The sequence below is a fragment of the Phacochoerus africanus genome, chromosome 15, assembly GCF_016906955.1.
Source record: "Phacochoerus africanus isolate WHEZ1 chromosome 15, ROS_Pafr_v1, whole genome shotgun sequence".
Classification (NCBI taxonomy): Eukaryota; Metazoa; Chordata; class Mammalia; order Artiodactyla; family Suidae; genus Phacochoerus; species Phacochoerus africanus.
The window spans coordinates 112322147-112444042 of record NC_062558.1 but is presented as its reverse complement, the minus strand read 5'-3'; the positions used below and the strand labels follow the sequence as shown (position 1 = coordinate 112444042).

At 47.4% G+C, this 121896-nt stretch overlaps 6 protein-coding genes across 14 annotated transcripts; 2 read left to right on the top strand and 4 right to left on the bottom strand.

Moving 5' to 3' along the window:
- The first annotated feature begins 596 nt into the window (after positions 1 to 596).
- On the top strand, positions 597 to 21687 carry PDZD7 (PDZ domain containing 7). The gene is made up of 16 exons (XM_047760059.1): positions 597 to 974; positions 5969 to 6109; positions 6504 to 6678; positions 7171 to 7347; positions 7591 to 7738; positions 9170 to 9230; positions 9612 to 10019; positions 10741 to 10938; positions 13039 to 13089; positions 14030 to 14205; positions 17782 to 17873; positions 18018 to 18109; positions 18296 to 18367; positions 19124 to 19717; positions 20035 to 20135; positions 20546 to 21687. The coding sequence occupies exons 1-16, from the start codon at positions 752 to 754 to the stop codon at positions 20759 to 20761; spliced, it is 2925 nt and encodes a 974-aa protein (XP_047616015.1). The 5' UTR covers positions 597 to 751; the 3' UTR covers positions 20762 to 21687.
- Positions 21688 to 22046: 359 nt separating this feature from the next.
- On the bottom strand, positions 22047 to 31869 carry LZTS2 (leucine zipper tumor suppressor 2). 4 transcript variants are annotated; one of them, XM_047760061.1, is made up of 5 exons: positions 31419 to 31869; positions 25715 to 26164; positions 24432 to 25094; positions 23644 to 23907; positions 22047 to 22864 (listed from the first exon to the last, which is right to left on the bottom strand). In XM_047760061.1, exons 2-5 carry the CDS (start codon positions 26120 to 26122, stop codon positions 22181 to 22183), a joined length of 2019 nt encoding a protein of 672 aa, XP_047616017.1. In that variant the 5' UTR covers positions 26123 to 26164; positions 31419 to 31869; the 3' UTR covers positions 22047 to 22180. The 4 variants fall into 4 exon arrangements, with proteins under 4 accessions (XP_047616017.1, XP_047616016.1, XP_047616020.1 ...); XM_047760060.1 differs by lacking the exon at positions 31419 to 31869 and adding an exon at positions 28708 to 28814; XM_047760064.1 differs by lacking the exon at positions 31419 to 31869 and adding an exon at positions 28708 to 28814 and having other exon boundaries at positions 24447 to 25094.
- A 2029-nt stretch (positions 31870 to 33898) lies between these two features.
- TWNK (twinkle mtDNA helicase) lies at positions 33899 to 39807 on the bottom strand. Its single transcript, XM_047759921.1, has 5 exons — positions 37911 to 39807; positions 37480 to 37720; positions 37237 to 37344; positions 36775 to 36916; positions 33899 to 35546 (listed from the first exon to the last, which is right to left on the bottom strand). The coding sequence occupies exons 1-5, from the start codon at positions 39151 to 39153 to the stop codon at positions 35226 to 35228; spliced, it is 2055 nt and encodes a 684-aa protein (XP_047615877.1). The 5' UTR covers positions 39154 to 39807; the 3' UTR covers positions 33899 to 35225.
- A 17-nt stretch (positions 39808 to 39824) lies between these two features.
- On the top strand, positions 39825 to 41043 carry MRPL43 (mitochondrial ribosomal protein L43). The gene is made up of 3 exons (XM_047759922.1): positions 39825 to 40014; positions 40104 to 40210; positions 40323 to 41043. The coding sequence occupies exons 1-3, from the start codon at positions 39884 to 39886 to the stop codon at positions 40562 to 40564; spliced, it is 480 nt and encodes a 159-aa protein (XP_047615878.1). The 5' UTR covers positions 39825 to 39883; the 3' UTR covers positions 40565 to 41043.
- Positions 41044 to 41823: 780 nt separating this feature from the next.
- On the bottom strand, positions 41824 to 56177 carry SEMA4G (semaphorin 4G). 2 transcript variants are annotated; one of them, XM_047759920.1, is made up of 17 exons: positions 55929 to 56168; positions 52660 to 53136; positions 52414 to 52562; positions 52090 to 52152; positions 48829 to 48927; positions 48615 to 48708; positions 48362 to 48475; positions 48002 to 48171; positions 47750 to 47919; positions 47351 to 47495; positions 46999 to 47221; positions 46483 to 46598; positions 46191 to 46351; positions 45931 to 45992; positions 43830 to 44086; positions 43025 to 43330; positions 41824 to 42898 (listed from the first exon to the last, which is right to left on the bottom strand). In XM_047759920.1, exons 2-16 carry the CDS (start codon positions 52781 to 52783, stop codon positions 43067 to 43069), a joined length of 2211 nt encoding a protein of 736 aa, XP_047615876.1. In that variant the 5' UTR covers positions 52784 to 53136; positions 55929 to 56168; the 3' UTR covers positions 41824 to 42898; positions 43025 to 43066. The 2 variants fall into 2 exon arrangements, with proteins under 2 accessions (XP_047615876.1, XP_047615875.1); XM_047759919.1 differs by lacking the exon at positions 41824 to 42898 and having other exon boundaries at positions 43130 to 44086; positions 55929 to 56177.
- Positions 56178 to 60706: 4529 nt separating this feature from the next.
- On the bottom strand, positions 60707 to 113138 carry SLF2 (SMC5-SMC6 complex localization factor 2). Of its 5 annotated transcripts, none has more exons than XM_047760269.1 (20): positions 112446 to 113138; positions 109817 to 109860; positions 108167 to 108882; positions 106932 to 106989; positions 100359 to 101323; positions 99298 to 99368; positions 95103 to 95225; positions 93736 to 93903; positions 92662 to 92764; positions 89108 to 89183; positions 88219 to 88360; positions 80780 to 80882; positions 78999 to 79175; positions 77056 to 77153; positions 75444 to 75531; positions 73176 to 73307; positions 72687 to 72764; positions 70734 to 70820; positions 67608 to 67676; positions 60707 to 63965 (listed from the first exon to the last, which is right to left on the bottom strand). In XM_047760269.1, the coding sequence occupies exons 1-20, from the start codon at positions 112583 to 112585 to the stop codon at positions 63930 to 63932; spliced, it is 3474 nt and encodes a 1157-aa protein (XP_047616225.1). In that variant the 5' UTR covers positions 112586 to 113138; the 3' UTR covers positions 60707 to 63929. The 5 variants fall into 5 exon arrangements, 4 of the variants coding, with proteins under 4 accessions (XP_047616225.1, XP_047616226.1, XP_047616227.1 ...); XM_047760270.1 differs by having other exon boundaries at positions 100359 to 101320; positions 112446 to 112728; XM_047760271.1 differs by having other exon boundaries at positions 108167 to 108594; positions 112446 to 112728.
- Between the last annotated feature and the right edge of the window lie 8758 nt (positions 113139 to 121896).

Sequence of the window (121896 nt, the reverse complement as noted above, 5' to 3'; positions counted from 1 at the left end):
GGAACTTGGCTCCAGGTTTTGCGCTGTATGTTGAAGGGCTCTCAACAGCAAGTCCTTCCCCCAAGCCTGGATGGGGGGGTGGGGGGTAGGGGTGGAGGGGACTGCAGCCTGGGACCTGGGGATCTCTAGGGGCCGAGGAATCTCTGGGGCCTTTGGCTGCAGCTGTGCCACGTCCTGGAGCCCCTCGAGGGCCAAGCCCTTGGGGCTAGTCCTCTACCCGCATACACTTGAGAGGCGGCGCAGTGAACTATCCTGGCCCCGGTTTCTCTCACACTGCTTGAAGCCCTAGGGCTGACGATAATTCTGTCTCCTCTCTTTCCGCCTCTACTGAGGACGGGGGACCTGTGGAGCAGATGACTCAGCTGAGAGCAGGAACTAGGGGTGAAAGAGGGGTTCCCATCCACCTTGTTGTATAAATAGTTCCAAAAGCCCATGTGGTGCCGGAACTGGGCATTTCTCTGGTCATGGGTGGGAGAAGTGAGGGGCTTACGGCATGTCAGGGAGGACGCACAAACCAGGGGGAGGGAGGGAGGTTTTGGGGGCTGCAGGGGCGGCATTCTCTCCCGTTCCCCAATCCTGGCTCTCCCTGCGCAGGCCTGGAGCAGATACTCCTGGGACGCAGTGGGGTCTCCCAGTCTCTGAAGCCACAGTCTGCACAGAAGGCTCACAGAGCCAGGGCGAATGGGGCCTTCCTCTCGAGGGCTAGCAGGTTCCTTCTGAACCTGTAGGGTCCCCGCACAGTCTGGCCACCATGGCGCGTGGTTTCGCAGTGGGCTTCGACCCACTGGGCCTCAGAGACCTAAGCTCCGGCTCTCTGAGCTCCCTCTCCTCCCGAGGCCACCTGGGCAGCGAGTCGGGCTCAGCAACGCGATACCTGCTGAGGAAGCAACAGCGGCTGCTGAATGGGCCCCCCCGCGGAATCCGAGCCTCATCGCCCATGGGCCGCGTCATCCTCATCAACTCCCCCATTGAAGGTGGGGGCAGGGCCCAGCCATGGGCTGGGGCACTGCTGGTGGGGGTAAGGGGCAGCGGGCGCTAAGCAGGAGGAGGCAGAACCAATATGGGTGGGGGAACTCAACAGATAGAAGCCGTAGGGATGTGCCTCTGGTGACCTATTGACTCTTCCTCATTTACTCTTTTCTCACCTTCAGGCCAATCCTTTAGGGTTCCAGGATTGTGGAGAGATTGGAAGTGGGAGGTATGAAGGCAGGGAAGGGTGTGTGGTATGCTAGCCCCCAAGTGAGCAAGGCAAGGTATTGAATTGGCCCTTCCCTCCTGTGGACTCTGCCTTTCTCCAAACCCATTTGTGTATGACTTTGGTGTGTCGGGCAGGATCACGAAGGACGTTCTTCATCAGCCATTCTGTTGTGTGTCCTGCTCTGTGCTGGGCTGTGAGGGGTCAGTGCCCAGCTGGGCAGAGAGAATCAAAGGTTTCAGGTGCAGAAGGACAGAAATAGAGGTAGAGCAGCAAATTTTCTGAAGGGGGGTTGGGGGGAAGAGGTGGGTCGAAGGTCTGGAGGGAGCCCCAGGCCTGGGCCCTGGAGGAAGGGGGCACTTAATCTTATGCAGTTGCTTAATGCCGTTTCATTGCACACCTATGCCAGCCATAGTTAAGTCCTGTGGGGGACCTACAGAGAAATAAGGTTCAATCTTCACCTTCCAGAAATTCACCATGTGGCAGGGCTGAGAGACAGAACAATGAGAGCAGCTGGTGCTGGAGTGGAGTTATTAGGAAGATTGCAGTGAGAAGTCTGGAGCATGGTGGGTGGGCTCTTAGGAGACAGCCTGGCTGCAGTGACAGATGTGAGGCGACAAAGAGCAGGTGGGCAAGGTGAGACCTTGAATGCCACCAGGAGAGTAGGGGCCCCCTGGGCCTAGGTTTTCTGTGGGCAGGACCAGATAAATATCTCCAGCTCCCCTTCTGTCTCAGTCTGGATCCCAGACTGGACTTTTCAGACTCTGTTCCTCCCCTCTGACCTGTCTGGGCACTTCTTTCCCCTACCCGGGCCACCAGGGCAGGGATAGAGCATGTTGCTCAGGAGGCATAGTTTTACTGCACCTCACCCCCATCATCCACCACACTTGGCCTCACACTCAGGTGAGCAGCAGAGCACTGCTGCGGGTCACTGCTGTCATTCTGTTATGGAGCAGAAGTTCCTAGGAGAGCCAGGAGACACAGAGGGGGAGGGGAGGCACTGCAGCATTGCCCTTGCAAGTCCCACTCATTAAAAGAACTACGCTATGGAGTTCCCTTCATGGCTCAGTGGTCAACGAATCCGACTAGGAACCCTGAGGTTGTGCGTTCGATCTCTGGCCTTGCTCAGTGGGTTAAGGATCCGGCGTTGCCATGAGCTGTGGTGTAGGTCACAGACGCGGCTCAGATCCTGCGTTGCTGTGGCTCTGGTGTAGGCCGGTGGCTACAGCTCCGATTAGACCCCTATCCTGGGAACCTCCATATGCCATGGGAGCAGCCCTAGAAATGGCAAAATGACAAAATAAATAAATAAATAAATAAACTACGCTATGCCTCTCCCCACACACCTGCATACACCCTACCCAGCTATGCAAGGGCTATGCCCACTGTCCTTCTAAAGATCCCCTTCCAGAAGTTCTATGATTGTTCTCTCCCTCTGTCTCACCCCCATGCCTCAGTACAGCCAGGAAAGCAGCATCCCTTAGCAATGGAAGGATGGGGCATTGCTCCAACCAGCTGGACCCCTAGCCTGTCTGGGCTAGGAGTCTGCAGCCTGTGTCCCCTCTACCTGAGCAAAAACATCTCCCAATTCCCCACAGCCCAGAGCCCCTCCCCTATGTTATTATTTAGATCATTCCAGAGGCCTAAAGTAACTGATAAGGGGGACACTGTGGAAAGAAGACCATGGCCACCACATCACCCCCAAGAGTTCCCACCAGCACCTCAAACTCAGTGGGTCCCAGAGAAATGGCATTGTCTTTAATCCCAACCAGCCCTTTCTCCTCACTGCCTTAGCTCATTTATTTATTCATTGTTCTGCTTATTATTTCACTCAGTTAAAAAATGCTTAGGGGAGTTCCTGTCATGGCTCAGTGGTTAGTGAACCCGAATATCATCCATGAGGACGAGGGTTCCATCCCTGGACACACTCAGTGGGTTAAGGATCCAGCATTGCCATGAGCTGTGGTGTGGGTCACAGAAGCAGCTCGAATCCCACATTGCTGTGACTCTGGCATAGGCCGGCAGCTGTAGCTCTGATTGGACCCCAGCCTGGGAACCTCCGTATGCCACCAGTGCAGCCCTAAAAAGCCAAAAAAAAAAAAAAAAAAGAATTCCTAAGCCCCTACCAAGCTTGAGCTTACAGTCTAGTGCAAGAGTCTAGTGGAAGGAGAGATAATAAATAATACACAAATAAGCAAATGAATGGAGTTCTCTTGTGGCATAGCAGGTTAAGGATCTGGCATTGTCACTGCAGTGGTTGGGTTCAATCCCTGGCCAGGAACTTCCATATGCTGCAGGTGCAGCCAAAACAAAATTTAAAAAAAAAAAAAAAGCAAATAATGGGAAAGGATGGTAAGAATCTTGAAGGGACTAATTTGTATGGTAGAGTGGTGGTTCTCAAACTTTAGAACATATCAGAATTGTCTGTCGAAAAGTGCTGGGCTCTACACCCAGAACATCCGATTCAGTGGGTCTGCAGTAAAACCCCACTTTAATCAGTTTTCTGGTGCTGCTGGTCTGGAGAGCTCGCTTTGAGAACCCTTCTAACGAAACTATCTGGGAGATAGCAGGGACTCTCTTAGGTAGGGTTGTGCAGGAAGGTTTCTCTGAGAAAGTGGTGTCTGAGCCAAGAGGAACTGGAACAGGAGCTGGTTTTATGAAGGTCTGAGCAAGAGCATCACAGGCAGAGGGCACACTGAAAGGACTGGTCTGTGAGCGGAGCAGGAAGGAGGTCAGTGTGGCCAAAGATCATGAGGCTGGGAAGGGTGGCCAGGTGCGAGGGCAGAGAGGTGGCCAGAGGGAAGCCCAGGGAGGGCATTACTGGGCCTGAGAGGAATGTGAAGTTCCTCCTAGAAGCAGGGGCAGGCATTGAAGTTTTTAATCAGGTGAAAGGCATGACCTTGTATGAAAGCCGGCCCTGGCCACTGTGCAGGGAATGGATTAAAGGAGGCAGAATCGGAGTTCCCATCGTGGCTCAGTGGCAGCGAATCTGACTAATAACCATGAGGTTGCAGGTTCGATCCCTGGCCTAACTCAGTGGGTTAAGGATCCAGCGTTGCTGTGAACTATAGTGTAGGTTGTAGACGCAGCTTGGATCTGATGTTGCTGTTGCTGTTGCTGTGGCTGTGGTGTTGGCCAGCGGCTACAGCTCAGATTTGACCCCTAGCCTGGGAACATTCATATGCCATGGGTGCAGCCCTAAAAAGCAAAAAATAAAAAAAAAACATTAAAAAAAAATAAAGGTGGCAGAAGCGGAATCGAGGAAGTAGTGAGGGAGCTCCCAGTGATGAAGGGATGCCTGGAAGCCTGGCTAGGGTGGTGGAGGTAGAGAAGCTTCCAGCCTCAGAGGCCTCAAACTCCTAGGCTCAAAACCCCAGATTTGATATCCCCCTGGCTCAAGGCCCTAGAGAGGCCCCCTGGGAGGGGCTGAGGAGAAAGAGGGTGGAGGCAAAAGAGCAAAATGCTCCTTGTCTGGGTGAAGAAGGTCCTGGGACCTGTGCAGATAGAATCAGCTAGGAAGCCCCGGCATCTCCCAGGCCTCTGTCCTGCACCATCCCTGCCTACAGGCTATCCCTGGGGATTTCTCCCTGGCTGCCCTGCTCCTGCACTGTAATCTGATTTCTCTTAGATTGAATAGAACTGTGGGGTCAGGGGGAGAGGGGGACTTCCCTTCTCAAGCACCTCTGAGTAAGCCTTGCCCAAGAAGACCTCTCACCTTCTCACCTGGGACCCAGCTTATCCCTCCCACCCCCTCCCTTTTCTCTAACCAAAAAAGCCCCCTCAAGGACCCACCTCTGAGCCTTTGCTCACTCCATCCCTTCATCTGTGCCTTCCCCGTCCCCTCCATCCATCCAGATCCTACCCATCTTCATCCTCCAAGAAACCTTCCCTGACAGATCCAATCCCTAAGGACCCTTCTGACTTTCCGCATCACTTATGGAGAGGGCCACTCTGGGCTTTGGGTACATACTGGAGCATGGTGGCATTTGGGGATTCTCTCCTCATGTAGTCAGGTATCTCCTAGAGCCCTCACCTCCAGAATCACAGAGTCTACAAGATAGAAGGGGACTCAGGGATCCTTCCACAGCATCCTAGACAGGGATTTCCTAAGTATCAGCTTGTATGCCTCCAAAGATGGGGAACTCACTATCTTTCATGGAACATTCATTCCAGTGTCTGCCAGCTGGAGGTTTTAGAATGTTTTCCTTTATTAAATCTGCCTTCATATAACTCTACTCTGTGGGCTTGTTCCTGCCCTGCGGGTTACACGGACAAAAACCTCTAATGCCTTTCACAAAATAGCTCTTGAACTATTTGAAGATAGAGCCACCATGCTCGTCTCTGCTGCAAGCCGAAGAGCCCAGACTCCCTTGACTCTGCCCCATAGAATGGAACCTTGAAACTCTTTTCCATCCATTTGACTCTCAGAGTGGCAGGATTTTTTAGGAGTTTGGCTTATCCCAGGCCTATAAGGCATGTGACACTTAGTAAGGATTAGATACACACACACACACACACACACACACACACACACACCTATATATTGAGGGAAGGAGAACAATGTCTTCTAGCATGGTACCCTGTCCTACCTGTTCTCACACCCTCCCTGGCCCCTGGTCTCAAAATCACTCAGAGAGGACTCTAAAATTAGCTGCCTATCCCCTCACTAAGGGCCCTGGGTGCCTGTGCCCAGCAACCCAGCCTTTGCAGGCCCCAAGTTGGGGAACCCAGAGTGGGCAGGGGGGGTTCATGCCTATGTCCCCACCCCAACAGCGAACAGCGATGAAAGTGACATCATCCATGCAGTCCGAGTGGAGAAGAGTCCAGCTGGGAGACTGGGTTTCAGTGTTCGGGGTGGCTCTGAGCATGGCCTGGGCATCTTTGTCAGCAAAGTGGAGGAGGGGAGCAGTGCAGGTGAGCGGGGCCTCCAGGGGTGAGGTCCTGGGAGGAAAGGACCTTCAGCCTTGGAGGGACTGATCCAGTGGGGAGCTGGAAGGGGCTAATGACGGGTCTGATGGGGGATACTCAGACCTTACCTGAGGATCCCAATCTCATCAAAGAAGTTTTACCCCAGAATTCTCTGGTGGCCTCACAGTTAATGATCCAGTGCTGTCACTGCTGAGGCTTAGGTCATTGCTCTGGTGCTATATTGATCCCTGGTCCAGGAACTTCTGCATGCCATGGGCATGGCCAAAAAAAGAAAGAAAAGAAGTTTTACCCCAGGAAACCCAGTCTGATGGGGGAGGGAGGCCCAGCCTCAGGCTAGGAGACTTCTCCCAAGTGGCCCAAGCCACCTTCCCTCCTGCAGAGCGTGCTGGCCTGTGCGTGGGGGACAAGATCACGGAGGTGAATGGGCTGAGCCTGGAGAGCACCACGATGGGCAGTGCCGTGAAGGTGCTGACAGGCAGCAGCCGCCTGCACATGATGGTGAGGCGCATGGGCCGCGTGCCGGGCATCAAGTTCTCCAAAGAGAAGACTACATGGTAAGCGGGCCTGGCCCCACCCCACCTGCCCCAGCACCACCACCCAGAGCTAGAGCTGGAGAGGCCAAGGGCACAGGGCTCAGCCTGGGGCCTGGCTAATATCCTCCCAGCCCCTGGTGGCCCAACCTTGAAATGAGGAAAGGCCAGGTCTTTCCCCCAGCCCTCCTCCCAGCACTCTGCCACCCCAGACCCCAGTGGCTCTGGCCCCACCCATGCTGCTGCTGCTGTGAGCCAGCCTGGGGACAGTAACAGTGTCTATCTGTCTGGGACCTGGGGAGGATTGGAAGCAGGGCCTGGCAGCTGGAGCTGCTCAACAAAAAGCGATTCCTCTGGTTTCCTTGATTGGATGAAATCTACATCCCAGTGAAGGTCTCAGGTCTGGGAGTTCCCAGCAGCCCTGCCTTTCCCACACAGTTGCCATGGCTGCTGGGAGGGGAAGAGTGGGTGGAGGTGGCTGGGGACCCAGGCTGAGGGCCCCGTGCTGTTGTTCAGGGTGGATGTGGTCAATCGGCGGCTGGTGGTGGAAAAGTGCAGCTCGACACCGTCCGACAGCAGCTCAGAGGACGGCGCACGGCGCATCGTCCACCTCTACACGACCTCTGATGACTTCTGCCTGGGCTTCAACATCCGAGGCGGCAAGGAGTTTGGTCTGGGCATCTACGTGTCCAAGTGAGGGCGGGGGCAGGGCATAAAACTCGGTCGGGCGGGAACCGGGGGATGGGTCAGCAGAGAGTCCTGGCCAATGACATGTCAACATGACCTACTGGGGGCGGGATCTGGAGACGGGGGCAGGGCTCACCAGGAGGAGGGTCAGGAACTAGGGCAACCCTGTACCCAAGGGAAGAGTCTGGAATCAATCGGGTGAGGGAGGGCAGCCAGGTGGCCTATCAGAATGCTCCTATCTGACCCCAGAGTGGACCACGGTGGCCTGGCAGAGGAGAATGGCATCAAGGTAGGGGACCAGGTCCTGGCGGCCAACGGTGTCAGGTTCGACGACATCAGCCACAGCCAGGCGGTGGAGGTGCTGAAGGGCCAAACACACATCATGTTGACCATCAAGGTGGGTAGGACTGTGGGAGGGGGAGAGGGCAGACTCTAGCAAGGACGTCCCAGACCCCTCTGGCACCTAACACCGCCCATCACCCTGCAGTTTATGACTTTCCACTGCCATGTGAGAGGTAGGGCAGGCATTATCCTCCTTCCTCTTTCACAGAAGAAGAAACTGAGGCTCAGAGAGGCAACCTAGCTCAGGAATCACAGTCAGTTACTCCGTTGATCAGTAGCAGGGCCTGGTTCCAGTCCTGCTCGCTTCCCCCTCCCCCCGCCCCATGCCTCGGGCAGTGCCCTTTCACATGAGTGGTGAAGGTCCACGGTTGAAAGGAGAAAATGTCCCACCCAGAAGGAGGGGGTGGTAGCTGTGCCTGGGCAGCGCCTGGGTGGTGGGCATCCTCAGGGCACTGGGCAGGGAGGGCTGGGCTGGAGCCAGAGGTTGGATTTCAGGGGAGGTGCCTGGATTCATTATTCATGCGGGTCTCACACTTGCCTGAGGATCAGGTCCTTCTCACCCTGGCTCTCAGGGCAGGTGATGTCTCATTCTCCCCTAGCGCCCAATCCTGGCCTCTGCCCTGCTCCTCTCCCTTCTCAGCCCTCACCCATCTCACCATTCTGTTCCTCCTCTGCCACCTCCCACGTCCCATTTCTCCCTTTCCTTCCTCTCAAATTATCCCAAACATTCCTCTTCTCCCCCATCTGCCCCCATTTACTCCATCAATATTGTTGAAAGCCACTATTTTTGAGGGCCACCATGCCAGGTACGGGGGCTGTACCCTGAACAAGACAGACAAGGGCTCTGCTACTAAAGGCAAACAGACTCAGAGTTCCTGTCATCGTGGCGCAGTGGTTGACGAATCCGACTAGGAACCATGAGGCTGTGGGTTCAATCCCTGGCCTTGCTCAGTGGGTTAAGGATCCGGCGTTGCCGTGAACTCTGGTCTAGGTCACAGACGCAGCTCAGATCCCATGTGGCTGTGGCTCTGGCATAGGCCAGAGCTCTGATTAGACCCCTAGCCTGGAACCTCCATATGCCATGGGAGCTGCCCTAGAAAATACAAAAAAAAAAAAAAAAGGCTAGACGCATGCGGAGTGTAACAACTGCCTTAAGGAAATTATCAGATAGGTGGGCTGGGGTCATTTGGGAAGGCCCTTTAATCAGGGAGGCCAGGACCTTTTAGCTCTGAGGAAGTGACACCTGTAGAACTGGCCATAAGCAGAAGGAAGAGAAGCCAGGCAGGAACAGCAAGTGCAAAGGCCGGGAAGTACAGAGGAACTCAGCACATTCAGAAATAAAGTGGCCAGTGTGGCTAGAGCATGATGAGCTCAGAGGAGAGTAATTGGGTTGAAAAATTGACTCCTGTCCTCTCGCTCCCCCATTCTGACCCTCCCTTCTCACCCACTTCCCTGTGCCCTCTTGTGCCTACCACGCCCCCCTCAGGAGACTGGCCGGTACCCTGCCTACAAGGAGATGGTTTCTGAGTACTGTTGGCTGGACCGACGTAAGTGGCCTGGCCCCCAAGTTGGGAGGGAAAGGGCTGAGGCCCACAGATGGGGACAGAACCTCTGAAGAATAAATAGGCAGGAGCACCACGATCTCAGGACTTTCACATGCCCAGAGCCATTTCTGGGCTCCCCTCTGAGAAGGTGCAGGTTCTATTCCAGCTGGGTCTGGAGTCCCAGGGGGTGGATGGAGGAGAGGTGACTTGCTTAAGGTCTCTCAACTAGTCAGTGGAATGACTGCTGAGCAGCTAGACCCTGTGCTTCCTGCCTTGCTGCTGCCCAGTGTTCTCCCAGGCCCACGGGTGCTCTGCAGCCTGGCAGGGTCCCAAAGCCACCTGGTGACACCCCTGAGACGCCCCTGCCCTCCCCACTGCCTGCAGTGAGCAACGGGGTGCTGCAGCAGCTGTCGCCTACCTCGGAGAGCAGCTCCAGCGTCTCCTCCTTCGCCTCCAGTGCCCCCTACAGCTCGGTCGAGGGCTCGGGCTCCCTGCCCTCTGAATGCATGGATGTCTGCCTGGGGCCTGAGGAGCTGGGCAGCCGGGACCCGGGCTGGGGGCGGGCGGACACAGCCATGCAGACAGAGCCCGACGTGGGGGGCCGTGTGGAGACCTGGTGCAGCGTGCGGCCCACAGTCATCCTCAGGGATACAGCCATCCGCTCTGATGGCCCCCCACCCACACGCCGCCTTGACTCTGCGCTCTCTGAGTCCCCCAAGACTGCCCTACTGCTGGCCCTCAGCCGACCTCGGCCTCCCATCACACGCTCCCAGAGCCACCTGACTTTGTGGGGTACGTGGGGGATGGGTGGCTGCTGCTCTCCCCAAAGCCCCCCAGTCCAAAACCTATCTTGCCCCCTGTCCTGGGCCCCAAACCTTTCTTTGCCCCAGGTTTTGCCCCAGCTTCAGCCCCAGAATACACTCAGACCCAGCACTGGGCTCCATTTTAAACTAGTCCTGGGGGAGTTCCCATAGTGGTGCAGGGGTAACGAACCCGACTAGGATCCATGAGGACGCGGGTTCGATCCCTGGCCTCAATCAGCAGGTTAAGGGTACTATGCTGCCGTGAGCTGTAGCGTAGGTCACGGACGCGGCTCAGATCCTGTGTTGCTGTAGCTGTGATGTAGGCTGGCAGCTGAAGATCCAATTTGACCCCTAGCCTGGGAAGCTTCATGTGCCACAGGTGCGGCCCTAGTTATGGGCCCCAAACCTACCCTTAGTCCCAGCCCAGGTCAGTTCTGAGCTTTGAATCAGCCCCTCCACCCTGGAGTTCCCAGGCCTGTCTACACACACACACCTCTCTGATATAGCTGCAGCTGTGGGTGGGGGAGGGGTGGAAAGTTGGAAGAGGAACCCCCAACCCTCCACCCCCATCCTCATCCCCCGTCCCCCGTAGCTGCAGATCCTGTCTGCCCTCGACTCTTCCTTCTCTCTGCCCCTCCCCACACCCCTGCCCCTCGTCCTTCCCTTCTCCCCACCCCTCCAGCCCTCTGGGTGCTTCCTCGTGTCTGCAGAGGAGAAGAAGCAGCGGAGGAAGGAGAAGTCGGGGTTCCCTGGGGAGAAGGGGGCCCTGCAGCGCTCCAAGACCCTGATGAACCTCTTCTTCAAGGGAGGGCGGCAGGGGCGGCTGGCAGGGGATGGGCACAGAGAGGTCTGGACGCTGGACAGCAGGAGCCCAGCCAAGCCCCGCCCCCGCCTGGACCTGGAGAAAGGTAAGTGCCAGGTGGGTCAGGCAGGGAGGACAGAAGGGAAGTCCACTTCGGCATCCAGCAGCTCTGAGCTTAAGTCCTACACTGTCTCTTACTAGCTGTGAACCACTGCTTCACCCTGTGAGCCTCAGCTTCCTCATGAGTTAAATGGGAGTAATGATACCCACTTCCTTAGGAATAATGAGGCATGAAAGAATTAGTGTATGTTGAAGTTCCCATCATGGCTCAGTGGAAACGAATCTGACTGGTATCCGTGAGGACCACAGGTTCAATCCCTGGCCTCCCTCGGTGGGTTAAAAGATCCGGCGTTGCCACGGGCTGGGGTGTAGGTCGCAGACGTGGCTCAGATCCAGCATTGCTGTGGCTGTGGTGTAGGCCAGAGGCTACAGCCCCAATTGGAGCCCTGGGAACCTCCATATGCCATAAAAGAATTAGTGTATGTTAATCACTTAGTGCATTGTCTGACACACACACAAGGTGCTCAGAAAATATAGTAGTGTCCTAGAGTATTATACTGCCTCATTGTCCCATTTTACAGAAGGGAAAACTGCTAAGAGTCACAGCACAGAAGATCTTGTGTCATCAGATACCTGCGCCCTTGGTGCTGAGGGGAGGCTGTTCACTCCTTTCCTAGAGCATTTAGCTTTACCTCTCCTGGCCAGCGTTCCACAGGCTCTCCCCAGTTTTAGAACCATCTTGAGCAAGGCCATTTCTAGATCAGGGTCCAGGCAGAAGGGCCTATGCCGACTTCATTCACATCAAGGGCTTCCCAAGGACCCTGACGGAGGGCCTCTCATCTCTGGTGAGGCTCAGAGACTGCACCAAAAGTAGATGAGTTGAGACTCTTGAGGTTGCCTGTGACAGAAACTTAACTCAAACTAGCTTTAAAAAGCTATTGCTTTAATTTGGGTCTAAAGATTTAAACAGTCTCCTCAGACATCCGGCCCCTTCATCTTTTTGTTGTTGTTGTTGTTGCCTTTTTCTAGGGCTGCACCCGAGGCATATGAAGGTTCCCAAGGCTAGAGGTCTAATTGGAGCTGCTGCCTCCAGCCTATGCCACAGCCACAGCCATGCCAGATCCAAGCCACATCTGTGACCTACACCACAGCTCATGGCAACACCAGATCCTTAACCCACTGAGCAAGGCCAGGGATCGAACCCGCAACCTCGTGGTTCCTACTCAGATTCATTAACCACTGCGCCACGATGGAACTCCAGGGCCCCTTCATCTTTTGGTTCCTCTTTTCCCCGGGTTGGCTTCATTATCTTGCTGGCTTTGCCCACTTGGAGGTAAGAGGGCGGCTGTTGCTTAGCAACCCAGGGGAAAGAGCTTCTCCTTAAATAGATGCAGCTGAAGTCCTAGGCTCTCATTGGCCCAGCTGGGATCAGGTACCCAATACATCATTTGTGATGTGGGAGAGAGAGAGGGTGCTTTCGGAGGTGGCTAGCCTAGGTCATGTGTCCACCCTGGAGTACAGGGACTGAAAATGGTGGTGGTGGTAGGGTCCCCAGGTGAAATCAGGGTGCTGTTTCCAAAAGGGAGGGTGGATGTCGGGTGGGCGTAAACAACCAGAGGAAGGGGAGCTGGCCCCTGCCTCTCCTCAGGGTCTCAAGCTAACAGACCCTTGGAGAGATGATCCCTTCAAATCAGGGCAGGCCAGCCCCCTTCCCAAACCTGTCTTTCTTTCCACAGCCCCCAGGGCCCTGCCCTCTCCTGGTTCTCCTCTCATCTCTCTGGCCACTCCTTTCTCTCCTTCAAAAGCTCTTCTTTATCTCTTTGTCCTCTGAAGGTAGGTGCTCCCCCAGGATTTGCCCCTGGGCTTCTTTGCTCCATTCGTTTCCTTCTAAGTGAACCTCCATGAGCAGAGTGCAGACTGCACCCTCTCTTGATCCAAAGGCTTCACTGCCGGTGAATGCACTCCCCAGCCTGAACATGGCCTTCAAGACCCTCCTTAATCTCCTGGCCTCTTGCTTCCCGGGCCCACCCACTTCCAGCCTTGAACACTCCATTCCAGCCAGTGATCCAGCCAGTCCTGAACCCCCAAACCCAGATTTTCATACTGAGGAATGGGGCCTGCCACTGAGCCTATTTCTTCTTCATAGCAGGTGGAGTGGGGCCCGTGCAGAAGTTTGTCACCTGGAGACTGAGACGGGGTAATGTATGCATCCCTCTACCAAGCCTGGTTTATAGTAGAGCTGCAGAAGGCGTGCATGTTGGGGGTAGAAGCTAAGGGTCTTTGTGCTAAACTCAGGGTCAAGCATGAGGGATCAGATAGATGGGGAGGTGCATATTAGGGGCAGCTAAAAGAATTGGGCTAAGGGAGTTCCCGTTGCAGTTCAACGGTAATGAACCCAACTAGTATCCATGAGGATACGGGTTGGATCACTGGCCCTGCTCTGTGGGTTAAGGATTTTGCATTGCTGCAAGCTGCAGTGTAGGTTGCAGATGCAGCTAGGATCTGGCATTGCCGTGGCTGTGGCATAAGCTGGCAAGTGCAGCTCCAATTTGAACATCCATATGCCACGGGTGCAGCCCTAAAAAAAAAAAGACTGAGCTGTGGCACAGTGGGTTAAGGATCTGGCATTGCAGCAGCTGTGGCATTAGCTAAAGCTGAGTCCCTGATTCAATCCCTGGCCCCTGAATCTCCATATGCTGTGGGTGTGGCTGAAAAAGAAAAAAAAAAAAAAGATAAGGTTGCAGACAGATATCTGGGTTCATCTTTGAGGATTGGGAGCTAGAGTTGGGACTTCCAAAGACAGATTTTTGGGGAGATGAGGGAGGCAGCCTTTCTAGAACCCCAATAGGGAAGAAACTAGTATGACAGGTGCATGTTCAGGGCACCCAGGGGGCACTGGGCTGGAATTCCACTAAGGAATAGACTGGGGCGGGGTCTGTGTTGAGGGGCTGAGGGGCCGGATCGGGCAGATTGCTGTGGGAGACCATGGCGGGGAGCATCTGGACAAGGCTGGGGCTCATCAGAGGCACCTGGGCCTCTCAGAGGGCCTGTTCTGGGGTCTGACCCCATTGAGGGGAGCCTCTGCCTCTGCCGGCTCCTGGCTCCTTCATTGTTCCCCCTTGGCTTCTGCCCTGCAGACCAGGAGAGGGGCCGGGCCCTGCTCTCTGCCAGGTCCGGAAGCCCCTCAAGCCAGCTGCCCAGTGTGGATGAGCGGGTGCAGGCCTGGGAGAGCCGACGGCCTCTGATTCAGGACCTGGCCCGGCGGCTGCTGACTGACGACGAGGTGCTGGCTGTCACTCGCCACTGCTCCCGGGTAAGCCTCCAGCCTGGCCCCAGCCCCAGCACCTGGTCTCTCCGTCACCCAGAACCTCATTCATTCAGGCCACTGTCTGTTGACCAGTTATCTGGGCTCAACAGTGTGAGGCTAGTGATCAGTAAAAGCAGAAGTCACCCCTGTCACCTAGGTATGTACACACACACACACACACACACACACACACACATACACGCTGAGCTCACAGCCAGGAAGGAAGGATAGACTGTAACTAGAATCTAAGCACTCATAGTGACAAATCATATGAAGTGCTAGGAAGAAAAAGAATATGAGAAAACCACCAAAGAGGCACAGAATTAGATGGTGTGATCTGGGAGGGCCTCCCTGAGGAGGTGACATTTAAGCTGAGGAGAAAAGAAGCCAGATAGGCAATGAGACCCTGCAGTTACCTGTTCCATTCTCTGATCTCTTTTAAACTCCAGCCTTCCACACCCCCATGCCTCTGTCCACTCCTGGGTCAGCCAACAGGACTGGTCTCATGCCAGGCCCCCTCCTTTGTCCCCCCCCATTTACCCCACCCCCCAACATCTACATTGTTGTTCTCTGTTCCTTTCTACTTCAGGCAGAAGTAGAGGGCCCCAGTGTCGGGTAGGGGGTAGATTTGAGGGATCTCTGTAGCCTGAATGTTGGGGAGGCTGTGGGGGGCACAGTCACCTCCTCTAGGAGGATTGGAAGGCCCTGTCCTCTTTCTGTGTCTCAAGAACCCCTGAGTTTCCTGTGATGGGTTCCCTGTGATGCATCTGCATCAGTGCATGCGTGAGCCTGTGTACCATGGCAAGCTGGGGAGTTCCCTCCAATTCCCTCTCCCTGGTCAGGGTGGGACTGTGTTGAATGTCTCTGTGACAGGTGCATGTCATGTCTCTGGCTGGGTTTGTGTTGACCGAACTGTGTGATTATATCTGTGTGTATGTGTGTGTGTGTGTGTCTAAAACATGTGTGCTGCCTGGAAACCAAATTAAAATAATTAATGAGGGGAGCTCCTGTTGTGGCTCAGTGGTTAACGAATTCGACTAGGAATCATGAGGTTGTGGGTTCGGTCCCTGGCCTTGCTCAGTGGGTTAAGGATCCAGCGTTGCCGTGAGCTGTGGTGTAGGTTGCAGATGCAGCTCAGATCCCTCATTGCTGTGGCTCTGGCTTTGGCCGGCGGCTACAGCTCCGATTGGACCCCTGGCCTGGAAACCTCCATATGCCGCGGGAGCACCCAAGAAATGGCAAAAAGACCAAAAAAAAAAAAAAAAGAATTCTTTACCAAGTCCTGGTTTACAGCAAACCTGCATATGAGGGTGCACGTTGGGGGGGCAACAAGGGCCATTGGGCTAAACTCTGTCAAGTGGCTCAGCTCTGAGTGCTAAGTGGGGCCATGTGTGCCAGCCTCCAACAGCCTGCGACTTTGAGCTCTGGCCACTAGGTGGAGCTCTGCACATGTGTTTTTAGCCATCCCCCTTTTCCTCACCTCTCTGCTCTTCCCAAGCCAGGAGGCCTCTCCCGGTGCCCCATAGCTCCTCAGGAACAAAGCATACCACCCAAATCTGACTGAAGCCCCTCCCACTCCGAGAGATCAGTGGAGGGTGGAGCCTTTGCCACAATGATTAGTAAAGCTCCCCTAGTGATTTGGATGTGGGGCCCTGAACTCCAGGCCTCTCTGCTCTCTCTCCTGCCTTTTTTTTTGTGTGTGTGTCTTTTTAGGGCCGCCCCTGTGGCACATGGAAGTTCCCAGGTTAGGGGTTGAATCGGAGCTGTAGCTATCGGCCTACGCCACAGCCATAGCACACACAGGATCCAAGCCACGTCTATAACCTGGACCAGAGCTCATGGCAACGCCAGGTCCTTAACCCAATGATCGAGGCCAGGGATTGAACCCGCATCCTCATGGACACTAGTTGGGTTCGTTATCACTGAGCTACAAGGGGAACTCCAACGTCCCCACCTTAGCAATTTCCTCACTGCTGCCAATCCAGGCATTATAAACCACTTCTTTGATCAGTTTACACTCCCCAACCCCCTTGCAACCTCTTATCTTCGGCAGAATAGAGTACAAGTTCCTTATCCTCACATTCAAGGAAGACACGTCCTGATTGAATTCCCCAACCCACTGACCTCCACTTTTGGGTGAGCACCACCTCACAGCATCATCTTCCTCTGGTGTAAAGTGTAAGATTTGATTTACACAGGTTATGAATTGCACAATTCTAGGGGCACTGCTCTCACTGTAGTCACAACCTGCACAGCCTATATGAGACCTTCGTGTACCCACCCCATGGTCAAGTTAAACTTCTCTCTATCCATTTCTCCATATCACCCTTGAAGCACGTTCCTGCCAATATTCATGCTGTTCCCTGTATTTCTCCTTAAGAATCCGTATAAATGCTACTGCCTCCATGAAGCCTACTCTGCTCTTCCCACCCTCCTCTGAGACTCTCTCTGTCCCATCACCAGTGGTTTGTAATTTACTGGGGCACATGGCTCTTTGCTGTTATACCTCTACTGCCCAGAACAATATCTGGCGCATAGTGGATGCTGGACAGTTTTGTGGACTTGAAGTGTGTGTACATATGTGATTGGTTCTATGCAATTTCGTGTTCTCTCTCTCCAGACAAAATGTGGTGTATTGTCGAATGACGAGTCCTTATAATTTTGCGTGTAGTTCAGGGCCACATAGCTTTTATTTCCAGATATTCATGAATGTCTCACTCTGGCCACCAGGGTGTGCTGTTTCCCTGTGTCCATGCCCACCTGCAGTGCTGTGTGGTGTGTGTGTGTGTGTGTGTGTGTGTGTGTGTGTGTGTGTCCCCGTCCCAAAAATCAGTGCTTGTCTCCCTCAGGCACCAGGGGGCAGTGTGCTGCCCAAGGAACGTGGCTCCCAGTGTTCAGTTTGCCAGTCTGTCTGCGTTGGCGGGGTGTGGCTGGTGGCATCCGGGCAGTGCCAGGCAGCAAGGCCTCCACCACCCTGGATACTGACTAGAGAGGCTTTCTACAGGGCCACCCCTTCCCCAAAGTCCCCATTCCAGCCTTGAACAAAGCCTAATTTGTAGGTCTGTGTGCAGACACAAGCTGGGACAGCCAGGCACTCGGCCTAGCCTTTGGCTCAAATTCCTTCCTTCTGCCTGGGAGGTGGGGGTGGGGAGGAGAGTCCACTCCCTACGTATCCTTTTCCGGTACCAGAACAGGCAAGAGCCAGATTTCTCAGGTTCCAGTCCCTCTTCACACTTCCTCATCTGTGCGGCCTGGGCAAAGCCCTTCTCTCTGAGCCTCAATTCCCTCATCTATAAAATGGGAATAACTGATGTCGGCTCTCAGGGTAGTTGCTAAATGAGAGACCATGTGTAAAAGGCCTAGAAAAAGGGCCAAAATTGTTACTGCTGTTGTTGCTGTTACAGCGCTGACATTCTTTTATTGTAGGTTTCCACCTGGTCACCAAGAGAAGTGTATCCTGTGGACAGCCTGGCAGTGGGGAGACCCGGCCCTAAACGTGGGGGCCCCTCCACACCCAGGCCTTCCCCACAGCCGGCTCCGGAAAACCCGCCGCCTTCTGACCTGTGGTGTCTCTCTCTACAGTACGTGCATGAAGGTGGAGTGGAGGACCTGGTGAGGCCCCTGCTGGCCATTCTGGACAAGCCCGCGAAGCTCCTGCTGCTGAGGGACATCAGGTGGGGAGGGACAGCACCTGGGGAGAGCCTGGAGGCAGGAAAGGGACCCCGAGCTTGGACTCCCCCAACCTCCCCAGGGCTGAAGGCCCTTCAGGCACGTCCAGAACGGAGCCCTGCCCGCCCCTCATCTCTTACCTTCCCCAGGAGTGTGGTGGCCCCCACGGACTTGGGCCGCTTTGACAGCATGGTGATGCCTGTGGAGCTGGAGGCTTTTGAGGCCCTCAAGAGCCGGGCAGGTCAGCAGCCAGGGGCGGGGCTGTGGCTCCTGAGCCCCAGGTGGGAGTGGAGTGGGGCCTCCCGGCAGGGGTTGGGGGGGGGAACAGAGGCGGTGGGGGGAGCTGGGGGAGGCAGAGATTGCCTGAGCCCCTGCAGCTGTGTCCATCGGAGAGCCTTGTTCCTGACCTGGTCTCCTCTCTAACCAGTACGGCCTCCTGCCTTGCGACCGGCCCGGCAGGACACACCGCCCAAGCGTCACCTCATCACCCCTGTGCCTGGTCAGTCAGAGTCCCAGAGCCTGGGGAGGGGGCGCACCCCAGGAGGACTGGGGGAGGGAGAATTGGCCTTCCACCCCTGGCCCCACATGGGGTGTCGTGGCTCAGAGGTATGTGTGGTTCCCTGAAGGAAAGCCCTGGTCGACCAGAATGGTTTTTCTCACATCCACTCACCATCTGTACTATTGTTTACTTAATATTGGTTTTAAACCCACTCACTTTTGAAATCTAGTCTCATTCTGCGAAATAATCTCTGAGAAATTACCAGTTTGGTGTGGGAGTCATTTTTTTCTTAGACATGTTAAAATAAAACTGTAACTGTCACATTAGATAGCATTAAATAGGAGTTGCTGTTGTGGCTCAGTGGAAATAAACCGGACTAAAATCCATGAGGACGAGGGTTCGATCCCTGGCCTTGCTCAGTGGGTTAAGGATCTGGTGTTGCCATGAGCCATAGTGTAGGTGGCAGACATGGCTCAGATCCCACGTTGCTGTGGCTGTGGTGTAGGCCGATGGCTGTAGCTCCAATTCGACCCAGCCTGGGAACTTCCATATGCTGCAGGTGTGGCCCTAAAAAAAAAAAATTAAAATGCTATTGCAGAAGTGGGGCAGTGTCCCTCACTGTGGGGAATGCTGCCATAAGGCCTGAGCAAACCCAGGCCTGGGTCTCCCTACACCAACAAAGGCAAAGACTGGGGTCCGGCAAGGTGGTCTGGGCTGGTAAGGAGAGGGTGGCCTGACCTTGGCCCTTTTCCCCAGACAGTCGTGGAGGTTTCTACCTGCTTCCTGTGAACGGCTTCTCAGAGGAGGAAGGTGATGGGGAGTTGAGGGAGCAGCTTGGAGGCCTCCAGGTCTCCCTGGCTGGCTCTGCCCCCTGCCACCCTCATAAAGGGATCCCCCCTCTCCAAGATGTGCCAGTAGATGCCTTCGTCCCATGCCGAAGCACCTGCACACCCCCACCACAACCACCCCCTGTTGCTCCCCGGCCCCCAAGGCCTAACTGGCTGCTGACGGAACCCCTGACCCCAGAGGACCCTCAGCAAAGCCGGAGCCGTGGCCCAGCCCAGAGCCACAGCCGCAGCCGCAGCCGGGGCAGAGGCAAGTCCCCTGGACGCAGGCGGTCCCCATCCCCGGCCCCTGTCCCCACTTCCGGCATGGCCAACGGTCGCTACCACAAGCCACGGAAGGCCAGGCCCCCTCTGCCACGACCTGTGGATGGGCAGGCAGCCGAGGCTGGGGGCAGTCAAGGGCCCTCTGAGAATGGACATGGGGGGACAGCTGAAGAGGCAGCCACGAAGATCCCTGGTGGGGAGCTGAGAACCGTCATGGTGTCCAAGCTGAAACAGTCCTTGGGTGAGTCCAGGCAAGACTGGGCCTGGCTGGGGGTGGGCGGCTCCTGGGTGTGGGTGAAGTGGGTGGGCTTGGTTTCGGGGTATAGCAAGGGGACCTGGGACTAGGAAAAGAATCTGGGTATTGGGGTAGAGTTGGGAGGGTCTAAATTTGGGAAATTTAGGGTCAAAAAGTGAGTTGAGGATCACGTAATAACAGAATCTGGGGGTTTGGGAGAAGTTGGAGGACCTCTCTTTGGAGATGGGTCCAGGGTTCTCCTGAGAGCTCCAGGTTATAGGGGTGCAGCTGTCATCTCACCCAGTGTTTCTCCCTCTCACTAGGCATCAGCATTTCCGGGGGCATCGAGTCCAAGGTGCAGCCCATGGTGAAGATAGAAAAGATCTTCCCCGGGGGCGCCGCCTCCCTCAGTGGGGCCCTTCAGGTGGGTGAAGGGCACCCAGGCCCACTCCCTAGGCCCAGAGCTGAACTCTGGCAGGCGGCAGGGCTGGCACAGGCTCATCTTCCAGCCAGACGTGTTTAGACCAGGTCGTGGGAGGAAGACTGGCAACAGGGGGTCAGGCCTGCAGGATAAGCAGGCCTAGGGAAAAATCTGGCCCCCATGTCAGCCTGGGCCCGAGGGCGGACCATCCTGTTCCACCCGTAGCCCCAAGGGACAAAGGGCCATTGTCTGTGCCCCACCCTGCCCCCAACACTGCAGGCACAAAAGTCCCATTGTCCATCTCCTCTGCCCAGATGGGGAGAAGTGTCCTAGCTGGTGGAGGTGAGAGGTTGGGTGGTGGGGTGGGGTTGACCTAAGGAGGGAGGGCTGTGATTTTCCCACCCCCATCCCAGGCTGGCTTTGAGCTTGTAGCTGTGGATGGAGAGAGCCTGGAGCAGGTGACCCACCAGCGGGCAGTAGATACCATCCGCCGGGCTTATCGGAACAAGGCTCGGGAGCCCATGGAGCTCGTGGTCAGGGTCCCCAGGCCCGACCCACTACCCTTATTCGCAGACTCATCAGCCCTCATTGATCAGGGGCCTCCCGCTGACCATTCCCCTGCCCACTGACCCCCCCCCTCCACCTCATGGTATTCCAGGACCTCCCATTAATGCCCTTCCCACCCATACCCAGACCCCTCCCACTGATGCCAGGCTTCTCCAGCTGACCCTCAGCCCAGTCCCCTCTCCAGGCCTCCAGCCTCCGGATACTAGTTCCAGACTCTCCCCAGCTATCCTAGAACTCTTCCTACTGACTCCAGAGAATCCTGCCATCCCTCCACCTCACCTACCATTCTCAAGATTCAGGAACCTTCCACCCCCGCTTGCCTTGTCTACTCCCGAAGCTTCACAGTGGTGGTTCAGATTCCCCCACTTTCTCCCTCCCCAGTTGTCACTAAAGCTCTACCCATTCCAGATAAACTTGGTGTCAAGGACAAGGTGCTACTGGCAGCCTGTGTCACTCACTCTCATTCCCCCAACCTTCCAAGACAGGAAGTGGGTGGAGAATCCCAAGGTCTGGAGCTTGGGATTGGTGTGCACTTTCTCGTGATCTCCCCCAAAAGTGAGGGACACAGACGCTCAGCTAGGGCCCTCAAAGGGTCCCTGCACCCAGCCCCCAGTAATGTTCTGTGCAAGGGACAAGATAGGAGGCTTTCCTAGTTTCTCAAACCCTGAGGGACCATTTCATGTTGTGGTCCACGAGAATCTCACACTTTCCGCTGGATCTGTCCTCTTCCATCGCCCTTTCTCCCTCAAGTCCTCTGAGGGGTAGGAGAAGAGCCTGCAAATAAAGAGGGTGTGGGGGCCAAACAAGTTCCCATAATCTTTATCCAGCACACTCATCATTTTTTAAAAACAAAAAAAATTTTTTTTAATTTTTTCTTTGGGTTTGTACAAGAAATTTACAATGTGAAAAATATACAAGTGAAAATGACGCCATAAACCTGGGTGTGGGGCCACTTGGTCACAAACACAAATAAACAAGACATTTGTGAGTTCTTCCTTTGGTCTGACTACAGCCCCCTCACCCCAGGAGGCTGCAGAGCTAGAGTCTGGGGATCAGACCCCAGTCCCAGCCCTGTTCCCCTAACATGGGCGGGGGGGGGGCAGGCACATCTGGAACAGCTGGCGCTGTCTGGCTCTCTCTGGCTTTGCGGTGCGGGAGAATTTGGAGATGAGGGAGCCCCTTGCTCTCCCGAGCCCCCTGGCTGGGTGGGCTGGTGAGTGCCTGGGGTGAACAGGGTTGGCAGAGTGGCAATGGCAGCAGCTGGGAGTGAAATAGGTCAAGTGAGTGGGAACCTGCGGGGGACAGTGAACACAAGGATCCTCAAGGAGTCTGATCTTGCTCATCTAACTCACAGCACAGCCCCGAGTCCTTGGCAGAGGCCCAGAGACATGGATCCCAGGGGCTGAGTGGCTCTGGGGCCCTCAGACCTGAGGCTACTGCCTCTATTCAGTAGAGCCCCCGCAGAGCTGGATGCCAAGGCCCTAGATTTCGGTGGCGGTGATCTCCTCCAGGCAGATGCAGGGAGCTGGCTCCGCCAGGCCCAGGTCGGCGAGTTCCCGGGCCTCCAGCTCCAGGCTGAGCTGCTGTAGCTCCTGCTCCAGCTGCCTGTTGCGTCGGTACATCTGGATGTAGTTGTGCTGCAGCTGCTTCTGGTAGCGGATCACCTGCTCCTTCTCCGCCTGCCAGGCCAGCCGTTCCCCCTCAAAGCTGTCCCGCTGCTCCTCGCCACGCCGCCGCTCCCGCTGCAGCTCTGCCCGGAGACGCTCCACCTGGGCCCGCAGGCTGCCCCCAACCCCAGCAGCTGCCCGCTGTGCCTTGGCTTCATCGCTCTCTGCCAGGAGGAATGGGTCGGCAGTGGCAGGTGGCACAAGGGGTTCCCGGAGTCCAGCCGCCTCGGTGTCCAACTGTCCCGCTTTCTCTCGCAGCCGCTCAGCCTCCTGGCGGTGCCGCTGCAGCTCTTGGGAACAGGCCTCCAGCTCCAGCTCGCGTGTTCGGGCGGCCTCCTGGAGGCCCCGCGCCCGGCCCTCACTGACCCGCAGCGCTGCCCGGGCCTCCCGCAGCGCCACTCGCAGGGCTACCAGCTCGCTGCCCTTCTGCACCAGCTCTGCCTGAGACTCCTTCAGTTGCTGCTTCAGCAGGGAGATCTCGCCTGACTTCTGGCACACCTTGGGGTGGGAGACAGGAAGGATGACGAGAAGCCTTCTCCTAGGGGGTTAGGTCCTGACACCCTGCTGGGCATTTGGGGAGAGGAGGTTTGATCATGATACCCACTTTTACAATGGAGACACGAAGACAGCTATTAAGTGGCTAAAGTGGAATCCAGACCCAGATCTTTTTCCTTCAAAGCTGGGGTCTTTAAACCATCATGAAGTACCCCAGCCCTGGGGACTGGGTGGTGGCAGGTTTAGCAGGGGTGGGAGCAACTGAGGGCTGGGCCCACAGTTTCAGTTCAGAGGCACTAGCATCTTGGTGAAAAGCAGAGACAGTGGAGCCAGACTGCCTGGGATCAGATCTCAGCTTGGCCACTGAGTAGGTGTGATGTGCGGCTCCCACCTCTCTGGCTCTCACTTTGCTCATCTATAAAATAAGGATTTAACAGCACCCATCTCCCCAGGTTGTTACGAGGATTAAGCTGATACATCTGTGTGACACGCTTAGAGCAGGGCCCATCAGGAGCGAGCACTACATTCTCATTCTTATTATCGGTGGGAAGGCAGTGGACGGGAACGTTACTGGCTACGTGAGCAGAGACCAAACCAATGAAGCCACCTGACGTGGAGGCCTGAGGAGCCCCACACCCAGAAAGGGAGGTCAGAGGGGAGCCTCGTCTCACAAAGGGGAGGAAGAGGGGAGCCTTGGGGTGGCAGGCTGAGGGAGTGTGGCTGGGCCCTTCTGTCCAGGTTTGCCCCAAAGGTCTGCTCCCTGCCCCCTTGGTCCTCCCTACCTCCCACTTGGTCTCCTCGAGCCGTGGTCCAAGCTCTCGCTGCTCCCGCTCGAAGGTAGCGCAGCGTCGCTCCAGCTGCTCGCGTTCCTGCAGCAGCTGTGCAAAGTCATCCTGCAGCTGCCGCTTCTCCTGCTGCAGCTGGAACACCTGAAGCTGCAGGAGCTGCTGGGCCCGCTGTGCCCGCTGCGCCTGGGCCTGGGTGGCACCATCCTCTCGCAGGGCCTCACGCTCGCGCTGCCAGTGCCGCTGCCGTTCCTCATATGCCTGCGGGCGAGAGGGCAGGCCCGGGTCCTGGTGGCTCCCCAAGACTGAGAGCCCTGGCCACCTCGGCTACCCAGGCCCCACTGTCCCGGGCTCAGGGAGGGTGGATTCCATTCAACAGTGATGATAATTGTGATAACAATGGTAGCAACTACTTTAATGAAAAGAGAAACAACAATAGTAAGAACTTACGTGGCACTTCCTGGGTGCCAGGCATTAGTCTAAGTGCTTTACACCCTTTGCCCTATTTAATCCTCATGATAACCCCAAGGCCAGAAATGTTCCCATTTATAGATGAGGAAACTGAGGCTCAGAATGACTAAGTCACTTGCTCAAGTCCAAAGGACAGTAAATGGTGCTGGGTCAACCACCCTACAGGTCAAGCCAGGGAGCTGCGGTGAGGATGGAGTCACGGTGCAACTGCCCAACACCTGCCCCTCAGCACAGACAGAAGCGTTCCTTGTACTCCCAGGACATGCCAGGTGGATGTCTTGCCACGCCACCCCCATCACTGCCACTGACCACACCTGGCACATGGTCACCTCACTCTCGTCCAGACTGTCTCGCAGCTGCTGCAGCTCTGCCTCCCGGTCACGGAGCTTTCCTTCCAGGACACAGTGCAGCAGGGCCTCGTCCGAAGGGGGCGGAGGGGGTGGGGGCGGTGGTGGGGAGCGTTCCCCACAGGAGCTGCTGTCGGGGGAGGCCCGGGGACCGCTACCCAAGAGCCCCCCAGCCACACGGCCCCCCAGGGAGGCTGTGCTCTTGCTGGAGGAAGATCGGCCACTGTCTGAGTGGGAGGGCCCGGCAGGGGCCCCTCGGGCTGACCCAGGCAGTGCCCCCCGCCCAGGGCCATGGGAGGGCAGATGCCCGCCTGGGGAGTTGGTGGCCGGCTCGGCACCCCCGGTGCTGTAAGTGGGGAGGCTGGACAGTGAGTTTCGGCCAGAGTCGGACAGCGTCCCCGATGGGCAGCCGCTGGCCCAGCCACTCAGTGTCAGGGGTTTGTCGGCAGCTGAGGATGAGGAGGAAGAGGAGGAGGAGGCAGGGCCCCCGAACAGCTGTGTTAGGCTGCCTTGGCTCCCCGACAGTCCGGCGGCCCGAGGACCCAGGAAGCTAGGTAGGGATGGCGCCCCTCGAGGTTTGGGCAGCACTGGCTTGAAGGCTGTTGGGCGGATCAGGATTTTCTCCATGTTCTGAAATGAGGTGCCATGTGACACTGGGGATGAGCCACCCAATCTTTCAAAGCCCTTATTACACTCCCTGCCCTCCCATCTGCGGTCCCCAATCCCCACATATTAATAACAATTGCTACCACTGGCTGAGGGCCTCCTGAGTGTCGGGCTTTATCTCACACAATTTAAAAGGTTCCTCTCTAATCATTACAATAGCCATATATATAAGCAAAATATTATCACTCTTCCCATACTACAGATGAGGAAATGGAGGCTCAGCAGAATTATGGGCAGTGCTCAAACAAACAGCTGTCGTGTCATAACAGTATTTCTGAGCAGCTATTGAGTACATATTAAGTGCCAGGCAGTAGGCTAAACAGTTCACACATGTTATTTAATTCTCACAACAATCCTATGAGAGTTGACTTATTACGTCCATTTTACAGATGTGAAACTGGGGCTCAGAAAGGTTAAGCGACGTTCCAGAGGTCATACAACCAAAATGAGGCAGAGCTGACACGAGAACCCAGATCTAGTGAATGTGGAGCCCACGCTCCTTCCTCTAAATAGGCCTCCAAACCTCAGCTTTTCCAAGAGACCCCTGATTCCACCCAGGCCCCAAAGGATGGGCTGGTCCTCACCTTCTCCAGCTTTCCAGAGACAGGGATGAGCTTTGGTGGGGGGCCACGGAGATGGGCATTTCGTGCCCGCTGCTCTCGGGCATCTTCAATGTCACTGCTTGGGCTGGGGGGTGACTCTGTCCGGAAGTCCTCATTGATGTAGGTAAAGTTGGTGCCAGGGACAGCCTTCCTGGGGGGCACAGCTGGGCACAGTGGCTCCTGGGCCTCATAGCCACCCCTCAGCAGCCCATCCTGCTGGCGGAAGAAGGTGGGTCCAGGGGGACCGTGGTGGCGGGGAGGAGCCGGCCCCCCAGGGCAGGGCCGGCCTGAGATGAGGCTGCTCACGCTGCCCATGGCTGGAGCTTGTGGGGCAGTGGCGGCCTCAGGAGCGGGCTCCAGTGGCACCGGCAGCGTCTGCACAATGGCCATGGCGGCAGAGGCTCAGGCCTGGCCAAGGGCCTCCAGGGAAACCTGTGAGCAGGGCAGTGGTATCAGAGTCTCTCCAGTTTGAGCTCCTACCTAAATAAGGCCGAGTCCCTCCTGGTCCTTCGGAGGTCAAACAGCCCGCTGGCATCGGTAAGCAAGCACTGAAACCCCCTAGGGCTACTCCTCTGATCAAGGGATGGAACCTCAATTCACCCTGGGCCCCAGACCACCGCCCAGCCCTGGTCTGAACAGAGCTGAGGACTGAATAGACGGAGCAGGGATGAGGAGGGGATGGGAGGCCTGGTGGTTACACAGGGCCCTTGGTAGCAGAGGCCTGGGCCCCAGCCACAAACAGCATCCCCCACAGAGGTCAGGACTCAAGTGAGGGAGGGCGCCCTCTCTACCAGCTCCTAGCACAGGCCCCTGGTCTCTTGGGGCAGGTGGCCTCATTAGAGGTGGACAACCTCTCAGGGGTACAGTCGGCAACTCAGATGGTAATTAGGGTACAAAAAGCCAAGGCCAGGCAGAGCCCAGCCTCCCCCAGCTAGGCCTCAGCTTCTCCCAGACAGAGAGGCGGGAAGGGTGGAGCTGGCCAAACGAGAACCCAGAGCTCTTAGGGAGCCCACAGGTGCCCTCTGGGGTCTCCTGCCTCCCAGAGGCGGATGCAGGTTCATGCTTGTTTCCATGACAACTCCCTGCCTTGCCACACCCAATCAGTGGGGCCTACAGAAGCCCACGCAGGCCCATTGCCAACCTCTATGAAACCCTCCGGCTTCAGACATTCCCCGGGTAATCCTGAGATAAGAGAGAAGCCCTACCATCACCTCTGGCAGCTGCTCCAAGTTCTCACTTCCCTGGAGTCCAGGGAAGAGGGCTCCACCTCCCCAGCCCCTGCTCCTTCCTGGAAGAGGACAGCAAGTCTCCACCCGGAACTCCCTCCCTAGTCCGGAGGCTGAACACCAGGACTCAGGCATCTGCTGAAGTCATCATGCAGAGCAGGGGCCAAGATGTGGACAGAGAATTGCGTAGGAGTAGGAGTGTGTGCATTTACTTATTTGTGCGTGTGAAACTGTGCACAAGAGCATGAAAACGAGCACTGTATGTGAAAACATGAGTGAGTGTGTGTGAGTACACATATATGTTTGGACAGATGCAACGGTACATTCAGGCACACGTGAGTATCTATGTGCACTCATATGTGCAGATCTTAAAAGAATGTTTGCATAAATAATGTATCTCTCTCAGAAAGTACATGAAAGTTACAAATGCATACATAATAAGTGAATTTGTGGTACATGAGTGTGACTATGAGAGAAGATGTTTGGAGAGATGTCCATTCATATATACATGAGTATGTGTACCTGAGGGTGCACAAGTGTGTACAGAGTGTGCGTACAGAGCAATGTGTGTGCATGGGAGCATGAGAGAGAGAGAGAGAGAGAGAGAGAGAGAGCGAGCGCGCACGCCTGGGTGGCATGCAGGGCCAAATGGGTGAGTGGGAGCCTGGTTTTTGTCACTTGTGTAGGGAGTGTAGGGAGAGGAGAGACGTTATCCTTTGCTTGATCTGCTCTCCTTCATTCCTGCTTGTGTTCCATTAAGGTCCCCCCCCCACCGCCCCCCGCAACCTCCCCACTAAAGTCAAAAGCCCTAGAGAACTGGGGAGGTGTCCTGACTGAGGAGGAGGAGCTGGGAGCTAGGAACTGGGGTGGGGGTGACTGGTGTCCAGGGAGCAGGGGTAGGGGCTGAGTCCACCCCACAAGTGCCAGCCCTGAGCAAAGTCGGTGGAACACGCCCTCTGCGCTCCCCCAGGCCACTCCAGGGCATGGAGACAACAGCGGGGAAGGGGCTTCTTAGGGGGCTATGAGGGGACTGGCACCTCTGCGTTTCCCTACTTTTCAGTGAGCACAGAAAAAGTGGAAACTGAGGGGAGGAGACAGAGACTCCGAAGACAGGAGACAAAGACTGAAAGCGGCCCCAGGGTCAGGCGGATCCAGTGAGCCAGGGGCCCCTCAACCAGAAGAGACATCAGTCTGGGCCCTGAGATCCAGACACCCAGCGAGCCAGCGCCAGGCGTCTGGAAAGCCAGGCCCAGCCAGCCAGGCTCCCGCTCTTGGAGCCCGAGAGAGAAGGAGGGGCAAGTGGAGGCTCCATTTTGAGAAATGCGTTTGTGGCTGTGGGAAGAAAACCCCTCGCTCTCCGCAACATCCTTGAAAAACCGGGACAGCACACGCTCCCCAGCTCAGCGGGCTGGGGGCGGCTGAGGGCTGGGTCCAGCTGGGGCCCGAGGGAGGTCTGGCCAAGGTCCGAGATCCCACAGACCTGTTTTGGGGGCAGAAGAGTTGGGGAAAGTCTCCCCCTCACCAAACTCCAAGGACCATCCAGCGGGATCAAGTCTGGGATCACGAGTTCCCATTCCGAGAGACAGGAAGCCGGGAGCCCCCCCACCCATCCCCCGGAGTCCACCCCCCCACCGTCCCCCACCGCTTCCATAAAGTGGGGGCAGCTGTGGAATGCCGCCTCCCCACGGGACCTCCGCCGAGAAGTTGGGGGCGCCCCCAGGCCGCCTCCCAGCCCCGGCGTCCCCTCACCTCCGCCGCGCTGCTCCATGCTCAGCCCCGGGCCGCCCCCAGCGCTCCACAGGCGCGCCGCCTGCCTTCAGCCCGCGCGCCCCACTTGGAGCGGCCCGGCCCGGCCCGGCCCCGCCTCCGCAGCGCCCCCGGCCCGGCCCGGCCCGGCCTGGCCCGGCCCCCGCCCGGCTCGAATGGGCGGTGCAACGCTGGGGAGGGTCTGGGGGCGACCCCGCCCCCGGGGCGCGGACACGCGCAGGCACCCCGCGTCACGCGTGTCCGGCGGGCCACACGCAGGAGCTGCGCGGCGGGACTCAGGCTCCCTCCTTCCGAGGGCCAGTGTCTGGGGTCTCGGTCGGCTCAGGATTAGGCGGCGGCGGCGGCAGGTCACCCTCTACCCCTACCCGGGCCCCGGGGCCAGCGGCAGCTGGTCATTGTTCAAGCACAAAGGGCCAGGCGCCGAGGCGGCCGCCCTTCCCCCTTCTCTCGTCTCGTCGATGCCTCTTCCCCCAGACACACTCTCCAGCTTCGGAGTCCAGAGGGGGCGGCGGAGGGTCAATTGCCCCCGATTCTGGGCCCTGCGCCCCAGCACAAGTCGGGGGCCAAGGCTTGGTGGGTGTGTGCCCCACCCGCAGCCGGTTGGAGGAGGCACGCTTGGATTTGTGGAGGTGGCGCCACCTGGCGGCCCATTCGGAGAACACACTCAGTCACCGCCAACCTTGAGGGACCTTACCCTAGAAAGCCTAGGCCTTTCCCCAGCGCGGCTCAGTGCTCCCCAGCCTTCCCTCAGAGTCATTTCCTAAGAGAGAGGCCACTGATCGGAGAGAGGCAGCCCCTGGGCCCAACAGTCACTGAGGTGAGCCCATCCAAGCCTACAGGCCAAACCTACACAGCCGCGTAGCACACAACATCCCACTGTCTTCTCAGGGTCACGGATATTCTCAGCTCGGCAAACAACACAGTCTTAACACCCACACGACCTTTCCCACAGTCTCACACAGCCACAATCATACAGTCTTTTTCATCACGAGGTTCCATGTCTCTTCTTCTCATAATCTTTCAGGCCAACACACAGAGACACATTCGTGTCACATGCCTAGTTGTACACAGGCTTTCACAGCTCGAAGTCCTTCGCACCCAGTCACAATCTTAAATACACTTAGTCTCCTAAGCATTTTTCACACACTGACAGTCTTATTCACAGTCAAAAGACCACTTCTTACATGTACACAACGTATTTCACAAACATTTTATCACACAGACTTTCCCGTAGGGTCTCTGTGACCCAGTCAGGTCAGCTGATGCCCACACGGCTGGACAAGGACAGCCTCCAGGCCCCTAACTCCGCCCCATCCAGGGCCAAGGCCTGCCACAGCTCCTCTACCCCAGGAAGGAGCATCTCCCCCCCTTCCAGGCCACAGCCCTGGCAGGCTCTCAGCTCTATTTTTAGCTCTATGGAAAGGATTGTTTTTCTTTCTTTTTCCCTGGAAAGGGAAACATAGCTCAGCCACCCGCAGGCTCACCCTAGACCCTCTGCTCACAAGAGCAGACTGAGTCCCACTCCGGTAGAGAACCCCCCCCCTCTTCTGGCCTTGCCCTGATCCCAGCCTCCTGGGGCACTAGGAGCCGCCTCCCCTTTCTGGCAGCCAGCCCAGAAGCTCAGGCAGCAGCTGGGCTCAGCGTGCGTGTAGGGGTGGGGGGTGGGGTGAGGAAGGAGGCCGAGGGCCGATGCCCACTCTTTCATGCCCTGGGGGGAGGGGGCTGTCTTCCCTTCTAGGGGAGGGAGACAGGCCCTCTCTGGTGTTGAGGAGAGGTGCACGCTCCTGCATTCTCTGGGGAAGGGGGACTCCCACTCTTGCATGCGTGGGCTTTCTGTTCCTACATTGCAAGGAGGAGCTCCTAGCTCTGCAGGGAGGGGTGGTAGTAGGAAGGGCACCCACAGGCGCTGCCGTAGCTGCTCCCTTGGCTGCTATACGCTGCCATCCAGAATATCGCCCCCACGCCCCCAGTATCTTCAGGGATGGGGCACCATGTTGGGGAGAAGGAAGGGCGAAGAGCCCAGGTAACCCCAGGCCAGCCCAACAGCCTCCTGTTCTCCTTCGCTAACCCGACTCCAGGGGGCGTTGTGTTCTCCTTCCGGGGGAGGTGGAGAATGGAATACAGCCCGGCCAGGTACCTGGCAAGACCGTCCTGCACCGGGGCGGGCGGTTCCCGCCCTGAGGCCCGGGTGGGGGGAGCACAGCCCACAGGTCTGCGCTGCGATCACGTGCTCGGCTCCTGTTTACGTCTTAGTCTTCACCTGCGGGCTGCCGGAAAGCAGGAACCTCCGGAGTTGTCCCACCCGGCCCGCCCCCGTCGGCGGTCCCTGGGTCTTTCCTCCCACCCCTGTCAAGTACGCGGCAGCAGCGCGCCTTGCCCGCTGGGGGTCCCGCGGGCCAGTGGCGTTGTTCCAGGGACGGCAGGCACAGCTCACTGGGCGCGTCCTCTTCAGGGTGCACGTGTGTTCGTCTGTCTCAGGTGCGCGCGTGGGTCTGTGTGTACGCGTGTTTGGACCCGTGAGTGTGAGGTTCCGTGTAGGTTCCCTGTTCACACTCTTCGCTTGTGCCCCCTGCACTGGGGACTCCCCTCCTCACTCCAACCCCCAACCTTCCAAGACCGGTAAAGTTCGCTCCGGAGCGGGGCTGTGCAGGAGCTAGAGTTCCGACACCTCCGCGGCCCCACCACGCACTCACCTAGGGCCACCTGCGCCGCCGCTCCAGCTCCCCGCCCGGCTCCTGCTCCAGCGCCAGCACCTCCTCGCCGCAGATCGGCCGGCTCCCAAGCCCGCTCCGGGCTGCGGACTCCCAGCGCCCGTCCGGCCGGGCCTGGAGGAGCGGGGCGGGGCGGCTGAGGCCGCGCCCCCGACCCCGACAGGGGAGTGATCTGCGCAGCACCCCCTCAACAACCGACCCAGTGCCCAGCCCAGATGTGGCTCGATGGTGGCCCAGGACTGCTCCTCTGGCCTCTGACTTCACACCTTACAGGATTTGTCTTTCAGCTCGGGGAAGGGGCCAGTGGCACGTGACAGCTAAGCTGGCTGGCTGTCCTAACCAAGTCGGCTGTAGGGCTTTACAGCCACCTTCCTCAGCTCTTTAGGGAGCCCATCCTGGTCCATGCTCAGCCCAGTCCCCAGACGGGGAAAACCCCTGGGAAGCAGACAAAGAAGGCTCGGGTTTCACCAAAACAGACCCCGCCTTCCTCACACACACACACCTCGGCGTTGGGGCTGCCCTTGAGGACCAGCACCTCCCCCTCCCCGAGTAGGTGTCGGCCCAGGTGAGCCGGCCTGCCGGTTTGGGCCCCCACAGAGTATGGCCAAGCTTCTCCTAGACTCGTAAAAGTTCCACCCACAGGCACAAACAGGAAGTTGACCTGTACTGCAGGGAGGAACCAAGGGCTCCCTCCCTCCATGGCACCCAAAGTGGCCTTTGTGAGGGCAGACTGTGCTGTCTACAGGTATCTGGGCTGTATTTGCAGCCTGAGCCCTGGGCAGCCGGAGTCTTGTGAGTTTAGTCCCTTCTCAAATGCAAGATGGAGAACCAAAGCTGCCCCCACACAGTTAAGTGTGACAATGAGTCTGAAGACAGCAAAGACAGCGCTGCAGATCCAGGGACACTGTTCTGTCAGGCTCTTCCTCAACTCTCAGGAAGGTTCTAAATGTCCAACTGGGCACATGGAATGCTGGTTCTAGCCCAGGTGATTTGCCTCAATCCACTTTGGCTGAGTACAGGGACAGGGAGTCCCAGGGACCTTACCCAGGAACTAGGGATTACCTGCCACTTTCTAGGCTGCAGGTACTCCGGAACATACTTTGGGCTAATTCTGATGCGAGGAGCTTAAGACAGGTGTGGAATGGAATGTGCTTGTGTACGGGGTGGGGCTGGGGGAGAATTAGCTTCCCCTCCCCCGTGCTGGTTTGCGCTGTGTGGTGGTGTCTGCTAGGAGGGTGGGGCAAGCCGGGCAAGTGTGTATCTATTCCTCTATCGCCAGTTCACACAGACACCTCGCAAAAGTCCCCTAATGGAAACTCCTAAAGTATTTCCTGAGAACACACCAGGCATTCTAAGGAGACCAGACCAACACCTTTCTAGGTAGCATTGATCTGGTGGGGTGCGTCTGGAAGGCATGGCTGATGTTCAGTGTTGTAGCCCCTGGATGAGGCCTAGACCAGCCAGCGGCTGGGAATGATTACTGTGGGATTAGGAGGGCTGGCTCCAGCCAGTCTGGGAGAGACCCCCAAGAAGGGAGGCCCTGGAGGATCTCCCCCCTCCCCCCCAGGGAATGGCTTTGCTCCAGGGTCTGTTTCAGAAGACAACTGCAGTCACAGTTCTCACACACAACAGACCAGAGACCCCAGACCATCCATCCCACAGGGGTCCAGAGCCTCCTCTCAGGTTACAGGGAGACCTTGATAAGGCAGCCCTGCTTCCAGGGAGCAGGAAACCTCCCCCCCAACCCCCTCTACAAAAGTTTTCTCCCCAGCCCCTTTAAAACTGCTTGCATTCTCACCACTTCTGCAGGCAAATCTAAAAGGAAACGGGCACTTTGGGATATCAGAGGAAATGGAAAAGTGTCATTATTTAGGAATATTTGTCAGGGTCTCCGGATAAATTATCGTCTAATTTCTTTCAGGACTTCTTACAAATGAGGAGTCCTGTACATCTCCTGAAACCTCCAGAATTAGAAATGCCTGTGCGTGTGAGGAACGGGGAGACGGCAGGGCCTAGGTTCTGCATTTTTAAACAGGAGCCCCAGTCCTGACACACATTAACATAAACGCTGAGAGGATGCAAGAAGAGGAAAATGGGGGGTAGGGGGGATAAGAATATGCTGAGCCAGAGTTCACAATGAGAGAGGCCAGTGAGTGGCTCATGTCACAGAGCGCCAGCTGGTCCAGCAAGGCCTAGGCATGGGGCCCAGTGACCCACACCTCTGCCAGGGATCACACAGAGATCCTCACAGACGATAGGGATAAAGAGGCACCATCCTGTCTCCCCCAGGCCACGAAGAGGTGTAAGGGGGTGTATGCATGAAGACCCTTTAATGCCCCTGCTTTCTTGGGAGCTCATAGCTCAGATGGGGTGGGGGAGGGGACCCATCCAGTTCAAAGTGAGAAAATCCAGTTAAAAACTGGGGAGACATCTGGTGGACAAACAAGAAAATGCACAGCAACAAAGGCAAAAAAAATTTTTTTTTTCAATAAAACTGGAAAAGGCTCTACAAAAAGTCATGATTGCATCCACTCCAGCAATCTGAGGCAGATACCATAGACTGAGCATCAGGGTGGCAGGCACTCTGGGCTCACAGCTTCCTTCCATGGCTCTCTAGCCAAGACTTCCCTCTTTGTGGCCCTGGTAGCATAATCGCCAAGCACCTAGATCCAGTGGCAGTAAGCACCACCTCGTGGTAGGCTCCAGTCTGGTACCCACCATGCAGCCCTTTGCCTCTACAAGCCCGGGCTAGAGGCTTTTTGCAGAAGTCCACTATTCCCCTGCAAGTTCAGGGGGCTGACCCCACTGTTTTTGTTTTTTTTTTCTTTTTCTTTTTAGGTTGCTTATGGAAGTTCCTGAGGTTAAATCTGAGCTACAGCTGGTGGCCTATGCCACAGCCACAGCCATGGCAATGCCAGATCCTTAACCCACTCCAGTGAGGTCAGGGATTGAACCCGCATCCTCACAGACACTGTGTTAGTTTTTTTTTTTTTTTTTTTGGTCTCTTTAGGGCTGCACCCATAGCATATGGAGTTTCCCAAGCTAGGGGTCCAACTGGAGCTGCAGCTGCCCTCCTACACCACAGCCACAGTAATGCCAGATCCTTAACCCACTGAGCAAGGCCAGGGATTAAACCTGCATTCTCATGGATAACAGTCAGGTTCATTAACCACTGTGCCATAACAGGAACTCCTACATCAGGTTCTTAACCCACTGAGTCACAATGGGGACTCCCTGACCCCACTGCTTTGAACTCAACTAGCTCATTCCCACTTTAGGGTCTTTGTATTTGCTTTTCCCTCTGTTGGGATTCCTTTCTCCAGATGTTCATATGGCTCAACCCTAGTTCTTCATAGTCCCCAGCTACAACATCCTATGCTCAGAGAGATTTTAGATCTTAATCTAAACCAGCCTATAAGCACTATCACATTACTGTATTTTTTTCCTTTAAAACATTTTTCACTAAGACTATGTTTCAGATATATTTGTTCACTGCTTGTCTTGTCTCTTCTACCACACTACAGGTCCCACAGAAGCAGGGACCTCCTATGTCTTATCAGTGCTATAGTCCCAGGACCTAGAATAAAGCCCAGCACAGAGTAGGTTCTCAAAATTTGCTAAACTGAATTCTCTTGCCATGGAACCTTGCCCGAGGCTATACCCCTCAGACTGAGAAGGGCCTATAGCTCTGACTCTAGGGCAGAGGCAGCCCTAGCAGAGGACCAAGAAAGAGTCTCTACTCAAGCCTGTCCTGCCAGACTTATTTCAGTGTCCAGTTCTGCAATGCCTTCACCTTGATGGCTTGGTGAGGTCTGGCTGGTAGGGTTTGGGAGCCTGGTCTGAGCAAGTCTCAGAGATCTGGGGCGTAGCCCCCTTTTTGCCAGAAGAGGGCTTTTTTGCTGCTAAACCATTGTCATCCTTGATCTTCTTGAGCCGGGCCTTGCTCTTTGGTGGTATGGAGAAGGTAAGAGAGCTTTTGTTGAATTCAAGTGGGAAAACGCCTACATCTCCATCAAAGCGGTTCTTGGATACCTGCAGATACCGTTTCCCTGGTCCAGTTACCAGCTTTCTGTCTTGCAGGATCAGAACGTTATCTGCTTCCTGGCTTGCCTGTTGGATAAGAGGCAGAGGGGGGAAGGAGCAGTGAGAAGACATATGAGAGAAGCACAAAGGACGGTTGAGGGAGCAGGGAGGAACAGCAAGAATGGGGGAAGGGGGAGTTCCCATCGTGGCTCAGTGGAAATGAATCTGACTAGCATCCATGGGGATGCAGGCTCAATCACTCGCTCAGTGGGTTAAGGATCCAGCGTTGCCATCCGTTGGGTTGTGGTGCAGGTTGCAGATGGAGCTTGGATCTGGTGTCACTGTGTCTGTGGTGTAGGCTGGTGGCTACAGCTCCGATTCAAACCTATAGCCTAGGAACCTCCATATGCTGTGGGTATGGCCCTAAAAAGACAAAAAAAAAAAAAAAAAGAAAAAAAGAAAAAAAAGAATGGGGGAAGGGAAAACTACTTCCCCCATCACCAAAGCTCTCTGAACTACTGACTGCAATGCCGGGGCCACTGGAGTATTTTGATTCCTTGACAACTCTGCTGCTGTCCCGGATATTATACATGCTTTTCCCTCTGCTGCTAGTACTTCTGGCTCCACAGCTCACCACCTTACTCAATCCAAGTTTCTTATCATTTGGGTGCTGGTCTAAATGTCATACGTCATCAGAGAGACCATTCTTAAGCCTTGTAAATAAAGAAGGCACTGCCACCTTTCCACTTCTGTGCTATTCTCTTCCCCTGTTCCATCATGGCACATAGTTTGTGCTACGTGCCCTGTACTCCCTGTGCCCAGCCCAGGCCTGGCATGTGATAGGCACCCAGTGTACCACTGGAAGCTCCAAGATCAGGGTGATCCTGCTGCTCAGAAGGCCTCCTGTTTATTTGCTTACTTAACATCTACTGTCTGCCAAAACCAACCCAATTTTTGTTGACAGCTCCTCTAAAGTCTCTCCAGATGTTTCTGGGTGACTCAGATGCCTTCTCTCTTTTCTCCCTAAAACACCTGTGCTGCCTATCATAGCCCTTATCAGACTGAGTTGTAATCACTGTCTCATTCTTTTTCCTGATAGAGGATGTGAATTCTTGGAGGGCAAGGAAGGCAAAGGACCAACTATCATCAGCCTTTGTATTCCTAGTACATGTATTCCTCCTGTCATGACCCGAGGCTGCTGCTTCCGGCCATTCCAGATGGACAGTCAAGATAATTTAAGGCCAATGAGGGCTGTCCCTGGTCACACATGCCCTCTCTACTCGTCATAGCTTGAGCTCCTCCAAAGGAGACTTACTTTGGCTGAGCCAAAAATGGATGCTGTCTGTAGCTCCTTATCATCATCCTCCTTCCGGGGGTGAATGACCAGCGTCACATGGCAGCTACTGTCTGTTGCAAACTTCCGAAAGGCCCCGACAATATAGTCTTGAGCTGCAATCCTGCCCGACCCCAACAAAGCAAAGAGGTTACCAGTCACGGAAAGACAAGAAGAATAAATTCCTACTCCTGGTTCGTTCACATCTCCCCACAAACCACTGCAGCCTCACTCTACTTCCCTCTACCCAAAGACTCACACTTAAATCCCTGTCCACACTGCCCACTGCCATACGCCACCCCTCTATAGAGACAGAAATACACACGGGTGGTATGTGCCTCCACATGTGCGAGGAAACAAGAATACAGTGTGTACGCCTAGAGGCCAGCTGCCTGAGAAGACATGTGTGTTCAAGTGGGTTACAGCCGGACAAGAGGAGGTTACCTGTCTGTGGACAGCTGCTCATGACCCATCATGAACTGCAGGTTGTCGATGACCACATGGCAGATATCATAAACGTAGACGGCGTGTTGCATTGTGTCTATTACAGTTCTGGGAAGAGGACGAGGCAATGAATTCAAGAGTCAGTTACGAGTAGTCTCCAAACCATTCTAGTCAGAAAACTCTGTTAGGAGCTTGTTCTCTCATGCTCCCATTCTTTGAAAACCCCCGGCCTGGGAAACTCACCTGATGCTCTGTTGCCCATGGAAGGTCATGAAATAGAGGGGCAGGTCCTCAAATCGATCAGCCCACTCATCGTATTTGTCCAGTTGCTCTTCCAGCCGTCCCACAGCGAACTGTGTCAGCATGACCCGGGCCAGTCTCACGTTGCTGATCTCAAAGCTACCCCATAGTGTGTTCACCCCCTGGGTACACAAATCCAGGGCATACTCACTGATGAAGGTTGTCTTTCCACTGCCTGTTGGCCCTGCAGGGGGTGTTGAACAGACCTGGGTGAGGGAGGAAGCTCTACACTTGAAATCAAGACATGCACAGAGCTTCACAGCTGGGAGGGGAAGACCCCTCTCCAGCATTTACTGTGGCCCAAACACGCAAGGTTTAGTCATCTGATCCTCTGTCCCCAACCCTATCCAAGCAGTGATTTCCCAAAGAATCACCTGTGAAGACCGTCAGCTCTCCCTTCCGATGTCCCTTCAAGAGACGATTGAGATCTGGGAAGCGGCTCCAGCGAACTCCAGCTGCCTGCTCGACATTTGACAGTTCTCCTAGCACCTCCTCCCGAAGCTGCCGAAAAGACACAATAGACTTGTGCCAGGCAGGCAGAGCAGTACGCAGAATACGAGAAAGATTTAAGCCTTGGTTCAGAGCCTCCAGGGGAGAAGGCTGCTGGTCCCCAGGCCGCACCAAGGAGCATCGCTTGGGGTTCAGTTTTCGGGCAAACAACTTGGCAGCTTCCCAGGACCGAAGATCATCCCCCAGCCAGAGAACAACGCGTCGGAACTGTTCCAGGTAAGGAAGCAAGGCAGGGGGTAAGCAGGCTGTTCCTCGGGGCAGGGCAAGGGTGGGCAACCCTGTGGACTGGTTCAAGGCCAGGCTGTCCAGCTCACGACTCGTCAGTACCAACTCAACATCTCGACGACTGATCAGTGGTAACCCAAACAGGTTGTGGTAGGCACCAGGCCGGGGAATGGTGGTCTCCACATAATGCACTCCATCACCCTGGCCTTCAGCCCCCAGAAGCTTCAGGCCTCGTAATCCCAAACCTCCAGGGGAGAACCAAGGGAAGATGAGGCTGCGAGCAGCCCGCAGATAGCGCACACTGAAACGCTTGAGTGTGTCGTCTGTCACTTTGGTGAGGCCAAACATCACACGAACCAGCTGGGCCTCCTCCGGTTCAGGCAGCTCCCAGAGAGGTATGGCTCGGTCCCAGATCCTCCGGACCTCCTCAGTGTCCTCAGCGTCTGAGGCCTCACCAAGCAGGACTCCTTCTCTGGCCCCATCCCCTCGCCCCTCCACGCTGGCCTGGAAGTCTTCCCAGCTCCCCTCTGCTAGGCTGGTCATGCAGAGAAAGCGGCCTGTGGTCTTGTCAATGAAGAGGCTGAAGGAAGTGGCAGCACCACTCTGGTCCTTGAGTTTTGAGGCCCCCACAAAGGGGCTCGGTGCCCGCAGACAGCTGTGCCCATCCTGGAAGGGGATTCCACGTGCCCGCAAATATTGGCGGATTTCAGCTGCAGTTACAGGCAACACTGGTACCTCCAAGGCAGGGAGAGCCTCCTTCCTGTACCGTCTTCGAGGAGGGCCTGGGGCCAAGCTTCGGGGCAGGCCCCTCCGACCCATCCACGCCCCACGCAGGGGCAGCAGGATACGGAGCGGGTACCCACTTCGGAGGAGGACCCACATTCCTAGTCAAACGTAGATAGTAACTGAAATGCCTCAGGTGCCTGGTTCAGGTGCCCTCACTAGGTCAGATTCTAGGTATCCTCCACTCAGCTCTGTTTTCCCTCTAAATTCTCTTCAGTTCCTCTACATTGCCACTTCACATCTATCCTCAAGCACGCGACCCTTTCACGTCCGTGTCGCTCTGGTCGGCTCCCTACCTCTGCGGGCCGCCACAGTTTCTCCCCGCCCCCGTCGCCTCACCTCCGAAACTCTCCGCGCGGGCCCTCGCCAAGACGGTTTCTCTAGATCACCTCCTCGCCACTACCACCCCTCTGCGGCCCCTCCTCGTCGTCCTCATCTCTGCGGCCACCTGCGTCCCTTCTGTAGTCCCTCTGCTCTGGGCCCCCTACGAGCCTATGGTAAAGGCTCCTTTCCTCAAGGGGACTCCAGGCGACCTGAGCCCCACTCCGCCGCTCTCGCCGAGCTCCGCGCGCAGAGGGACGCCCGCCTCGCTTCCGCCGCGTGGTTTCTCCAGCTCCACTGCTAGGAGATCCGCCACTCCGGACGCCGGTCCCGCGTCACCATTCTCTTCTAGCCCCTATCGCCCTCAACGTGGGTCGGTCGTGCGCGCCACTCGGTATGACCTCGGAAGCAAAACTGCCGCGGCACACGTGTTCCCGGAAGCGGAAGCCTGGTGTTAGTCCCGCCCCCACTCCGCGATAGCCCGGCCGGCTGCCCGGGAGCTACGGCCATGACGGCGCGAGGGACCGCGAGCCGCTTCTTGACCAGTGTCTTGCACAACGGGCTGGGTCGTTACGTGCAGCAGCTGCAGCGTCTCAGCTTTAGCCTTAGCCGTGACGCGCCCTCGTCCCGCGGTGCCAGGTGAGCCAGGAAGGGCGCGGGGGTGCGACTCCCGGCAGAGGTCGTCCTGGGTCGGGGGTTACCTTGCTCACCCTTATCGGGTTCCCCAGGGAGTTTGTGGAACGGGAGGTGACCGACTTCGCCCGCCGGAACCCGGGGGTCGTAATATACGTGAATCCGCGGCCGTGCTGTGTGCCCAGAGTAGTGGCCGAGTACCGTGAGTGGGGCCGGGCTAGGGTTGGAGGGCGGTATCGGGGGGTTCGGCCCGCTCGCATGCAGTTCGTCTCACCCCTGACCCGCTTCCTCTTACCCCACCTCCCTTCGGCCAGTTAACGGGGCTGTGCGCGAGGAGAGCATCCACTGCAAGTCGGTCGAGGAGATCGCCGCACTGGTGCAGAAACTGGCGGACCAGTCGGGATTGGACGTGATCCGCATCCGCAAGCCCTTCCACACGGACAGCCCTAGCATCCAGGGCCAGTGGCACCCCTTCACCAACAAACCGACAACGTTGGGCGGCCTGCGCCCTCGAGAGGTTCAGGATCCTGCTCCAGCCCAGGTGCAAGCACAATGAAGAGTTGCCCCATTAACTCCAATTCCAGTCTTGATTCTCATCTCAGTAGAGGTGGTTCTTCCTCCTCGTTTGGTTCACAGGAGACACATGGAACCCACCAAAAGGGAAGCTGAGGCAAAACTTTTGCTTGGGATACAGAAGAGTTGCCTGTTTCTTTTTTTGGTGTTCACTGTGAGGGGCAGTGGCTGTGAGCCTTCTACTTTTTATCTGGTTGACATCTGTAAAATCTGAGAGTGTTAAAGGATTTTACTGGGTCCTTATTTCTCAAATCCATAATAGTGATCTGAAATCACATTGAGAGGTTTCAAGGCTGGCATCTGAAGAATCTCTACGTCGTTTCTGCATTCGTTGACCTAGAGAGAAGTAGCACCTTATACTCTGCTGTGTATACACTGGGCAAGGCCTTTTATATGTGTGTGAATGTTTTGTGTACAGATTAGAAAACTGAAGTTAATAAACTTGCCAAGATCACACTGTAAGTCTTCTATAAACTATGTGCATATTTAACCTATAACACCATTTTTTATTATTCTAAAACCACAGAGGAGGATGGTGTAGTATTGAAGGCCAAGATTAATCTAGGCTTGACCCTTGGAAAGAGTGGTTCTCAGGTCAGCTGATAGTTAAATAGGCAGCACTGAAAAAAAAGGAGGAAAAAAAAAAGGCAGCATCTTCTAGGCTTCACTAAAAATGGGGTGGGGGGTGGGGGAAGGATGGTGAGGAAAAGAGCCAGGAGGTAAAAAAACCTAGAAACTTTTTGAACTGTTGTAATTTTGTCATGCTCATATCACCATGATCAATAAATAGTGAGAGCCTGTAAAAAGGCCTTTTTGGAGTTCCTGTTGTGGCTCAATGGTTAATGAATCTGACTAGGAACGACGAGGTTTTGGGTTTGATCCCTGGCCTCGCTCAGTGGGTTAAGGATCCGGTGTTGCCGTGAGCTGTGGTGTAGGTTGCAGACGCGGCTCAGATCCTGCATTGTTGTGGCTCTGGTGTAGGCTGGTGGCTACAGCTCCAATTAGACCCCTAGCCTGGGAACCTCCATATGCCGCGGGATCGGCTCTAGAAAAGACAGAAAATAAATAAATAAAAAGGCCTTTTTTTTTGGCAGTCAGGATGGAAGCTGAGGATCCCATTTTCCTCTGCAAATGGTTTTATAGGAAGCAAAGCCAGCCCTGCAGCACCTTTACCATAGGCTGAGAAACCTATCCCTTGATGATCAGGAGAAGCCGGTCTAGACCAAGCAGACCACTCATAGCTGTGGGGAAAGAGGGTATTTATTAACCAACAGTGGGAGAAGGAGCTGAGCCCAGGCTCCCCACTCTGTCACATGCCCGTCCCGCCTGCCTGGGTGGTGAGCGGGGGCATTCTTAAAGAAATGCAGCCGCCTCACAATAAATACATTCATTGTGGGGTGGAAGGGGGAGAGGTTGAAGGGCAGTAAAAATCCGTGGGATTCCACGTTCTCAGCTACAAAAATAACAGTCGTCCTCACCCAAGGGGAATGGGGGAGCTCAGTCAGATTTTGATTGTCCCATATGCGCCTGGAGACTTCAGAGGCTCCTGGACCCTGAAAGTGTCCCGGTGAGGTAGGACAGGGGTGGGAGCCAAGCATCCAAACTCCCAGCCTCTGCCCTTTGCATAGTTCCAAGAACGGGCTTCATGTGCCAGGTGCAGATCCCATCAGATCTCTCCTCCCCCTGCTCTGGTCTAGGGGTAGCAAATGCTTGGTCCCCAAAAGGGAGGCTGGCTCATTGAGTGCAGTGTCGGTCACCCGTCCTAAGGAAGTGTCTGCGAAGACAGCTAAGTGGGAGAAAGCTCTCCCCTGAAATGTTCATGGACCAAACCTGACAGACACATGTCCAAGGCTGCAAGGGGAGGCTCAGAATGTGCATGTGACTAGAAATGTGAGCACATATGCCTGAGGAAGGGACATGCCTGGTGGGGAGGCTGACTCAACAAGGGCTACACATTAAGGGAGAAAAGGGAATGATGCAGTAGTCTTACCTCCCCAGGCTGGCCTGTTCCCAAGCTCTTGCCAAAGAGGTCATCACACAGGGTTGGGACTACAGGAGAGGACTAAATAGGGTGGGATGTGGCAGTTGGGAGAGTACCCAAAGTCCAGAAGAAGGGATGAAACACAAGAATGCACCAGAAAGGGGGGGGGGCCTGCAGCCCAGCTGATCGACATTCTTCCACGCGCGCGTGTGAATACACGCAGGGCTCGGGTGGCTCTGGTGGCTGGCAGAGGTCTTGTCTGTTTTCAGGACCATCCAGCACATAGGGCCTTGCAGAGTGGTGACATTGAGGCCATCTGGACCTGCAGAGCCCTGCCTGGAAGAAAGAGGAAGGGTTTAAGCAGACAGGAGGGGCAGGCGTGTTGCGTCCTCTCCTGCCAAGTGCTTGGATTAAAAGGAGATAGGACTTGGCTGGGTCTGTGGAGCCTGAGGGAGCACCTACCTCTGAGAAGCACCGGTTGGCTTGGGCTGCTCACAGATGGGTCTATGGAGGCTGAGAATGGGGGTTTGGCTGGGCTTGTCTTGTCCCCTTGATTATAGGAACATCAAAAAGTTGGGAGAAGGGCCTGGAGTTGGAATGGGGGGTAAGGTAGGGTGTCTGTGTTGGGGAGGCAGCGGCCCAGCCTGGGGCAGACAGGCTGGCTTGGAAGAGCATCTTTCCTGGGAGGCTGGGCTCAGACAGAGCTCTCGTCCAGGTGCTCGACGAGCTGCGTGTGCTTCCGCTTCTCCAGGATGCGGCTGAGCTCCTCTGCAAAGGAGCAGGGCCCTGCTGGCATTCCATTGTTGCTCTGCCTCAGGAGCACGTAGCTGTTACCATTCATCCTGCGCAGTCGGCTGGGCAGTGCCACTAGCCCATTGGTCAGCTCAGCCGGGGGTGGTGGAGGTGGCGGGGGTGGTGGGGCTGGGGCTCCCTCCCCAGGGATGATCTGGAGGCAGCCCCCCTCCAGGCCTCCAGCCCCCTCCCCATCATCACCCTCATCTTCCTCTCCAGGACATTGGCCTGAAACTGTCTGCAGCTGCACAGCGGAGCCCCCTGCCCGGCCGGCCCGACCCAGTGAGTATTTCCGTCGGTGTCCTCTTCCACCTCCCCGAAAACAGGCCACATAGAAGAGGGAGGAGGCCAGGATGAGGCAGAGGCCACCAAGGGCAGCAATGGCTAATACATAGAGCAGCCTTACATCAGGTGCCAGTTGTGCCCCAGGCATTGCAGGGGCTTGTGGGGCAGGGGCAGGAGTAGCTGGCCGCACCGTGAGGCTATAGGAGGCCAGCAGGGTTCGGAGGCCGTTCTCTTCAGCATAGCAGCTGTAGTTGCCACTGTGGTCAGGCTGGGTGTCTGTTACCAGCAGCCCATCCACGCCCACGCGGTAGCCCTCCTGCCCATCGCTCAGGCCCGTGCTCCCGTTGAGCAGCCACAAGGCCCGGGCAAGGTTGGATGGCTGGTCACAGGGCAGTAGGACATCATCACCGCGAAGCACAGAACGGGTCTTCAGTGGTGGTGGTGGCCCTGGAAGGAGCGGGGGATAGGAGAATGGTCAGTACCTGCCTGTCCTGGAAGGTTCCCTGTTATGTCCTCAGCACCAAGCATGGAATCTGAAATTAGGGTGGCAACTGACTAAGCTCTCTGCTCACGTGGGCCTTCTCAGTGGCCATCTGCCAATGATTCCTCATCCCTGCCTCAGCACAGAGTTCTCTGCCAAGCGTCGGACCTCAGTATCTTCCACATACGAGGCATCTCTATGTGAGGGCTCTTGGACATGCCACAGGAAGGAAGGCCAAGGTCTCTCTCCCAGACTACACCAGGTCTTTTTCTTGAATCATCATCACCATGTGCGGTACCACCAGCCATGTCCCCGAAACCTGAGTTTCCCTTGCCTCTCTCTTCTCCCATCACCTTTGTATCTAACCCTCAGTAACATTATGCTTCAGAATTTATCTCAGACCTGTTCACATCACGTCTCTTCCCCAGCGACAACGCCTGGCCCCCATCTAATCCATTCTCCATACAGAAACGGGGTGATCTTTTAAAAATACTAAGCTGATCATGCCACTCCCAGCCTCAGCACAGTCCATGCCCACTTCTCCAGCCTCTTCTGTTCTTTTCTTTTTCTTTTTTCTTTTTATGGCCGCACCCATGGCATACGGAGGTTCCCAGAGTAGGGGTTGAAATGGAGCTACAGCTGCTGGCCTACCCCACAGCCACAGCAACGCCAGATGCTTAATCCACTGAGCAAGGCCAGGGATCGAACCTGCAACCTCACAGTTCCTAGTTGGATTCGTTTCCGCTGCACCAGGATGGGAACTCCTCCAGCCTCTTCTCTTGTTGCCCCAACACCAAGCATGGTCTGCCTGCTCTTCCCTCTGCTTGGGTGTCACCCCCCCCCACCCCATACTCTGTATTTGTACAGTTAATCTGGGGGAGAGAGCGTAATAGTGATCAAAAGTATAGGCTCCAGTCAGCCTGCTTGGGGTCAGGTTCAAATTCTGATCCTACTACTTGACGGTTGACTTTGGGCAGTTTACTTATTCTCCCTGTCCCTCAGAGAGACTGCCCCTCATGGAGATGGTAATAATGGCCCCTTTCTCATAGGAATGCTGTGAGAATAAATGAGATCCTGCATGTGAGTGAGTGGTCAGTGCTTGGCTCATGGTAAGTACTCACTACATATTAGCTCTGATGAGTAACTTTTGCTCTTGCTTCAGATATCAGGAGAAGTATCTATTTTTGTTTTTCTTTCTTTTTAAAATTTTTTTTTTTTTTTGCTTTTTAGGGCCGCCCCTGTGGCATATGGAGGTTCCCAGGCTAGGGTCAAATCGGAGCTGCAGTTGCTGGCCTACACCACTGCTGGCAGCAACACAGGATCTTTAATCCACTGAGCGAGGCCAGGATCCGAGCCGTGTCTGCAACCTACACCACAGCTCATAGCAATGCCGGATCTTTAACCTGCTGAGCGAGGCCAGGGATCAAGCCTGAGTCCTCATGGATGCTAGTCAGATTCCTTTCTGCTGAGCCACGATGGGAACTCCCCTATAATCTTTCAAACCCTTGTCATAGTTGTAAAAAAAACCAATGAAAATAATTAACTGTTTGTGTGATCATTTGATTGCCTGCCCACATAGTTGGCTGTAAGTTCCAGAGGTGACAAGAAACTTCACGTCTTGAGCCTGTATCCTTATTTATAATTTTTTTGGTAAACAAATGTTTATTGAGCACTTACTCTGTGCTGGGTCATTTTCACTCAAAGCACAGATAGAGTGATTCAGATGTGTACATGCACATACAAATGACAACAAATGGTAAAGAGGACAGGCTGTGCATCCAGACCCACACACATCCATGATGTCACTTACCTATGTCCCCGTTGCCCTCACAGCCTCGGTTTCCTTTCTCTATGTCTTGTATAAGCACTGTCCTGGAGACAGAAGATCAGGATTCATGAACAAGGGGAACTGGGCTTCAGTTTCCCTAGTGGAAGGGTCAATGAGACTGCTACAAATGACTAGCCCCCACCCCTTGCAGCTGGCAGGCCTTCCTCCCCTCTCAGCCTTGATACCCTCGGTAACTGGGACCCTCACACCCCACCCTTTCCTCCCACCTGCCACCCTGGGACCTGTTGGCTATGGTGGTGGTCATCATGCAGGCATGGGTGCTGGGATCCCAGCCACAGTAGGGGTCCCGGGCCAGGATGCAGTCGTAGCAGGAACGGTAGCGTGAGCAGCTGGACAGTGGTAGCTGGATGACACCACTAGGGGCTCCCACATAGAGGCTATGCTAGGAGCCAGAGAGGACAGCTGGTTGGCAACACCCCAACTTACAGACACGCACAGCCACTGCCCAACCTCCCCACTCCCTCCATCTATGCTGGCAAGGCCAGAATATTGAGGGGATGAATCAGGTTCTACCTGCATCGGAGAGATGACCAGATTCTCCACAGACTGGGGCTCCTTGAACACCTGTGTCTCTTCAATAATGTGCATCCCAGAACCCAGGACCACAGCCTTGTGGATCCAGCCATCAGCTGGTATGGGAAGGGCAGAGGGTCAGACTCTAACAGTGGAATCTGTTCTTAGCCCCCTGCAATAGCCTAATAAGAGCAGCTCAGAGTCATGAGGGCAGGGACGAGGATTTAGCCAGCAGCAGTGGGCCTTCAGGACATTGGGAATTCCAAGCTAGTCATAGCAAGAATGGATTCAGAAGCATTAGTGACCAGGGTTAAATGTCATAGTGGTTGGTGACAGACACCATCAGTCACCAAGAGCTAGTGGTCATTGGGGGCCAGTAGTGAGTGTTCATTGAAGAATCCACATCAGTGGTCACCGGGCTTTGTGATCAAGGGTCATCCAGGGGCTAGAGGTCAACAGGGATCAAAGACTCAGGCCAGCAGTCACCAAAGGGCTCAGGCCAGGGGTCAGAAGCACCTGTGCCCAGAAAGAGCAGATCATAGGTGGGTCCAGCGGGCGTGGTGACAGGTGTCCCTGTGAGGTGTGTGTATCGCACACTGCGCTTGAGCAGCAGGGGCCGTCCTCGTGTGGGCACCACAGGCCGAGCCATGAGTGGGTGCAACTTCACAAAGTCCAGGACCAGGGATGGCAGGTCCTGGGATGAATTGTAGCCTTGGCTGCGCAGCAAATCTGTAATGCACTGTGGTGGGGGACAGGGTGGTGAACCTCAGAACTCTACCTCTTACCTCTCCTCCCCGCAAGGCTAGACTCGCCTGCCCCTCTCAGGGGTCCTCTCCATTTAGTACTGACCCCAGGCCTGGGCACTCACCGAGCCAGGCCGGGGCTCTGGCACCCCTCCCTCGTAGCGGCCCCAGCGCCGGACACCATCCTGGTATTCCATGTAGGGGCCTGCAAAGACAGCCTGCACCTCGGCCAGGTCATAGCGGCAGATGGCCGAGGCCTCCAGGGTCTTCCTAGGGATGGGACATAGGGGAGGGGCTGAGTCACACTGAGAGGAGCCTGCCCACCTGCCTGGCCTGGAGCCCACTGTTACCCTAACCGACCCCAGGTCCAGGCCCACATGTCTCCTGAGGGTCAGCAGGCGCTGGATGTGCCTGAAGTTCTGTGCAGCCAGCCTCCCCGCAGTAGGTCCCATCTTATCCTCGCCGACCTCTGCTCCAGCCCCTGTGCTGTCCCCATTCCTTGCCTCCCACCACCCCGCACTGACCACTGTGTGGTCAGCGTGAAGGCCGTATAGAAGTGCGTGCGGGCTGAGGTATCGGTTTCCAGGCTGCAGACACCACGCAGTGTCTCATATTGTGGGATGTGGCAGATGAGACGCGCCTTTAAGAAGGATGTCCACTTCTTCTGCAGGATCTTCTTCCCTCCCAGGTCCCCCTGGGGAAGTAGGCGAGTGGGGTCAGGGGCCAGGGTCAGAGGTTCAGCCTCTACCCCTTGCCCTGACCTCCGTCCTACTCACCTTGCATACACGGGCCACACGGGCCACACGGTGGCTGCTGCGGCTCTGAGCAAAGCTGCCAGAGCCCTCCTCAGTGGCACGCTCCGTGAAGAAGTAGTAAACCTTGTCATCGTCACCCACTGCACTGGCTTTGCTCTCTTGCACCAGGACGGAGAACACAAACTCAGCATCTGTGGGTCAGGCAGTTCAGGCGTCTTCTGGGAGTGTCTGGGGATCGTCCCCCACCCGCCTCACTCAACAATGCACAGGACTATATGGGAGCCCCTGGGGGCTGGGAGATGGGATGGTCAACTGCCCAAGGGAGTAAAGATGAAGAAAGGGTCCCCTGCTCCCCATCCTCCTGCGCCTCATCCTCCTAACCATTGAGCCAGTGCATCGGTGCCTCCTCAGTCCTCAGGGAGTGTGGGTGGCGGCTCCGGCGGATGTCAGGAATGCTCCGGAATTCATACCGCGTGGCTGTGTAGAGGCCTCCATCTGAGGCAGGGACATGCCAGACATGAGAGACATGTCACTTATAACAAGACACATAACACATGTGGGAAGCAAGTCCTAGCAACGAGATCCACGCCCACAAACAGCATGCTTGTGGAGGAGGGGAGGAGGGCATGCTCACCAATGATGAGGCCTGTGAAGCCTCGGGCTGGGTCATAAGGACACTTCTCCTTCCCCTCCTCAAAGCTGCTTGGCAAAGTGAAGGCCTCGGCATCCTGGGGGAATGAAGAGCCAGAAGTCAGTGATCGTGGAGATAGGCAGGCAGGGGTTGTCGCCAAGGCCAGACCAGTCTGGGGTCAGGGACTAGCAGTCAGGCGGGGGGCAGGCATTCTCACAATGGCTGCGCAGAGGGGCTGGAAGGCGTGGGTCCCGCACGCGTAGAGGTGGGTGGCGTTGAGCCGCTGCAGGAGCCGCACGTGGTTGAAGCACTCGGTCTGTGGGGGAGGTGGGGAGGGCTGTGAGCGCTGGGCCTTCTTAGAGACCTCTTCCATTAGTCCAGCTTTCCAGTGGGGCTCTTGCCCCACCCACCGGACAAGCTTTCCTGGGGGGCCCTTCTCACTGCCCAGAACACAGAGTGTTCCCTGGAACTCACTCTGCTTTGGTCTCCCAGGTACATGACCCCTCTTCTCTCTGCTACCTCTCTGCTTCCTGACACACTTAGCCAGCTTCTCCTGCATCTTCTACAGTCCTCTGTACCCCCAGTTCAGAGGCTCCAAGGGATCGCACCACCCTAAGATGCTTCTCTCTTGCATCTCCTTCTCAGCAATGTCCCCCAGTCACCCTTTTGCAGTGGTACCACCAAATCTACCCCAGGTTCCAGCATCTGTCCACCTGATATCCCAGAACATCAAACTCATGCTGTCAGAAACCAAACTCATCCCCTCCTCCCTTACCTGCATCTTCCCTTTGAAACCTGTTCATCCAGTCTTTCCCACCTCACTTCATCCATCCATCAGTCCAGAAACCGGGTGTCATCTGTGCTCACCCCCACATTCAGCTTCTCTCCATGATGAAGTCTTTGTCCTGCATGTCTCATGACTTGGTCAACTTCCCCTCCATTGCCACTACCCTAGTCCAAATTACCATCCTCACCTCTTCCCTAGGCAAGTACAGCGAGTACCTGACAGCCCTCCCAACCCCCTGCCACTCTTTACAAAAACTATTTGATGAATGAGGGATACATGCACATACTGTAAAATTCAAAAGGTACAAAGGGATATGTTGTAAATAGTCTTTTTATCCTTATTGCCTTCAAAGGAGACTGCTGTTACCATTGTCTGGAGTTTCCTTCCCCAGAGAGTCTACCAGTCAGCACCCTCTTGCAACCCACTTTCCAAGGTATATTTTAAAAATGTAAACCAGATCATGTCGCTGAAGTATTTAAAAACCCTTCAGTGACTCACCACAGTTCTGAACATAGGGTCTCATATGCTTCTAGCCCTGCATGATAGAGCCCTGCCCCTTCCCCTGGCCTCATTCACTCTGCTTCAGCCACACTGGCCTTCTCTGCCCATTAAATGCCCTAGGCTGCCAGCCTCTTGACATCCTTGCCTTGTTAATGATTCCTCCTGCCTGTTCCCCAGGGTTTGAGTCCAAGCAGCCTTCTTTGTCTCACCCCACTCCCTCAGCAGGTGCAGTGTTTTGGCGTCCATCTCTCCTCTCCCCCAGCCCGCTCAGGCCTCCCTCCTCTGACCCGCACACTATGCCTCCAACCTCCCCACTACCTTTCTTGCCTCCAGATTCACTGTTTTAATCCATCTAGTGCCTAGGAGCAGATGGATATTCTTATGATACTGTCCCCTGTATGTTTACATTTAAAAGGGGGGAAGCTGGCACAACATTGTCAATCAACTACACTTTTTTTTTTTTTTGGTCTTCTTAGAGCGGCACCTGCAGCGTATGGAAATTCCCAGCCAGGCTAGGGGTCAAATCAGAGCTGTAGCTGCCAGCCTATACCACAGCCACAGCAATGCTATATCTAAGCTGCGTCTGTGACCTACATACACCACAGCTCATGGCAACGCTGGATCCTTAACCCACTGAGCAAGGCCAGGGATTGAACCCACATCCTCACGGATCCTGGTCGGTTTAGTTACCGCTGAGCCATGACAGGAACTCCCAACTACACTTTATTAAACAAACAACCCCCCAAACCCCACAACATTGTAAATTAACTATACTTTAATTAAAAAGCAGACAAAAAATTGGGGGAAGCTAGGAGAGGGAATTCTGTGGTCAAATAAGGAGGAAACCACAGGTAAAACCGACCTTTACTGGGGACTTCCAAAGCCTTAAGAGCATTTGGGACTGAGCCTGCAGAATTTCTCAAACTTATCTGTTAAACATCTCTTTTGAAAATTAATGCCCCTCAGAACGTGCTTTAAGGAAATGTTCTCCTAAGGCCTTGCTACCCAAAGTGTGGCCCAGGACCAGCATTATCAAGCTTCATCTGGGAGCTTGTTAAAACTACAGAATCTCATGCCCTTCCCCAGACCTACTGCATTAGCATCTGCATTTATAATATATCCAGGTGGAATTCCCATTGTGGTGCAGTGGAAACGAATCTGACTAGGAACCATGTGGGTTTGATCCCTGGCCTTGCTCAGTGGGTTAAGGATCCCACATTGCAGTGAGCTATGGTGTAGGTCGCAGACTCGGCTCAGATCTGGCGTTGCTGTGGCTGTGGTGTAGACTGGCAGCTGTAGCTCTGATTCAATCCCTAGCCTGGGAACCTCCATATGCCACTGGTGCGGCTCTAAAAAAAAAAAAAAAATACACACACACACCCCAGGTGATTGATGTGCACATTACAGTTTGAGAGTCTCTTAAAAAAATGAAATGGTGAGGGTGCCCCATGGTCATAGAATAAAATCCAAACTCCCAGCTGGGAATTTACAGCCCTTCATGAACTGGGCTCCATTTGCCTCGCCAGCCTCATTTTTTTACCCACGTTGCACTAAGAGGAACCCTTTGATGGAATCTCTTGGAGACACTTTATTTTTATTGTTTCACTTTTTTTTTTTTTAAGGCTGCACCCATGGGATATAGAAGTGCCCAGGCTAGGAGTTGAACTGGAGCTGCAGCTGCCAGCCTACACCACAGCCATGGCAATGAGGGATCCTTAACTCACTGAGTGAGACCAGGGATTGAACTCTGGTCACCAAATGTTTTGATTTAAAGTATATTCCCAGGGCAGAGTTCCCATCGTGGCTCGGTGGAAATGATTCTGCCTAGTATCCATGAGGACACTGGTTCAACCCCTGGCCTCGCTAAGTGGGTTAAGGATCCAGCGTCACCCTGAGCTGTAGTGTAGGTTGAACACTCAGCTTGGATCTGGCTTTGCTGTGGCTGTGGGGTAGGCCAGTGGCTATAGCTCGGATTGGACCCCAAGCCTGGGAACTTCCGTATGCCGTGGGTGTGGCCCTAAAAAGACCAAAAAAAAAAAAAGTCTACTCTCAGGGCCTGCTACTTTGGTGGCACTTACAATGCAACTGACTGGCTGATTTGTACTCCTCCATCTATGTCCTCACCAACCCTGATATATCCCCAACTAAGGAGGAAGAGGTAAGGAGCTGGGGACAGGGCAGACCACATACCTGGTTGTTTTTCCCTTTTTGGTGACATTTGCTTTGCATCTCTGGGGAGGCCTCCCAGCGAATCTGGTGGGGCAGGAAAGGGAATGGGCTGAGGCACTGACCCCAGGACCTTTGCCTTTCCCCATTACCCGTGGGACAAGGTGATAGGACTCAGGGTCGGGGTGAGTTTCAGGAGGAGCACTGAAAGGGAGACCTGGGCCAGGAAGGGCAGTGCTGTCTGACCAGGGGGCTATGGAAGACTGTCAGGGTTTCCAGGAACCTGAGGTCCCAAGGAGGTGGATGAATCTGGACACCCTCTGGGTGGTCCTGGTTCCAGGGGCTGACCTCTTTGTGGGTGCCGTCTCCTATGTTGTAGGCATTGAGAGAGAACAGGGCGCCTCGGGCTCCCACCAGCAGCCTTGCTGAGGCCTCCTCCAGCAGCAGCGTTGAGTAGTTCTGGGCTCGGCCCTTGAAGTGCCGGGTCCCAGTGAGCTCTGGGGGGGAGCAGGAGCTGTGAGCCCAGCTCTGGGGCTGCCTCCCCACTCCCAGCCCTGGCTCTCCTGTTGCCTTTTTAGGCTGGGGACGTCTAACCTTCATAAAGGATCGTCATCCGCGGGGTGGCATCTAGTTCTCTGGATGGTCTCCGCAGCGAGGGTCCAGGGACAGCGGTTGCTGTGAGGAAGCTCAGGAGGAGGGGCCAGAGCCTCCCCCACATCTTCCTGGGGAGGCCCAGACCAACAAGACCCCCAAGGGGAGCCAGGGCCAGAGTTAAGGGGATGATGGGAAGAACAGTCACAGGGGTCAAGGTCTAGGTAGGTCACTTAGAAGGTCAGGAGTCATGGGGCCAGGGAGGGTCTTGGAATTGGGGAGACATGGAATCACAGAGTTGTGTGGCCATGGAGTCCCAGTAAGAGTCCGGCGGGGGGATGGATGACACGCTGCCTGTCAGCATCAGATACAAACTCCATAGTGAGAAGGAGTTGTGCGGTCACAGAGGGGTTGTAGGTCACTGATGGGGTCACCCTGCCCCGACAGCAGGGCTAGTCCTGGTTTTCTGAGATCCGTTTTCTGAAGGAAAAAAAACAGAAAAAAAAAAAAAGCCCCTTTGTCTGTGTGTGGGTGGAAGGTAGAGAGCGTTGTCTGCAGATTTCAGGTAGTACCGTGGCATCTGCAGAACTCCCATGAGAGGATGGCTTCACAGTCATTCTGACCACCTTGCTGCTCTGATGCAGGAAGTTGGGGAGAACTCGTCTACTTTACACGACCCCAAACTCCCTTCACGCCAAAGCCAAGGTAGCAGCCCTCCTCTGACCCAGTCAGAAGCTTAGCTTGGCCCCCATCTGGGTGGAGCTCGAGTTCTCAGGGAGAATGCCTCCTCCTGCAGCAGCTGCCCTGCCGCCTGGCCTGCGGGGGTGCCTTATGCAGGAAGGCCTGGGCACAGATGCTTAATGGGCCTTTGTTTATTTTGTCCTCTTTTCCCTTTGTTTTTTCTTTTCCCTGGCCTGAGAGCTCCCTCTGGAATTTCTCTTTAATTAGATACTTCTCCTCCTCAGCATTCCTCTCCAAGGGGGTGCACATCTCTGCCCTGCCCATGCGAGTCTGTACTGCACCCTCTGGCCTGGCATCCACGCGTGCCCCTACCTGCAAGCAGACACTCACATGCACCGGGGATGGGGTAGGGTGGTGCAGGGGTAACATCTCTATAGGAGGCTCTAGTGCGCAAGGTCACTTGACTGAGACATGAGCGAGGTGGAAAGGTGAATGACAGGATCCCTGAGCACATCTTGGAGACTAGTCCCACACCTGGACCCTCCCTCAAGCCAAGCAGCTGGGGATGGGGTCAGGATAGGTGGCAGACCACTATAATAGGCCTGATCTCTGAAGTTTCCTGGAGAAAGCCTGACCCACCCCAATCTCATAAAATGCCCAGAGACAAGGCTAGAGAGGGCCACTGGCCTCTCCTCTTCCTTCCAGGTCAAATATTAACTATGTGGCCTTGAAGTGAGAGGAGGGGCCAGGAGTTGGGCAGAGGGAGTTTAGAGTGTTTTTTCAAGAGGTAAAAGGTCACCACTGAGTGGGCAGAGCCCAGAGGGAGTATGGGTAGACTTAAGAGGGTCCCTGGACCACAGAAGGGGCATAAGCTCCTGGTTTGGGGGCTGGGGCAGCAAGAGGCTGCAGGCAAACAGCCTGTGCCCCACCTCTCACGAGGGCGGCACACCTGTTTACCTTTGGGGCCTCGTATTTGCTTAGTGCAGAAATGGGGGGAACCCTATGGCTGGGAGAGATCAATCTCCAGGATTGGGCAAGAGGAACACGCCCCAGGTCAGAGGAACCACACTTACACAGGTTTACACAAGAGTCACAAATGTGCATGCACATCACAGGTACACACAGGTACATATTCATAGGAGGGCTGTGAGGACATGTCCTCACCAGAGAGTAATGCACACACGTGTTCACCTAAAGAGCCTGCCACACGTGTTTTTACATATTCACTTGTAGGGTTGTATTCACACTGCCATTTATTTAGGTCACTCAGCCTCAGGGGTTAACAAGGAGAGTTATAAACCCACACTTGCGCCTAGGAGGGACTGTGCACCTATTCACAAGAGGGTCCTGCACAAACACACGTATGTGTAGAGACATGCACACAAATGCACTGACAGAGTGAGTGGGTCAGGCACTGTCATGTTCACAAAAGAATCAAGTACACATGTATGCACACAGTCCTCAAACACACACTTACATCTGCTCAGAGACAAGCATAGGTACATACAAGGGTCCGGTTCTCACTGCAGACCTGAAAGCTGCCAGTGTCCACTGGGGGTGAGATGCAGGGCAGAACCTTACCTCCTTTCATGAAAGTCCTGATTCTAAGGCCAGAATCCATGTGTGTGTTGGGGGTGGGGGATGGGGGAAGCTGCTGACCCCGGATTCACAAAAGGGTTGAGTGCATGGGTCAAGGCCACTCTGCAAGGCAGGGCGGGGCTACTTAACCCAAGCAGGAGGAGTGCCCTGATTCTGGGAAAGGAAAAATAGACTGGAACGTGTAATTTAGCCCTCCTCCACTCCCATGCCCACTGCAGTTCTAGATAATGGGAGTTGGGTGAGGAGCCCTCAGCTCCCATTTAACCTGTTGGGAGGGGGCGGGGCTAAATGGGGGGCGGAGCTGCTACCCCTCTCTCCCCCAGTGCCAACGAAGCTTCAAGGTCTCCAGTCCATATCCCACACTCCACCCCCAGTTTCACAGCTAGGGTTCTTCCCCCGGGCCAGCCCCGTGAACTCTGACCATCTTCCCACTATGAGATCTTAGGGCAGAGGGAACTGAGGAGGGTAGCCACCTCCCAAAGAGGATCAATGTAGGATGGGCAGGCTCTCGACCTTCATCCCAGATGTCCACTTGCCTAGTGTAGGCGGTATCGCCCTCTGCCCGGTAGGATGGCGGTCCCTCCTGGCCTGAGAGCCCCTCCCCCGCTACCCCTTCCTCCTCCATCCTGGACACTCCGCGGTTCTCTCCTCTCCTCAGGTCTAACCTCAGTCTCTACTGCTGCAGCTCGAGGACAAGCTTTCCTCCGATCCCGCCAGACACCGAGAGACGTGACCCAGATCCCAAGAAACACTGTTCGCCACGCGGGCCCCCGCCCCACGCCAGTTGCCGACTCTGCGGTGGCGGGTCTGCGCCCAGCGCAGCCCGAGGCCTTGCCCGCGCCCCTTTACAACCTTTGTGCGGGACCGGGGGACTTGGCAGTGAGAAAGGCCTGGCCCAGCTGGGAGGGTGGAATAGACACGGGGAAGGCCTGGCCTGGCCCCCGCCCCCCGGCCCAGGCCCTGCCGCCGCCCGCACTCCACGGCTCTCTCACCTTTGCGCTCAGATCCCGGGCCATAGAGACTGTGATGCGCGGCTCCGCGGCCCCACAGCACCACAGCACCAGCTGCGGGAGGAAGGGGCCGCGGCCGGAGGCGGAGCCGAGGGTGGGGCGGGGGCCTGGAAGGCGGGACTAGGGAGGCGGGGCCAACAGGATCTGGTGCCGGGAAGGGCGCTCTTTGCTTTCGCGCCCCTACCCTACACACTACAGGTCAAGGCTGACACACTGCCCGAGGGCATCTGACGTGCCCCGCCCCCAAGGGTCGCCGCCCTAGTATCGCCCCCTGGTGGTGGCTTCACCACCCCGTGCGCCCTGGAACGGTTTATCTCGCCTTCCCTCCTCTCGGCCCTGGGACTCCTCGGACTTGCCTCTTCCCGGGGATGTGCACACCCGTCCTCTGGGAATTTAACTCTCCGAAGGCCCTCTGGCCAGTCCTCTATCATGGGCCTCACTTCCTGCGCTCCTGCCACCTCCTTCTGCTCTCTGCCTAGGGCAGAGGGCCAGCGTAGGTGGAGACCAAGCGTTGGCGCAGCTCTCAGCAGGGAACAGGGTCTTGATTCCTGGCTCAAGGGACTCCAGCCACTTGGTCTTTCAGCTTGAGGTCTGAGGGGGTTGAGGGAGTCAGGCTTGGAGGAAAGAAGTAACAGCCTGACCAGAAGTGTATACAGGAAATGCTGTTTTTCTGATTAAATAAGCCACAATCATTTGCACCTGTCCACTCAACCAAACCTTAACTGGGGTTCACTTCCTCAGCGACTGGGTCACCTGGATACCTGCCTCCACTTCCAGTTCATCTTGAACATCATTCTTAGGCCAGATCTTACAGTGAGCTCCTCCTAGGCTATCAAATATCCTGCCCTTCCTAGGTTTAATCACCTTGCCCAGCAGCAATCTAGGAAGCGTCTCAGAATTAACTCCCCCAACTCCTGAGAACTCAACTAGTGTGATCCTCCCATGTGATCTGGTCTTGCAATTTCCCCTCAACTCAGTTCATACTTCCTTCCTACCACCTATTAAATTCCCCTCTAGGGTTTGAATCAAACCTGAACTCTCATGACTGGGCCTGATCCTCCTCCTCTCATTTGTGACAATATTGACATGGGCCCATGAATAAGACCAAAACGATGAGGGCCACAGGGTCACTGGTGACTGAGTTTCACATGTGCCTAGGGGTCTGAGCTTTGGAGCAGCAGGGGGTAGGGGAACAGGCAGATGAGCATTGGTCTGAGAGGTGGTGAACAGGATTACAGTAGCCATCATTATTTAACTGAAGGAACCCTAGGAAAGACATGTCATCCCTCTTCTGAGTTCCACGAAGCTCAGTTTGGCACTTCCTCACAGACAGTCTCGTAGTTAGGGCTGCTGTGTGTGACTGTAGACTGCTAGACTGCAGGGCCCACGCCACACTTCTGCCACCCCCAGCACTCTAAATAGGATGTGTGTGTATGTGGAGGGGGAGGTAGCTGGGGAGGAATGCTTCAAGTGTACACTCACTTTTACAAAGTGTCCAAATTCATTTTTTCTTTGTACCTTCATTCCATCCTGAGGAATTAATAGCCCTATCTTATAGATGGGGAAACAGGCTCTAAGAGGTTAAGTGACTTGCCTTGAAATCAAGACTGGAAAAGCCTAAGAGGGAAGGAGCAGGGTAAACCTGAAAGGGAGTTGTCAGAGCAAAGGCAGAAATGTGCATGTCTGTGCACAGATGAGTGTTAGGGAGTAGGCAGAGGGGAAGGGGCAAGGATGAGGAGAGCCGAGTTTGATTCAATGGGAATAGAATAGAAAGTAGGAAACAGAAAGGAAAAGTCAATAAGTATGTCAGAGAAGACCACAGAAGAAAATCCTGAAAGCCGCTGATGGGCTGAGTGAGGAAGTCCAAGCTGGGAAGGCCAGGAGAGACACGACTATGTAAAGTAAATCTGCAGTCCTTGTGGGAACGTGGGCTAGGGGTGACAGGGGAGGGAGGGCAGGAAGACTGCGAGACTCATAGTACCAGACAGGAGAGAAAGTAAACCGCAGAAGCCCAGCAGGCTAAGGGACACAGGAACTCAGTGCCGACTTCAGATACCTCAGGAGGCAGCAAGTAGGCCAAAGTGATTTATCAGTTCACCTACACTCTCTGAAGCAAGTCTTGCTCCTCTAAGGTGCTCTGCTGGCAGACTCAGAATCTCACACATTTTCAAATGAACAGAATGTGTAAATGACAATACTGAGTTCCAGCATAGCACTTGCCCAACTGTAGTTAAGGAGTTACTTCACTACCTCTGATAACATATTCAGACCACAGTCCATTTCTCTCGGCTGTCCTCCCACTTCAATCTCTGAACTTAATGAAAATATCAGATGTGACTGCAATTAATAGAACTTTTCTATAGGAAGACTCTTTGGTTGACAGCACTCCTCTCTGAAAATCAGGCTGATAAAATATGAATGAGAGGAATAGTGCCAGTGGAAGAGACTCAAAATCAAAGCTAGAAATTAATCCTAACCTAGCCATAAGTTTGTATCCTGGGACACAGGGAGGTCATTCTTTGAGTGGGCTGCTTCTTAAAGTTGCTACCCTGATGGCTTCACAGGATGGCTATGAAAGGATCCCATTTGAAAACCTTCCCAAACACAGAACACAGGTATGGGTTTTGTTTTTGCTAGGCTATTCTCAACTCCACTCCAGGGAAGTGGCAGAGGGCAGTGCTGGTTGTCCTTAGCCACCTACATATGGGCATTTGGCTCCAGGTTTTGCACAGAGCAGTTACTCACTGTAGCAGGGATCCTAGGTGAAGGGGGTAGGTGAACTTGAGCAGAGGTTCCCTGAGGCAAGAGAACGTTGGCTTGGTCAGGTTGTCCTGCTTTCTGTTCACTTGTGGCAGCATCTCTGTTCCTGCTTTCCCACCTCCCCTTCTGGTTTACCCAGCACTCCCTTTAGGTGGAGTGACCTTTATTTTGGCCATACATACAGCTGAGGTGCTTCTTCAGTAGGGACTGCCACCAGTGCAACAATGCTGTAGTCTCACTGTTCCACTGTGCCTCAGAAGCCTGTTCTGCCTGTAAAGTTTTCCTCCCAGCCAGTCGTCTTGGAGTCAGACCCAAAGCTGGGCCTTCTGGTTTGCCCTCTCTTGACTCCAGCCTGGGGAACAGTTAGCAAGGAAAAGGGAGTGTCAGGACATGTCCATAAATGATTGAAAATCACCACCCACCACCCCTTTCTCAGCTTTAGCATGCTGGGGTAAAAAAAGGAAAAAGAAAAAATCACAAATTTTTTTGCCAGTAGAGATAGAGCTGGAAAGAAAAGCTTCTGGAGCTCCCTGTATCAGAAGAAATAGAGCATACATACACTCTTAATTTTGAGACGTGGTTTGCTCGTGTTAGTGAATTGCAAACTGCCAAGATGAATTTTATTTTAGGGCCATACCCGCTGCGTATGGAAGTTCCCCGGCTAAGGGGTGAATTGGAGCTGCAGCCGCTGGCCTACACCCACAGCCACAGCAACGCCAGATCCGAGCGAGCCATGTCTGTGACTACACCACAGCCCCCAGCAACGCTGGAATCTGAGCCCACTGAGGGAGGCCAGGGATTGAACCCACCTCCTCATGGATCCTAATCAGGTTCGTTTCCCCTGCGCCACAACAGGAACTCTCCAAGATCAATTTTAATTGTCATCTGAGAAGAGCCTCAAATTAGAGCTAACTAACAGTTAGCATTTATTGTTCTTGTTATATGCCAGGCACTTTGCTAAGCACTTTTTAACTATTAGCTTATTTAGTCCTTACTAATCTTGAGGCAGACACTGTTATTATTCCTTTTAACAGATGAAGAAACTAAGGCTCAGAGAAGCCAAGTAACTTGTCAAAGAACAAATGGCTGGTATGGCAAATCTGGGATCTGAGGTCAGGTCTAAGGAAAAGGGCAAGGCTCTTAACTTGCACAAAGCTGTGCTGCCTGCCTCCCAGTAGGTACTTAAGGCCACGTCTCTGTTTTTGCCCAGGCTGTCACTCTCTACCCCTCTATCCCACAGTTGCAGAAAAGGGCTCACAGGCAGGCAGTCTCCTCCTAGCCAGCCTGTCAGAAGGGAGAAATACTGGCATGGTTCTGGAACCCGAGGCCTCTGGCGACCATTCCTACCCCTTCTATGAGCTCATGAGAACAGTATCTCCTGTGAGGAGGTATCAACCTATGTCTCCTCTCAGCTGGCAGATCCAGAGCTGTTATCTTCTGCTTGGCAGGCTGGAGGTGGTCCTGAGTTCTGCCTTGTTTCCCCTTTCTTTGTCCAGAGCTCTGCCTCTGCATGGGTTCCCCTTTCTTTGTCCTGAGCTCTAGAATAACGGAGCCAGGCCAAAGGTATTCTTTCCAGTCCTCTTTGCCTAATAACAGAAAATATTTTCACCTGGATTTTAGAAGGTCCGATTCGTGAGGGTTGTGTGTGTTGTTCACCACTGAATCCTAGAGTGTTTAGCATACAGTAGGTCCTAGAGTGTTTAGCATACAGTTGCTGAATGGACATAGTGAATGAGGTAATGTGAGAATGAGATTACCGAATTTCTGACTGCATAGTATAGAGCAAATTATGAATTGGGTTATATAAAAGTGAACTGTGTACACCTATGGCTTCATGTGTTCCAGAAAAAGGAAACATCAAGCTAAAAAAACTATTGGAGAATCCAATGCAAGAGGAAGAAAGGAAGGTATCAGTATAAAAACTAGGTGAGGCAGGGGAAGAAACAGGATGTTCCAGATACTTAAACATAGCTACTCCCAAACAAATATTCAAACACATGTTCAAACTGAGAAAAAGCCGTTTTAATAACAGGCACATACATTCATAGGACTTTAAACAAGATGTAGTATAAAAGCTTAAAAAAAAAAAAAAGGAAAGAAAAAGAAAATCTGCATTTACTTGTAAACTTCCTAAAAGCTGGTGGATTAACTGGCTGACAGGACTGCCCAGAGAAAACAAATGCACAGGTAAGGAGGTGCCGCAGCACTGTTAATAAGAACTAACCTCGGCTCATGCTCTACATGCCCAGTCGCCTGCAGCCTAAGCTTGCTTTCTTAAGACAAACCAAGACAGTCTTCCCCTAATTCTCCAACTAGGTCATTTGTTAATGGGTCATCTCTTCAGTTTTACTTTTTTTTTTTTAATTTCACAATTACTCTTGTTTAAAGACTCCACACATTATTACTGGCCAATCCCCACCAATCTACACGTTTTGACAAAAAGGAAAATGCAAATGCTCCAACTAAACCTGGATGACACACGCCATTTTCTATCTTTTACATCTGGGGAGATTTCTGTGAAGTCAAAAGCAAGATAGTACTTGTCCTTCAAAACAAGACCAAAATGTCAACCTTCCAAAAGGTGACAAAGGCACCACTGCCATCGGGAGACAGACAGAAAATGTACAAATGCTGTTGCCTTACTGCTATATAGACGTGTTTTGTGCACGGAGAGCCTCTTCACTTAACATGATATAACCAACAGAATTATATTTTAGGATAACAAGAAGAACAGTTTAGAAAAGGCAAACAGTTACACAAAAGCATAAACACAAGTACCTTAATTTTCAGCTTGCTATAAGGGTAATAAGTTTGACATACATATCCAGAAAATTAGACAAAGTGATTTTTGGCACAGAAATATTGCCAAACACACCACCACTCAAGGCAAGCTTTGTTTGCCAAGTCCAAAAAGTGGCCTGACATTCTCTGTGCAATGAACATATTCTCCCGCACTACCATCCCATTTCCTGGGCAACAGCAGCAAGAGGGAGAGAAAGCATGGGGACTCAAGAGGGAGAAGGAGAATACTTGATTTGGGAGAAAAAATCATGACTATTTGTGCTAAGGAGAATCACAAAATTTTATGAGAACCCCAATGCAAATACTGGCTGGAACATGACCTGGAGACTAAAGATATCTACCACAGTCATAAATAAAAAGGGTCCAAACTGATGTTTGGCCATTTATTTTAAAGGGACAGATGAAGTATTTTCCTATAATGGAGAAAGACAATTAAAAATAGACTTTTCTTATTGGAACTGCTAAATAAAAATGTATCAAAGTGGTTTTAAATTTGATGGGCAGTTATCTGTTGAAACTGCAATACAAAAGGGTCACTTAAAAAAAAAAACCTGAATATCCCACTTGTCCCGTCAATGTACACGATTAGAAAATATTTACACACTGTAATTACAAGCAATATAAGCAGTATTTTATACTTTGAGATATTGTACACTTTACACAATGCAAAATGAGAAAAATATGAACACTTATAAAATTACACACAAATAATGTATCTACAAAGTATTAAATTACAGCGAGTGAAAGCCCCCATTGTTGGGCAGATAGATGCCAGAGTTTCAAGCTTCTGTCAAATATAACTATTTGTATCTATCTCGTTAACCATAAGTGGCATTTTCTAATAATACCCTTGAGAGGTAGTATCAAGATAATATTCTTACCAGTAAACACAGAATAAAACTTTTGTTGGTCTGCCTCTTGAAGCCTCATTCAGCTGGGGTTCTTGGGAACTGGATTAACTTAGTCTTCCCTATAAAATCTCTAACTGCTCAATGCCTGACATGGGCTCGAAAATTACTGATACTATTTTAAATGATAAATTTAGGATACAATGCTTTTTACTCCTAAGCCTCAGTTTAGAGGTAGAAAACTACTTTTCAAAATTTATTTCCTCCCCTCTCATACCATAAAGTCCAATTCCCTTCCCCTCCATCATCTTTCCTCCCACCACTGGAGGCAGTAGAGTGCTCAGGAGAGCAGTGTCATCTAAGTCAATGTCGAAAGAAAGAAAAACAAAGCCGGCCTTATCCTTCAAGAAGCAAATCCTCCTAAAAGGGACACTCAGTCAACAAAAGAATTTTTCAGTTACCTAGTAAACATCTATTATTCCCAAAGGCTTCAGAGGGCCCTGGGCCTAAGACCAGCATGTGCACTTCTACTAACCCTCTACTATATAAACCAAAGGATGGCTTTCCAGTGTTTAGGAATTTAGAGCAGCTGTGGTTTTCAAGTGCAACAAATTTAAAAAACAAGCACACACCCGCACACACACACACACACACATACACACGCGTGCGTAGTGTAGCAAAGAATAAACACCATTCGGGTCTCTGCCAAGGTTATATACTCATGAAAGTACGATTTTTGGAAACTTGTCCAGGTCTTTAAGCTTTTACAATATAGACTTCTGTAATATGGCTACCAAGGGCCAGAGTTCTAAGATTTAGCCAGTATTTCAAAAATATATATACATATATGCACTTAAATCCAAAACAAACTGCATATATATGTTTTGGAATAAAAACAGAGCCACCATTTTAGAGCTTAACCTCTTCCCCTTAAGGTGATCTGACAATACACCAAATTTCTGTTTTGCAACTGTTTGTTTAAACGTATTTTTAAAACAATATATTTCTAAACCTTGAATATCGAAAAAAACTGCATGGACTGAAACCTCCCAGTGGTCTATAGGACTTATAGAAGAGATTTACCCTTTCTGCTACTAAACTCGGTTTTAAGCTTTCCCTTTGAGTCATAAAATAACGAACAGGAAAATTAAACCAAACTGACACTTGATCTTGGTTTCCATGTCCAGCTTCTCAAGTTGGTTCAAACCCTTTCTTACATATTTCCTGTGATTATCCAAGTGCTGCGAATACCCCCCGCTCCCCCCAAAAAGATAACTGGCCTACGATTTAATAAGAGTTAATTGGGGAAGGTTAGACATGCAGCTGTTAGATGATTCTATCCTCCCCTCTTAGGGATTCTGCTCTTTTAAAAGGCCAGTTGTCTTAATTAAGCAGATCACATCTCATATCTGCTTCAGAAATGACAATTTCTTCATTACCAGCTTCATACTATACATTCAAGTAGCACATTTTCTTAGCCTTCCACTAGATGCTGCAGTAATCTTTTCTACTCCTTTAGGAAAGGCTCTTATTGAATTTCTCTTGGTTCATAATTTTGCTGCTGCAACTCCTGTTAAGAATCTGGTTCCCAGAAGTCATGGAGCTGTCCCTAGAAAAAGGAAGGGGGAAAAAAACAGGATATAGGAAAATCAGACTATGAATTAATCCTTATAAAACCAGTAATCATCAATAGGCTTTGATAATGAAAGTAATCTTGATATTGTACATTTCTCTGAAAATTTATGGTAATCAAAGAGTCAAGCTTCACATTTTATAACAATTTTTAAAAAGTACATATAAGATGTTTTCCTCACCAACACACACAGGTAGAGGGATATATTCAAAAAGATTAAGTAAAATGTTAAGCTGATCAATATATTAAGTTTTAGTATTAAATTCTTTTGTTTTAATGTTCACATCAGCAAAGATGGCCAGCCTAAAAAAAAGGTCTATAGAGGTTAGAAACTAAAATAAGAACAACGAAACACCAGCTTAAGATTTCTCAAAGCCTTCTCTAAAAGGGCATGAGTAACTTTTTTTTTGGCTGCATCCACAGCATGCACAAGTTCCCTGGCCAGGGATCAAACCCGCACTATGGCAGCAACTCAAGCTGATGCAGTGACAACGTGGAATCCTTAACCTGCACTGAGGCACAAGAGAACGCCAGGGCATGAATATCTTATGAAGAACACCAACAGCAAAAGAGTCAACATGTTATAAAACAGTGAGACTATTTTTCCTAACTAATCTTCAGTGTTCCTGTTACTTTGATATAAAATCAAACAACTTTTAGGCCCTATCTAATCAAAATATGGTCCCTGAGCCAGCAGCACTGGCATCAATCGGAGAACCTGTTAGAAATGTAGAATATCCAGATCTAAGAAACCAAAACCTGCATTTCGACAAGTTCCTAGTTGAAGCCTATGTATGTTAAAATTGAGAAGCGTTTTTTTTTTTTTTTTTTTCGTTTTGGCTGCATCCACAGCATGCAGACGTTCCTAGGCCAGGGATCAAACCTATACCACAGCAGCGACCTGAGCCACAGCAGTGACAGTGCTGGATCTTTAACCCACTGAACCACCAGGGAAATCTGGAGAAGCATTTTAGACAATCTATGGTAGCTGATCTGTAAATAAGCAAGATGGCAAATTTAATTAACAAGTGTTTAAATAGTTCCCGTTAGATATAGCACCAAAACCCTAAGAGACAAAAGAACAAAAAAATAGATAAAGCTGGACTTCGTCACAATGAAAAATTCTGTTCTATGAATAATATCATCAAAACAATGAAAAGACAACACACTGAATGGGAGGAAGTATTTGCAAATTATATACCTAATGAGAGACATATTTAGAACATAAGGAGAATTCTTATAATTCCTAAAAGAAAAAAAAAAATTTAAGACGGGCAAGAAGAGTTCCCACTATGGCTAAGATGTAACAAACCCGACAAGTACCCATGAAGAAGCACGTTTAATCCGTAACACTTTAAGGATCCAGTGTTGCTGTGACCTGTGGTGTAGGTCAGGTGCGCCTCGGATCTGCTGTTGCTATGGCTGTGGCGCAGGCCAGCAGCTACAGCTCTGATTCCACCCCCAGCCTGGGAACTTCCATATGCCGTGAGTGTAACACTTAAAAAAAAAGAAAGAAAGACTCTTAACATCATCAGTCATTAGGGAAATGCAAATTAAAATCACAATGACAGATAATGGCATTTGTAGCAACATGGATAGACCTAGAAATTATCATTCTAAGTGAAGTCAGTCAGACAATGAGACACCAACATCAAATGCTATCACTTATATGTGAAATCTGAAAAAAGGACACAATGAACTTCTTTGCAGAACAGATACTGACTCACAGACTTTGAAAAACTTACAGTTTCCAAAGGAGAGAGGCTGGGGGGTGGAGGAATGTTGGGGGTTTGGGATGGAAATGTTATAAAATTGGGTTGTGATGATCATTGTACAACTATAAATGTAATACATTCATTGAGTAATAAAAAAAAAATCACAATGACAGGAGTTGCCCTTGTGGCTCAGTGGTTAACCAATCTGACTAGCATCCATGAGGACGGAGGTTCAATCCCTGGCCTTGCTCAGTGGGTTAAGAATCTGGTGTTGCCATGAGCTGTGGTGTAGGTTGGAGACTTGGCTCAGATCCCACGTTGCTGTAGCTGTGGTGTAGGCTGGCAGCTGCAGCTCTAATCTAACCCCTAGCCTGGAACCTCCATATGCTGAAAGGGCGGTCCTAAAAAGCAAAATCACAATGAAATTCCATATCTAACCCCCTACCTATGGATGTATTCGAAAAGACAGATAATAAGTGTTGGCAAGACTATGGAGCAATTTGGAGTGCCCGTCGTGGCTCAGATCCCTGGCCTTGCGGGGATCCGGCGTTTCCGTGAGCTGTGGTATGGGTTGCAGACGCAGCTCGGATCTGGCGTTGCTGTGGTTCTGGTGTAGGCCAGTGGTTACAGCTCCGATTAGACCCCCTAGCCTGGGAACCTCCATATGCCAAGGGAGCAGACCTAGAAAAGGCAGAAAGACAAAAAAAAGACTATGGAGCAATTAAAAACTTCAAACATTCTGGTGGTGAGAATATAAAACAGTGCAGCCACTCTGGAAAATAGTCTGGCAGTTCCTTAAAACATTTAAAACTGAATTACCATATGACCCAACAATCCCCCTCCCAGATATATGCCCAAAATGTTTTTATCTGAAAACATATTCATACCAAAACCTGTACATAAATGTTCATATAAGCATTATTCATAACAGCCAGTGAGGGGAAACAACACAAATGTCCATCTAATAAATAGATATATAAAATGTGATACATCCATACAATGGAATATTATTTGGCAAGAGAAAGGACATACAACATGCTATAACACAGATTAACTTTATATTATGTAAAAGAAGCCAATCATAAAAGACTATATCATATATAATTCCATTTGTATGAAATATCCAGAAGAGGCAAATCTATACAGAAAGAAAGTGGATTAGTGGTTGCCTAGGGCTTGAGGGGAGTGGGGATAGGATTGCAGGTAGTTGGGGAATGAGGACTCACTGCTAACAGGTATGGGATTTCTTTGTGGAGTGACAAACTGTTCCAAAGTTAAGACTGGTGATGATGGCACAACTCTGTGCCTATACTAAAAACTACCGTACACTTTAGGTGAAATGTATGTGAATTTTATCTGAATAAAGATATTAGAAAAATGCTTTGCATGAAATAACCTCCATTTGATGCAATGTAACATTTTAAAATGGAATCAACCACATTTGGAAATAAATTAGTGAGTGTAATAGCAAACAAAAATTTAAAAACATAAACTATTATACTGGAATTTCCAGTTTATATTAAGATACCTAGAAACAAGTGCTGTCATGCTTTTTTTCAAAGAGTATGAAGAGTTCTCATGGTGGCTCAGTGGTTAACAAATCCGACTAGGAACCATGAGGTTGCGGGTTTGATCCCCGGCCTTGCTCAGTGGGTTAATGATCCGGCATTGCTGTGAGCTGTGGTGTAGGTCGCAGACTCGGCTCGGATCCTGAGTTGCTGTGGCTCTGGCGTAGGCTGGTGGCTACAGCTCTGATTAGACCCCTAGCCTGGAAACCTCCATATGCTGCAGGTGCGGCTCTAGAAAACACACAAAGACAAAAACAAAACAAGCCAAAGAGTATGAAGAAATAACATTTAGCAAAACTATTAAGAATAAATAAAACTGTTTAATAAAATGACACCTGTGTAGGCCGACAATTCTGGATTATTTCCTGCCATTTTCCGTGTATTCTGGCAACCAAGTCTTTTACCTTAAAAATATCAAGAAGGGGAAAAGGGATCAGATCAAACCATTCTCAAATAAAATCAATTTAATGCTTGATACAAAAGACCTCATAGCTGTGACAAACCCACACCTAACAACTCATTTTAATTTTTGTCAAGAAAAAGAAACTATTCAACTTCTGGAGGGGCCTTCAAGTCATAGTGATTACTAAGACCTTTCTTCATCACCAGATCTAAATACTGAATGCTTAGGACCTCCACTTTCCCATTAGTTACTGAAGATCATCCTGAAAAACATATTCCCTGTCTTGAAGACATTTATACATCCAAAAGTCACTGTTAAATTTCCCTAGGTTTTTGAAAGTACAGCTGACTTTTTTTTTTTTGTCTTTTTGCCATTTCTTGGGCCGCTTCGGCAGCATATGGAGATTCCCAGGCTAGGGGTCGAATTGGAGCTATAGCCACCGGCCTACGCCAGAACCACAGCAACACGGGATCCGAGCCAAATCTGCAACCTACACTACAGCTCATGGCAACGCCGGATCCTTAACCAGCTAAGCAAGGCCAGGGAGCAAACCCGCAACCTCACGGTTCTTAGATTCGTTAACTACTGCGCCACGATGGGAACTCCTTTTTTTTGAAGTACAGCTGACTCTTGAACAATGTGGTGGTTAGTGGTGCCAAAGCCCCTTGCACAGTAGAAAATCCTCACATTGCTCTATCTGCCTCAAAAACAAAGGAAGTGATACATGACTCACTTAAGGACAGGAAGCTGAAGCAGTCTGGATATAATCAGAACTCAAAATTGTGTTGTTCAGGAGCTCCTGCTGTGGCACAATGGGATGAGTGGTGTCTTGGGAGCATTGGGACGCAGGTTTGATCCCAGGGCCACAACGGTGGGTTAAGATGGATTAAGGATCTGGTGGTTTTTTTTTTTTTTTTTTTTGGTCTTTTGTCTTTTTAGGGCCACACCCGTGGCATATGGAGGTTCCCAGGCTAGGGGTCTAATTGGAGCAACAGCTGCTGGCCTACACTGCAGCCATAGCAACGAGGGATCTGAGCCGCGTCTGCAACCTGCACCACAGCTCAAGGCAACGCCAGATCCTTAAACCACTGAGCAAGGCCAGGGATCGAACCCGCAACCTCATGGTTCCTAGTCTCTGCTGTGCCACAATGGGAACTCCAAGGGTCTGGTGTTTCTGTGGCTGTGGCTTAGGTCAAGATTGCTGCTCGGATCTGATCCCTAGCCTGGGAATTCGTATGTCGTGGGGTGGCCAAAAAAGGGGGGAAAGAGAAAGAAAAAAACATTGTGTTGTTCAAAGGTGGACTGTATTATCAATCCTCTTTATTTTTTTATTTTTATTTTTTTACCTTTCTGTCTTTTCTAGGGCCGCACCCTTGGCATATGGAGGTTCCCAGGCCAGGGGTCTAATCGGAGCTGCAGCTGCCGGCCACAGCAACTCAAGATCTGAGCCACGTCTGTGACCTACACCACAGCTCACCTCAACGCCGGATCCCCAACCCACCGAGCAAGGCCAGGGTTCGAACCCGCACCCTCACGGTTCCTAATCAGATTCGCCAACCACTGAACTACGACGGGAACGCCAATCCTCTTTAAACACCTGATCTATTCCTCCATCTGGAGGGTTAGCTAGTCTTTATGTGAAAGTCACCTTACTACCACCCTAGAGAGTTTCAGTTAATTCTTAGACATAACTGATTGACAAAATGTTTTAAATGAGTCAGCAATTACATAGCTGCTTTAAGTTTATAAAATAAACTGAAAGGTCAGTTTTCTCCATTTAGAGTTCAGCAGACTCAGTTTCTTCAAAACAATCATCATCTTTTCTCCTAGAGGCTTGTGGAGAGGCACACGATTCATTTATTTCAGCAGGACCATCCTCTGAAGCAATTTCCATAGACCTCTGTGTCATTCTCCACTTTAAGTAAGGGGAGCCTTGGCACCAGTCTACGCCTGTTCCTTGGCTTTAAGAAACAAAAACCTTGGGTGGTCCTTCTGAACATGTCTGTCAGCAGTAGCCACTACTACCAAGTTCTACGGGCCAGTAACTCTAGACAATGTTCAAAAGAATGTGCTTCTGAAACTATGGTTTCCACTCTAAGGCAAAGAGCTATCCCCTACATGTATTTGAAAATCTGCAATCTGATACAATTTCATTAGTGGCTCATTTTTGTATTTAACCTAAACCTATTAGATAAATATAGATATGAAATCCAAATGGGCATTGATGAAATGACCAACCTTTACAGCTAATTAATGTAAACTAGAAAGTTACAAAGCTGAAACTTCACATTCAATAACTATCTAAACAAAAATGGCAAGGAAGAATCAGCTTTACATTGCAAAAGTTAAAAGATGATTTAGAAAAAAAAAATCAGAGAAACCTGTTATCTCAAGAAAAATCATAAAATTGTTTTATTAATACTAAAGTTGCTTTTATAACTCCATACTCATATATTCATCTTTTCTATCAACTTGTCCTTGAATATACTAAACCTTTACGAAAAAAAGCTTATTATCAAGCTTACTGTTGAATCATTTCCATCCTAGAGCTCAGAGTGGGTAATGTAAGACTCAGATTTGAAGAGTCCTTCCTCTAAAACATTCTCTAATGGAACAAAGAATAACAGAAAACCTATTTCTTTTCGAAGAATGAAACAAATTTATACCATCACAAGATTGTATAGCTACTGTTATAAACTGTTATAAAGTTTATTTATTTATATAATGTTTTAATTCTTGAAGCTAACAAGTATAAAAGTCTTCATTTGTGCAATGAGAAAAAAACTGAGAAGTTTCATTAGTACTGGACGTTTTCTATTTAGTTATCAGGAGTTTTAGGACAGAAAGTGAAAAATATATTTGTTTTGAGATTTTTTTTTCCCTTTCCACCTAGCTAGAAGTACTTAGTAGAAACTAATCTGTTATTAAAGGAAAGTCATAGCTCTAATCTTACATGTTCTTTTTTAAAGAGGCTTATGGTTTTCTTGCTCAAATATTAATGAAACCAGGGTTAAACAAATAAACAAAAAACCTAACAATAAGAAAAATGCACACTTACCTTAGTTCTATAAAACAGTCTTGCATCTTCCCTAATATCACACTTAACATGCTTTTCCAAAGCCCCACAGAGGAGCACAAAGTGCTTCTGTGTAAAACAAATGCAAGGGATGAGAACAACTCTGAAGCATTACAGATTTACAAAGAAGAGATTATGTAGCTAGAACAACTAAAAATCATTTAAAAAATATACCTTAGCAATTTCTGATGTTAACCATCCAACATAATAGCAGTCATATCAGTAAAAAAGTAGTAACTGCCAGAACAGTAAGACTATTATGGTTTATTGCTAGTTAATTCAAAAAAACACACAAAAATAAAGGCTGTACATTAATAAAAATTAACCCTAGAGTTCAGACAGTGATGTAGTGCCCCCAAATTTCTGTTAACACATTCTCTAATGAAATATTTAAGTAACAGCTAACCTATCTCTATGAACAAAACAAGGTTTAATAGTAGTTCCCTGAAAAATTGTCTTCTAAGTTTTAGAAGGATAAGTCCAACATAGTCTCTCATGTATGTGTATGTGTGTGTGTGTATATAAATATACACACAATATACATATACATATATAAAACAAAGGTTGAAAATGCTCAAGTGAGAATGTAAATGGACATTTTTGGGGAGGGAAATGTGATAACAACCACTTTAAAATAAATTTGAAAAATTTATGACCTTTGATATAGCATTTCTACTTCTAGGAATTTACTCTATAGAGATACTACTTCCATAGGTTCATGTTAGCACTCTGTGTCATCACAAAAAAAATGTAATGTTCTTCAATAAAGTTTTTTCTGTTTGTTTTTTTAGAGCCACACCTGTGGCATATGGAAATTCCTATGCTAGGGGCTGAATCAGAGCTACAGCTGTTGGCCTATGCCACAGCAACACCAGATCCCAGCCGTATCTGGGACCTACACCACAGCTCCTAGCAATGCTGCATTCTTAACCCACTGAGCAAGGCTAGGGATTGAACCCACATCCTCATCAATACTAGTTGGGTTTGTTACCACTGAGCCACAACAGGAACTCTGAGATTTTGAAATACTATAGTTATTAAACAGAAGTGCTAATAATTTAAAGTGGGGCAAAAAGGACAAGTTACAAATAATATGAATAGTTATGACTCCATTTCTGTGAAAATAATTACGTTAGTATGTGCATAAATTATGGAGAAATTTAAAGGAAGGCACCAGATTACAGAATCTCACTTTCTAGCTTATACGGTTTTATAATAATTGAATTTTTAAGCAATAATCATTGATTGTCTTCTAATCAGGAAAAAATAATTTAAAAAAGTAAAGACCATATGTAAGAACACTACAGATGATTATATTAGCTTCCAATCAGGAGGGAAAACACAGTTCTATGTACAATAGTGTTTATACAAACACATGAATCAGTCTTGTGTCCTTTTGATCATGCCTATAAAGTTTAAATAGGGGCTGGATTGCCTAAGGTGTGAAACATGAAGAATTAAAAGGAGAACGGTAGTACAGAAAGAATAAAATAATTCAAAAATAAATGGAGAGAGAATTTAGAAATGCTTATCTGAAGTAGCCTGATTTACCATCAGTTTAATTTTGAAGGCAAACATTATTTGCAAAGGAAAAACAAGTGGAGTAGGAACAGAAATGGGAAGAGACCAGCTAAGAGCTAGCCTATTTGGTATTTGGTGATCCTGATATCTTATTAATATATTACATGTTGCCAAGTTATGACAGCTAAGTTCCACTCCAATACACAGAACTAACATTTGTGGACAAGTAATTCTTGTCAATGACATGGCTGCAAGGTCACTATTACTTCTCTTTTCAGTGTATGCTGGGATTTCTATAGTGAATTCAAAGTTAACTAGATAAAAGTTATTACGTTTTCTCCTATAAAAAGAATGTTCACTTGTTCCATCAATAGTGATATTTATTAAAAACGAAAACCACTAAAAAATACCTACCCGTTGTCCAGAAGAAAAAGAATGAGAACAACTAACTTCGCCGACTAAATGAAGAAGAATGTAGGTCAGGTAATATGCCTGGTAGAAAAATGAATAAAATGAACACCCAAATTAGTTATTATACATGTCATCTTTTCACACATTAGAAAAGTTGCCTAGGAAGGATTAACAATTTGCTAAAGTTAACTGAACTGATAAGAAAAAGCCAAGCATTTAACTGAGGATTCCTGATGTCTAACTCAAGTGCATTCCTTTTACCACTTCACAAATGCCCTAGTAAAGGGCTACAAAAAATACTCCCACTATTAAATTACCAACAACTGTTCTTTTACCTCAATTCTCAAGTTAACTGAAGAATAAATAAAAATACCATTCACTATATAATTATGTTTGGTAGGGTGTATCTTTAATTACAGAAATATCTATGGATAGGAAGTTGTCATTGGTTATGCTCATATACACTCCTTGGAAATGATCTAGCCACGATACCTGCTTTTCAAGTTCCAAATGAAGACTATCATCAATAGTGCCATTTGGTTGTTCATTCCTTTTCTTCCGGACCATTTTCTTCAACAAATCTGAAGGCTTCATTTGCACAAGGTAGCGATGTAAGACTGATATCTATCAAAAGAAAGAGAAGAAACTGAATATTAAGCAATACGGTTGCTCTTCCTGAGGATCTTTTTTTTTTTTTTTTTGCATGTCCTCTGTTTATTCTGCCTTCTCAAATTTTGCCCCTTTAGCTTCTTTTTTTAGGCCATGCCCATGGCATGTGGACATTTCTGCAGCCAGGGTTCGAACCCATGGCAATCTAAGACACTACAGCAGCAATCTAAGACACTACAGTGACAACGCCAGGTCCTTACCACAAAAGAACTCCTTCCTTTCACTTCTTACAGTCCAGTGATAACCTTTTTATTCTTTACTTAAAAGTCCTCAATTGCTTAAAAGGGATTTTATTTATTTATTTATTTATTTGTCTTTTCTAGGGCTGCACCCGCAGCATATGGAGGTTCCCAGGCTAGGGGTCTAATTGGAGCTGTAGCTGCCAGCCTACACCACAGCCACAGCCACACGGGATCCGAGCCGCATGTGCGACCTACACCACAGCTCACGGCAACACCAGATCTTTAACCCACTGAGCAAGGCCAGGGATCGAACCTGCAACCTCATGGTTCCTAGTTGGATTTGTTAACCACTGAGCCATGACGGGAACTCATTAAAAGGGATTTTAAATGAAAGATTAGGACCTGTAACTCAGGATTAAAAATTTGAGGAGACCAAATGGCATTATAATAGAGGTCAAAGGGAGTATTTCTCTGAGAAATTATTTGAAAATCAGCAAAGTTGAATCTTCTTCCCTGTGACTAAAAGTCATTGAATTCTGAAAAGAATTCTCTTTTGATGGCAGTAAATATCACTGAGAGGATTGAAAGCTATCTGCTAATTACTCTGGTGGTTCAGGTGTGGTCCCCCCATAAATCTAGAATCAAATCTTCCTCAATTCTACTAATGTAGAAACGAACTGTCTCTAATCTCCTTGTCCCATAACACCTTGTGCATACTTCCATCACCGTTCTTGCTACAATGTACCACAATGGTTGGTTAATTGTTTCAACCACTAGATTATGTTTTCAAGGTTAGAGTCTTTTAATTTATTCATTTAAAAAAAAAATCCCTAGGACCTAGCAGATTTGTACTGAAATACAATTCAAACAAGAACACCACAGCTAGATCACGTTCTATGTTTTCATTTTTTTTTTCTTTCTTTTGACAGCCATACCTATGGCATATGGAAGTTCCCAGGCTAGGGGTCAAATCAGAGCTGCAGCTGCTGGCCTATGCCACAGCCACGGCAACACTGGATCCAAGCTGCATCTGTGACCTACACTGCAGCTTGCGGCAATGCTGGATCCTTAACCCACTGTGTGAGACCAGGCATTGAACCTGTATCCTCACAGACACTATGTTGGGTTCTTAACTGACTGAGCCACAATGGGAACTCTGAGTTTTCAAATACAACTATAATTGCCTCATTAGTGCTATTAATGTTTGTAAAAAGCCTTCAAGACTTCTTAGAGTGGGGTCTCCACAGGACATGTTTATATACTCTCATACATACGTGACATATGCACTACTGAACAAATACTAACCACATTCAAGCCCTGTAATTTAAACTGTTTGATATTAAAACAGGTGCAAGATGCAAGTAATGTATAATAGTTCTGCAATTTCTAATCTTGTGATAAAACTAATGTTGATAAAGTGAACTAATTAAATAGATGCCATATTGATATAGCACATTACGATTTTCCCAGTACTTCTTATACATTAATTCATCTAATTGTCCACAATCATCCTGTGTGGTAGAGGGCTTGATACTATCTCCATTTTGCAGATGAAGAAACTGGGTCTCATTAATTAAGTAATGATTACATGAATTATGCCTGAGAGTTAAGTTCTAAATCTAGGACTTTTGATATAGATCCATGAATTTTCTCTACATGTCACTAATTCATCCATCCAACTATCCTTTTTCAGCTGTGCTCATGCCATATGGAAGTTCCCGTGCCAGGGATCAAATAGGAGCTACAGTTATGACCTATGCTGCAGCTACACCAGATCTTTAACCCACTGTGCTGAGCTGGGGATAGAACTGGCACAGTCAAAGAGACAAGCTAGATCACTGACCCACTGTGCCACAGCAGGAGCTCTCCTGTCCCATTTATTAAAAGAAAACAAAAATGTTATTTATACCTGCAGATTATTCGCATTAGGGATATCTTCATGTTTCTCATCCAAAAGCTTTGAAATAATCACTAGGCTGAGGCACTGTCTCAGCTGCCTGGAATTAGAATTTTAAAGTATTTAGAATGTGTTTAATCAACACTGCTTAAGAAGCAAATGAATGAGACAAAAGAAGTTCTCATTCAAAACACAGCTAATATTTCAAGAAAAGGCTATATAAGAATATATAAGCTTTTACTAGAAGAGTAAAACTTTCATGTAAAATATTTTCACACCAAGTTAGAGTTGCTTTAAGCTCAGGCAAATCATTAACAGCCTTTATTTTTAGACAATTTTCATTTATTTTTTTTTTTTAGACTGCACCCAGGGCACACGGAAGTTCCCAGGCCAGGGATCGAACCTGTACCACAGCAGCGACCTAAGCCACCTCAGTGACAATGCTGGATCCTTAACTTGCTGTTCCACAAGAGAACTCCCAACAGCCTTTATTATTTTATTTTTTTAGGGCCGAACCCATGGCATATGAAGGTTCCTGGGTTAGGAGTTGAATTGGAGCTGTAGCTGTTAGCCTACACCACAGCCACAGCAACGCCAAATCTGAGCCACATCTGCAACCTACACCACAGCTTACTGCAATGCTGGATCCTTAACCCACTGAGTGAGGTCAGGGATTGAACCTGTGTCTTCATGGATACTAGTCAGATTTGTTTCCACTAATCACGACAAGAATTCCCCAATAGCCTTTATTTTTTACTCTGTTATTTACTGTTAGAAAACCTATTTTATTGTTGGAATTTCTTTTTATTAAAGGAAAAAAATGCTAATTGATTCATTTTCATGGGATATGCCATCTATATTAAGTTACCAGATAAGCTAAAATTAAAAATGAAGAAAGCGATCTTTGTTACATATCAGAATCAGGCTGTCCATGCCTCTTCTCACAGCTGAATATGAAATAAAAGACTCTGGTCTAACACTCAAGGAATGATGAAAGAAAACAAAGGATCTAAAAGCATTTCACGGGAGTTCCTGTTGTGGTGCAGCAGAAACGAATCTGACTAGGAACCATGGGGTTTTGGGTTCGATCCCTGGCCTCGCTCAGTGGGTTAAGGATCCAGCATTGCTGTAAGCCGTGGTGTAGGTCACAGACATGGCTCAGATCTGGCGTTGCTGTGGCTGTGGTGTAGGCCAGCAGCTGTAGCTCCGATCAGACCCCTAGCCTGGGAACCTCCATAGGCCCTGGGTGGAGCCCTTGAAAAGACAATAAATAAATAAATAAATAAACGCATTTCACTAATATAAACATTTTTTTTTCTTTTTTCTTTTTTTTTTTTTTTTGCTATTCCTTGGGCCGCTCCCGCGGCATATGGAGGTTCCCAGGCTAGGGGTTGAATCGGAGCTGCAGCCACCGGCCTACGCCAGAGCCATAGCAACGCGGGATCCGAGCCGCGTCTGCAACCTACACCACAGCTCACGGCAACGCCGGATCGTTAACCCACTGAGCAAGGGCAGGGACCGAACCCGCAACCTCATGGTTCCTAGTCGGATTCGTTAACCACTGCGCCACGACGGGAACTCCCCATATTTTTTTTCTTAGTGTCTAATTCTCACTTTTCAATACCTTCCACGTGATGTCCAGTTAGGGACCAGCTGTACCAACCACAGAAGGTTGTGGGGATGATTAGAGAGTTCATTTATGGCCAAACAGAGTTCAGGCACCTGAAAACAAACAGAAAGCAATATTTTTCAAACTGGTCAGTGGAATCAAACTCTAACAGATCATCCACATCTCCTCATGACCTAACGGAAGCATTATTACAAAAAAAGCACTCATTTTTAGAAACAGCATGGAGTACACAGACTCAGTTTTATCTTGACTTCTGTACCAGACTGAATAGATACCTTTATCAGAATTTCATTTGGCTGTCATGTTTTATGCTACATCATCTCTCTTTCTCTGTCTTTTTAGGGCTGCACTTGCGGCATATGGAGGTTCCCAGGACAGAGATGGAATCGGAGCTATAGCCACTGCCTACACCACAGCCACAGCAATGGCATATCAGAGCCGCAACTTTGACCTAGACCACAGCTCATGGCAATGCCAGGTCCTTAACCCACTGAAGGAGGCCAGGGATGGAACCTGCGTCCTCATGGATACTAGTCAGATTCCTTTCTGCTGAGCCATGATGAGAACTCCTTTATCATCTCTGTATCTATATTTAAACAGTCCTTGGAAGAATAAAGTAATCTAAATAGGTTCCAAAGGTATAAAACAAGAGCTGCATAAGATAATACATATTCATGATCTTGGATTTCTTGAATTTCAGGAATTCTCAACCATTCTGGTATTTAAAATCTAACAGAATTTCTTCAAAATAATCCCTGAGCAGGGAAAGGAAGTATGAGATAAGGGTAACAGATGAGATAATTGATAATTGTTGGAGCTGGGTGGTAAGTACTGAATAGTTCATTAAACCCTTTTACTTTTTTTTTTGTCTTTTTAGGACCACACCTGCAGCATATGGAGGTTCCCAGGCTAGGGGTCTAATCAAAGCTGCCGGCCTATGCCGCAGCCACAGCAATGCCAGATCCGAGCTGCATCTGCGACCTACACCACAGCTCACAGCAACACCAGATCCTCAACCCACTGAGGGAGGCCAGGGATCAAAACCACAACCTCATGGTTCCTAGTCAGATTCGCTTCCACTGCGCCACCACGGGAATGCCAACCCTTTTACTTTTGAGCGTTTGACATTTTCCATCAAAAAAGGTTGAAAAATATAAAGAAAAAAAATTAGGCACAATGGGATCAGTGGCATCTCTGCAGTGCTGGGATACATGTTCGACCCCTGGCCCAGCACAGTGGGTTAAGGATCCAGCATTGCTGCAGCTGAGGTGTAGGTTGCAACTGTAGCTTATATCTGATTCCTAGCCTTCTCAAGAACTCCATATGCTGTGAGGTGGCCAAAAGAGAAAAAAACAAACAAAACAAAAAACAAAAAAAACCTAACAAAAATTATGCATGTTTACCCTCAATGGCTATAGAAGCTCAACTCAAATTCTTCTATGTGTGACTCACTCTATCATTTCATTTAGGTCTCTGTTCAAAGATCACTATAGAAAGGCTCTCTCTAACTGCCTCATATGAAATAGCAGAGCATCCCTGCCTTGTCCTGCTTTATTGTAATTTGTAGCACTTATTACAACCTAACATGATATTATAATTTACACTGTTTATAACCTTACCCTTTGAATTAGAATAAAAGTGCTGGGAGGGCAAAGGCTTTTCACAGCTGAATCTCTAGTACCTGCATTAATGCTTGGCCCACAGAAAATCCTCAATAAACACAGCACATTTTTTGTTGAGTGAATAGCTGCAGCTTTAGAAAAGATTCAGTTTCACGAATTTAAATATATTTCCAGCAAAGAGAGTTCCTGCCTCAGTTGATTTTTCATATGTTGAAGATCTTAACTGAACTCAGAAACTTCCAATTCTACACGTACTATGAAAGTCAAATTACGATGCTATACAAAAAATAATACTAAAGTTATAAGTAATGTTACCTTTGTGTTCCAATCTCTGATGTTTTTCATCAAGTTTATCAGGAGGCTTTGAAAGTCCACTAGAGGAATCTGTTTCAGTTGTTTCTCCAAACTCATTTTAAACAACATTAAAATCAGTAACATTATTTCACGGTCCTGGTAACCTTCTGGATGTATAGATGTACATAAGCCTAGAAACTATGACACACATCAGAGACAAAACAACTTAAGGAAATATATTTTGCTTGAAAAGTTTGTTACAAAAATTTTGGACAAAAAAACATGAAAGAAAACTATATAGAAATTGAAATATCAATTGTCTAGGGAAAAGGTAAGAAATACACATGTTAGTAATTGATAAATATTTCTCTTTTTTTGGTCTTTTTAGGGCCACGCCCCCAGCATGTGGAAGTTCCCAGGCTACAGGTCAAATCGGAGCTGCAGCTGCTGGCCTACACCACAGCAATGCTGGATCGGAGCTGCATCTTCGAGCTATACCACAGCTCATGGCAACGCTGTATCCTTAACCCACTAAGTGAGGCCAGGGATTAAACCCAAGTCCTCATGGATAGTAGTTGGGTTCGTTAACTGCTGAGCCACAATGGGAACTCCTGATAAATATTTCTCTATTTTTCATTTTCAAGATTTCCTTCCTTCCTCCCTCCCTTCCTTTTTTTGTCTTTTTCGGGCCCTACCCACAGCATATGGAGGTTTCTAGACTAGGGGTCAAATCGGAGCTGTAGCTGCCAGCCTACACCACAGCCACAGCAACGGCAGATCCAAGCGGGTCTTCTACCTACATCACAGCTCACGGCAATGCCGGATCCTTAACCCACTGAGTGAGGCCAGGGATTGAACCTGCATCCTCACGGATACTAGTCAGGTTTGTTAACTGCTGAGCCACAATGGGAACTTCTCAAGATTTTCTTTATAGTTCAGTATCACTGATTTGATTCAGACACTAAAAATGTTTCAACATTGTTATTAATTCTTGGTCACTAAGTTAATATTGTAAGTAACAATCATTTTCCTCATAAATTCTAATTCTAAAAAATTACTTGTTTCAAAAATGTTAGTGTTGAAAATCTTCTTGATAAAGGTATTTCTAGAACCATTTTCTGGGGGGCTTTTTTTTTTTTTAGGGCCGAACTCTCAGAACATGGAAGTTCCCCCGGTAGGGGTCCGATTGGAGCTGCAGTTGCCAGCCTATGCCACAGCCACAGCAACTTAGGATGCCCAACTTACTGAGTGAAGCCAGGGATTGAACCTGCATCCTCATGGATATTTGTCAGATTCATTTCCACTGCGCCATGACAGGAACTCTCCTAGAACTATTTTAATTGCATAACTCTGTTTTAAAGTTCCCCTGGAGTTTCTGTCTTGGGGCAGTGGAAGCGAATCCGACTAGGAACCATGAGGTTGCGGGTTTGATCCCTGGCCTTGCTCAGTGGGTTAAAGATCTGGTGTTGCCGTGAGCTGTGGTGTAGGTTGCTGACACAGCTTGGATCTGGTGTCACTGTGGCTCTGGCGTAGGCTGGCGGCTACAGCTCTGATTAGACCCCTAGCCTGGGAACCTCCATATGCTGCGGATGCAGCCCTAAAAAGAGAGAAGACAAAAAAAAAAAAAGTTCCCCTTCCCTCCCAATAGTAATACAAAAAACTAATATAAAGATTATTGCTAAAAAATTTCAGAGACTAGATAGCCTGTGATAAAACACTAGTAATTTTGTTTTAAAACCATTAAGCAAAAACCAAATGGTTCCAGCTCTGTGCTAAAGACATTCCAAAGAATTTTTTCCTACCTTAACCACATTTAAAATGTTGGTTTCAGGAAGAGATGAAAAAATTGGCTCATAAGATGACTCTTCACTTCCTTTCACCGCCAATGTCATCTGTGTTTCAGAACTATGGAAAAGTGAATAAAGCAATATAAAATTAGGCACAAAATTCTGAGAAACATTTAACAAACAATAAGTTTTATTGATATTTAACTTGCATGCAATAAAAAGAACATACTCATTTAAAATTTTGATAAACACATATACTAGTGTAACCATTATCCAAATCAAGAATTAGAATCTTTTTTTTTGGCCGTACCTGTGGCATGTGGAAGTTCCCAGGGCCAGGGATCAAACCCGCACCATAGTAGTGACAACAGGAGATCTTTAACCCACTGAGCCACTAGAGAACTCCGGGAAATAGAACATTTCTATTACTCCCCAAAGTCCATTCATGTCAGGTCTGAGTCAATCCACTATCTCCCACTCCAGGTAAATCTGATTTCTATCTTTATGCATTAATTTTCCTTTGAACAGCTATTTTTCATAAGGCGCTCTCCCTGTTGCTCTTCATGTCAGAGAGCTAGCAACATAGAAAGTGGCTCTGCGGGTTCGGTCCCTGTCCTTGCTCAGTGGGTTAATGATCCGGGCGTTGCCGTGAGCTGTGGTGTAGGTTGCAGACGCGGCTCGGATCCCGCATTGCTGTGGCTCTGGCGTAGGCCGGTGGCTGCAGCTCCGATTCGACCCCTAGCTTGGGAACCTCCATATGCCGCGGGAGCGGCCCAAGAAATAGCAACAACAACAACAACAACAACAACAAAAAGACAAAAGACAAAAAAAAAAAAAAGAAGGTGGCTCTGATTACAAAGAACTCATGATATTTAAAAGTCTCATGAGTGGCCTAAAGAAACTGCCACAGCAACATAAACAATTCCAAGCACCCCAATTTTGGTAGAGGAATTCAGTGAAGGTTCATGGAAGAGGAGGCATGAAATTGGCTTTCAAAAGAAAAATATTTTCTTATTTGGTTTTTCAAATAAATAACACCTTTCTATGTAAAAAATATTAAAAGATAGTAAGGCACAACATGCTGTAGAGAATTGTCTTCCCAGTCTAGGCCTTCAGCCATTCATTTCCCCTCCCCACAATCACTGTCAGTTTTAGTCCTTCCTCCCACAGGCATTATATATACACATAATGAATATATAGCCTTACCGCTTCCCACCTCTTCTTTCTATGGCTGCACCTGCGGCCTACACCACAGCCACAGCAACACCAGATCCAAGCCACACGTGCCACCTACACCACATCCTTAACTCACTGAGCTAGGCCAGAGATTGAACCTGAATCCTCAGAGAGACAACACTGGGTCCTTAACCCACTGAGCCACAAGGGGAATTCCACTCTCTTCACTGCTTTAATACCAATGGTAGCATATTATACGTTCTGCTGTGCACCTCATTTTTTGGGGGTAGTGCCCTCAGCATGCAGAAGTTCCTAGGCTAGGGATCAAACCCGTGTCAAGGCAGTGACCCAAACTACAGCAGTGACAATGTCATATCCTTAGCCACTAGGCCACCAGAGAACTCTACACCTCTCTTCTTTCACTTACTGTATCTTGGAGATACTCCCTTAACTATATGTGAAGAACCTGCACCTCCCCAATAACCTGAACCTCTGCTCTTGGATTCTTAACCCATTGCACCGCAGCAGGAACTCCAGTGTTGGTGGTTTTGATGATTACTGTTAATGTACCATTCCCCTACAGATGGACTGTCTTCTTATAAACAGCGCTTCAACAAGTGAGATAGATAACATTTTGGTGAGTACACACCTGAGGATGGAGGTGAGGGTCTAGCATGAGGAAGATCCAGTGCAACAAATGGCTAATGTGGAAGAACAGCAAGTGGATCAATTTGGTTATAACAAAAAAAGGGAGAGAAGTTCCTGTCATGGCTCAGAGGTAATGAACCCAACTAGGATTCATGAGGATTTGGGTTAGACCCCTGGCCTCGCTCAATGGATTAAGAGACCTGGCATTGCCATGAGCTGGGGTGTAGGTTGCCTACATGGCTCAGACCCCGAGTTGCTATGGCTGTGGTATAGGCCTGCAACTGCAGCTCTGATCTGACCCCTAGCCTTGGGTCAAACCTCCATATAGCACAGGTGTGGCCCTAAAAAGACAAAAAAAAAAAAAAAAAGGGTGAACAAAATATAAAACAGGTCAGAGTCAAATTTCAGAGTCTTAAATAAAAGCGTAAAGGTTTAATAGTGGAGAAAGAAGCATTCTTTGGAGGCGGAAAGCCTCCAGGAGAAGGAGATTTTTGCCAGGCTAGGCATGAAACAATGATGTGAATTATACCGACAATGGGAATGAAACAGAAAGAAGAGCTGTGAGGTAGGTAGAGGAAGAGGAACACACGATGTGATAATTGATGGGATATAGAATTGAAAGAGGTTAGGACTAAGTCTATATATCTCACAGAATAATGGTAAAGAAAACAACTGTACTAGTATCCTTTAATATCTTATTTTAAATATTCTTCACTCTAAATCTACTTGGATAGAAATTATGAATATGCATATATACCAGCAAAAACAGATAAGCTGCATGTGAGTTCTAGTGGGAAGAGAGGGAGTTGTGGTCATACCTCAACAGGATTCAGTTTCGTGCTTATGTTGTTTAAACAGGTATTTCATTATGTTTCACTCATTCCTTCACCAGCTCACTCTTGCTTACCTGTGTTCTTCTTTGCCCATCACTATAGAGCAATGGTGACTTACAGGTACCACCTCCCTGCTCTAGTCACCAAACCTGACTGAGGCAACTCCTCAGTTGGTAAATAACCAAACTGAAGCAAACTAAAAAACTATTCTAATTATTTGCATTTTTATGTACTAATGCAATAATTATATATCTTTATTTCACTATTTCCACTACAGAACCTGCTTACTACAGTGAAGAATGAAAAATTCAAATGTGTTGCATACAACATACAGAATCACCACACACTATTCACTTCATTAAATGTTAAATATTAAAATAGTGTTTTAACTTCCTAAACACAAGTGTTTGAGTAATTTGGTCCTACCTAGGGGAAAAGCTTGGTGTTTTTGGTTGGCCTAGGAAAGCATTATTTTTTTCTATTCAGAGTGATTGAATACAATGTTCATGTGAAAACTTGCTATCCAGATTGTATTTTCAGATATAGATTATAATTTAGCAAAAAAGAGGGACTCTGTATGGGGTAGAAAGAGATGGAGAGGTGAAGAGTTTGGTTCTGGATATACCAAGTAACGAAAATTTGCATTTATTATTATTATTATTATTATTATTTTGGTCTTTTTGTCTTTTTAGGGCCACACCTGTGGCACATGGAGGTTCCCAGGCTAGGGGTCTGATTGGAGCCTTAGCCACCGGCCTATACCACAGCCACAGCAACCTGGGAGCTGAGCCACGCTTGAGACCTACACGACTGCTCACGGCAATACCAGATCCTTAACCCACTGAGTGAGGCCAGGGATCGAACCTGCGTCCTCATGGATGCTAATAGGGTTCTTTAACTGCTGAGCCAGGATGGGAACTCCCCCAAAACTTGCATTTTTTAAAAAGATGAATTATATTCTCATGAAGTTTAAAAACTGTTTCAATCTGCATTTCTGTGATCAGGCTATTTCCTTTGTCAATTTTTCTAATAGGTTATGTATCTTTTTGTCATTTTTTTGCCATTTCTAGGGCGCTTCTATGGCATATGGAGGTTCCCAGGCTAGGGGTCTAATTGGAGCTATAGCTGCTGGCCTACACCAGAGCCACAGCAACGCTGGATCCGAGCCGTGTCTGTAACCTACACCACAGCTCAAGCAATGCCGGATCCTTAACCCACTGAGCAAGGCCAGGGATCGAACCTGCAACCTCATGGTTCCTAGTCAATTTGTTAACCACTGAGCCATGACAGGAACGCCCTCTTCTTCTTATTAATTTGGAATTAAGTTTTATTGCTGCAGCTGCTACGTAGGTCAGAGCTGTGGCTCAGATTCAGTCCATGGTCCTGGAACTTTCATATGCCACGGATGTGGCCATTAAGAAAAAGAAATTAAGTCTTTGTCTCTGACCAGAATTCTATTCATATATAGCTAACCCTTGAACAATGCAAGGGGTAGGGGCACCCACCCACTGCAAAGTAGGTCTAGTCAGCCCTCCATACATGTAGTTCCTTCATATCTGCAGATTCAATCAATGGAGATATACTGTAGTACAGCAGACCCTTGAACAACCTGGGTTTGAACTGTGCAGGTCCATTTATACGTAAATGTTATTTATTTATTTATTTATTTGGGCTGTGCCATGGCATAGAGAAGTTCCCAAGCTAGGGGTGGAACTGGAGTTGCAACTGCCAGCCTATGCCACAGTCACAGCAGATCCAAGCCATGTCTGCAATCTACAGCACAGCCCATGGCAACACTAGATCCCTAACCCGCTGAGCAGGGCCAGGGAGTGAACCCACGTCCTCATAGATACTAGCCACGTCTTTTTTTTTTTTCCTTTTTCTTTTTTCTTTTTAGGGCCACACCTGCGGCATACGGAGGTTCCCAGGCTAAGGGTTCAATCAGAGCTATAGCTGCCAGATCCTAGCTGCGTCTGCAACCTATACCATAGCTCACACCAACACAGGATCCTTAATCCACTGAGTGAGGCCAGGGATTGAACCCACACCCTCTTGGATCCTAGTCAGGTTCGTTAACCGCTGAGTCACAATGGGATCTCTTATGTGGATTTTTAAAAAAATAGTAAATATTATATTACTATGTGATATAATAGATATAATCTTCCTGCCTTGACCCTCTCTCTCCCCATTTTGAGGTTTTTCTTTTGACTTTGTTTATGGTGATTACTGTTATGGAGATTTCTTTTTTTTTAAATAAAAATGTGGTCAGATATGTTCATCTTTAACAGCTTTTGCATGTTAGTTCATACATAAAATCATCTTCCTCTCTTCTATGATTATAAAATAAAAACCTGTATAAGTTCTATTACTTTGCAGTTTCATCTTATACATTTAAATCTTTGCTCTATCAGCTTGAGGTATGGATACAATTGTTTTTCCCAGATAGCCACCCAGATTTCCAAATACTAGGTAATAAAAGACATTAAACATCTAACTCTCTCCTTATTTTCTGAAATACTACCTTTAGCATTTACTAAGTATTTGTTTCTATTTTGGACTTATTTTATTCCACTGATGGATCTTTGAATCCTTGCAGCTGTCCCACACTATTATCTGCTAAGGTCAGTTCTGCCTCTTAACTCTTCTTTCTCAAAACTTTCCTGGGTATTGTTTTCTCCATGTGACTTTAGAGTCACTTGTAGAGTTCCAACTTCCCACAAAAATCTGACTGGCATTTCTTATTAGGACCTCATCAAGTTCACGGTTTACCTTAGGGGGAGCGCTAATGCATTTCCTTTTTCTTTTCAAGGCCACACTTGCAGCATATTTAAGTTCCGGGACAAGAGGATAGATCAGAGCTGTGGCTGCTGGCCTATGCCACAGCCACAGCAATGGTGGATCCAAGCCATATCCGTGACCTACATCACACCCTGTGGCAATGCCGAATCCTTAACCCACTGAATGAGGCCAGGGATCGAACCTGCATCTTCACAAGAGACCATGTCAGGTTCTTAACCTGATGAGCCACCTACGGGAACTCCTCTAATGCATTTCTGATGTTGAATTTTCCTATATGGTTGTCTTTGTGTCCCTTAATAATGTTCACATACACACACACACACACCCCTGCCCCACACACCTATTTATGTTTATTCCCATATATTTAATATATTTTTCTTACTATTGTAAATAAAGTATATCTTTTAACTAGCTGGAGTTCATATATCTGAAGGTTACTAATTTCCTTTTATTAACATTGTGACCCTGGCATCATTACCAAATTCTCTGTTTGTCAGAGCCCTTCACTTGACTCAGGCTTCTATATATACATTAAATCACTTTTTCTACAAATAATGAATCTTTCACCAACTCACTTCAAGTCTTTGCATCTCTTTTTTTTCCCCCCCTTGTCTAAGTACCTTGGCCAGTAGTTCCAAAATAACGGTAAATAATAATGGGCAGTCTCATTATTATTACTTTTTTTGCTTTTTAGGGCTGCACCTGTGGCATATGGAACTTCCCAGGCTAGGGGTCTAACTGGAGCTACGCCTGCCAGCCTATGCCACAGCCACAGTAACGCAGAATCTGAGCAAGGTCAGGGACAGAACCTGCAACCTCATGGTTACTAGTTGGATTCATTTCCACTAAGCCACAATGGGAACTCCGGGGCAGTCTTAAATTTATTTTTATTTATTTATTTATTATTATTATTGGTCTTTTTTGCCTTTTCTAGGGGTGCTCCCGCGGCATATGGAGGTTCCCAGGCTAGGGGTCGAATTGGAGCTGTAGCCGCCGGCCTACACCAGAGCCACAGCAATGCCAGATCCTTAACCCACTGAGCAAGGCCAGGGATCAAACCTGCAACCTCATAGTTCCTAGTCAGATTTGTTAACCATTGAGCCAGGATGGGAACTCCGGGGCAGTCTTATTTTTAAAAAAATTTTTTGTGGAGATCCCATCGTGGCTCAGTGGAAACACATCTGACTAGTGTCCATAAGATGCAGGTTCAATCCCTGACCTCACTCAGTGGATTAAGGATCTGGAGTTGCTGTGAGCTGTGGTGTAGGTTGCAGATGGGGCTCGGATCCTGTGTTGCTCTGGCTGTGACTGTGGCCAGCAGTCCAACTGAACCCCTAGCCCGGGAACCTCCATATGCTGTGGATGCGGCCCTAAAAAGACCAAAAAAAATTTTTTTTTGAATTTAAAAATTTCAAAAATAAATCAATAAATAATTTTTAAAAAGTTTCCATTTTTCTCCCTGTTAAACATGATGATGGCATTTAGATTAAGACAGATGTGGAGTTCCCGTCGTGGCGCAGTGGTTAACGAATCCGACTAGGAACCATGAGGTTGCGGGTTCAGTCCCTGCCCTTGCTCAGTGGGTTAACGATCCGGCGTTGCCGTGAGCTGTGGTGTAGGTTGCAGACGCGGCTCGGATCCCACGTTGCTGTGGCTCTGGCGTAGGCCGGTGGCTGCAGCTCCGATTCAACCCCTAGCCTGGGAACCTCCATATGCCGCGGGAGCAGCCCAAGAAATAGCAACAACAACAACAACAACAAAAAAAAGACAAAAAGACAAAAAAAAAAGACAGATGTTAAGAATGTATCTAATTCAAGATCCAGTTCAACTTTGAGAGATGAAAAAAAAATCAAGAATGGATGTTGAAAATTATCAAATGGAAATTAACCGTTGTTTATATATATATATACACACCACATATATATATAAATATACAAAAATTGTTTAAAAGGATATTTTTGGACATTTCAGAATGTTAATTTTGGAGAGAACACTTACACTAGATTGTCTTCATTAAAGTCTGGCTGAAGATTCTCCAGAGGAAACAAAAATCTAAAATCAATCCCCATATTGAAAAACACAGCAGCTATATCAGACAATGATGGGATCCAGGGCCAAATTGGAGAATCACTGAAGGTATCTAGTTAACAGAAAAAAACGTTTTATCCTAAATCCCAGGTTCACAAACTCATTGTTGCAAGAGTGAAACATATATTATTACCATGAGTTTATAGAAATGACAGCTGGTAATGATACATTAACAATTATTTAGAAATGATCAAATAGGAATTACAGATTTTCAAATAAATGTAAAGGAAATGACTTTTATGAACAAAATATCTATGAGTGATGGATAAAAGGGTGTAACTCAGGAGGAAATGACACCTTGTGAAAAGACTGGAAATAACAATGGCAAAAAAACCCACTATTGCTAATACTGAAAGATTTGACCATGTTCAGTGCCTATGAAGTCCCAAGTCTTAAAACAAGCGAAACAGGTAAATTACAATGACTGTTTCATTACAAGGGATCTCAAAGGTGAGAACACAACTATCACACTTTTGCAGTGGATACTTTCAATCTTCTCAGTGCATAATCAGTATGATACTGATGCTTACCAAAAAGCCATCAAAGTTAACTGGCTAAATAAATAAATAAACTTGCCAACTATTTCTACTTACCCAGAATAGTAAGCCATGACTTGGTAAAAATTAAGTAAGGGCTGACACTTGAAAGATCTTATACCCTTTCTCTCAATGCAACTAGAAAAAATACTCATTTTTAATTCTATATTTCTAAATATCCTAGTGTTTAACAATATGAAAGAGATCATGTACAAAGTAACTAATGATTCACACTGTTAACAACAGTAAATTTATATACTCACCATTTCTAATTGTTATTTCCATTAATGTACTCAAAATCTGCACAGAAACAATACAGTCTGTATGAACTGACATCATCTGTCAAAGAGTAAATAACAGAATATTAAGAAAGGGCAGAGACTCAAAGAGATTAACATACTCTACCCAATGCAATACATGAGTTGAAATTTTTGAATCACATCTTATAAGTCAGAGTCCTTTCCATTCTAACATGTTTTTTTTAAAAAAAACTTTCATTTATAACTAAATATAACATTTAAAATAGCTGTCTAGTTTATATCATGCCATGAAACCCAAAGACCATAAAGGATAAGGCTACTAAGTTGATCACATCACAGGGAAAAATCAAACCACAATCCAGTAAAAATACTTAAAACATACAAATATACCAATGTATTCTCTATTTATAATCTTTATTTTTTAAATTCTTTGGCCACATTCGTGGCATGCAGAAGTTCTTGGGCCAGGGATCAAACCTATGCCACAGCGGTGACCACGCTAGATCCTTAACCCACTGTGCCACCAGGAAACTCTAGCCAATGTAGTTTTTAAAAGTTATTCAAAATCACCAGTAATCTGGAGTTCCCCAGTGGCACAATGGGTTAAGAATGTGGCGCAGGCGTTGGAGTTCCCGTCGTGGCGCAGTGGTTAACGAATCCGACTAGGAACCATGAGGTTGCGGGTTCGGTCCCTGCCCTTGCTCAGTGGGTTAACAATCTGGTGTTGCCGTGAGCTGTGGTGTAGGTTGCAGACGCAGCTCGGATCCTGCGTTGCTGTGGCTCTGGCGTAGGCCAGTGGCTACAGCTCCGATTTGACCCCTAGCCTGGGAACCTCCATATGCCGCGGGAGCGGCCCAAAGAAATAGCAAAAAGACAAAAAAAAAATAATAATAATAATTTTTTGTTACCTGAAAAGTTATAAAACATCACAGCACATACTCTGTTCAGATTGTCTTGTCTACTATATTTAGTCAACAAAATAAAACCATGAAGATGCAGGAGTTCCTGCCCATGCAATAGGCCAAGAATGCGACTGCAGTGGCTCAGCTGTCCTGGAGGTGAAGTTCAATCACTGGCCTGGTGCAGTGGGTTAAAGAATCTGATGTTGCCACAGCTTGGCTATACAGGTCTCAGCTGCAGTTCAGATTCAACCTCTGGGAACTTCTCTCTTGGGAACTTCCATATGCCTTGGGTGTGACCATTAAAATTACCAAAACAAACCAAACGTGAAGATGTGAATGTTTTAATTACATTTTAACAAATAAATTTCAAACCACCAGTTCATAACATTAAAATGAATTCTGACATACTTTCTTAAAAAAATACTTATAAGTTGCTAAGTCTCTTCATCATGAAAAAATGGACTTGGAATTGAAAAGGAGAAATAAGACAGTGTCTTACACAGAAAAAGCACTTAACAAATGATTAGTTTTCAAAGAATAAACATGAAGAGTATTAAAAACTGCTTAAATGAAGATATGCTTATATGTCTTCCTTAGGGCATTTAAAGGCTATACTGATGGACCCACAGCAATAAGATGAAAACAAAAATAAATGCAAAGTCTTTCTTGTACGTTTAAGAAAAGATGTATTACATAATCAGAGAATCATGAAGTCCTAGTGTGACAGCAAATGAAGTTTTGAATTGTAATAAATACATGGGGCAGGGACAAATGGGTAAGAATCTTGCTGGAAACTGTTGGTAAGAAAGACTTTCTATGGAGCATATGTTCATTTATTGGGGGGAAGGGGGAACACTTTAGGAGTGATGCTGACAAGCTAAAAGTCATTCAGAAAAGTGATCAGTAAAGGGACTGGATATTTAGTGACTAGAGAATATTTAGTGTGGAGAGTGGTGAAGGTCATGATAGTTCATTAAAATAACTGAAGGACTTTTAGACAGATGAAGCATACTGTGGGATGCTACAGAAAAGATCATTAGTACTATTAGATTAAAAAAAAGCCATCCAGAGGCAATTTTTGATTTAATTAGGACTGTTAAAAAAAAAAAAAAGTAGTGAGCTCCTAACCACTGGAACAAATGCTTCTGCCCCATAACACCTGTTATTCAGCCTAGAATGCTCTTCTCCTATTTACTATCTGAAATAACATATCTATAAATGTACATATTGTCTGTCTCCTCCATACTAGAATGTGTGTTTCATGAGATCAGAAACACTTATTTTTTTTATTGTTGTTATCTCCAGTACCTGGCACGGCTGGCACTCAAACATGCCAGCTATATGAAAAGGGAATGAAATACTATATTAGAATATCTAGTTGTTGCCAAATATGAGATTCTTTGAAATGCTATCTTAAAGTCCAGAATAGAAACTGTGTATATTCTCCCTTCTCATTTCACAAATAATATAGTTCTCTGATACCACTGATATTTATAAGTTCCCATGTAGATAATTCAAAATTTTAAGATACTTATTTAAATGGATTTAAAAGTTAGGAGTTCCTGTCATGGCATAGTGGAAACAAACCCAACTAGGAACCATGAGGTTGTGGGTTTGATCCCTGGCCTCGCTCAGTGGGTTAAGGATCCAGTATTGCCATCAGCTGTGGTGTAGGTTGCAGATGCGGTTCGGATCCCCTGTTGCTGTGGCTGTGGCGTAGGCCGGCAGCTGTAGCTCCAATTAGACCCCTAGCCTGGGAACCTTCATATGTCACAGGTGCAGCCCTATAAAGACAAAAAAAGAGACAAAAAAGAGAAAATAAAAAATAATTAAAAAAATAAAAAATTAAAAAAAAAACGAACATGATGACATCTGCTGTGTAGCACTGGGAACTATGTCTAGTCACTTATGATGGAGCATGATGATGTGAGAAAATAGAATGTGTACATGTATGTGTAACTGGGTCACCATGCTGTACAGTAGAAAAAAAAAATCGTATTGGGGAAATAATTAAAAAAAAATAAATTAAATGGATTTAAAAGTTAAATACGAATGTCCATAAAAATAGAGGAGAAAAGGTTAACAAACCAAAAAAACAAAAAAAACAGGTGTAAGCATTAGAAGACTTCTAAAGCGAACTCTAATAATGATTTACCAATACGATGAAATTAGCATTACTGACTATGCTGTACACTATCTGCATAAGCATTTATTTTGTAACCTCTTTTTTTTTTTTTTTTGTCTTTTTAGGGCTGCACCCACAGCATATGGAAGTTCCCAGGCTAGAGACTGAATGAGAGCTATAGCTGCAGGCCAAAGCCACAGCCACAGCAACACGGGATCCAAGCTTCGTCTGTAACCTACAATATAACTCATGGCAACACAGGATCTTTAACCCACAGAGCAATGGCCAGGGATTGAACCCACGTCTTCATGGATACTAGTCAGGTTGTTGCCACTAAGCCACAGAGGAACTCCTCTTTTGTAACCTCTTTATAATGACTCTTTTTGCCTCATTCTAACCCACTAACATCATGGGTTTGATGTGCTAAATTTTTTCTCTAGTAATGTACAAATAAGATTATATTTTATAAGTCTGTTTTTGACTGGGAAATACGGAGAGTGGTAACTATACCTCCCAAACATTTCTCTTACCCGAAACAGCCACTTTAACACAGGTACCGGACACTGGACATAGTGATAAGCAGAGGTAAGGAAGCCTTGTGTTGTCAAAAAAATCTGATCTGTTTTTCCTGATCTGGAAAAATACAGTGAAAGCAATATGACTGTTATCTTCATGGCAAGAAACTTCTACCACCACCACGTGTGACATAATTAGGGAAATGGGCAAACATACCATCTCAGTCCATGGAGGTGGACTCTACCCTAATATCTACTGGATACTCATTAAAAAAAATTCAATCACGGGCCTAAAGCTGAGCCAATCTGTTGGCTTGGCTCCAGACTTATTAGCTGGCAATGTTGAAGAGCCTATGGAGTCTCAGAACATTGTCTGCTTTTGCCAGCTTGGGTTTGTACTTCCATAAAACTCAGCACAAGAAAATCTCTCTGGATCTGAGCTATCATGCACTGAAAGAAATTAGACCAGTTTGGGCTTCATGGTAGAGACTGTTAGTTGCCTACCCCAGCATCTATTCTTGTCTTTCCTCTTGGTAACTGAACCCTGGAGTTTTTAGCCGGGCACACTGGCTGCATGCAATAAAAATCACTTCCCAGCCTTCCTTGCAACTAGGGGTGGCCATACTGACTAAGTTCTACCCAGCTAACCATAAACAGAAATGCTGTGTGGGATTTCTGGGAATTTAAATGTAAAGGCTGGAGCTCCAGTAGCACCTGAAGCAACAAGGTGCCAAGGATGGTGGGGAAGAAAGATTTTATGATGAAACACCAGCACTGGACTTCCTACCTCTGAACTTCTTCAATGTCAGAAAGAAATATACTTCTTGTTTAAGCCTCTGTTATTTTAAAAGTCACTGTCATTAGATATGGGTCTTAATCCTAACTAATGAAGGCATATGATAGGCCAAACAACTATCTTACAGTGCTTCCTATAATTAAATAATATAATACAAAGAACAATAGTAATAAGTAAGAGAACTAAGAAACTGGATAGGTCAAAATAGAAACCAACCTTTCAGAAGATTACATAAGTCAGAAATCCTTTAGTTTTTAAACAGGAAAAAGTAAAATGTATATTTTCCTACTTACTTGAGAATAAGCTTTTCTACAGCACTTTGTCCGATAAAACCAGAGTCTCTTAAATCCAAGGTATACTGATTGAAAATTTTCCCAGAATTAAGGAAATTAAATATTTCTTCGCCTGGATGGTGATCAGGAATAGCATCAATTGTAACTGAAAATTTCTTTAGAAATTCTCTGAAAAAAAGAAGTTATTGAATACTAAACAGTTGATACTGCGTATAGTTTTATATTTAAGGGATGGGTGCAAAATACCCCCTTTCTTAGAACCACTATTGATCCCAGATTAGAAGTCTAGCATGAGAACAGAACTCATGTTCTACTCCTCCCACTTTTTGCTAGTAGTTATAGTCCAAAGCCACCGAATGTGTCTGTGTGAAAAGAATAAAAGACACAAAATGTTAACTTGGCCTTAACACCTGCTCTTCAAATCCATCACAGATGGATTAAAAACCTATCATAAATAATTCACAAAGTAAATAACCATCAATGCCTCATTCATTTTACAAAACCAAAAATTTTAATTTTTTTTTTATTTTTTGTCTTTTTAGGGCTGTACCCATGGCATATGGAAGTTCCCAGGTTAGGGGTCAAATTGGAGCTGCAGCTGCCCTGCCTACACCACAGCCACAGCAATGCTGGATCTGAGCTGTATCTGTGATCTATACCACAGCTCACAGCAACACTGGATCCTTAACCCACTGAGCGAGGCCAGAACTGAACTCACATCCTCATGGACACTAGTTGGGTTCATTACTGCTGAGCCACAACAGGAACTCCTAAAATGTATTTTTAATAGGATATACATTATGAAAAATGCTCTACCTGTGCCCCTTTTTCTTTCTGAATGATTGTATTTATCCAGTTTTATTGAGATACGGTTGATACACAGCACTGTACAAAATATACAGCATAAAGATTGACTTATACCATGAAATGATTATCACAAGTTTAGTGAAAACCCATCATCTCACAATGATACAAAATAAATAAGAATACCTTTTTCTTGTGATGAGAACTCCTAGGATTTACTCTCTTAACAACTTTCATATACAACAGTGTTAATCATATTTATCATGCTGTACATTATATCCCTAGTACTTACTTACCTTATAACTGGAAGTCTATACACCCTTTGACTGCTTACATTCAATCCCTCCCTCTGCCCAACCCTCTACCTCTGGTAACCACAAATCTGATCTGTTTCTATGAGCTTGTTTTTGAAGTATAAGTGACCTACAACACAAATATAGTGATTTTGAAGTATAATGATTTGGTACTTTTATACATTTCAAAATGATCACCACGATAAGACTAGTTATGATGTCACCATTTACAAAGATACTACATAGTTATTTACTATATTCCCCATGTACCTGTGCTCTTCTAAAAGGCCATCTTCATCATCTGTACTGTCTTGATCACCAAATCTGATTGGGGATTTAATGCCCCGGCCCTGCCTTATGTCTTCCTGCAGTTGCTTCTGCAGTTCATCTAGCCTGAGAATTGAAAAAAGGTTAAAATAAATGGCTTACTCTAAAAATTAAAAAAAAAAAAATCTTTATGTCTAAAAGCAGCATCAAGTTAAACTCTTAAAAACTCAAATATTTCTTTATAATTAGGACTTCAGGAATGATGTCCAAATCATTTAGAGAAAGGGAAAGGAAGAATGGCAAAGAATAAATTTATCTCCTCATTTTCCCCACCCTTTTTGGCCAAGCCCATGGCATGCGTAAGTTCCCAGGCCAGGGATCAAACCCTTGCCACAGCGTGACAATGCCAGATCCTCAACCCACTGCACCACAAAGGAACACCAAGATTAAGTTATTTCAATCAAGGTCCTTATTCCTAGCTTCAGCCCCATAGTAGATGAGTAAAATATAACAGTTAATGACCAGTAAATGCACTGCTCTATCACTAAAGGAAGGCGTCAATCATCAGATCAAACTAGAACCTCTGCTTTAGGTCTGCGCAATGTTCAATTTTAAATAAGCATCTTCAGATTTGACATCACAACTCACATAAATTTATGAAACTTTTAAAGAATTTTATAACAGATGCAAATTTCTCTAGAAAAATTCAGAAAGGGGAATACTTCTCACTGTCTGCAATTCCTGTGCTTTGCTACTTGGTTATCTATGGTTATCAACTTTAAGACACATGTATACCAACTTCAAGCCTGTTGAGTTTTAGTGAAATTCTCTGGGTTAGTTTCAAGGATAATCTTTGAACAAATAAGGAGTATTATTTTTCCCCTCTCATAAGCAAAAGCACTTTGCTACTAGTCATAAATTTCATTAGGATTATTATAATTCCAAACTTTTTGATGTCTGTATGTGTACAGGTAGGGGAGTTTAGGTTTATGACTGACACAACTATAAACTTCTTACTCAGCAGAGTAATTGGATGTAGAAATACCATGTCTGGTTATACTGGTTTCAAAATTCAGGCGAGGAGTTCCCGTTGTGGCGCAGTGGTTAACGAATCCGACTGGGAACCATGAGGTTGCAGGTTTGATCCCTGGCCTTGCTCAGTGGGTTAACGATCCAGTGTTGCCATGAGCTGTGGTGTAGGTCGCAGACGCGGCTCGGATCCTTCGTTCCTGTGGCTTTGCTGTAGGCCGGTGGCTACAGCTCCTGTTAGACCCCTAGCCTGGGAACCTCCATATGCCATGGAGCGGCCCTAGAAAAGGCAAAAAGACAAAAACAAACAAACAAACAAACCCCCCAAAAAACCCCCAAAAAAACCAAAAAAAAAAACCCCCCCAAAAAACCTCAGGCGAGGTGGGCTTACAAATGTTTAAAAAAATTCTACCTCTACAAACAATAACAAAATGGGCAAAGGATCTGAATAAACATTTCTACAAAGAAGCCATACAAATGACCAATAAGGACATAAAAAGATGCTCAACATTATTAGTCATTAGGAAAATGCAAATCAAAACCATAATGAGATGCTATTTCAGAACTTGTTAGGATGGCTATCACTAAAAGACCAGAACATGAAGTATTGGTGAGGATGTGGAGAAACTGGAACCCATGGGCACGAATGGTGAGAATACAAAATGGCACAGCCACTTTGGAAAACAGTACAGCAATCCCTCAAAAAATTATGCATAGGAGTTCCCACCGTGGCTCAGTGGTTAATGAACCTGACTAGGAACCATGAGGTTGCGGGTTCGATCCCTGGCCTCACTCAGTGGATTGAGGATCTGGCATTGCCGTGAGCTGTGGTGTAGTTGTAGACACAGCTTGGATCCCGTGTTGCTGTGGCTCTGGCGTAGGCTGGCAGCTACAGCTCTGATTGGACCCCTAGCCTGGGAACCTCCATATGTCATGGGTGTGGCCCTAAAAAGACAAAAAAAAAAAAAAAAAGCATAGAGTTACCATGGATCCAGCTACTCCATTTCTGAGTATATACTCAAAAGAACTTAAAGTGATAATTTGAAGAGATAATTTGTACACCATGTTTATAGCAACAAAATCTATAATAGTCAAAAAATAGAAGCAATTCATCCATCAATAGATGAATGGATAAACAAAAAAATATGAGGTAGAGGAGTTCCTGTCGTGGCTCAACGGTAAGGAACCTGACTAGTATCCATGAGGACACGGGTTCCAGCCCTGGCCTCACTCAGTGGGTTGAGGATCCTGCATTGCCCTGAGCTGTGGTATAGGTCACAGACTGGGCTCAGATTCTGTGTTGGTGTGGCTGTGGCATAAGCCAGCAGCTGCAGCTCTGTTTAGACCCCTAGCCTGGGAACTTCCATATGCTGCAGGTACTGCCCTAGCATGTGCACACACACACAAAGAGGTAAACACATACAATGGAATATTATTTGGCCTTAAAACAGGAGGCAATTCTGGAATTTCTGTGTCTCAGCAGGTTAAGGATCTGGTGCTGTCACTACTGTGGCTCAGGCTGCAGTTATGGTAAAGGTTTGACCCCTGGCCTGGAAAATTCCATGTGCCACAAGCGTAGCCAAAAAAAACCCACAAAAAAACCCAACAACAAAAATTCTGACACAAGCTATAGCATGGATGAACCTTGAAGACATTAAGCTATGTGTAATGAGCCAGTCATAAAAGGACAAATACTCTATGATCCCATTTATATGAGGTACCTAGAAAGATCAAATTCACAGTGACAAAAAGAGTGGCAATTGCCAGGGGCTGAAGGGAAGGAGACTAGGGAATAATTGTTGGTGATTGGTGATGGCTGCACAACAACTCGAATGTATGCTAATGTCAGTGAACTATACATTTAAAAATCACTGACTGGGGAGTTCCCGTCGTGGCGCAGTGGTTAATGAATCCGACTAGGAACCAAGAGGTTGCGGGTTCGATCCCTGCCGTTGCTCAGTGGGTTAACGATCCAGCGTTGCTGTGAGCTGTGGTGTGGGTTGCAGACGTGGCTCGGATACTCATTGCTGTGGCTCTGGCGTAGGCCAGCGGCTACAGGCTCCGATTAGACCCCTAGCCTGGGAACCTCCATATGCTGTGGGAGCGGCCCAAGAAATGGCAAAAAGACAAAAAAAAAAAAACCCAAAAAACCAAATCATTGGAGTTCCCATTGTGGTGCAGCAGAAACGAATCTGATTAGGAACTATGAGGTTGTGGGTTTGATCCCTGGCCTCACTCAGGGGGTTAAGGATCTGGAGTTGTTGTGAGCTGGGGTGTGTAGGCTGCGGATGCGGCTTGGATCATGCATTACTGTGGCGTAGGCTGGCAGCTGCAGCTCCGATTGGACCCCTGGCCTGGGAATCTCCATATGCCAAGGGTGCAGCCCTAAAAAGCAAAGCAAAGCAAAAAAAATCATTGAAATGTTGTGTGTGTATGTTTATGGCTACACCCAGGGCACATGGAAGTTCCCTGGCCAGGGACTGAATCTGAGCTGCAGCTGTGACCTATGTGCCAGCTGCAGCAATACTGGATCCTTTAAACCACCGCACCAAGCCAAGGATTGAACCAGCAATGCCACAGACAATGCCAGATTGTTATACCACTGCACCACAGCGGGAACTTTGAAATGGTAAATTTTATGTTATCAAGAATTTCAGCTGTTAGATACTAGTTGTGGTATGCAGAAAGGAATTCATACTAATGAATTAATGCAGTATACCATTAGAATCCAGATCTTCTGATTTAGCCTCTGAATAACAATACCTTAATTCTATCTTTTTTTTTTCCCCTTTTAGGGCTGTATCTGTGGCATATTAAAGTTCCCAGGCTAGGGGTCAAATCAGAGCCACAGCTGCTGGCTTACGCCACAGCCACAACAAAACTGGATCAGGGCGGAATCTGCAATCTATGCTTCAGCTTGTGGTAATAACGCCAGATCCTTAACCTGTTGAGCGAGGCCAGGGATCAAACCTGAAACCTCACAGGGACTATGTCGGGTTCTTAAACCATTAAGCCACAACAGGAACTCCAAGAACACCTTATTTCTAACATAACTACAGCAAAACTGTTATAACAGCAGTAGCACATACCAATGTCACTTTTCTAAAAGATAAAAGCCAGCCATACAAACAATGTTAAATTTAGCAAGGTGGTCATGATGCTAACCTACCTTTGTGTGTCTTCCATCTCCTTCACTAGACGCTCTAAAGTGTTTGTGTAAGTTCCACTATGAACATGTTCCTAAAACAAGAAGACAATTTAGGAATGCTTCATAACATATCTTAGTAGAAGAATTGGGATATTTTAAAAGTTATGCAGAGCCCTAAAAACTATTTTCTATTTCAATAACCTGGGCCAGGAGGATATCTTTCACAAAAAAGAGAATTTTCACTATCATGCTTTAAATCTAGAATTTTGTACTGCAAGCAATTTGATTTTATCATCTATTAGGGAAGGCACTACTTGTAAAAACCCTGCCAGCTTTAGGAACTGACTGCCACACCCAAGGGCTCCAAGGCTACCTCGTTTTTATTTTTATATTTTTATATTCTATTTTAGTGGAATTAAACCGCTAATTTTTAGGTGTTACCATGAAACATTAACACCTTCCCCACCAAATTTTACAGACATATGAGAATTTAATTCAGCTTATGCCCGAGACAGAATGAAGCATTTTATAAATAAAATTGCACACCACAATTAACAACATTTCTACACTCTACCTTCATTTACAGCAGTGGTCTCCAAAGCAGGGGGTGTGCAAGGTGATCCATTGGGGTGCAGGAAGAAAATAATAGAACTTCTATTTATATGGAACTTCTATAGAAACTCCAGTAGAACTTACTCTATAGTAACTTCTATATAACTTATATAGAAAAATGCTTTTTTCTTTTCAAATTGTATTTTTTTCATATGCTTTAGAAAGTACACAGTAGTATAGTGGTACATGTATATAATCTATAAGAATACATATATACTGGGGTACATGCTCAAAATTTGTTTTACTAATAAAAGTGTACATGATCAAAAAAGTTTGGAGACCACTGATTTACAGTTATAAAGCTAAAGATATGGGAAACCCATTAACCAAACAAGAACTACACACTTTTAGTCTAATTATGAGTTGTAACAAATACTAAATTTTAAAATACGTTTTAACAGTCTATCCCTCTTTCACTAGTCAATCCATCTCTCTCTTCAAGTAAAGATAAATATCACAGAAGTACTTACTGTACAGTCTGATGACTGAGATCTAAGCTCCTTAGAAAGAGCAGGAGGCTTTCCTGTAGTTGCAGGAGTCTGATTGAAGTTCAAAGCCATTATTTCTTCCAGTGATTTTAATGTTTCCTCTTCCTCATCACTGTCTAGGTTGTAACCTAAACTTTCTTCATCACTATCAAAATCACCCCTTAGTTTTCTTTTCAGTGCACTGCTACCTGCATTGGAATTTCCTGAACTCTCATCTGAAGGGGCTTTATCTGAAGGTGCTGTTGGGCTTGGAACACATGGCACAACTTCCAAAGCAGCCGGGGGAGACTTTGTAGGAGTGCCATATTCTGCATGCAAAGATCCCCCAGAAATTTTCCCTGAAGATATGTTAGAATCAGCCTTATTAGTCTTTGCCTTGTGTTCCTTGTGTTTGGAGGACTCTGTAGAATGCCCAGAACCTTCTTTAGATGAGGAACGCTCTTTATCTTTTTTAGGAACTGTAGGAGTTAAATTTTTAACACTTAATGGAACCCCAGAGGAACCAGCACCTGGAACATGCGAAAGTAAATGTGATGTCACAGAGCTAGCAGTTTTATTTTTATGAAGGTTGCTAGCTTTTTTAACCGCAGACTGTTCCTGAGGTAAAGGTAAATGGGGTTTCTGCATCTTAGTCTCTTTGGTACTTGCCAAACGGATTTGGTCACTATTCCTGGAAGAATGGTGCCCGGAATTTGAAGGTGCCAAGCCTGACGAGGAGTAATCAGCTTCTTCATATGGTTCCTTGGGTATATCTTCCAAGCACAATACATTACCAGGTGTTTTGAGTGCAACAGGTTTTACAAACTCTTCTCTCTGATGTGGTCTGTCAGGACGCTTCTCAAGGGGGGCTTTTGCTTTTGGCATTATAGATTCTCTTGAGCTTTTCAGATCTGAGTCCACAGAGTTCCTTTTTCTTTTGTCAGGAAATTTATTCTGCTTAGAGCCTGCTAAAATTTAATTTTTGCCAGATTAGTGAAAAGCATATTTTTTTATCTTATTCTAAATTTATTCAATGAGCGTCTAAAACACTCTGACAAAATGTTTAAATTCTAAAAGTTTAGGCTGAGATTATTCACCATATATGAAATGAGGAAAAAAGTTAACATTAACTTATTAACTAAAATACTTGGGTCCAAGAAATTTAAAGCTCATTTTCATTCAAAGCTATTAAAAGTTTATTACCTAACAGAATTAAAAGGGTTACTCCTCAAAACACTAAAAAATTGCCTATGTGTATCAAGGGAAGGATTCTAAAGGCACTTTCCTTCAAAGTGCATACACTCTTTCTTAGTCTAAAGCCTACGTGATTCTAGAAATGATAAACACTTTTCACATCTGAATTTATAGAACCTCAAAATACATATACAATAACTAGTTGAAGACAAATTTTAATTTCTCAATTAAAAAAAATTCCCCTAAGTCTTTCCCCCTACCATATAAGTGTTCATTCTTTCTCATGTATCCTTCTAGTCTTCAGCTGTGTTATAGGTTCAAGTGTAGCTCCCAAGATGATATGTTGAAGTGTTAACTCCCAGAACCTCAGACTATGACCTTAATTAGATACAGGGCTTTTACAGGGGTAATCAAATTAAAATGAGGCCAATAGGGTGCATCTTAATTCAATACAAATGGTGTCCTTATAAAAAGGGGAAATGTGGACATGAAGAAAGACATGCAGAGGGAAGATAATGTGAAGACACATATAGGAGGAAGATGCCACATGACTAAAGTACATCTACAAGTCAAGGAATGTCATGGATTGTAGACAATACCAGAAGCTAGAAGAGGCAAGGAAGGATTCTCCTCCATTGTTAGAGAATGGTCCTGCTGATAACCTTGTTTGGGAATTCTAGCTTCCAGAATCATGAGACTATAAGTTTCTATTGTTTTAAGCCATCTAGGTTTAGGTTCTTTGTCATGGCGGCCCTAGGAAATCTTTCTCTGTGTTAGGTGCTCCATCTAGAAGTACTTTATTTATTTATTTATTTTGTCTTTTTTGCCCTTCCTAGGGCCGCTCCCGCAGCATATGGAGGTTCCCAGGCTAGGGGTCTAATCGAAGCTGTAGCCACAGGCCTACACCAGAGCCACAGCAAGGTGGGATCCGAGCCACATCTACAACCTACACCACAGCTCACGACAGGAAATGCCCGATCCTTAACCCACTGAGCAAGGCCAGGGATCAAACCTGCAACCTCATGGTTCCTAGTCGGATTCGTTAACCACTGCACCATGACAGGAACTCCTAGAAGTTCTTTAATACCATATATATTTGTTAGTTTTTAAGAATTTCCTGTGTTTTAGGAGTTCCTGTCGTGGCGCAGTGGTTAATGAATCCGACTAGGAACCATGAGGTTGCGGGTTTGATCCCTGGCCTTGCTCAGTGGGTTAACGATCCGGCGTTGCCGTGAGCTGTGGTGTAGGTTGCAGACGCGGCTCGGATCCCGAGTTGCTGTGGCTCTGGCGTAGGCCGGTGGCTACAGCTCCGATTGGACCCCTAGCCTGGGACTCTCCATATGCCTCAGGAGCGGCCCAAGAAATAGCAAAAAGACCAAAAAAAAAAAAAGTGATGTTTCATTAATTCACTAATCATTTAAAATTCAGTATTTATATAATCAGTATTCTAAAATCAAATTTCCCTAAATCAAGCTTCTTTCTGCACATGGACAGATGTCTCCAAATCCTCAACAGTTTCATTAAAATCAAACCAAACAAAAAAACCCCCATAACCTCAAGAGTTAAGCAATTATTTGGATAGCTTGATCAATATACAGTCTGAAAAATTCAATTTATAAAAATGAAAACTCAGGATTCCCGTTGTGGCTCAGTGGTTAATGAACCCGACTAGGATCCATGAGCATGCAGGATCCCTGGCCTCGCTCAGTGGGTTAAGAATTCCACGTTGTCGTGAGCTGTGGTGTAGGTCACAAATGTGGTTTGGATCTGGCACTGCTGTGGCTGTGGTGTAGGCTGGCAGCTGTAGCTCCAATTGGACCCCTAGCCTGGAAACCTCCCTATGCCATGGATGCAGCCCTGAAAAACAACAATAACAACAACAAAAAACCATAAATAAAAATGAAAACTCAATTAATAAACCAATTCTCCTATCTTCATTCTTCTACAGATATCTCCTATGACCTAAGAAATCATTCCACGCCCACTGAGTTTTCTGGGGTTAAATGTCTTAAAAAAAAAAAAAAAAAGGACAGAGATCCCCGATAGGGCAGGATGAGAAATCAAATAACTAAGAAAAAGAGAAAACTTACATGGGGTATCACAAGTTTGGGGGTTACAAAAAAGGTAGCTACAGAGCTGGTAGTTTGAGTTTTGCTCCATTTCCCTAGAGAAGTAAGACAATTTATACATTGCTAGTAATGAGAAATTCCTGCTTTGTTTAGGAATTAAAGACTTATCTAGGAAGAAAGAAAAACTGTTGGCAAAGTTTAGGAAAAAAATCAGCTTATTAAGACCTTTTAATATCTAGCATTAAGAGGAGGCTGAATTGGTACTACAGGTCCCCTTTTGCAAGCTCTCTAGAGCAATGAGTAACTATTTCTTTCTGTACCCCTTGTACAACCTGTAGGCTGAATGTCTCTACAACACTTCAAATATCTACTAATACATAAAATACTCAGATAAGACAGGGACTGAATTTGCAAAAAGAGAAGAAAGAAAAATCCAAATGTTCAATAGGGGAGTTGACTAGGGATGGATTAAGATGGTTCTCAGAATTCAACCAAAGGACAAGCCTCTGGGAGACCAAAGAACTAAATGCCTACCCTGCCAACATTTCTAAAATCCTCAAACTTGTGTGATTAATGACTGTGTGATTATGTATACCACCACAACTGTTTGGTTTTTGTTTTTTTTTTTTTTGTCTTTTTGCCATTTCTTGGGCTGCTCCTGTGGCATATGGAGGTTGCCAGGCTAGGGGTCGAATCGGAACTGTAGCCGCCGGCCTGCACCACAGCCACAGCAACACGGGATCTGAGCCACGTCTGTGACCTACACCTCAGCTCATGGCAACGCTGGATCCTTAACCCACTGAGCAAGGCCAGGGATCGAACCCTCAACCTCATGGTTCCTAGTCGGATTCGTTAACCACTGAGCCATGACGGGAACTCCAGCCACCACAACTGTTATGTGTAACAGCATATATGCTACATGAATATAACATTTGGATTAGGATCTATTCACTATCTAATTATCAGATAAACATTCATGTTATCTAGAGTGAAAAATTCCCTCTAGCTGTGGCTGTGGTGTAGGCTGGCAGCTGTACATTGATAGTCAACTCAAGTATAAATGTGTATTTACTAAGAGTCCAATACCATAATTATTAATGAAGACTATGAAACATATGGAAAAATGTTGCAAATAAAAATATTTAAGTAAAGGCAATCATCTTAAGCCCGCCTCTGAAAATACACAGACAACATCTTTTTCAAGCAGTGTTCAAGAACTTCAGTATGTGAGTTTGTATAAAGGAAACTACTTCAGTCACCATTGATGAAATCTGCCAATCCATGAACTGAAAAAAATTTAGATGTCACTACCAGAGAAAAAGAATGCTGAACAGTTTGGTGGCAAACACCACCACTAGTGACCACTTATAGCAGCAGAGCTAGCCTAAAGACATGTTTTTCCATTCACCTCAGTGCAGTGATAATTTATTGTTTCAAATATGTAACACAGTGAGTACAGGAGTAATCTCATGGCTAAGAAATTATTGTTCTTATACTATAATGTCAAAATTCACTAAAATTTGATCACTAAAACCAACACTAAAAATTTTTTAAATTAAAAAAAGCACATAAACTTCAAATTTACTATTGTATCCTAGGAGCTCCTTTTATAATAGTAAAACATGATTTCATCTTTGGCTTAAAATTGATTTTTAACTTGAGATCACTTGGTCAAAATGCAATACAACTCTAGAATGTATAAGAAAACAAGAGTTTTAAGACTCACAGACATAGAGGACAGATTTGTGGTTGACAAAGGGGTGGGGGGGAGGACTGAGAGTTTGGGGTTAGTAGATGGAAACTATTACATTTAGAATAGATAAGCAATGAAGTCCTACTGCATAGCACAGGGAACTATAGCCAGTCTCTTGGGATAGACCTTAGTGGAAGATAATATAAGAAAGGAAATGTCCATATATGTATGACTGGGTCACTATGCTGTATAGCAGAAGTTGGCACAACACTGTAAATCAACTATGCTTTAATAAAAAACAAAAATCTCTAAAACATGTTGGCTATTATCAGCATGTCCAAAGTTATTTTACTGATTGTGGGAATTTGTAAAGTCCATTTTTCAAAGTCTGTGGTCATAGCAGAAAAAAAAATTTGATGCACCAGACTATTATTAACAGCTGGTATTTCTCGCGGCCTTCCATTCTGTGTTACAATTTCTGCAATGTTTGAATTTTACAATGTTCTATTTTCTAGTTAAAAATAATACTTTTAAGAATTACTGAATTAACAGTAGCTGTTTGTTATTACTTACTTTCTCAACCAATAGACACTGAAAGTACAAACTGATATCATATAGCTATCCTTGAAATTCGGTATTAAAAAGGGATCTTTGTATTTGAAATATTCAGAAACACTATTTTAAACCATGATAAAAGTTTCAAATTTTCACAAAGCATCTACAATATCAAGACCTCAGCCCACAATTCCAAGAATATAAGATTATTCTTTTTTTTTTTTGTCTTTTGTCATTTTAGGGCTGCACCTGCAGCATATGGAGGTTCCCAGGCTAGGGGTCCAATCAGAGCTGTAGCTGCCGGCCTATGCCAGAGCCACAGCAACACCAGATCCGAGCCACATCTGTGACCTAGACCGCAGCTCATGGCAATGCCGGATCCTTGACCCACTGAGCAAGGCCAGGGATCGAACCTGCAACCTCATGGTTCCTAGTCGGATTCGTTTCTGCTGTACCAGGATGGGACCTCCCAGATTATGCTTCTTAATGTGGCCAAGGATTCAAAAGTAAAACAATGAATACCAATATGAGAAACACATTGTTAGAACTTTTGAAGGCGGCAAAGAAGAGTCAAGACAAACCACTATTTATGGATACTAAATTCAAGAACTATTCCTTTGGAATATAACTTTACCAAACTCTTTAACTAATCTGAGACACACAATTTACCTCTAGGAAGGAAACTGCGTATTCAAACAAATATAAGTAAAAGCAGTGCCATTTAAGATGGCAAATTAATTAATTAATTTTGTTTCTTTTTCGTTTTTTTGGGGTTTTTTTTTTTGTCTTTTTAGGGCTGCACCCATGGCACATAGTTCCCAGGCTAAGGATCGAATCAGAGCTGTAGCTGCCAGGCTACAGCACAGCCACAGCAACATGGGATCCAAGCCACATCTGTGACCTACACCACAGCTCACAGCAACACCGGATTCTTAACCCACTGAGCTAGGCCAGGGATTGAACCTGCATCCTCATGGATACTAGTGGATTTCGTTACCACTGGGTCATGACGGGAACTCCAAAGATGGCAAAATTTAAAATCCTTAAACTTAATTGTGATTCTACCTGAAGTAGGTTCCCATGAATCAGAAGAGGATCTTTTTCTTGAGAGATGTCCATTTTCCTATTAGCAAAATGAAAAAAACAAAACCAAAAAAAACTAATTAGGAGTTAGGATCAGTCAAGAATGTGAACTTTTCTTCATAATATTTAAACACAGATTTCTAAAGTGAATAAAATAAGCACCAAATTTGGAGGTAAATCCTAACTTCTATAATATTTAATTTTAATATATATATTTTTTTGCCTTTTAGGGCCGCACTAGTGGCATGTGGAGGTTCCCAGGCTAGGGGTCGAATTGGAGCTATAGCCGCCGGCCTACGTCACAGCCACAGCAACACAGGATCCAAGCTGTGTCTGCAACTTACACCACAATTTTGGTAAAGGCACCAAATTCCTTGCAAAGGAACCCTAGAGTTTACAAATATATTTTGCAGCAATATAAAATGCAACAATCTCTATTCACTTGTAAAATGTCATAGTTTGGTTTACTTTTGGTCCATCTGGTTTTAAAATCTCCCTGCATTTTATTAATAAAACACTTTCTCAATATCACGTCTTCCTTTAGTTGCTCTGTATCTGGAGAAGCTCTCTGAAACATATATTTAACACTTTCACTTTCCAGGGGAGAGGAATAGCTTTTATGCTAATATGTTTGTTCTATTTTCAAAAGAGAAATTTGATGAGCTTAAGATGTATTTGGATAGTTTTCTAATACCCATACTCGATTATTTAAGATTTATATATACCTCAATTAGTGATTCTCAAACTTTAAAGTATGTCAGAATAATCTGGAAGGCTTGTTAACTACAAGTTGCTAGACTCTACCTCCACAATTTCTGGTTCAGTCGGTTTGGAGTAGGACCTGAGAATCTGCATTTGTAACAAGTTCCCAGGTGATGCTGATGTTGCTAGTCTAAGGACCATATTTTGAGAACCTCTGTTCTAAACCATTTCCTATTGTTTTAGATTTTCCATTCCCTTAAGAATCTCCCTTCAGGACATCCTAATTAAGAAAGATCTTTGTTCCTGGTCTGAAAAAATTAAGGGCAAGAACACTGCATTACTAAATTCAACGGACAGTTGGAGGACACTTAGTGAACTAGCTTCTACACAAACTGTGTAGCAGTATCTCCTTAACAAAAGGTATGGAGATTATATTAATGATTATCATTTTTAGCTTTAGTATTCTAAATTTGATAAAGCAGCAGCCAAGCTCATCCAGCAATTATTGCACGTACCAGGTTTGAAAGATTGCTGTTTCGAGATGTGACATCATTCCGTTTACTCTGTTCCTGCCTTGGTTTTCTTCCTATACTAGAGGATTTTAAGGAAGGACTGCTTGCTGAGAAAGAATTTTCTGAATTGATTCTCTGCTCCATTTGTTCCCTTCTCAACCTCTTTAGTTCTCTTTCTTTTCGGTAAGAAGCTAGACTCAACTGGAACTTAGCTCCCAGTGGGCTTTCTCCTGGGTGGTGCCTAGATAGGCTGCTCCTGCTGCTAAGACTTCTGGAGCTGTTCTTGAAGTTGTCAGCTTCTGTCACTGTGGCCTGCTTTTTAGAATCAGCACTGATCTTGCCTCGATCTCCATCATTCTTCTCCCTGCTATTTTCATGAATGAAATGTGACTTCCTTCCCTCTGGAGATTGATGTTTTTTCTTCGTTTCTCCTGACAAGAGATATGAAGGAGTAACATATTTTGTAACTGCCTTTGGACATTTGGTGGCGAGTGACACATAAGGCTGATGTGACTCATGTACACCATGATCTCTATGGTGCTCTTTAACACCTTTCATGAACGCCTCCAAGACAGGGCTTTTTTCTGATGACACCCTTTTAGGTTTAGATCTTTTTGGTGAGGACAGTTTCTTTTCAAACTGCTCTCTTCCAGTGATGGACAATCCACTTCCTCCATATCTGATGTTCGATTTTTGTGGAGAATCCAACATATGTTTGTCTAAACAGCCAATTAAAACACATACACATTGTATGTTACTAAAAATAGCACAACGATTACATTTATATATTTACTATATATTATTAACACTTAAAATATTAAGCTATCACAAAAGTTTTCAAATTGATATTTAGATGATGATATACATTTTACAGGGCGGGGGGGGGTCGGGGAGACGATTTATGTAGCCTTATTTTCATAAAGCTCCCTTTTGCTACATCATGTAAGAAGCTCCTTACGGCTCTATTAATGAAATAAAGTAACTTTACTACAGAATTAAAATAGTATACATTATAGGGCGTTCCCATTGTGGCTCAGTGGTAACAAACCCGACTAGTATTCATGAGGATGACTAGTATCCATGAGGACGCAGGTTTGATACCTGGCCTCACTCAGTGGGTTAAGGATGCGGCATTGGGGTGAGCTGTGGTGTAGGTCACAGACGGCGGCTCAGATCCTGCATTGCCGTGGCTGTCACATAGGCTGGCAGCTGCAGCTTGGATTCGACCCTTAGCTGGGAACTTCCAGATGCCGTGGGTTCGGCCCTAAAAAAAGCAAGGGAAAAAAAACAAAACAGTATTATCAACATTATTGATGGGAATATTTTAAATGTTAAGAAAGTATAACAGCAGTTTCTTCATGATGTTTATAACTTGTTTATCTTTGGGAACAACACTGTATCTACTTTACAGTAGTGTTGAAGTTTCCTGGCCAGGGACTGAACCCGTGCCACTGCAGCAATCCAGGACGCTGCAGTGAAAATTCCGGATCCTTAACCTACTGTGCCACAAGAGAACTCCGGCATCTTCTTTATATTTTCAATTTTGGACGCCATGTTTAATCAAATTAATGAGAGTTTAGAGTAGATTTAAAAACTGAATCCATCTCCCTCCCCAAAAGATCCCGCAAAAAAATGCATTAACAGTATACATACCTTGTTTTGAAGCTGGTTTGAAGAAATCTATAATTGACCGCTTCCTGAAAATAAAAGCATAACTAATATGGGATCACATTAGCAAATATTAAAAACCTCAATAATTCAGATTAAGTGGCGAATGACACTCACAAACTGAATTTCACTATGTGGTTTAATCAAGTTCTGACAATGACAACAATGCTTTGCGAAGCAATTATATAAACAATTTTTAAAATATAATTCACCACTACCTGTAGGAGTAAATTTATAAAAGCAAAACTAAGGTTTATATAATCTATTTCACTAAAATAGTAAGACTGGAATGTGGATTCAAGGAAGTGGTAGAATGCCTCCTAGGGCTGAAAAATCTGCTGCTATGTGATAGAGTAAAAGAACTTGAGGGACTCTGATTCTATTCCTTGACATCTTCAGTGACAGGTACAAAATAATGCTCAATAAATGTTTGCTGAACAAATAATGGCAGTTATAAAAACTAAGTAAAACCTGAACAGACTCCTATCAAGAACAGATGATACAATGGCAAATATGGGTGATTTGTCTGGTCTGGAGAGGCAGCTCAAGAGTGTGCTAGGCAAAAGGCAGAAAGGACCAAGTTCTAAGCTTCTACTATACTCTTTATATACTGCAGTTAGATGTTAATCTAAGTGACAGCAAAAATTGGAATGAGTAGTGTTTCAAAATTTTACTAAGAACTCTTATTTAAAAAACAAAGCATTGCATAGGAAAAACACAAAACACATAAAAGGAAGAAAATTAACAATAACAAAAACCAAATTGCTTTAATATTTAAGGATTGCTGCACCCTACAATAGACACAGTGAAACAGTACCATATTACCCAAATTTGTGTCGTGATTTGTTTATGTATTTAAGAAGCTGTCAACTGCATAAAGAGGGATATTGTATGTAGAGCAAAATACCTTTCTGGCAACTTTTGCTACAGTGTATTCATTTTACTGAAATAAAATAAGTGGTAGATGGGTTTCTCTAAACATTTAAACACTATGAGGTTGGAATGCTCAAAGAAAACTTGAACAATCCAAGTCCCTTGAAGGTTAAGCTTCTGCATCTTGTACACTTTACTGACCACATTAGTACAGCAATGCCCATCTTTAATGGTTTACCGAGAGTCCACAATGTTTGAGATGTAGGCAGAAAATCTAAGTAGCCATGAAATGAATGAGTGACCATCTAAGGAAGAATCTATGCATGTTTTCATAAAATGAATTCTATCAGACAAATTTAACTCTACCAGAGAGTAAAAGAAGAAATACTAGAGGTTCTGCAAAGGTGAGAAGGAGGATGCCTTCAGCTATTGGTTGAGAAAAGAGATGAGAAAGGATTAAAAAGCAGTTAATTAACTCGAAACAAGATAATACTAAATGTTTTTACATTAACTACTAAAAGGAACACTGTACCTCTTCTTTTCAAGTAATACACCTGAGAGAAAACTGGCTTTGGGTTAAACATACAAGAAATCTGTAAAGTAACCATGAATGTATCTTTCAAGACAGAACAATCCCCTAAATTCATAGGCACAGAAAGATCCATTACTTACTTACAACTAGTTTAAAAAGTACTTGTTAACAGCACACAAACCCTTATCTGAAACTCTAGGGACCAAATGTGTTTTTAGAATTTTTAATTTACTGGATTTTAGAAAGGTGGTGGATAGTATTATGTAAAGCCCCCAGGGGGGTCTGAGACTGTACCCTGTAAGCACACACATTAATATTTCCCCAGCAATACTTAAGAATACTCACACTTAATAGGAAAAAGACCATCTCTAGCTTTCCATTAGTTCTGGTCAGGTTTGGCTGCCAAGTTAGATGTGGCGCCAAACTTATCGAAAACTTTCGGTTTTCACGGTTTTCTGGCTTTTGGAATTAAGATAAGGGGTTGTGGACCTATACCACAATTATTATAAGATATATTTGTTGTTAAACTTACGCTACAAGCTTTTAAACTTAAAATAAAAAAGACAGTACCAAGTGCGTAGAGAATTTAAACACGTTTTATTGTCAGAGGATGTCATTTGATGAAACTCTCCATCTCATTACATAGCTCCCACAAAATCTTTACAAAAAAACCTGGCCTCTTGGAAAGGCGTAAAGTTCCTGAAGAAGAAAATATATCACATTCCAAATCTGCATGTTCTTTTAATTAAAACTTATCGTGTATACTAGACTATAAAGCAATTCGTGGAAGGGTTTTCCTCATCACATCTTACATAAGTTTACCCACAACGTAGAAAAAGCTTAAACGATTCAACCACTAGAATCATTAGAACGGACAACGTACAGAAAACCACTTAAATATGCATTTAGCAGTCAGGGCCCCGGGTCCAGCTAAAGTAAAGGGCAAAAATCACGTTCTACCTAAGGCGGGTTGTCCATCGCCAGCCAGGCTGTGGTCACTAGACCGAGAACAGCGTCCCAACTACAGAAAAGGAGACTCGAACTCCCAGCAGCCACCGCGCGGAGGCGGGGCGAGGGGGTTGCCAGGCCCCGGACGCGGAGGCCTGAGCTCGCGGAGGATGGCGGGAACTGGAAGAGCGGCCGTCCGCAGTCCTCCCTCATACCCTTGCCCCCGCGACCCGGCCCCTTCTCAAGCCCTCTGCACGGTACCTGTCCCCAGGACTCTCTGTTCTCTTTCCCGCTGCAGCAGGGACGGTACTACCGGGTCTCAGATGGCAGCGCGGGGGCGACGACCCTGGGGCTGGGGATGAGGGGAAACCTGGCCTAGCGGGCATGCAGCGCCTTGTCATGTCGGCGCCGCTGGCGACGGCGGCATGAGCTGTGGCTGGAGCAGCTGGGTGCGTGGTTGCCGTCTTGCTGCTGGGACTCGGGGAGGCTGTCGGAGCAGAGGTGGGCGGCACCCCCTTCTCTCTTCATGGCGGTTCTCTCTCTTCGGAAGTGACTCCGATGTGAGCGGGAAGGAACCTGAGGACCAACAAGGGGCGGGTCTTACTTGAAGCGTCATATTCTGATTGGCTGGCACGGCGGTCAGTCCAGTAGTGGCGCAATAGAAAGCCTCAGCCTCTCAGGAGAAGGCGGGGCCTCAGGGAGGGGGTGGGGAGAAGAAAAACTGCCCCCCGTCACGTGCATGGGGGTAGTGGTGGGGGCGCCGCGGCGTCCGGGCTGCGTCCGCCCTGGCGGGCGCGCGGGGGCGGGAAGGCGCGGGCTGTCAAGGGCGCTGCGGCAGCTGGCGACACCCGTCTTGAGGAGTGCGAGGGACGAGGCTTGCAGACGTAAAGTGGAGCCCAGCAGCTGCCCTCGATCAGGATGGCCAACAGTTGGGCTTTCTGTGTCGTACAGTTGTGCCTCAGAAATCCCCAGCTGTTCATTACATCGTCTAACATCTTAGGCCAAGTACCCTTATGCCGTCACCATTTCCTTGGTGGTCTGCCCAGCCCAATCTGAAGACTTGCTCATTGTGTGAGGGTTCTTGTTAAGTGCTGGGGTGGCTCCTTTTCCTCTTTTTTTTTTTTTAAGAAGGAAAACAAACAAACAAACAAATGAAAACCCACCTCATTGAAATAAAGACTGTTTTTATTCCACAAACGCATTTTGTTTCTCAGTTGCTGAAATGAGTTATCCGTAAAGTCTCTGGAGCCAAATTCTTGAAGATTTTTGAAAGGAACACAGGGCCATCTTTCAATCACCCATGTTAAGTGATTAGTGAAAACTGTCAGCAATCTCCAATCCTCCTTTGTAAAGGGCTTGTGCTTTGGAGGCTCTTAGCCAGAGTTTTCCCTACAAACTGAGAGGCTGATCAAAGTACCTCTGAGCCTCAGTTTCCATGTCTATAAAGTGGGCATTCTGCTTTTCTGGGTAATTGTAAACCATAAAAATGATAAGCAATGCAAACTGCACAGCCCAGGGTCTCTCATGTAATAAGTATGGGGCAAATTAGTATTCCTTTTCCTTTGTTCTTTAGACACACTCTCACACTTTGAACTTACTACAAAAATCTTCCAGATAGGTCAGATAGTGTTATAATAACTATTAACCAAAATATCAGTCTCAAGGTTGTTCAAGTCTTAATTGTCAGGCCTGTTCAATCAGTTGGATGGAACACAATCTTAAATGACACAAAAGAATTTAGACACGTCTTTAAAGTTTATTGTACTGAGATTTAACTGCTTTGGTAGCTAAGCATGCTTGAATGACTGGCAGTTCACCTCCTCTCCTTCCCTGTTAGCCCTCAGGAGGAAGAATTAATGAGAAACAAAGTGACTAACAGGGTGGCAAAGTGGTGGGAGGGAAGAAGGTAAAAGTGAACGGACAGGTTTCTCATTCACCCCCAAAGCATACATACAGACCTATATCCTGGGTTGTGGGGATGCAAAAAAGGAAGTACTGAAATAAGGGACATTTTTTTGCTCCTAGTAACAGGTTTCTATACCTAGCATTGTTCCTTACATAAAAAAGAAAATAATAGAATATGTGTTGAATGAACGGTGACTTTTATATTTGTTTATTAAGGGCTTTTTACATGTAGTATTTCCAATCTTTTGTATTATTGCTTTCTGTCGGATGTTACTACACTAGCAAGTTCCTGTTTCTATAGCAGCACATCTACAAAACATTTACTCTGATTCGTTTCATTGCAAGTCCAGTCCATAAAAAAGAGTTATGCATAAAAACACGTTCTGCATGATCAATTAGTTGCTTTTCTTGGATTATAGTATTTGAATCATCCAGCCTCCAAGGTATTGCTTTAAAGTCTGTATGCATGCTACCAAACAATAGTTTTCAAATTTTCTTAATCTGAGCAACAGATTATGAAGTTAAGTGAGGCAAGAAATCCCTTGATCAATAAATGGAGATGGAGTCATAATGAAAACACAATTTAAAAAAATCTCTTCTTAACAGGGAAGTAGTTATCTAAATCCTTAATAAGCATTAAGGCTCTTCTTTGTTTAACTGTGTTTGAAAATAATACAGATTTGAATTGCAGGGCGAAATATGCTTAACATACCGACCAAAACTGCTGGGAGCTGCTAAGGCTCTTCCCCTACCCCCCAAATAGTGTTGGACAGTCTATTATGTGTTTATATCCTTTCTCTCACTTTGAATTTGTGTATACATATATACTGTGTGCACACACATGGTTAATGTAAAGGTTTTTCACACATTACTTGGTAGTGGAATGGAAATAGATGGCTTGGAAACTGTACACTAGGTGAAAGATATTAACGAGCCCAGGTATTTGCGTGTGAGGAGATGAAGGGAGAGAAAAATCAGGGTGGGGCTGGGGGGAGAGGTTGATGAATAAAGTAGAAAAGACTGATTAGAAATTGAAGGCGGAGTTCCCGTCGTGGCTCAGTGGTTAACGAATCCAACTAGGAACCATGAGTTTGTGGGTTCCATCCCTGGCCTTGCTCAGTGGGTTAAGGATCCGGCGTTGAGGTGAGCTGTGGTGTAGGTGGCAGATGTGGCTTGGATCCTGCATTGCTGTGGCTCTGGCGTAGGCCGGTGGCTACAGTCCCGATTCGACCCCTAGCCTGGGAACCTCCATATGCCGCGGGAGCGGCCCAAGAAATGGCAAAAAGAAAAAAAAAAGAAAAAAAAGAAAAAGCAACTGAAGGCAAAACTTTAGCCAGGATTGGAAAAGTAATTTGGAGAAATGAAGGCCAGATGACCATAAAAGTGTAATTTGAGAATGTTTCTGGGCATGAGGGTAGGGAAGCAAAGACCATAGGAGTGGAGTGACTTCTGATATGGTGCTTTTATGGGGTACCCATTAGCTAGGTTTAGCACCCTGAGTTGTTAAAGACAATAGGAGGAGCACAGACTCTACCCCATTCTTCTGGGACAGAATGTAACATGCAGAAACAATGTAACATGCACAACAGATCAGGTTTGTTGGGGGGCTCAAGCTGACTTCAGAGTCCTGAGAGGAGTGACAGTATAGCTGATGCCAGAGATACAAGCAGACACAAAGACAGAACACAATTTGGGGAGATTGGCTCACACAGTACCTTAGCAGGCAGGGACTAAGAGAACAAAAGGTCAGTAAATTACGCAGAATGTTACAAACAGGGAACTCTAAGTTTTGATTCTACAGTAATGACATACTTTTGTTCTGAGATTGCTGCACTCCGGAATAAACCCCAAGGCTCTTGGAGGGTGCTCTGGAGCAGGCAGAGAGACAAAGACGGGTTTGCTGAAGAGCTGCCCACAAGTGGCCAAGAATGTGTGTGTGGAGGAGAGGGTAGAGAGTGACCTGGGAAGGAGAAGGAACAAACGCAGAAAATAGGAAATAATTAACTTGAAAGCCTGACAAAGAAAGACCACGTGATGATCCGAAGAAGGGAAAGCAAGCCCCAGTGTCTTAAGATCGGCACAAATCACCTTGCAAATGGATGCAGATCTCTAAACTGCCCAGCAAGTGCTTGGAAAATCTCTAGCTATGTTTTAAGGGACTGCTGGGTAAAACCCAAATGTGATATAATGTAATGTGATGTCATGAAACCTAAACTTCCTGGGAGTAATTAGTAAAACTCTGTAGAAGCAGATCTAATGTTAAGAAAAGTTTCTTGTTATTTCATTATGGAATGGGGCAAGATAGTGTTTCTCACACTGTAGAACCTGAGTAACATATTTGTAATTTTTGACATACTTGAATGTTTCCTATATTAATATTTAATATTATTTTACAAATCACTTTTTAAACTTAAATATATTTGTTTAATTTTTTTATATAATGATTTTTATTTTTTATTAATGGCCACGTGTGAGGCATATGGAAGTTCCTTGGTCAGAGATTGAATCTGAGCTGCAGCTGTGACCTACACCACAACTGCGGCAATGCTGGAATCTTAACCCACCGCACTGGGCCTGGGATTGAACCTGCACCTCTGTAGCTGCCCAAGCCACTACAGTCGGATTCTTAACCCACTGAACCACAGAGGGAATTTCAAATACTTTTATTTTATTTTATTTTACTTTATTTATTTTTTGGTCTTTTGTCCTTTTTAGGGCCACACCCACGGCATATGGAGATTCCCAAGCTAGAGTCTACTCAGAGCTGTAGCTGCTGACCTACACCACAGCCACAGCAAGACCAGTTCGGAGCTGCGTTTGCGACCTACACCACAGCTCGTGGCAACGCTGTTTCCTTAACCCACTGAGCAAGGCCAGGGATTGAGTCCGAAAACTCATGGTTCCAAGTCGGATCATTTCCACTGCGCCACGACAGGAACTCCAATACGTTTATTTTAGAAGAGAACTTAAGATCATTTCCACAGTATCTCTTGGAAAAGGATAACTTTCCAAATGGACGCTAACTATAAAAATTAAAAAATTGCTAGGGAGAAAAACTCCTTTTTTTGTTTAATCTGTGCCCACAGCATGTGGCAGTTCCTGGGCCAGGGATTGAATCCGGACCACCACAGACACAACACTGGATCCTTAACCAGCTGTGCGCCATAGCAGGAACTCCAGAAATAAAATCTCCACATGCTTCTTCTAGAGCCATCTTGTTTACTAGTGGTGGTTGGCATAGATAATTATACATCTGAAATATAAGATACTCTTTGGGAAATATTGATTTTTGGGGACTTCAGCCTGGAATCAGGTGTTTTTCACACTGGATTAGCAACCCATTAAGGGTTTAGAAATGGACATAATGGGTCACAGAACACATGAAAGGAACTGAGAATGAGAGTGACAATGGACTAGAGAGTATCAGTGTACTTTGGTATAGTGTGTGTGCAGTTTTGCAATACTTTTACTTACTCAGTTGTACATGTATATTTTATATGGCAATGAAGATATTTCTGTGCCCCCTACTGTGGGTGGTGGTGGTAATGTTTGAAAATTGTTGCTGTAGTCTGTATTCGTACTTCACGCTTCTGGGTATTGTTGGCATTGAACAGTAGAAGCTGTTTAGAGAAGAAAGATGGACTTCCTTTGGTCACTCTTGCTGGTGGGGAGGGTTGTCGAGACATAACTCAGGCTTTCCTTATGCCCCCCCCCTTTTTTTTTTCTTTTTGGCCACGCTTGTGGTATGAGGAAGTTTCTGGACCAAAGATCAAACCCACAACACTGCAGTGACAATGCTGGATCCTTAACCCACTGTGCCACCAGGGAACTCTTCCTCCTGCCCCCCCCCTTTCTTTTTTTTAGGGCCACATATGTGGTATATGGAAATTCCTAGGCTGGGGCTCGAATTGGAGCTGTAGCTGCCATGCTGGATCTGAGCTGCCCTGTGACCTACACTGCAGCTCTTGCAACACCGGATCCTTAACCCACTGAGCAAGGCCAGGGATTGAGCCCGTATCCTCATGGATACTAGTTGGGTTCTTAACCTGCTGAGCCACAGCAGGAACTCCCTTATACCCTCTTTAGATCGTACCCTCTAGGACTGGGGGAGACTTGTAGAGGGCAGACTGGCTTTACCCCTCCTGGGCTGTAGTAACTTCGAGATGGGGAGGAGTGTCTGAGGTGGCCCTCTGGGATCCCTCCCTGTTCTCAGGAATCTAGGCACTGTGGAGGAGAAAAGAGAGAGAAGGGAGAATGATGCAAAAGAGGTGGAACGACCTTATCTCCCTCGTCCAACCTGCCCCTTACATAAAACCCCACTACCCTGGACAAGAGAGCGTCTGTTGAGGATAATGTGTTTGATCTCACATCTTTGCAATGCTCTTCCCAGAATTCAACACACCTGTCATGACCCAGAAGGCCTTTATCAGGCTCTGACCTGCCTTTTCTGAATCATTCTGCAACCACTGTCCTTTAGCTGTAAACTCCCACAGCACCAAAATACTGAACCCTCTATGCCAAGCATGATAAGCTAGTCTCCTGAAGGAGCCATCCTTTGGCTCTTTCTTTTAGCTCCCAAAGAGGTGTTTTCTGCTTTTGGTTTTTTTTTTTTTTTGAAGACATGAGGCAACATTGAAAAAAATCAACAGATTTCACACAAAATTCCTGATTTCTAGCTTCAAAAAGTACAAAGAGAGGTCTCACAATTTTATCTACAGGGGCTGTAGGTAGATAACATAAGCACAGAAATCAGGTCCCTTCAAGCCCCCACCCCCACCCCCGCAGGCTGCTTGGCTACACACAGTGGGTGCTGAGGTGGCAAAATTATGGAGTAGTTTAGCCAAACTCTGAACGCTTGTAAACAGTATAAACTGTATGGAATAATCTCTAAAATATATTAAGTGAAAAATAAAGTTTCAGAACAGTGTATGCTACAGTGTATAAATATAGCATATTGTTGTTTGTGTAAATAAAAGCGTTATTTGCATGTTGACTATCTCTGGAAGGATGTTGTGCTTTCCAAATGACTTCCTAACTGCAACATAGTATTCTACTTCTATAGAGGCACCATAATTTGCTGGGTTAGTTAGTTCCTTTTCAGCTTTTTGCTACTGATAGTAATGCAATGACTACCTTTTTACAGCCACCTTTGTGAACATAGGACCAAATCTCTAAAATAGATACATTGGGAAAGGACTTACTGGGTCAAAGGACATGTACATTTTATGTATTTTTATTAATTTTTTTTTTTTTTGCTCTATCTGCGGTATATGGAAGTTCCTGGACCAAGGACTGACCCTGTGCCACAGCTGCATCCTGCACCACAGCTGCAGCAATGCTGGATCCTTCACCTATGGGAAATTCTGTACGTTTTATATTTTTGATAGACATCAGCCATTGGTCCTTTTAAGTGTCTAAACCAAGTATAGGTAAAGAAGCTCATAATATCCTGCATTTGTGAAATGTATATTTTACTAGGTACATATATTACTTTTCCAAAGAAACACGTATCCCTGTATCTATCTCTCTTTCTTTTTATTCTTTTTTTGGCCGTGGCATGCAGCAGCTTGATGTGGGATCTCAATTTCGAGACCAGGGATTGAACCCAGGGCCACAGTGGGGAAAGCATGAAATTCTAACCACAAACAACCAGGGAACTTCTAACTATCTGTCTGTCTATCCGTCTATCTAGCCATCTATCTACCTATCTATTATCTATCATAAAATAAAAGGATCAATGGTTTTAGGTGAAAAGTTACACCATGTTACATTAATTGCTTTCCACGAAGACTTTGCCAGATTTCTCACCTATTTCTGTTAGCCTCTGCTCATTTCTCCTTCATCTCCCTTCCTTAGGGCCTTGCCACTGACACCCCTGTTCCTACCTGCCTCTTGCCGGCAGTGTGGAGGCCATTAAGCTATGTTGCCTGACCAGGGATTTGGTGGTACAAACGTTTATTGCTGGGTTCCCAAACGGAATGTGTCTTAAAATGAATTTATTATCTTCCCCCCCTGACCTCCAGATTTGATGTTCTCTCCTCCCATATTTCTTATCTCAGTGAATGGTGTCATTGTCTTCTCTCATCTGTCAATCGAGCCAGAAACCTAGGAGTCCTACTAATGTCCCCCATCCCCCTCAGTCCCCACCTATTACATGTTAGTGATTTTGCACCCGAAATATCACGTGTCCATTCTTTTCTCTTAAAAAATACATGTACACCACACATTCACACCCACATCTGATTCTTTTTAGAAATGTAAAAGATATAGACACATATGAAGAATAATACTGCAAATACATGCTCATCACTCTGAACTCACAACTCAAAATTTTAACCAGTTACTTCTCTTTTTTGGTTTTCTTTATTTTTATATTAAAACATTACAGGAGTAGCTAAGTCTCTTTTCACTGACACCCCTATTTAATTCCCTTCTCCCCTACTCCTGTGCTTTCAAGTCCACAAGTTCTTCAAGCCTCAGATGCTTAATTTTTTACATACATCTATATCTAGTCATAAATAATGTATAAGATTATTTGGTGTGTGTGTATGTATATATGTATATATGTGCATGTATATATATTTTTTAGCACTGCACCTGCAGCATATGGAAGTTCCCAGGCTAGGGGTTGAACTGGAGCTGGCATTGCCGACCTATGCCACAGCCACAGCAATGCCAGATCTGAGTTGCATCTGCGACCTACACCACAACTCACGGCGATGCCGGATCTTTGACCCACTGAGCAAGGCCAGGGGTTGAACCCACATCTTCATGGATACTAGTCAGGTTCTTAACCTGCTGAGCCACAACAGGAACTTCACATACCACATGTTATTTGTCCATTACAAACAATGCTGTCACAGACATCTTTTACATGTTTCTTTTTGCCCATGTGCAAGAATTTTTATGTGTTATATAATCAAAAAGGAAATTGCTGGGTCATAGGGTATTTGCATTATTAAGTTTATTGTATGCTCCTAAATTGCTTTCCATAAATAGCTGAACTAATTTACAGTCCCACTAGCAATACATGAGAGCACTGTTTTCCTCCTTTTTTTTTTTTTTTTTGTCTTTTTAGGGCTGCACCTGTGGCATATGGAGGTTCCCATGCTAGGGGTCGAATTGGAGCTGTAGCTGCCAGCCACAGCCACAGCCACATCAGATCCAAGCCATATCTGCCACTGACACCAGACCTCACAGCAATGCCGGATCCTTAACCTACTGAGCGAGGCCAGGGATCAAACCTGCATCTTCATGGATGCTAGTCAGATTTGTTTCTGCTGAGCCACGATGGGAACTCCTGTCATCGTTTTTCATATTTGCTAATCTGAAGGGTGAAGATAGTTTCTCATTGTTTTATTTTGCATTCCCTTAGTTATTAGGTTGGTTATCTCATTATGTATTTGGGGATGGGGCATTTGGATTTTTCTTTTGCTATGTGCTTATTTCTGTATTTCACCCATTTTACAAGCTCTTGTATTTTTCTTATTGGTTTGTAGAATTTAAAAATCCTTATTTCAAATACTCAAAAAATCCTTTCCATCCCCCCGCTGAACCCCGATACAGGTCCTAATAATCCCTTGCAAAGTGTCTAGCAACAGCTTCCAAATTGGTCTCTTTGACTTCAGTTTGCCCTTCTTTACTCCATCTTCTGCACTGCAGCCTGAGTGATCTTTCTAACAAGCAAAGCTGAGCATACTACCAAATTCATCACTGACAGAGGAACAAAGGAAAACAAAAACATTATCATCAACAACAGAATCATCAAGTACATTCATTTTATTTTATTTTTATTTTTATTTATTTA

Coding starts and splice junctions, on each gene's coding strand:
- PDZD7 (XM_047760059.1), top strand. CDS start 752: ATGGCGCGTGGTTTCGCAGTGGGCTTCGACCCACTGGGCCTCAGAGAC. Junction 13,090..14,029: donor CACCTGGAGACTGAGACGGG/GTAATGTATGCA, acceptor TCTGCCCTGCAG/ACCAGGAGAGGGGCCGGGCC. Junction 20,136..20,545: donor CCCTCAGTGGGGCCCTTCAG/GTGGGTGAAGGG, acceptor CCCCCATCCCAG/GCTGGCTTTGAGCTTGTAGC.
- LZTS2 (XM_047760061.1), bottom strand. CDS start 26,122: ATGGCCATTGTGCAGACGCTGCCGGTGCCACTGGAGCCCGCTCCTGAG. Junction 25,095..25,714: donor TCTCTGGAAAGCTGGAGAAG/GTGAGGACCAGC, acceptor ACCTCATTTCAG/AACATGGAGAAAATCCTGAT. Junction 22,865..23,643: donor TCGAGGAGACCAAGTGGGAG/GTAGGGAGGACC, acceptor TCCCACCCCAAG/GTGTGCCAGAAGTCAGGCGA.
- TWNK (XM_047759921.1), bottom strand. CDS start 39,153: ATGTGGGTCCTCCTCCGAAGTGGGTACCCGCTCCGTATCCTGCTGCCC. Junction 36,917..37,236: donor GAGCAGCTGTCCACAGACAG/GTAACCTCCTCT, acceptor GGGGTCGGGCAG/GATTGCAGCTCAAGACTATA. Junction 35,547..36,774: donor CCATTTTTGGCTCAGCCAAA/GTAAGTCTCCTT, acceptor CTTATCCAACAG/GCAAGCCAGGAAGCAGATAA.
- MRPL43 (XM_047759922.1), top strand. CDS start 39,884: ATGACGGCGCGAGGGACCGCGAGCCGCTTCTTGACCAGTGTCTTGCAC. Junction 40,015..40,103: donor CCCTCGTCCCGCGGTGCCAG/GTGAGCCAGGAA, acceptor CGGGTTCCCCAG/GGAGTTTGTGGAACGGGAGG. Junction 40,211..40,322: donor CAGAGTAGTGGCCGAGTACC/GTGAGTGGGGCC, acceptor CCCTTCGGCCAG/TTAACGGGGCTGTGCGCGAG.
- SEMA4G (XM_047759919.1), bottom strand. CDS start 52,783: ATGTGGGGGAGGCTCTGGCCCCTCCTCCTGAGCTTCCTCACAGCAACC. Junction 48,928..52,089: donor AAAAAGGGAAAAACAACCAG/GTATGTGGTCTG, acceptor CCTCCCCCACAG/ACCGAGTGCTTCAACCACGT. Junction 47,920..48,001: donor GTGTGGCCCGTGTATGCAAG/GTGAGTAGGACG, acceptor CTACTTCCCCAG/GGGGACCTGGGAGGGAAGAA.
- SLF2 (XM_047760269.1), bottom strand. CDS start 112,585: ATGACAAGGCGCTGCATGCCCGCTAGGCCAGGTTTCCCCTCATCCCCA. Junction 92,765..93,735: donor GTAGAAAAGCTTATTCTCAA/GTAAGTAGGAAA, acceptor GTATTTTTCCAG/ATCAGGAAAAACAGATCAGA. Junction 67,677..70,733: donor GACTGTTTTATAGAACTAAG/GTAAGTGTGCAT, acceptor GATATTTTTAAG/GTAAAAGACTTGGTTGCCAG.